This window comes from Hibiscus syriacus, unplaced genomic scaffold (assembly GCF_006381635.1).
Source record: "Hibiscus syriacus cultivar Baekdansim isolate YM2019G1 unplaced genomic scaffold, ASM638163v2 tig00111445_pilon, whole genome shotgun sequence".
NCBI lineage: Eukaryota > Viridiplantae > Streptophyta > Magnoliopsida > Malvales > Malvaceae > Hibiscus > Hibiscus syriacus.
Window position 1 is genome coordinate 33,385 of NW_024063096.1, and position 143,866 is coordinate 177,250.

Consider the following 143,866-nt stretch of genomic DNA (forward strand, 5'->3'; position numbering starts at 1 on the left):
TTAATGCAACTCCATCATCACTCTTTGCCTTCACATGCATAACAACATCAGCCCCCACAGCCTCCTTAGCAGATTTCTTCACAACTTCAAGAAGAGAAGCTTTCTTCTGGCTACACAAGAAATGAATCTGCTTCTTTGTGAAAACAATTATAGTCTCGGGAAACTCATAACCTAGCAACCAAATGTCTAGTGCTGATGATTTCAGATATCGTAAATCTTCTGAAGGTGGTGGTGTAGCTACTGCAAAAACACAAGAAGAGCCCCAGAGCTCGGCATTGTGTTCATTCCAGTGTGAATACATAGCCTTCAGACGTTTGCTGAAATTGTCCAGATTAATAGAGTAAGTATTTCCTGATCCAGGAGCTGTCCCATTTGGATGCTGGCCATTTGCACCCCGATGATCAGTCATTTAGGAGCTATTCTGCATAAGAAAGTAGGATGAATTAATAACCAATATATATAATGTGGCGACAAAAATATAGGAGTTTTCTAACAAATAGTTCAACAGCAATTTCAACTAAGAATTAGGTTAACTTTTTAGAAAGCTTAAACCACTTGAGAAACTACAAAAAAGTCAGAAAAAAAATGCAATATCCCAACATGCCACAGTCCTCATGAAACAGGATTCATAAAACTCAAATCGAAACCCAGGAATTTAAAGTTCGAAAAAGTTCAAGTCTCGCAAATTAATACTAGAAAACACATAAAAACCCAGCATTACATGTCGAAAACACCAATGGAATTTGTCTAACACTTCAACTTCTAATCAAACGAAACACAAATTCAAACGCAAATTAGGGTCCGAATGGTTCCAAATACTAAAAAAAGCACTGAGACAAAAGGAATACAACAAGAAAAACTCACGTTTCCCAACTCTGCAGACAATTTCCAGTAATTCCCAGTCTGGAATCCCCTGGCTTGGAAATCAATTAGGCTTATTGCCTCAGCGGCGGCCGCACACTAACTTGGAGAAATCGAAATTAGGGTTTCAAATAGAGCCGCAAACAGAAATAATCCAAAATTCGAGGCTTGTAAAACAAATTATTTGGCCCAAAAAGGGAGAAACGAAGTTGGGGGAGCGAAGAAAATTAGAGGAAAATTCGGAAAATTCTTTTCCCTTCGATTTTGGGAATCGAAGATTTTAAGAGAAACAATGAAAAATCTGAGCAATGGGAGTTGCAAGAGGGGAAAAAATTATAAATGGCGGGGAAGGCAAATGTTTTCTTTTAGATTGCATTTTATTATAGGCTTAATATAGAAGAAGTGCCCAAATTATACTATTGTTTTTAAAGTGGTACTGAATTTTTTTTCCGGTTAATTTAAATGCCTAATGTTACAAATATTATTACTTTAAATATCTCGACTATAACGGAGTTAAAAAGTTTGTTAAGTGACATGTGTCATATTTAGATAATTTTTAAAAAAAATAAATGAAAAACTTAAAAATATTAATATATTTAAAAGAACCTTATATTTTTAAAAATTATAAAAAAGTCACAAATCTCTAATCCTAACCCTAACTATACTTCCCTTTCCAGCCACGACAATCGAAGATGTCTCCTTTGTCTTCGTGCGTGTCATCAGATTACCTAAGTGTCGTGATTTTGGGGGTTCCAGGTCGTCGTTTCTTTTGTCAAAGACGTCGTGTATATGGGTTATGGGTCATCAGGTTTGGCTTCTCGTTGGGTGGAGGTCCGATGAATGGTAACAGTGTCAAACAGTGACAAACGACGTGGGCATAGAGATTGAAATTAGAGTTTTCAAAGTTTTAGATTTTTTAAGATTTGATAAACTTTTAAGGTTTTTTTCTAAAATTAATATAAAATTTTAAGTTTTTTATATTAAATAAAACTTTCAAAATTATATAAATATGATGTATGTCATTAATGGGATTTTTAACGGTCATTACGGCCATTGCATTTAAAATAATAACGTTAGGCACCTGGATTGATAAAAAAGAAGTTTAAACATTAATTTGAGAAAAAGAGTATAGTTTGGGCTTTTATATTAAGCCTTTATTATATACATCACTAATTTAAAATTTCAGCCTGAGGTTGTCGTAACGTTTTTGATACCGAATGTTTAAATTTTAAAAGAAAACCCTAAATTACGATTTATATGGGAAATTTTTTAATTTTTATTTTTTCTTTTAATTTGATTAAATTGATTTGGAGTCGTCATCGTCCTTTAGGTTAGATAGGTTGAATACCTAAAAACGTATTTTAAAACAATTTTAAGAAAAAATCATTTAACAAACAAAAATTAGTCCTCATTTACCAAAAAATCATTTTAAAGAGTTCGGGAGTCGATTACGCGTAGAAAAGGGTAACCACCCCACAGCGCCCAAAATTGGTACATTGTCGCTTATAATTTGTTGTATGGTGAAAATAAAAATAAAAATTAAAGTGTGATTCGTTTTATTGAACATTGACTAATTTATTTTGAATTATTTTTTAGGGGAAATTCCTATTCGAAAAAGAAATTATGAGATTTGCACATCCTTCAATGGGAAGACTATCACACCTATTTCTCCTCTATACGAGAAATGTTCCCTCCTCAAGTATTATCAAGAATATCACCAATTGAAAATAAATTGAATATTGATAATTACATACAATGTCATAACATGCAATTTAGAAGATAGGGAAATAACATATACATTTCATGACTTAAAATTAAAATAAAAGATTGACCTAATTATCGTTATTTTTTTATTAAAACGAACTCAATCTATTTCAAGTTCATTTTTTGTTCGAATGTCGTCTTGAATCGCACGACATCTATCAAGTTATGCTTTTCATACCCATTCTACAATAAACATTCTTAAAAAACATGAGTTAAAATATATTAAAGGAAGTCATAAAAAAATACTTCTTAACTTGAAATGTCATAAAAATAAATTAAAAAATACGAGTTAAAATATATTAAAATGTCATAAAAAATAAAAATGTGAGCTAACCAAAATATAAGCTAACATATAAGGATTAAAATGTATTAAAGCAAAATATATATGATAAGAATAAAAATAAACCAAAAATCCAATCAGATAATAATCATAAGGACTAAATCATATGATAAATAAAACAATAAGGACCAAACATGTAATAAATCCCTCAAACTTTAAACATTAGATCAAAAACAATGACTGAAAAAGAATACAATATAAATATCATGACTAGAGTCAAAAATCAACATAAATATACTAACATATAAGTAAGGACGAAAATATAACATGAAACAAAAGTGAGGGTCAAATCAAGAGAAAATAAGTTTATTTAATGACCAAATTACAAGTATTGTAAACATTTAAACCCTCCATTTGTAGATAACCCACACGCGTTTAAGGAGCCCTAAACGAAGGTGTATTGGGCTTAGTATTAAAGCCTGAAACAGGATTGTGAAACCTATTTCTCTCATTTTGTTACAGCCCCAATAAAAAAGAGTCCTAAACTCTCTATAACACTCTTAACTCATATACGTCACCGTATACGGGTTAAAGATATCACACCAATCATAAAAATTTTTTTTTTAAAAAATATTAAAATTACGCTTATTTAAAATCTTAAAATACATTTCTTTATTTTTAAAACTAATAATCACATAAAACCATAATGTAATATTTAAAAACATAATTCAATATTGTATTATTCATTTATTTTATTTATCATACTTAATATTACCTTATTTTAAAACAATTTTAGATATTATGTTATAAATCGTTATATAAATAATATAAACATTAAAGCAATTAAAACCTCATTAATATACATATCACTAACTACAAATACAACAAAACATGATGTTCTTACTGGTTCTGGTGTCGGATTTGATTTCCTCGGAATGACATTGGTATGTGTTCTACATTGTTTGCTAGCTTAATACCTATGTGTGAACTAATCACACGCTAAATTTTTCACTTAGTGAGACAACATAATAGAATAAATAAAACTTTTAACGTATAAAACATGTGATATCATATAAAAACTATTATTAAAATTAAACATGTATAAATCCAATTGCGATTAATAAAATTATTTGCATATATTGACAGTTATAAATTTAACTGTTAGTTCAAAACCCGTAATAAAAATTTTGCTTAAACAGTCTGACAGTCAATAATATTGTGTAAAATCAATTCTGTACTACTCTATTTCAATTCGTATTATTGTCCACTGTATTATCATGAGAATATATGGTATGCGAGTCAGTAAACGAGTGTGCACGTTTTTTTGTAGTTTTATTATCAGTAACAATTTATTTTTTTATAGTTATATATATATATATAAGTATATATATATATATATAAAGTCGGTTAAGTTTTATTATACTATTACTATTATAAAATATTAAATACATATTACATACTTAAATAAAACACTAATATTACATTTTATTTTAACAGGCTCAAACTACATTACAACCCAAATACAAGCCTACATTAAGTAAAATGTCCAACAACCCCCATAGCCCGATCATCACAGCATCAAATTGAATCAACATATAATTTTATTTTTACAGACTTAAACCCTTATGAATTCAACATCTTATGATTAAATTCATGTATTTCCAACTATCACAACATCAAATTGAATCAAAATCTCATCATTCGCACAAACCCTAACATGGCCAAATCTTATATACATATGTACAATTAATTCTAATCATTGTACATGCTTTAGAAATAATAACTAACATTAAAAACATAAAAATCCTTCAACAACTCTTTAAAATCACTAAACTCTTCATAACCCTAATCAACAAATCTCATCACACAATCATCTTCACTATGAATTTTGGTATCAAATGATAGAGAATTTCATGTAGATTAATTCTCTATCTAATAAGTAAACTCAAAAATCAAGTAAATAGCTTCAAAATCAAAATAAAAAATTGTACCTTGAAGAACTTGAAGTTTCGGCCCTTGGAGAGAAGAAATCTGAAAATTCTCAACTTTTTCTTGATTATTCTAATGATAATTAGCCTTAACACATGGCTAAATATTAATATAATTGAATTTTTTATTCAATTATTAAGAAATTTCATTTTTACCATTAATGAAACTTAAAAATTACTAATTGGCATTGTCATATTCTCCATTAAAATATTCATTGGTCAAAGTTAAATCAACTTGGCTTTAATTTTTCAATTTGGCCATGCAATTTTTAAAAATTACATTTTAGTCACTAAAGTTCCACTGTTTCAAATTTGAAAAATTGCACTGTTCTAAGCCAAATTTCTCTGATCTAAAATATAAAAAAATAATATTTCCAACCATTTTATAACATCTTTCAAATTTTTGTAAAATTTCGGTTCGATCATAATATCCTATTTTAATACCAAACTTTACCGCTTTATAACTTTTAACACAAATCTCGTACTGAAAATATGATTCCCATTAAAATATTTGTTTTAATCCAAAATGTTCATTTACAGGCTAAAATATATAATTTTCAAAAATTATAATTTTGATCCCTAAACTTATCAAAGTTTATAATTTAGCCACTAAACTTTCAAAACTTATATTTTAGCCAGTAGACAAAATTTGGGGTATTACACCCATCGCTCGGTTATTCCTTGATTCTGCTCACCTCGCTCATAATCTCACCGCCACCTCCGTTGGCTTTTTCATCGTCGTTCGTTTAAAACCCAACCGGTGGGTTGCTCCATTATCGTCGTTTCTTCCGTCGTTGGCATTAGTAAGCTCCGATTTGTTTTTCCGTTTGATTACTTCATGTTTGGTTGGATTTTGGTATTGATTTGGGTTGATTGTTGCGTGTAGAAGCTTTTGGAGTGATAGATCACCTGGAACTTTGATCACTTGTAAACGTATATGATAAGGTAAGCAAATATGTACAAGTATACACAGTCGAATCAAGTAATAAAGGGTAAGTGAGTTATCATCTCCTCAAGGATTGATAGGGGTTTTGATGTTTCGCCACAACTAGAAATAGGTTTCACGAGCTAGTTCCTGAATTCTTGTCAAAACAGAAAAACAATTAGCAATGGATTACACGAACATGCTTCAAAGTGTTGCTAAAGCAAGAGAATATTGTGAAATTTGGTTGTAGAAAAAATTGGTCGATGTAAAGGAAATATGCAAAAGTAACAAATAAAAATCACCAAGGCAAAGAAAAATGTTGACTCAAATATATTCAGAATAACCTCACATATTAAGACTTTTCACAGAGCACTCAGGTTAGTCTTTTGCTATGGCGAGAAATTATTCTAAGTCTGGAAGGATTTGTTATGATATGCTTAGGCTGCCCGACATGATTACTGAGTATTTTAAGACAGTTTCTATGGCAATACTACTAAGAGTTAACTACAACCCTTGGTTTGTCAGACTGTTGTTGTAGCAACACCCCCAGCGTGAACTATAGTCGTTGTCTATCCTACTCAAGTGTCTATCCCTTTTAATCGATTAAAACCCTCTCCTTATCTCTAAGGTAGGAAGGTTAGAACATCACCATCTCGGATCTATTCCATTGTTCACGTAGATATATCTTAATTCTATTGAATCTAAGAATCAATTTTTAGAAAAATGAAAATCTCTCGAAAGCTCTTACAATGTCTAGAAGTGTTTCACCTAGGCATCATACCATCTCTCGAAACTTTTACAATGTCAAGGCAAAATATTAAAACAATGAACAAAACAGACTTAAGAAAAATCATAATGCATCATTCATAAACCATAAAATAATTGTCTCGACAAAACAAAATCTAACACCAAGTAAAGCAAATCATGGTGTTACCAAAGTATCATCCAAATGTATCATCGTTTAATACAAACCCCAAAACAGATTAAAAAAAATTAAGAACAAAGGAAGAACGACTCCCAAAATAGGGGGCTCTGCCATGACAACTCTGACCATCATCGCGCCTGTTCTGTCTGTCACACCCCAATTTAGGGGTTAAAATTAAGAAATTATAAAGTATTGGATTTAAAGTGGTATTTTGGAAGAAATTGATGATTGAATTGTAAAATCGTAAAATTGGCAGATCATTATATAAAGTGCAGGAAATTCAATGGCTAAACTCTTAATTTAACCATTTTTCTTTTAGAGAGAATTATAAGCATCTCCCCCGTAAGTTTTTCTGCATAAATCTTCAATTTTTCTCATCCGGATAACCCACTTTGAGCTCTGATCTATTCACCGTTCGACCACCGTTCGACGAACCGAAACCACCATCGTGTTCGTTGTTGACCGATGAACAAAACCCCTCAAATCTTTCATTATGAATCGTCGTCGTTTGTCGTAAATTTCAATCGGAAGTATCGTCGATTTTAACTCAATTTTCGTTGGTTTTCTGTTGATTCACGTCGATCTGGCCACCCGTTTTCGACATTTCCCACACCATCGTGTTCCTTGCATCGTTCCGAGTTCACCGGTGTCCTTCGTGTCTCCGTCATCGCCATCGCGTGAAGGGGTGAGGAAGTCAAAGTTTTCGATGTTTCGAAAACGAGCTCTCCACCGTTCAAAATTTTGAACTGAGCTTGGTAAGTGTCTCAAAATGTTTTAAAATAGTTTTTAAGAATTTTTTTGAAAATTTTTGGACACCTCACAACGTCACACGCGCCCCACGGGCCGCCCCTGTGCGTGTGGACAGAAAAAAACAAACCGGTTTGACTGGTCCGACCCGACTCGACCCGGTCCGACCAATCTCGACTTAACCCATTGACCACTTTGACCGTTGACTGCAGTTGACCAGAACTTTGACCGGTGTTGATTGGCCGTTGACTTTTTTCGGGTATACCTATCCTGATGTTTTTTAATGTCTTGAGTCTGTTTTTGTGGTCTATTTTGCCAAATTCAAACCCGATATGCTGTTTTTCACTGATTTATCATCTGATTCAATCCGTTTTTCAGAATTAAGCCCCGTTTTTTATGAAACTTCTATTGTTATGTATTTGAGGAATTATTGGAAGTTGAATTAAAGATCGAGGGCGTTCAAATGGATTTATATGGTCGATCAATATGGTATATAAATTGAGGTAATACATTACTACATTTTCATGCTTTATGGAACATGTTGGTATTGGTAAATGCATGAATGAACATGTTTGGTCTTATTTGGGTTTTTAATTAATTCATACACTCGATACGAATGCGGTAAAAATTCGGTAACTGAATACGGCTCGGATAACTAATATAAGAAATTGAAGGATTGTTAGAATTAAATTACAAGTTCTGTGATTAGTGATAAATGAATCAACCTTGGATATGTAACTTATAATTTATATTATCAATGGTTAAATGTTAAAGGTACTTGGATGAGAAATTATGAGAATACTCCAGTTTGGTAAAATTACGAAAATACCCTTATGTTATAAAATGAAAAGAATTATCTCCGGAAGTTGATTAATAACTTTGAAAAGACATATTGATCTGATAAAACTACATATATGCATAAGAAATTCTAGTTTTTCTTAGAAAATTTGGATAATCGGGTTTTAACCTCAAGAGGGTTGTGCAATATATTAGAAGTCTGTTAAAGAATCATTTCAAGATAAGAGAATGTTCGAGAAAGCAATTAATCGTAGGATCACTAAGTTATAATTATTTTCGTTAAGAGTTAATACTGAAATTATCTTGTTAAGAAATTATAAAAATACCCTTGAGAGGTAAAAATGAATATTTGTTAGACAAATCAACTACGAAGACCAAATTGAAGTGAACAGAAGTACAATATGTATTGAAATTCAGAAATGTACGAATCACTCTGGAAAACTCTGAAGTAACTGGGATAGACTTGACTACTAAGTGAACTAAGTAAGCTTGATGACTGAGGATTAGACAAGTGAATTGGATGAGTCTGGGAATGCTAATGAACTAACATGATGTATTGTCTTTATGGGTCATGAACTACAAATCAAGCACGTCAACATTTCATGATATTGTGGAAGCGTGGAACTGAAATAAAAACCATTAGAAGATTTATTCAGCGATAATTCCTAAGATGATTTATGGATAAAAATTTTTGGTATTAAAAAAATAAATAACCTAGAAGGACAATGAATTGACCAGTCGATAAGCATTACTTATGAGAACTATTCATCTAGAGTTGTTCGATAATCCGATCAATCAACATAGATTGTAAAGGTCTTGAATCTTCATTTTTCCTTATCAGCTCAAATCACTCTGGTCATATCTGAAAACACAAGTAACTCAGATGTAAAGGATTCTGAATACCCTACTGATTATGTAGAGCTTCAGAAAAATGTATGAATAAAATAATATCTCGATAAATCACATTCTGAATAATGAATGATTCCGTCAGCTAATAAACTCATCCAATAGTGATTCTAACTACCGACATTCTATCGGTAAACTGAAAAAGCGTGTTTCTCTGCCCGATAAGATTATCTAGTATCTCTGAATAATATTTGTAAACACTAGTGTGTTCCATAATTACATAAATGTTTTATATGATTTTCGATTTGAATTTTGTTCTGATTTCTGATATGAATTATGTTATAATTTATGATCTGAATTCTGTTCTTATTTCTGATCTAAATTTTGTTCTGATTTCTGATTTGGATTCTGTTATGATATTTGATCTGAATTCTGTTTTGATTTCTGATATCTCCATTTACGGATAAAAAATGTTTTATTTGGGTGGTATTGTTGGAGGAAGTATTTCTGCAGGTTCCTCGACTTTGTGCTCAGGGCCTTACAGGTTGTGTGGGTTGGGTGTATGGTTCTGGGGAACCTACACAAACAGATTGTGAAAGGATGGGGGTAATGTTATGTTTTTAAAAATATATTTTAAAAAAATTCGTATCTTTTCACTGGTTTTACGGGACCACACTAGATAACCTATTTTGATCTCCTGAACTCAGTCATCTGAAATATTTCTTTGAACTGAAATCTCACTGTTTGTTACTACTTGAAATATCAATAGGATCTCTGCTCAACATAAAGATCTGTAGATGTCTAAAATGATAAAGAAATATATTTTATCTGTATCTGCATGTGTTCTTCAGCATCATCTGGTAGTTCTGTATTACTGAGCTTTCTAAAGCTCACTCTGTTACTAACCTTTTCAGGTTAAAAGAATCGTATCAGTGCATCTATCGACATCAATAAAGAAGTTCTTCCGGCGTTGCTTGCAGAGTATGGTACATGTGATTATGGGGTTGTAATTGTATTTTGTTTTATATATGAGTCTGAAAATCTGTTTTATTTCGAATACTAATAAATTTTATTTTGCATTCATAAATGATTTTATGAGTTTACATGATTTAAGAAAAGTTTTAAATTTTCTGCTATTTTTACGGTGGGTCACTCCAGTGGGCCTAATGTGACACCCCAGATCGGATATGGTTATCCGCATCGGTCTGAGAGGGTTACACTGTCGGCCAGTCTCTCTCGAGGCCTGACTGCTACTCTGCTATAACCTGGTTATGGAGGTTACCAAGGACGGTCGAGTTGGAGAATGGTGGAAGGTAAGGTATTGCAGCTACTTACTCTACACATAAGGTAAATTTTCCTTATCCTTACCTCCTTTTTTTGGCCGCTGTGACTAGGTATTTATTATGGAAATTTTCCTAGGGTTTTGTGTAATTAAATATTCCCTAAATACCCGTATTAACTTGTCCGTTCTATAGATGAAAAGGTAACTGGATATGGTCAGAACTTGGAAGGCTTGATTACACGTGAAGTCGGACATACAACTAGCATTGACATCAATAATTCGTCAGATCCGCTTCAGACTTGTAAGAAAAATATTGTTGTGACAAGAAAAATTTGTTCCACACTGTCTTCGTCTTCTTTGTTCCACTGGCCCTTGAGAAATATTGTCACGGCTGAAAGGTTCTTCCTAAGTCATTTCCTGCACACACATAACCCACAAAAACCCTTTCTCCTCAGTAACATCAGTTAAACCAAATAAATCTTACCTAGGCAAAACTTATCCACCACATGCAAATATAACTTAAATGCAACTAAATTCTATGACAACAATGTTTAGACAACCAATAACTTAAGTAAAAAGACTAAAAATAGAGTCATTTTACGGAGTTATCAAACATTTCTCGCTGCTGTTGTACACGCAGCCAGGCACCGACAGTGTGTGTTGGGCTTCTACTCCAGTCATGGTTCCTTTTAGAACGATCCAGGTATACCAAACAAGCCTGAACCAATTTGAGTCAACCCAAACCAACCAGAGTCAAACTAAATCGGTCTAACCCATTGACCTTGACCCAAACCATTGACCTTGACCCAAACCATTGATTTTGACCAGATTGTTAACCAAACCTATTGACTTTGACTTTGAGCTTTGACCATTTTGACCATTGACTTTGACGAAAAAAGTCAAAATTTATAAAAAGACATATTTTATGTTTTTCGACGTCCTGAGTCCGAATCTGAAGTATGTTTTTCCAAATCTGAACCCGGTAAGATATTTTTCATCGTTTTATCTTAGGATTTGATATGTTTTTCCCGATTAAAATCCATTTTTGATGTAATTTATTTTGGCATGCATCCGAGACATTATGGGACATGGAATTCAAGTTCGAGGGTGATTAAATGGAGTTTAATTTGTCAATTGATATACCTCATAAATCGAGGTAATACTTTATAAGCCTATGCATGGTTGATGGTACATGTGGGTGATTTGTTAATGTATGATTGAAGTTATTGGTCAATTACATAGATTTAATTATTGATGGACTCGAATGGAATACGAGATAAAAGATCAATAAGAGATAAATCTAAGTTCAGTGATTTAATTAGTATGTCAATTAATCTCAAGACTTGTAAATTCTGATTAATCTCGTTAAAGGTTAAATGTTGAACTGAATAAAATGTATTGTACGTATCTGAATTATTGAAACAATCGAATTACTCTGGAAACTCTGAAATGCCCAGATAAACTTGAATGCTCAATGACCTGAAATTAAGTTGATGACTTGGATAAGTCTGGAAATGCTGATGAACTTATATGTTGTATCGTCTATAAGGGTTAGGAACCACAAATCAAGCACGTCGACATTTTTTGATACCGTTGCAATATAGAAATGAAATAAATGCCATTGGAATACATGTCCGTCTTCCTAAGATCCATTCAATGATGATTCTGAAGGTGATCAGTTTAACTAGGGCAATCAGTATTAAGAAGTAAATAATGGTGAAGTACATCGGTCTGAATGATTGGTAAGTATCGTAGTGTTAGGATTGGTTAGTTTAATTTGACTCGAAATCCTAATAATTCGATATAAATCCTAAATAATATAAATTGTTGTTTTACTCTCATTGGGTTAAATTACTCTTGTCATATATGAAATATCAAGTAACTCTGATGTAAAAGATTCTGAATACCTTCCTAATTACTTAGTGCCTCTAAAAAATGTCTGAATACTATATGATCTTAATAAATCACTTTCCGAATGGTTGATGAATCTGTTAGCTATCAAACCCCCTTTTCATATGGACCTCATTTATGAAATTCAATTAGTTTACAGAAGTTTCGTGTTTCCCTCGCTTGATAAATACTAAGAACCTCCGGAAAATAACTGGATTCTCTAGTATGTTCCTTATGTGCCATATAATTAGTTTACCTGTTTTAAAATGTGATTTTCTGAAATTTCAAATTTACCGATGTAATTAATTTACTGTTTATGAACTATGGCTACATGATATATGTTCTATGATTACATGTTTTCACTGGAAAATATAATCATTCCTGATTTATGGATCATGTAATCTACTGTTTACTGTATGAACTAATTATTGGGATATTGTTTGGGTAGGATTCTAGAGTATATAGGTTCAGCTCCGATCAAGCTGGTAATTCTTTATGGACCTAAGACAACACTTTTGTGGGCTCATAGGCCTAATAGGCATACGGTAATACCATATTAACCCTAAAGTACTCCCTTAGGGTGGCTCATCTACTGTGTGCATTGGGTATGTCCTTATGGGCCTGAGGGCATACCCCTCAGGTGGGCACCTATGCTTCAGGCTAGGGTAAGACCTTATGGACCCAAGGTGCTCTCTTAGGTTGCCACCTACGCTCAATGGGCCTAGGGTAAGTACTTATAGATGCAGTTATAGGGAACTGCATATCTGTTCGATTAGAGGTATCATTGTGTGTTGAAAATATTTTGATGTTTCGATATAACAAATTAAGTTAAATGAATTTTAAGGTTTTACAAAAGATTTTCTAAGTATATTCGATATAATTATTCGAATATCAAAATATTACTCCAAGTCTTTCAAAGTTCATTTTAATCCTTACTAAAGTGTAAAAATATGTTTTAATCTTTTAAAAAAATTTACAAAGTATTTTGAGCCTTAATCAAGCCAAAAAGCATTTCTTAATAAATCTCAAACCAAAATGGGCAGATTGCCCAAAGGGAACCGATTTCCCCAAGGAGGGAACTGATTCCCCCTGAATGGTTTTTGCTCCGAGAAATAACAGATTGCTCAGAGGGAACCGATTCTCCCTGTGTAATGGTCAAAATATTTGAAAATTTACACTGTATGAATAGATTCCCTATGAACGGGTATTGATTCCCCTCACGCTCCAAGCAGTTTTATTAATTGTTTTCACACTTAAACGACTCTATTGACTCCACTAATCATCCCCAACATTCAGCATCAATTGAAGGTGTATTTAAATAAGCTTAGAAGCCATTTATCAATAAGAATAAAGAACAAGAAACAATAATCAAGAGAGAATCAAAGAGAAATCATCAAACCTCAAGTTTGAGCATTTTCAAGCCTATTTCATTCAATATTCATTTTTGCTTTCAAGAACACTTGTTGTGCTCAATTGTATTATTCTTTAGTGTTCTTTCTTTGTTCTAAAATTGTGCAAACATCTTTCCTTGTGAGGATTTTCTTGTAAGTTTGCAAAATTTGTATTGTTCTCTTTGGGAGAGAGTGTTCTCAAGAATTTGGGGTATAATTCTTGAGGGAGTTGTAAGGTTACTCTTTGTCCTCAAAAGAAAGACAAATCAGTGAATTTGTGGAAAATCCTTAGTGTGGATAGCTAAGTTAGTGGACGTAGACTTTGGTTGAGAAAGTTGAACCACCCTAAATTGTTGTGCAAATATTTTTCAATTTTCTACAAAAGCTTCCACCAAAAATTTTATTGCCAATTCACCCTCTCTTGGCCTATTCTGTCAATCGATTAACTCAATAATTGGTATCAGAGCCTCACTCATTTGAAGGTTTAATAAACTCTTGAGTAGATTCGGGAAGAGTTACATCAATATTCAAGTCATCAATGGTCTACGCTTTAAACTCCGACTTCGTTCTTGATTCAATGCCCGTCAACAAGCCTCTTTTCTTCAATGGAGCTAACTGTGCTTATTAAAAGAATAGAATGATGTACTTCATTCAAGAAAGTGACATGGAAGCATGGAATGTCATAGAAGATAGATACATAAACCTTCCACTCACCCGAGATTGTGGAGTGAAGGAGAGATAAGAATGTTCCAGCTCAACTCCAAAGCCATCCATATTATTTTTTGTGCTCTTAGACCAGATAAATATGAAAGAGTTTCATCTTGTACAACCGCCAAAGAAATATGGGACAAACTATAAGTCACTCATGAAGGCACTGACGAGGTAAAAAAATCTAAAATTAGTCTTATAACTCATAGTTATAAAAATTTCAGGATGAAACCGGATGAAGATATCAAAGCTATGACGGATAGATTTTCCACGATTGTCAGTGGTCTCAAATCATATGGAGAGATCATTCCAAATGAAAAGCTTGTGAGGAAGCTGGTTTACTCACTTCCAAAATCGTGGCAATCAAAGAAGATGGCAATTATCGAGGCTAAGAACTTAAAGTCCTTAACCCTTGAAGAACTAATTGGTTCACTCGTCACTCATGAAATGATGCTTCAAGATGAGGTAGACCTCGATAAGATTGATGAGACACCAAAAGAGAAGGAAAAAAAAGAAGAACGTTGGAGTTGCTCTCAAATCCACAAAAGATGAGAGTGATTCGGATGAAGATGACGATGATGAGGAAATGATATTATTTGCCAAACGGTTCAGAAAATTAATGAGGCCCAACCGAGGAAGAAAATTCAAACGAAATGAAGACTTCAAAACTGAACCAAAGGAGAATGACCCCATTATTTGCTATGAATGTAAAAAACCGGGGAATGTCGAATCTGATTGCCCTCAATTGAAGAAAAATGGTCAATCTAAGAAGAAGCACAAGGCTCATGTGGCTACATGGAGCGATGAGGAAGGCTCCGATGAAGAGGAACAAGAAGTTGCAAACTTGTGCTTGATGGCCATCGGGGATAGCTCTAAGGTAACCTCTAACTCATTTGATTCAGATGATTTATCTTATGATGAGTTATTAGAGGATTATAATGGTTTGGCTTCGAATTATAAGACTTTATTTTCAAAATACAAAAATGATATTTCAAAATTGAAAAATGAAAATAGTCTTAAGTCCAAGACCAACAATGAGCTTGAAAGTAAGATCAAAGAATTGCAAATCAAATTAAATGAATTTGAAAAGAAAAATAGTGAATTGATGATCTTAAAGCTTCTTTTGATAAAGTTAGATCAAAACATTTTGAAAAAGAAGAAAATTCAAAATCCAACTTTGTTAGAAAAAGTTTTAAAAACTACAATCATAGAAGTTCTCAACGAACCTTAAATGGAAAAATTATTATAAGTATATGGGTTCCTAAAGAACTCATTGCTACTAAAGATAAGGATATCCTACACAAATGGATACCTAAGGGGACTAGGATTTTTGGAAACTAATGAATATGGACCCAAAAAGATTTGGGTACCAAAAATAAAAAATTAATCTATGTTTGTATGAAAATGAGCATTGTTACAAGACAAGAGAAACAAATTCAAATTCATGGTACATTGATAGTGGATGCTCAAGACACATGACCGGAGACAAAAGCCGGTCCATAGAGCTTAACGCCAAAAATGGAGGAGACGTGACTTTTGGTGATAATTCAAAAGGTCACATTGAAGGTATAGGTACTATAGGTAATACATTTTCCATACAAATTAAGAATGTTTTATATGTGAATGGATTGAAGCATAATCTATTGAGTATTAGTCAATTATGCAATAAGGGATTCAATTTCATGTTTGAAACTAATGGTTGTAAAGTCATAGACATTGCATCTAATTAGATTATGTTTGTTGGTCATAGAATAGGAAACATATAGATGGTGCATTTAGATTTTATAGATATGACTAATTTTTGCCTAGTTGCTAAGGATGAGCATGATAGTTGGTTATGGCATAGGAGACTAGGACATGCTAGTATGAGTGTTTTGCAACGGTTAATTCAATGAGATTTAGTTAGAGAGTTGCCAAAGCTAAAATTTGATAATGATAAAATCTGTGACGCTTGTGCTAAAGGAAAATAAAAGTGAATTTCTTTTAAATCCATTAATGACGTATCCACTAGTAGAGTATTACAATTGATCAATTTAGATCTTTTTGGGCCATCTAGAACAACTAGCTTAGGTGGAAAACAATATGCATTTGTCTTGGTAGATGACTATTCTAGATATACTTGGGTTCTATTCTTAATTACTAAAGATGAAACATTAGAAAAATTCATCACGTTTTCAAAAGTAATCCAAAACGAAAAAGGTTACTCTATAACTAGTTTTAGGAGTGATAATGACACTGAATTTGAAAATCTAGGATTTACTGAGTTTTTTTAATTCTAATGGTATTAGCCACAATTTTTTAGCACCTAAAACCCCTCAACAAAATGGAGTTGTTGAGAGGAAAAATCGAACTTTAGAAGAAATGGCTAGAACCATGCTTTGTGAAAACAATTTGCCAAAATATTTTTGGGCAGAAGACACAAATACCGCTTATTATGTTATAAATCAAGTAATGATTAGGTCTATTTTGAAGAAAACTCTTTATGAACTTTTCAAAAATAAAAAGCCTAACATTAGTTATTTTCATCCTTTTGGATGTAAATGTTTTGTTTTAAACAACGGTAAAGACAATCTTCGCAAATTTGATGCTAAAAGTGATGAAGGAATTTTTCTGGGTTATTCCTTAAATTCTAAAGCTTATCAAGTATTTAATAAAAGAACTTTAGTTGTAGAAGAGTCTATACATGATGTTTTCGATGATAATCCCCTTCCGAGGAAGGATTCTTGTGCGAATGATGATGTAGGTATTATAAACATAAATGACGTTGGACATAACGTTGGAGAACCATCATCAAAGGAAGAAACAAAATATGAGGAAACTCAAGATCCTCTCGAGAATCCAACCATTGAAGAAAGGGAAGTCTCTTACCCAAGGGAATACAACTATGTCAAGGATGGTGAAATAATAGGTGATCCATCCAAAGGGGTAACAACTCGATCTTCTCTTATAAATTTTTGTAATTATGTTGCATTTATCTCATGCATAGAGCCTAAGAATATTAAAGAAGCATTAAATGATGAACATTGGATTATGCCTATGCAAGAAGAGTTAAATCAATTTGAGAGAAGTAAAGTATGGACATTAGTTGAAAGGCCTATTAATAAGTATACTGTAAGTACTAGATGGGTATTTAGGAATAAGCTTGATGAAAGTGGTAATATAGTGAGAAACAAGGCTAGACTTGTTGCTCAAGGGTATACTCAAGAACAGGGCATAGACTATGATGAAACATATGCTCCCGTAGCTATGATGAAAGCAATTAGAATGTTATTAGCATTTGCATGCTTCAATGAATTTAAATTATATCAAATGGATGTTAAAAGTGCATTTTTAAATGGTTTTATAAAAGAAAAAGTGTATGTGGAACAACCTTCTGGTTTTGAAGATTCAAATTTCCAAATCATGTTCTTAAATTGACAAAAGCACTTTATGGTTTAAAACAGGCTCCTAGAGCTTGGTATGAAAGATTGTCAAACTTTTTAATTGAAAAAGGTTTTTCAAAAAGGAAGGTTGACACTACATTGTTTTTAAAGCATACAGGTAAAGATTTATTAGTAGTTCAAATTTATGTTGATGATATAATATTTGGTTCTACTAATGATGTTATGTGCCAAGAATTTTCTAAGCTAATGCAAAGTGAATTCGAGATGAGCATGATGGGGGAGCTCTCATTTTTCTTGGGACTCCAAATCAAGCAAAGAAAAGATGGCATCTTCATCAATCAAGCTAAGTACGTCAAGGATATGCTCAAGAAGTTTGGATTAGAAAATGGGAAACCTCATGACACTCCAATGAGCTCATCAACAAAGCTTGACAAAGATGAAAGAGGTAAATGTGTGGATGTTAAATTATATAGGTCAATGATTGGCTCTTTGCTTTATCTAACCGAAAGTAGACCGAACATTATGTTTAGTATTTGCTTATGTACTAGATTTCAATCATGTCCTAAGGAATCACATTTACTAGCTGTTAAGAGAATCTTTAGATACCTTAAAGACACTCATAGTTTAGGACTTTGGTATCCTAGAGACTCTAGCTTTAGCTTACATGCCTTCTCTGATGCGGATTATGGAGGATGCAAATTAGATAGGAAAGCACCTCCGGTACTTGCCAATTCCTTGGAAATATGTTGATTTCTTGGTTTTCAAAGAAACAAAATTGTGTTGCATTATCTACCACTGAAGTGGAATACATTTCAACCAGTAGTTATTGTGTACAAGTTTTATGGATGAAACAACAAATTTTTGATTATGGAATTGAAGTAGGTACCATTCCTATCAAATGTGACAATACTAGTGCTATTTGTCTCACTAAAAATCCCATCCAACACTCTAGAACTAAGCACATTGAAATTAGACATCACTTCATTAGAGACCATGTCGCTAAGGAAGATGTAATTCTATAATTTGTTGATACTTTGCATCAATTAGCGGATATTTTTACAAAACCTTTAGACAAAGAAAGATTTTGGACACTTAGGAGAGAATTAGGTTTAACTGACATATCTTCACTAAGTGTTTAAAATAATTTTTAGCACTTTTAAATTAGATTTGAAAATACTTATAAAATAACATTTTTGAATGCATTCCATACTAATAGTTAGGGGGAGTTTATGATTCTTAGTGAAAATTAATTATATGTTTAAATAATGCTTAAAGATAGATTTGATTGATTGAACATGATTAACTTTCAATATATGAGTTGCCAATACCACTAAAGCTAATTAATTTAGCAACTTGAGTGTTTATACATAGATTTTTGAATTTTAGTGCAGGAGGAATCGATAACCACTTGCAGGGGAACCGATTCCCCCTTTAGGGAATCAATACCCCCCACAGGGTCTGGATATTACACGCCCAAAATACCCTATTTTCTCAAAACCCTTTATTACTCTTCTCTCACATCATTCTCTCTCTTCTCTCCCTAAATCTCTACTTTTGCCAAAATCATCAAAAACAAATCGGATTTCAATCATTTTTCATCTCCTAAACCTATTGGAATCATCAAACTAGTGCAAAAATCATCTCATTCTCACAAAATCCGAATTTCTCAAGGTAATATCTCTAAAACCCCTATTTTATTAATTTTTGAACTTAGAACTAGTTTTGATTAGTTCTAGGATGAACATTATATCGGGCATTGATTGTTTAGTGTTCAGAAACTAAATTTTACAACCAATTTCATAAAAAACACTCAATTTTCAAGAATATTTTTTTGAATTTCAAAATTAAAAAAAATATTCGAAACTCAATGGTTTAATTAATGTTTTTGATTCAATTATGTTGTTTTCATGAGAACTATTCATATTTTGATCTTCAAACATAATTTTTCAAATAGTTTTTAAAATTTTGCTCAATAGGATTCGGTTTAGTGAACCTTGAAATATTGTGGTCTCAATTAAGTTTTGGGATTGATTATATTGCATACATGTGTTTAAAATTGCAGTTTACTCTTTCTATTCCGATTTTCTTAAGTCATGTCTCACAAACGTTCTAGGCTATCCTCTAGTCCATCAAACCAACCACCAAACTCACCTCCAAATCCACCTCCTATCTAACAATTTCCTAATCCTAATCCCGATGATCCAAATATGACCATTCTTAATTCGTGTCCAAATCCACCTCCTATCTAACAATTTCCTAATCCTAATCCCGATGATCCAAATATGACCATTCTTAATTCATGCTTCAATGAACCAGGAGAAGATTAAATGCATCTATATTTTCAATCGTTTATGGAGATATTCTATTTCCGGTATGCATCTATGGAGTCACGATTTTCTTCCATAGAATCCCATTTGTCCACTATGGGAGCTCAACAATTAGAAATTCTCTGGGAGATCGCGAGAGTAACCCAACAATGAATGAACGTATTAATGCGCTCACACATGAGATTGCCGCAATGTGAGCTCATTTTCCTCCCTCCGATCCACCTACGGATGCTTGATTCTTGTCGTGCTTTAGTTCTCTTAGATGAGACTTAGAAATTATTGTTTTAACATTTTGAATGTTTTGGATGTTTGAATTTGATATGAATGTTGGATTTTTATGTTTTGGAATGGTTTGAACTTATTATATATTTTTGGTCTTTTTGAATTTTATTTTTGAGCTTAATGTTTATTATTTTGTGCATCATTTACATCATGTTAGATATATGACCAATTTTTCCATGTCACATCGTTTATGAATATTAGATTATGAAACTAATGGCTAACGTCTTCTCTTGATTGTGATTTTAGCAGCTTAAGCTTTAAATTTCTAATTATCAATTAACTAAGTTTTTCAAAAACCTTGTTTAAGAAGTTTTAGAGTATTTTTTATTTAACAAAAAGGGGATAAGTGTTAGAGTAAGGGGGAGTAATTTTTCAAACTCAATTTTTGATTTTAAAAATTATTTTCAAGAAAATCTTAAAATTACTTATGTGTTTTGTTATATCAAAAAGGGGGAGATTGTTGAAAACATTTTGATGTTTCGATATAACAAATTAAGTTAAATGAATTTTAAGATTTTACAAAAGATTTTCTAAGTATAGTCGATATAATTATTCGAATATCAAAATATTACTCCAAGTCTTTCAAAGTTCATTTTAATCCTTACTAAAGTGTAAAAATATGTTTTAATCTTTTAAACAAATTTACAAAGTATTTCGAGCCTTAATCGAGCCAAAAAGAATTTCTTAATAAATCTAAAACCAAAATGGGCAGATTGCCCAGATGGAACCGATTCCCCCAAGGAGGGAACTGATTCCCCCCTGAATGGTTTTTGCACCGAGAAATAACAGATTGCTTGGAGGGAACCGATTCCCCTCCCGTAGGGGGTACCGATTCCCCCCTGTGTAATGGTAGAAATATTTGAAATTTTACACTGCATGAATCGATTCCCTATGAAGGGGTACCGATTCTCCCCACTCTCCAAGCAGTTTTATTAATTGTTTTCACACTTAAACGGGTCTATTGACTCCACTAATCATCCCCAACGTTCAGAATCAATTGAAAGAATATTTAAACAAGCTTAGAAGCCATTGATCAATAAGAAGAAAGAACAAGAAATAAGAATCAAGAGAGAATCAAAGAGAAAGCATCAAACCTCAAGTTTGAGCATTTTCAAGCCTATTTCATTCAATATTCATTTTTGCTTTCAAGAACACTTGTTGTGCTCAATTGTATTATTCTTGAGTGTTCTTTCTTTGTTCTAGAATTATGCAAACATCTTTCCTTGTGAGGATTTTCTTGTAAGTTTGCAAAATTTGTATTGTTCTCTTTGGGAGAGAGTGTTCTCAAGAATTTGGGGTAAATTCTTGAGGGAGGTGTAAGGTTACTCTTTGTCCTCAAAAGAAAGACAAATTAGTGAATTTGTGGAAAATCCTTAGTGTGGATAGCCAAGGTAGTGGACGTAGACTTTGGTTGAGAAAGTCGAACCACTCTAAATTGCTGTGCAAATATTTTTCAATTTTCTGTAAAAGTTTCCACCAAATTTTTTCTTGCCAATTCACACCCCTCTTGGCCTATTCCTTCAATCGATTAACTCAACACTGTGGTTTTAAAAATATGTTTTAAACTACTAATGTTTTTAAAGGATCTGTACACATTTCTCTGTTTTGTTGGAATACACTAGACTCCTCAATTCAATCTTCTGAATTTCTCTCTCTCTGAATACTTCCTTCAGACCGTAAATTACTGTTTGTAATTGAAGACTTTGCTAATGAAGTTTGAATTCACCACTAGAATCTGATGATGACTATCCCACTAAGGAATTTGTTCTTTACCTTATACTCGATGACCTATTGCATTCATCTGATAGTTCTGTATTACTGAGCTTCCCAAAGCTCACTATTTACTCACTATTTTATGTTAAAATAATCGATTCAGTGCAACTATCAACTTAAGTTTTGGGAGTTCCTTCGGCTTTACTTGCAGAGTACAGTACAATGTGTAATTAGGGGGCATGTAGGTCACATTTGATATTTTTATATATATTGAGTCTGAGACTTGCATGATTTTAATTCTATTTATAATATGCGAATGGTTTTATGAACTTGTATTATATCTATAAGTTATTTTACAGTTTTAAATGGATTAACAAAATTTTTTTATTGATTTTTATTGTGGGTCGCTCCGGTAACCCTAATGCGACACATCAGATCAGATCGGGTCACCCGCATCGGTCTGAGGGTGCTACACAACCCAACATATGGAATTTTATATACCTTTTGACCATCCTTACAAGCATTTTTTCTCAATCAAAATACCACAACATTGATCATGAAGAACAAAACTCGCATATAGAACCTCTGACCTCAATACTAAATAAATATATTTAATTCGACTAGATTCAAATTTTATAAATCTAATTAGATTTTTTTAAATAAATTGAATAATAAAATAGTACTTATTAAGTCAATTAACTTTATTTTTTCACGCAATTCGACTTAAGTCAATTGAATACTTACACTTATATAAACTCTATATCTATACTAAAATGAAAAATATACATGTCAAACCAAATTTGAATTAAAAAATATACTAAAAATTTAAAATTTTACATTATTTGCCCATAATAAAACTTCAAATTAGCCATTCAAAATTTCTATATCTCAATTATGACACACAATCAATACCTAATCGATATCGATATCGAACTTTATAAAATATTCAATTTCATCCCTAACCAACTCACCCACCCATTCAGCTGCCTGACCCAACCTAACCCAACCCCACCAGTCTTCTTCACTCCTCTCCCAACCAACCTTCCTTCCTGTCAATTTATCTACCTCTTCCTCTTCTATTAACTACAAAGCAAAAGCATCGGCCCTCTGTGTTTGGATTCAGATCTTCAAATCACAGAAACAATGGCTCGCAAGAAGATCAGAGAGTACGATTCCAAGCGACTTCTCAAACAGCACCTCAAACGCCTCGCTAATATCGATCTTCAAATCCTCTCTGCTCAGGTTTCTTTTATCATCCTTTTTTTAATCAATTGAACCGAATTCTTTTTATTTGTATAATTGAAATGCAATCAAACAACAAAAGTTGTATGATATGAGTCAACAACGGAATTGCTACTCTTTTTATTTGTACAATTGAAATGCAACCAAACTACAAAAGTTGTATGATATGAGTCAACAACGGAACTGCTACTCCTTACGTTAGTCTCTCCAGTCAATGCTGATTTTGTTGTTTGCTTTGTTAGGTGACTCAATCTACTGATTTCGCCGAGTTAGCGAACGAACAGCCATGGCTTTCGTCCACCAGATTGGTTGTCAAACCAGATATGTTGTTCGGGAAACGTGGAAAGAGTGGCTTGGTTGCTCTCAATTTAGATCTTGCTAAAGTTGTTGAATTCGTTAAAGCACGCCTTGGCACTGAGGTAACAATTTTCTTACTGTCTCAGCTGCAGCTGCCATTTCTTTTCAATTTTCTCTTAATTAGTTTCACAATTCATTTATTTAGAATTGTGTGTGTATATATATATATATGAGGTAGGATCTGTTGACGCAGAGAATTTTAAGTTTTACATTTTTTTTCTGGACAGTAGGATGACGGAAAATGGATGCAATAAATTAATGGTAGGAAATGAGTAGATTTTTACGAAAAAAGTGGATTATCCTCGATTTAAAAGCTTTAATTTCAGCTATTAAACTAATTTAATCCAACGATTCAAGAAAACTATAAAACTTGAAGTTAATCCAACACAGTGTAATTTTTGTTCAAGTATTTTCATTTGTACTAAATGAATTGGAGAAAACTGCCCTGTCTTGTTACATTTTAAATAAGTACAGTTAACACTGATCTGAATCCTTGGTTATTTAATTATTTTCGATAAGCCTTGATTATTTATTTTTATTTAGGTTGAGATGGGCGGTTGCAAAGCTCCAATAACGACATTCATTGTAGAACCTTTTGTTCCTCACGAGCAAGAATATTACCTTTCAATTGTTTCTGAAAGGCTTGGTTCTACCATCAGCTTTTCAGAATGTGGAGGTATTGAAATTGAAGAGAATTGGGATAAGGTTTGTTGTCAATCTTTACTATATAGTTTGCCGTAGCCTTTTGTTTCAGTTGATCGAATTACTTAAGCATTGATGAATATATGCCTTTAAAATATGACATGTTTTTCACATGTGAGTTTGCAGGTTAAGACCATCTTCCTTCCAACTAGCAAACCTATGACCCTGGAAACTTGTGCTCCACTGATAGCTACACTTCCTTTGGAAGTGAGTTTCTTTAGTATTTTACATGCCGTTTATTTCGTTTTAACTTTTAATTGAATCTGTTTGGTGTTTATTCTTATATCATTAACATCTATACTTATAGTTTGCAATGTATTATATGAAATGCTGGTATAGTCTCTTAAGCTATACTGCGTTGCATTTATATAGCTAGTGTTAATTTCATTTTTGCATGATGTAGGTTCGAGGGAAGATTGGTGACTTCATCATGGGTGTCTTTTCTTTCTTTCAAGGTACTTGGGACCGATGGTTTCAGATCTGTTGGCTCTATGTTTTTATTCACTAAGCAGAAAATTTGCATGACTGAAAAAACAATCATCCATCCATTCTATATAACTTAAATGCCGGATTTTAAAGGATCACAAAAATGTCAAGTAATTTTCACTATGATGTTCAAGTATCATCATCTCTTTTATAAGAGTAGACGCTTCTGTTTTTGCAGTATTCTCTGCTTTTTTAAGTTATCTCAATCTGTTACATTATTGTTTTGTTCTATAACTATCTCGTGTTATCTATGCCAATGTTTTCTGTTTGCTGCAGATCTTGACTTCAGCTTTCTTGAGATGAATCCATTTGCACTGGTGAATGGGGAACCATACCCATTGGATATGAGGGGAGAGCTGGATGACACTGCTGCATTCAAGAACTTCAACAAGTAAGTTTCTTTCCAGGGAAATCATGATAGCTCTATATCTTCTCAGAATATATATTTATATATATCACAGAGATAGTTTCTCACTGAAAGAAAATTTTGAATTCAGGTGGGGTAACATAGAGTTTCCTCTGCCTTTTGGGAGAGTCCTGAGCCCTACAGAGAGCTTCATTCATTCGTTGGATGAAAAGGTAGCCATTCTCGTTGTAGCTTGTGTTTCAGTATAGATCTCTTTCCACATGGTTGAGGGACATTTGTTGATCACAATCTTTGCTTAACATCACAGACAAGTGCATCTCTGAAATTCACTGTTTTGAATCCAAAAGGGCGTATCTGGACGATGGTTGCTGGAGGTGGTGCCAGTGTTATTTATGCCGATACAGTAAGTGATCTAGTGGATCTGTGTTTTATGCTTTCCATTCACTGACCTTATTGTTGTTTGCTGCAGGTTTGATATCCTTTGATGCCATTCTAAGGATTTATTTCTGTTTATTTAATTAGGTAGGAGATTTAGGTTATGCATCAGAACTGGGCAACTATGCGGAGTACAGTGGAGCTCCAAATGAGGAGGAGGTCTTGCAATATGCAAGAGTCGTTATCGATGTAAGAAACTGTGACTGGTTTAGGCTTTTCTTATAGAAGTTTAAGTAATTTCATCATTTGAGCTTTTAGAAAATTCTACTGGTTTATGATGTTGCAGTGTGCCACTGCGAACCCTGACGGTCGTAAGAGAGCCCTTCTCATTGGAGGTGGCATTGCTAACTTCACCGATGTTGGTGCTACTTTCAATGGAATTATTCGAGCGTTGAGAGAAAAGGTATATTTCAGCTGAAAACAATTAAACCTTACTTCATCGGTCGAGATGATTTTCCTTTGACATTCCAGTCCTTTATCTTCCCCCTCACTCCAGGAAGCCAAGTTAAAAGCTGCGAGGATGCACATCTATGTTCGAAGAGGTGGTCCAAACTATCAAACTGGTTTGGCAAGGATGCGTGCTCTTGGAGAGGAACTCAGAGTACCCCTCGAGGTATGAGATCACAATCCACTCTTGTAAAAATGTTGTATATTATTCGACATCTTTTAGAGGTAACGGTTATCGATGTTGTATTATATTCATGAAGGAAACAGTAATATTACTACTTGACTATGTTACTGATTCTGGATACAGGTCTACGGCCCTGAGGCCACGATGACTGGCATATGCAAGCAGGCAATAGATTGCATTATGTCTGAAGCATAAACATGCCATTCTTTTTTATTCTCCGAAGTCGAGCTATGCTCCCGATGCAGTTTGTTATTCTTTGTTCGTGTCATTAAGCTGGTCATTTCACAAGTGTTGTGCGATAAAAAACATGAAAAGTGGTTCCAATGTTTTAGCATGAACGTTTGCTATTTCATTGATCCTTGCCTGTCTGTCTGTTTGTTGATTACTTTGGTCATTTGTGTTTCTGATAATGGCTGTGCAAACTATTCTTATGACTGAACCTAGGACTTTCCTTGGGGAAAGAACATCCATGACTAATTGGACAAACATTTGAAGGGGTTAATTTACTTTGCAATAGAAGTATAAGGGTCTATCAAGTATTTAAATTTAAATATTAGAAGTGATAAAGGCATTATTTGGTTGGTACTTAAATTTAAAAAGATTTAAAATACTATGGTATCAAAAGAATTGGGAGGGATAAGAGCTCCTCCCACCTTGTAAATGGCTTCTTATATAGATATATATTTATTTATTTATTGTACGAGCATAATGTTTTATTTTTAAAACAAATTTTTATACATCATAACACATAAATATGACATATAGCATTTACCATGTAATCATTTTAGACATGTATATATCATGTTATTATTTTGAATGTATAGTACTTTTAACGTTAGTAAGTCAAAATGATTATTAGTGAATATATATTTTTTGCATTATACATTTAATTAAATCATTTAATTATCAAATTACTTTTAATCAAGCTATTAACCATTAATATTTGATGTAAATGGTAACGTATATTAGGGTGTGTTTGTTTGCCGTAATTGGAATTACGGAATTGGTTTTTCCTGAATTCTTGTGTTTGTTTCACGTAATTCGTTTTCCGAAAAATGTTTTCCCGTGTTTGTTTTACGTAATTCGTTTTCCGGAAAATGTTTTCCCATGTTTGTTTAACGTAATTGGTTTTCCGGAATGTAATTGGTTTTCCGGAATGTAATTCATTTTCCTAGTAACAGAATTTCCTTTGTGTTTTCTGTAAAATGACTTACGGATTCATTTTCCGTAAGTCATTTTTCGAACTTTTCACTTCAAAGAATAAATAATCAAAATAATTTTATTTTATGAATTTAATATTAATAAAATATTTTAATATCATTTTCATCAAAATATTATTTATTTATTTATTAATATTTATAATAATATAATATAATATTTTTAATATTATATAAAATAATCAATTATATTATAATAATATAAGATATTATATTTTTATTTTAATAATATATAATAAAAATTTATATATTTAATAATGAATAATATTATTTATATATTTAAATAATATTTTAATAAAGATATTTAAAATATACTAATTAATATTTTTAAAATATAATATAACACTATTACTTTAATAAATAATTAATATAATTTATAATATTTTATTTCACTAAAATATACAAAAATTATTATTTTTATTAATAAAATTATAAAAATAATATTTAATAATAAATAAATTATTTTAATATTTTAAAATAATAATATTAAGTTTTATGATAAATAATATTATTTATTATAATATTTGTAATAAATAATTTTTAAAAAACTCTTCAACTAGTGGAAAATGATTTAAATAACATCTTCCAAACATCATAAAACGCTTTTCAGATGTTTTTCAGAAAAATATAATTCATTTTAATGGTTCCAGAAATGTAATTCATTTTCCAGAATCCAAATTCCAGTAATTCATTTTCTAGTTCCAGTAATTCAAGTTCCAGTAATTCAAATTCCAGTAATTCATTTTCCGGAAAACCAATTACAGCCAAACAAACAGACCCTTAAAGAAAATGAAGACATGGCGTGAGGGTCAAGTAGGTAAGTGTATGTAATCTGCAACTTTTGACCACAAAATGAGAACAATTTGGAGAGATTGCAAAACATGTAATTCTCCAGGTTGGCTTGTGCTATACATTTTGTGCCTCCGGTAATGGTATGGATCCCCTGCTATTTATTAGGGTTGTTGCACAAAGGTGAATGACGTTAATATGATGAGCCTATACATGTATCATTGTGTGTATATGTAAGCATGTGGGTAGGTACATATACGGTACTTCGTAATAAGAAAATTAATATACAAGCAAGCAACTCCAACCAATTGAAATGGAACAGTTTGTGTTGAGGTTAACCAAAGAATATGAAAAAGAGCCAACCCTATTCAGTACACTTTAACAGTGAAACAATCTCCACCCCAACACTATTCTCTTATCTTACAGTCTTCACAGCACCAATTTCATACACAAAACGAATCTCTTCCATCTACAAATTATACTCTAATCATCTCTTTCAAGAATCCCACCCTTCATTTCCGGCCTTATTCGAGTTCAAGGTTGCATCGCTTTCTCCCGACCTTGAAGCCGCACAATCGCTCCTATCGGTATCGGAGTTCTCCCTTTGTGAATCTATTTCCATGCTGTTTCCATGAGTCCTACGATGCCTTCGGTCCTGATTTCAGAAACATATCTGAGTTCATCGAAATGGAACAGCAGATAAAACCACCATGCACTTCATGCATGTCGGACAGTATAATGACCAAGTATAACCAACGAGGCAAAAAGACCTAAAGAATCAGTCAAGCTAGACGTGTCAAGCATCATGCTAAACAATGAATCCAACACTGAACTCTCTTGGTATAGGATACTCCTCGGACTCGAGCATTCGTGCAACTTGACCCATCTTCGGTCTTTTTTCAGAATCCGGATCGACACATCTCAAAGCAGTTAGAAGGGCGCGCTTTAGAGCTCTTGTTGATGGTCTAACCTCGATATTTGGGTCTACCACTTCCTCTGACCTCTTGTTTCCAACGATCATTTTCAGCCAATCTCCAGATTAACCTGTAAACATTAAGATTCCATGTTTAATTAACCTTAAAAATCTCTTAAGAAGGCTAAAAATATATAAACATTAAGATTCTATGTTAGGTAAAGATTGTTCATCGCATCCATGATTACAGTGTACCTCCTGGGCAGGACGGCCGTAATCCAAGGATCTCTACCAGTGATTGCTTCCAACAGTACAACTCCAAAGCTATAGACATCACTCTTTTCGTTCAAAAGACCGGTATTTGCATATTCAGGTGCAACATATCTGTGAAATTTCAGAATCAAAACATTGTCAAGAGATGACTAAAGGTCCTAAATATATAAAACACGAAGGCAGGCTAGAGAAAAGTAAATGCCCAAATGTTCCCATAACTCGGGTTGTAACATGACTTTTCCCGGCACCTAGCAACTTTGCCAGACCAAAATCGGAAACCTTGGCATTGAAGTCATCATCAATCAGAATATTGCTAGACTTTATGTCTCGGTGCACCACCTTTGGTTCAATGGCCTCATGCAAGTACGTGAGACTGCACGAAAAAGCCATATGTCAAATGAGAATTGGACGGATGACAATGTGTGTAGATATAGTGACTTACGCCTTAGCTGTGCCGAGGAGAATCTTTATGCGAGCCTCCCAAGTAAGATATCTGTGCTGACGCATATCTCCATGAAGCCATTGTTCCAAGTTTCCATTGTTGACGTACTCGTAAACCAACATCCTGCATTTTTAAACAATGTACTTTGTTGACAGAAACTATGCAAGAATTTTGGCGATATCGATATAGCAGGACTAACACTCGGACTAATATATTTAAACCCCAAATTTCCATGACTTAATTCTTGTAGAAACATAGTAAAAGAAGATTAAACCTGTGTGTTCCTTCAATACAGTAACCTAAAAGGCGAACCAAATTCTTGTGGCGCACATGCCGGATGGCTTCAACTTCCACTCTAAATTCTTTCTCTGCTTGGCCCCTACAAAGATAACAAGTAGTTTAACTAAACAGGACTCCGGGACAAGAAAATAACATCATATTTGAAGTCTACACATATACATGTTATACTCACAAGTTGAATATCTTCTTAACAGCCACAGGCGTCCCATTGATCAATTTGCCCCGATAAACAACGCCATGTCCACGCTCTCCAAGCACATTTTCCTTTGAAAACCGGTTGGTGGCGAGTTCGAGATCCGTCAATGTGAACCAGTGACCCCAACCCAAGTGAGAGAATTCAGGCAGGCCAACTAGAGGAGAAGGAGCGGTGACATGATACGAAGAAGACGATTTATAAACAGTTACATTGCCACCGGAACTCCCTTCTTCACCTGATTGAGGCCCTGCACCATCTTTTTCGAAACGGTGAAATGAACCCGACCGACTAGTATTGTCACCACCATTCCTTGATTTCTCCGTCCCAAGATGAACCATGACCTTATCCGAGTCTTTGTCACTGGACTTGTCATGGATAGTGAGAAGTATACCGTCATGCGGCACGAAATGGGTCGTAGATACTTGTTCGACTCTCACTTCCTTAATTTCCTTGGATATAGATGGGATTTTGGTAAGGGGAACCTTGTTCCTAGCTCTTGATCTCTTCTTCCGGGAAGTTAAAATGAGAGCAGTGTAAGGATGATTATGATGAATAAAGCAACAACAACAGCAATAATCTCCCAGAACTTAAGACCAAAAATGGCAGTCTTCTTGGACAATTCTGCATTAAGATCAGTTGCCATTTTCTGCTCTTCCGGATTATTCTTTCAGATACTCGTACCCTACAAGATTGACAAAATTCATCAAAATTTCCATTCCAAATCATATATTTCACTAATCACACATCAATTACAATTAAGACACAGATTCAGATAAATCATTTTGCATTCAGTAAAGCAGAAAAGCAAAGAATTTGATGCATAAAACAGAAGAAAATTACACAAATGTGTCAAATTTCACCTTGCAGCTGTAAAGCTCAGATCTTTGAATAGACAAGTCTAAGATCTCATCCAAATAATGAAGCCCCAATGTGGCCATTTTCCAAGAAACAACAGCAGGTGAGCTAATTGAAGAAATCCAAAAAGGAAAACAAAACAAAAAGTTAAATAGGTAAAAGAAGATGATTGGTGTTGTGGGAAAATATGGAGATGAATCTAAGCTGGCATGCAGCTATCTGGTACCAGAAATGAGTCTCCTTGTAATGGCAGAAACGACAATGAAAGGGTTGAGAATGGAGGAAGTGAACGGACATGGAAGTTGGTTTGAGAAGGTGAAATGAAAAAAATAAATAGAAATGAGCAAAATGAAGAGAAGAAGGGATTGAATTATCAGAGGTAGGTGATGAGCTTAGATGCCTTACACACCAAAATTAACTTTTTTTTATTAATACTCACTGTAAAACACAAGCAATGAATTTCAAGCATGCATTTTGGGGAAAAAACAATTTGTCTTCAACTCTAAAGCTTTCAAATGGAAGTTAAATTTGTAATTAAGGGTATGTGTGTTTGAAGGAATTTAATTTCCTGAAAACATTTTCATCTTTTTCAACTTTTTTAGGTGTTTGGTTGGAGAAAAATAACTATGGTCAATGAAAAATCAATTACGGTCAAAGGAAAACAAAGGTAGAAATACGGTAAAATAACTTATCGATTATTTTTTGGTAAGTCATTTTCCTAAAAGTTTATGGCCTTCTCATGGGTTCTTTGTTCCCCAAATCTTTTGCCCTAGGTCTTCATTTGCTCGCCGCCGTTACCCATTCATCAACAACTTTCACCTCTCATTGGTTCCTCACCGACTTTCTTTCTCTCATCAATTTTTTTATTATCACTCCAGCGTTTTCATCAGAGGTAAACTTCACATGTTTCTTTTTTGTTTTTTTTTCATTTAAAAATGAGTTCTTGAACTTTCTCAATCAATTTTTTTGGGAATTCTTAAAACGCAGAAGAAGACTCATGAAAGCATTAACAACATATTGACTCCTGCCTGATATGAAGAATGGAAAATACACTTTAGGTTGCAAAATTGCTCTTAAATCTCTCAGAAGCTCCAAAGGTATTGTTTCTTTGTCTTTTTAAAATTATGTTTCTTTGCCTCAACATTATTGAAATAATCTATTGTTAATATTCTTTTGAAACAATCCTATTGTTAATTTTGAATATCCATGGTATTGAAATTTTGTTAATTAGGTTTATTCTTGTTCTTAAACAATTTGATCAAAGGTGGATTTTATCTTTTGAATTGTTTACCAGCCCTTTCGGTGATCACATCTAGGCTCTTTGGGAAGTTTTGTTGCCGTAATCATCTTTTGCGGAGTTCTTTTCTTTGAACGGGAGTTTATATATCTATGTTGGAAAGTCTATGGGTACTGTTTGAAAGCTACGCTTTCTCATAAATCAATTGGAGTCGACAGTAGCGAGATTTTGAATTAGTTTCAATGTCTTCGGGTCTAAGGGGTTATGCTTTTGTTTGGTTTAGTTTCGGGTTGTAATTTGTTATGTTTGTTGCTCATTTGTTTTTTGTTGAAGTTGTTGTGTTTCTTGTCCGAATGCGTTGTACTCTTTTCATCCCACTAGGATTTGAGAGGTTTTTAACTAGGTTTTTAACGATCTTATTTCTAAGTATTTTACAACATGCTTTTTATCATTATATGTGCATTTTCATTTGATTATTTGAGGAGACAATTCAATTCACATAACAAAATTCATGTTCTTGTCATCCTTTCATATTAATTTGTTTATGCTTATAGAAAAATACTTCGCTCAAACTAATTAGGTTAATTGTACATTCGTGAGTGTATTGTTGTTCTCTTTTCTCATGTTTTCCCTAGTAAGCTTTATACACATACAGAAGACATTTATGTATTGTGTTCAGAGCGCATATATAGACGACTAAGATAGTATGTTGAATTGTGCACATAAAGTGCTTCACATTATAATTACAAGCTGAATGATGATAAAATCTCACTAAGGAGTTCAAACCTAAAATTGAGTATTTATAACACAATCAACATAAATTATTAATATTATCTACAAATTTAATTTGGCGTACTTATAGAAATAAAACATTTAATTTCAAAAATTTATAAAATACAATTTTATAAAAATTACTTACAAAAGTTTTAAAAGGTAAATTACAAGAAAAATATAAAAATGTATACATTTTTACAAAAAAACAGATTTCGTAAATTGTTTTCAGAAAGACTAACCAAACAATGTAAAACATTTTACAATGCAACATCCAAACAATATAAAATGTTTTATAGAAAATGTTTTCCATAAATGTAATTCATTTTTTAGAAATAATTTTCTGAAATTTATTTTAAGTAAAACAAACAGACCCTAAATTAAAATCTATAATGTTTAACTCTAAGTGTACTTTTTCCTTTTACCTGCATTCATGTTTAAGTAACAGATGAAGCATGTTCAGGCACTCATGTACTGTAGAAAACCATAAATGATGTGACATTATGGATAAGTGACTACAACAATATCCACGTATAAGAGTTAATTGTATCATATGTCTCCAAATTATAACCTTCATTTTAAATTGAACTTTAAATTTTTGAAGATTTTAATTTCATCTTCAAACTATGATTCTCATTCTAAATTAGTCTTTAAACTTTTGAATATTCTATTTTCATCTTTAAATTCATCCAAATATGTAATTAGTTTCAACCATATTTTAACCCAAATATTGTTTTTCCAAACATATAATAATATAACTTGGCCTAACGGTTTTATTAACAATGGATGTGATTAGTATATCCATATAGTTTGGGATGAGATTGGAATGTTCATAAAGTTTGGGGACTAATATAAAATGAAGGTCATAGTTTGGGGATGTAATAATGTTTAAAAGTTTAAAGATTAATTTAAAATGATAGTCATAGTTTAAGGATGAAATTAAAATATTTAAAATGAAAGTCAGATTTTAAGGATATATGATTTTTTTTAAAGAAATCACTAATTTCATTCAAAATAGGAAATATACTAAATTACAATAAAGATTTACAATAATAATAGTAAATTAAGCATATAATTATGACAATTTCCTATAAACATTGAAATAAAACTAGCAACTTAAGATCATATAAGGACATATAAGGAAAGATTAAAATCTAACCAAGAAGCTCGAACAAAGATAGATACAAACAGATCTAATCGCATCGACAAACGAACCAAAAAAGGGGATTGAGCTACTGAAAGACCATTGACAATCCATAAATCAGACTCGAACGATGTGAAAAGCTATCCACGAATGCATAACGGGTATCAGATCCAATCCGATGGTCCAAAGCAGGGAAGATCAACAATATAACATAAAAGCGCCATCTTGATCAGTCGTGACTATTTCTAATCAACTCTTAGAAAAAGATAAAAAGAAAACAACTGTAACATCCTCAATACCGGATTAGTGACCAAATTGTAAAATTTCAGAATTTGGTGTTAAAAGTAGAATAGATGAATAGTTCAATGATTTATTTGGAAATATTGCCTGAAAGTTATTAGTAATTATTAAATGAAGTGAAGGGCAAAACGATCATTTTACTTAGAAATTAATTAAAAATGGGATTGATAAAGATATAAGGATAAGATGAAGGAGATATTTTCTCCAAAACTTCTTCTTCATCTTCTTTCTTCTTCTTCAACGTGAAGCACTCCAAGCAAAGGTAAGTTTTCTGATTACATGATTGTTTGTTGATTTTAAGTATGTGTTTTGATCATTAGGTGATACTTAAGCTTAAGTTGTCTTAAAATCAAAATATTAAGAAGTTATGAAAGATTAAAGAAAATGGAGTTTTAAGTGAATTTTTGAAAAAGAGTTGATAAGTTGAATTTGAAACTAAATTTGACTTGTCATCAACTTAATTAAGAGATTTATGGAGTTAGAAAGGATTTATAACAAAGTTGAAAGTTTAGTAAGATTCTTAATTTTAAGAATCATGAGGAGATATGGAAGATAAAGATGGTTTATATGGATATAAGTTGGTTTAAGTAATGGTAGTTGAGTTTAATGGTATGATAGGGGCTTAAAATAGAAGAATTGAGTGAAGAGATGATGATTTTCGGGTTTAAACAGTAAATTATGGGTTTTAACAGATTATGCAAGGAGTATCGATACCCTATGAGTGGTACCGATACTACCCTAAGAGAAAATAGAATTGAGCTGTTCTTTTACTCTAAGAAATAAAGGATCGAATCATAGTAATTGAAATGTTGATTTGAATATTATATGTATAGATATCAAGCACAAGCAAATTTAGGAAGAACCATAAAGTTAGGATCGATTCAAAGAGAGAAAATCATAGAAGTGAATTTGGTAATTAAGTAAGGCTAAGGTGAGTGCATTTTAATTTATACTTAGGTTATTGAACAAACATTGGCTTGCGGTGAGCCAGTGACGAAGTTACTGTGGTAAGAAGTGACTCCTAAAATATTATTCGATTTGTGATTGATATGATGCTTATGTGGCATGAATGTATGTGATATATATATTATTGCATATGTTACATGAATTGTGTGAATATATGTTAGTGTGATAAGCTATGTGAACTGGTATAAATAGTGTAAGTGATTACATAAGTTATATGATATAAACATGTGATATAACATAAGCTAACGAATTATGTGATATAAGATAAGACATATATATATGTGGTTACATGAGAAATGATATAAGCCATATGAAACGATCTACGTGAATACATGCACTTGTGATACAGGTGATATGATATGAGATATATGGTTACACATGCATATGGTATGTGACAGAAGGGAAAGAACAAGTGATATGAAATGTATAAATGATAATGCCCATGTTATATGATATGAGAGCTAGTGGTATAGTTGGCATGCCAAGAGTCGAGGGTTAACTATGTTCTACGGAACATATGGACAGTTTACCTATGTTCTTCGGAACATATGGACAGTTACATAGGTCATTCGGAACAAATTTTATATGCCACTCAGTGGGACTTATACAAGATGTGGTGATAGCAATAATGCACAACCTCAATGTACTCGAATACCTTAAGTTCTCAATAATGTACATGGGCCTATAAAAGATATCAAAAGTATTTACAAGATTTATATGTGATATTGTGTGTATTCCTAAGTGAAATGTATTTGTTATATGAGATTGGTAATTTTTTATGCATTAGTGTGATTTAGAGTTTATATTATATGCTGATATGGTATAAAAAGAAAATTAATGATGTTATGTTACATGATATGTGCACGTATGTAGATGTTAAAAGAGAATAATATATGCTTTGGTATGATAAGGTAGTATCAATGTTCATGCATTGTAGAAGTTACAATTAGCATATAATTTTGTTTAATATTCCTTACTAAGTCTATGACTTAGCGTGTGATTGTTTCACACGTAGGTTTCGAGAATAGGAAGATTGATAAAAGTTATGCAAGACAGGCCAGTTCCTCCTTTTCCAAAGATCAGATCAGAAAAGAATTAAATAATATGCTCTAAATGGTTTGTAAAATCATATGATTGAGTTTTGTAATGTTTTAAATGTGTATATGTAAATGGTAATTTTATACGGATGAAAACTTAGATTTTTATGAATTTATATGTATTTTACGAAAGTTATTGTAGTAGTACTGTAGCAAGGCATCAGTACCTGTAGCAGGGGTATCGATACCCCTGAAGCAATCTGGAAATTTTTTAGCATTTGGTACTGTTCACGGTACTGTTAATTACTATTCACGGTACTGTTCATACCGTATAGTATTATTCATAAAAACATATATTTTCTTAAATTGGTTATAACAAATGCAATTCAACAATATATTATCATATTTTCTTAATATAAGTCCAAATGATTTGTATTTTGTTAAGAAAATTATTTTAAAAAGTCAATGTGATATCTCAGAGTCGTATCCGGGTCGGGTACAGGTTGGGGTGTTACAGTTAATGGTATCAGAGCTACGGTTTAGTCGATTCTAGGCTTAAAACGAAGTTAAAAGTGTTTTAAAAAGTATACATACCAACACAAATTGAAAAATTTTCTGGTCTGATAGTGTAAAGAGTGTACTGTCTTGTTAATAGAGTTAAATTGTTATGTTATATTAGATGTATGATTATGAGAGCTTCCAAAGTAAAGTACAAGGCGATAGACCTGAAGGTAATAGCAATTTACCTGCCCTGGCCAGGCAGGGAGAAGAGCGAATACCTCAGGGAGTGCCTGTATAAGATTAGAGAATGTCTTCATGATGTTGAATGATATTATGATTTGTTTCTAATTTTATGCTTCTTTAACTCATAGAATGAATGTATGGAAATAGTTAAAAGAGTTAAGAGCACCCGAGCTCAAGAGTGAATTTGGGAAAGGTTTTGTTGTTACATACCTTTGAAAAATGATATGAAGATAATGTTAGAAGGTTTTCATTTCTCCAAATTGAAGAAGTTAAATTGAGTAGTTTCGTTACTATGTGGGCACGCTAAAGTATGGTGGAAAAATGTCACCATAAGAATGTTAAAAGATCAAGTAATGTGATTATTGTTTGTAGAAGAGTTCAAGAATAAGTACATCGATAACCAGTTTATAAGACAAATGAAGCTAGAATATACGAGCTTGAATTAAGGGAATTACACGTGCATGTGTATGAAGGTAAGTTTAATAAGTTAAGCGGATTTGTTGCTGAGTTAATTTCGATTAAGAAGGATATATGTGATTGGTTGTTTAGGGCTTGTACCTTAGATCAAAAGTGTTGAGTTAATCGATTGACGGAATCGGCCAAGAGGGGGGTGAATTGGCAATTAAAATTTTGTGGAAGCTTTTGCAGAAAATTGAAAGTATTTGCATAGCGATTTAGAGTGGTTCGACTTTCTCAATCAAAGTCTACGTCCACTACCTTAGCTATCCACACTAAGGATTTTCCAACAAATTCACTAATTTATTCTTTCTTTTGATACCAAAGAGATAACCTTACAACACCCTCAAGAATATACCCCAATTCTTGATAACACTCTTTCCCAAAGAGAAGATTACAAATTTGCAAACTTACAAGGAAATCCTCACAAGGTAGATTGTTTGCATAATTCTAGAACAAAGAAAATAACACTCAAGAATGAATACAATTGAGTACAAGTAGTGTTCTTGAAAGCAAAATGAATATTGAATGAAAAATAGGCTTGAAATGTATAAACTTGGGGTTTGATGCTTTCTCTTTGATTCTCTCTTGATTCTAGTTGCTTGTTGTTTCTTGTTGTTGATCAATGGCTTCTAAGTTTGTTTAAATACACCTTGAATCACTTCTGAATGTTGGGGATCATTAATGAAGTTATTGGAGCCGTTTAAGTGTGAAAACAATTAATATTTCTGCTTGGAGCGTGGGGGAATCGATACCCCCTCATGGGGAATCGGTTCCCTAAGTGTAAAATTCAAATATTCGACCGTTGAATAGTGGGGGGAATCGATACCCCCTGGGGGAATCGGTTCCCTCCGAGCATACTGGATTTTCTCGGAGCAAAACCATTCAGGGGGAATCGGTACCCCCTTGGGGGGAATCGGTTCTCTCTGGACAAACTGTAATTTTTGGCTTTGAAACAGTTCGAAATACTTTGTAAAATTGTTTTGAAATTATTTTAAGATTAAAACTTAATTTTACACTGTAGTAAGGATTTAAAATGAACTTTGAAATACTTTGAGTAATATTTTGATATTCGATTTAATATATCGAATATAATTAGAAAAATCATTTTCAAAATTAAAATTCTTTTAATTTAATTTGTTATATCGAAACATCAAAATATTTTCAACAATCTCCCCCTTTTTGATATAACAAAACATTTTAAGTTTTTTCTAATTTCAAAATGAATTTTGATTTTGAAAAATACTACTCCCCCTTACTTTAACACTTTCTCCCCCTTTTTGTTAAATCAAAAAGACCCTATAAAAACGTTTTAAACAAGAATTTTGAAAAACGTAAGCCAATTGATTTATTAATATAAAGCTTAAGCTGCTAAGATCACAATCAAAAGAGAAGTTAGCCATTAGTTTCATAATCAATATTCATAAACATGTAATGGATAATTGGTCATATATGTCTAAAGATGCAAAATAAACACGAAATCCAAATCAAATGTATTAAACATAAGTTTGAACAACCAAAAAATAAACAATCCAAAAGCATTCAAAATGTTTTAACAATAATGCAAATATTCAAGTTCAATCCAAACAAGCAACGCAAAGATCAAAGTTTATGCATCCGTAGGAGGATCGGGAGGAGGGAAATGAGCTCGCATAGCTGGCATTTCATGAGTGAGTGCATTAATACGAGCGTTGGTTACTTCATTGTTTGCACGCATCTCCCGGAGAATTTGCAATTGTTGAGCTTCCATAGTCGATAAGTGAGATTCTATGGAAGTGAAGCGAGAATCCAAGGATGCATAACGGAAATCAAATGTCTCCATAAATGATTGAAAATATGGAGGCACTTGATCTTCTTACTGAGCTTGTTCCTCGTGCTGCTCCGGCTCATCGTCGGCTTCGTCAATATCTTGCATTAATTGTTCAAGCTCAGGATCGTCGTCAGCTTCTGGTGGAGCTTGTGAAGAACTAGCTCCCGGAGTATTCTCAGAAGATCAAACCCATTCACCAGTTTCTTTATTTTTTATTCATCCCGCTCTTGTTAAGGAAAGAAGATTAATTTGTTTTTTGAGAGGAAAGACGACATCTAGACCAAATCTAAGCCCAGCTTTAGAAAATAGATTACTCAGAATGCAATCGTAAACTAGAGATGAACATAGTTTCTTATTAGGAACAAGATTTACGGTTTCAACAATTTCAGCAAAAATAATCTGAGGTAGGTTTATTTTAATATTGTTTTGGAAACAATGTAACCACCAAAGATCCAAGGCTCTAAGAGTTGAGTAACGACCTCCGGATGGTCGAAACCACCAAGAAATCATTAGATGAAGAAAACGATCATGAAGATCTAAGACACTCACACTATCCCTTCATTTATAACGAGAACCTAAAAACTATTTTTCATTTGATATACCATCATTATCTAATCCTAATTCATTGGCTATGTAAGCTGAGTCAATATGGAAGAATTGTCCTAGGAGATAGGAACGAACACTTATGGTTTTGGTTTGAGCTCAGTTTTTAATACAAACGGCATTAGAATAGAAGATGCGAACAAGTTGATGGTAAACTATAGGTTCAAGGTCACAAAGTTTATCAAATTTTCACTCTTGTAAAAGAGGAAGATATCTAAAATTGATATCTATCATAGCTTGAAGAGAAGGGATACGTTCTTCTCTAATTTTGTAAGAGTCAAAATATTGATAATACCAAAAACGATGATTTCTAGGACCAGGATGATTGAAGCACGAGTTTTGGATAGTCATATTAGGATCAACGAGATTAGGAATAGGAATTTCAGGAATAGGAGGAGGATTTAGAGGTGGATTTGGTTGTTGGTTTGAATGACTAGATGAAGACCTAGAATGTTTAGGATTTGACATGGTTTAAGAAAATCGGAATAGAATGAATAACCTGCAATTATAAAACACATGTATGCAATGTAATCAATACCAAAACTCAATTGAGTCCTCAATATTTCAAGGTTCTCTAAACCAATCCTAACGGGAAAAGTTTTTGAAAAACTTATTGAAAAATAAGGTTTTGAAAATTAATATATGTATAGTTTTCATAACAACAACATAATTTAATCAAAACAAAATAATTTGAAAAACAATTTTTTTTATTTCGAAAATTTCAAAGAATTTTGGAAAATTCTTGTGTTTTTGATGAAATTAGTTGTAAAATCTAGTTTCTAATCACTGAACAATCAATGCCCAATCCCTATTTCAATCTATAAATAATTAAAACTAGTTCTATGTTCAAAATTTGATAAAATAGAAGTTTTAGAAAAATACCTTGAAGATTTTCGAATTTTGTGAGAATGTGATATTTTTGCACTAATTTGATGATTCCAACAGGTTTAGGAGATGATATTTGAAGTAATTTCGATAAGAAACGTTGTTTTTGAATCAAAGTGATGATTTGGGGAGAGAGAGGAGAGAATGGCGAAGAGAATAGAAGAAGAGAGGGTTTGAAAATTTTGGGTGTTCTGCCCGTGTTTAAAAAACAGAAACCCAGGGGGGAATCGGTTCCCCTGCAAGAGGGTATCGATTCCCTCTGCCCTATAATTCAAAAATCTATATTTTAAACACTCAAAATGCTAAATTAATCTTCTCTAGTGGTATTGGCAACTCATATATCAAAAATTAATTATGTTCAATCAATCAAATTAATCCTTAAACTACATTTGAACGTAAAGTTAATTTTTCATCAAGAATCATAAACTCCCCCTAACTAATAGCAATGAATGTAATCAGAAATTACTATTATAAGCATTTTTCACTTATTATTTAAAATGCTAAAATTATTTTAAACACTTAGTGAAGATAGGTCAGTTAAACCTAGTTCTCTCCTAAGTGTCCAAAAACGTTTCTTGTCTAAAGGTTTTGTAAAGATATCTGCTAATTGATGCAAAGTATTAACAAATTCTAGAACTACATCTTCCTTAGTGACATGGTCTCTAATGAGGTGATGTCTTATTTCAATGTGATTAGTTCTAGAGTGTTGGATGGGATTTTTAGTGAAACAAATAGCACTAGTATTGTCACACTTGATAGGAATGGTACCTACTTTAATTCCATAATCAAAAGGTTGTTGTTTCATCCATAAAACTTGTGCACAACAACTATCAACTGAAATGTATTCCGCTTCAGTGGTAGATAATGCAACACAATTTTGTTTCTTTGAAAACCAAGAAATCAACATATTTCCAAGGAATTGGCAAGTACCGGAGGTGCTTTTCCTATCTAATTTGCATCCTCCATAATCCGCATCAGAAAAGGCATGCAAGCTAAAGCTAGAGTCTCTGGGATACCAAAGTCCTAAACTAGGAGTGTCCTTAAGGTATCTAAAGATTCTCTTAACAGCTAGTAAATGTGATTTCTTAGGGCATGATTGAAATCTAGCACATAAGCAAACACTAAACATAATGTCTGGTCTACTTGCAGTTAGATAAAGTAAAGATCCAATCATTGACCTATATAATTTAACATCTACACATTTACCTCCTTCATCTAAGTCAAGCTTTGTTGAAGAGCTCATTGGAGTGTCATGAGGCTTGCCATTTTCCAGTCCAAATTTCTTGAGCATATCTTTGACGTACTTAGCTTGATTGATGAAGATGTCATCTTTTCTTTGCTTGATTTGGAGTCCCAAGAAAAATGAGATCTCCCCCATCATGCTCATTTTGAATTCGCTTTGCATTAGCTTAGAAAATTCTTGGCAAAGAACATCATTAGTAGAACCAAATATTATATCATCAACATAAATTTGAACTACTAATAAATATTTACCTTTATGCTTTAAAAACAATGTAGTGTCAACCTTCCCTTTTGAAAAACCTTTTTCAATTAAAAAATTTGACAATCTTTCATACCAAGCTCTAAGAGCTTGTTTTAAACCATAAAGTGCTTTTGTCAATTTAAGAACATGATCCGAAAATTTTGAATCTTCAAAACCTGGAGGTTGTTCCACATACACTTCTTCTTTTATAAAACCATTTAAAAATGCACTTTTAACATCCATTTGATATAATTTAAATTCATGAAAACATGCAAATGCTAATAACATTCTAATTGCTTCCATCCTAGCTACGGGAGCGTATGTTTCATCATAGTCTATGCCCTCTTCTTGAGTATACCCTTGAGCAACAAGTCTAGCCTTGTTTCTCACTATATTACCACTCTCATCAAGCTTATTCCTAAATACCCATCTAGGACCTACAGTAGATTTATTACTAGGCCTTTCAACTAATGTCCATACTTTACTTCTCTCAAATTGATTTAACTCCTTGCATAGCCATAATCCAATGTTCATCATTTAATTCTTCTTTAATATTCTTAGGCTCTATGCATGAAATAAATGCAATATAAATACAAATATTTCTAAGAGAAGATTGAGTTGTTACCCCTTTGGATGGATCACCTATAATCTCACCATCCTTGACATAGTTGTACTCTCTTGGATAAGATACTTCTCTTTCTTCAATGGTCGGATTCTCGAGAGGTTCATAAGTTTCCTCATCTTTTGTTTCTTCCTTTGATGATGATTCTCCAACATCATGTCTAACGTCATTTGTATTTATAATACCTACATCATCATTAACACAAGAATCCTTCATCGAAAAGAGATTATCATCGAAAACAACATGTATAGACTCTTCTACAACTAAAGTTCTTTTATTAAATACTCGATAAGCTTTAGAATTTAAGGAATAACCCAGAAAAATTCCTTCATCAGTTTTAGCATCAAATTTGCCAAGGTTTTCTTTACCATTGTTTAAAACAAAACATTTACATCCAAAAGGATGAAAATAGCTAATGTTAGGCTTTTTATTTTTGAAAATTTCATATGGATTTTCTTTAAAATTGGCCTAATCATTACTCGATTTACAACATAACAAGCGGTATTTATGGCTTCCGTCCAAAACTATTTTGGCAAATTATTTTCACAAAGCATGATTCTAGCTATTTCTTCTAAAGTTCGATTTTTTCTCTCAACAACTCCATTTTTTAGGGTTCTAGGTGCTAAAAAATTATGGCTAATACCATTAGAATTACAAAACTCATTAAATCCAAGATTTTCAAATTCAGTGCCATGATCACTTCTAATACTAGTGATAAAGTAACTTTTTTTGTTTTGGATTACTTTTGAAAATGTGATGAAATTTTCTAATGCTTCATCTTTAGTACTTAAGAATAAAACCCAAGTATATCTAGAATAGTCATCTACCAAGACAAATGCATATTGTTTTCCACCCAAGCTAGTAGTCCCAGTTGGCCCAAAAAGATCTATATGGATCAATTGTAATACTCTACTAGTTGACACATCATTAATGGATTTAAAAGAAACTTGCTTTTGTTTTCCTTTAGCACAAGCATCACAGATTTTATCATTATCAAATTTTAGTTTAGGCATCCCTCGAACCAATTCTCCTTGAACTAACCGTTGTAAAACACTCATGCTAGCATGTCCTAGTCTCCTATGCCATAACCAACTATCATGCTCATCCTTAGAAACTAGGCACAAATTAGTCATATTAATAGAATCTAAATGCATCATGTATATGTTTCCTATTCTATGACCAACAAGCATAACCCGATTAGATGCAATGTCAATGACTTTACAACCATTAATTTTAAACATGACATTGAATCCCTTATCGCATAATTGACTAATACTCAATAGATTATGCTTTAATCCATTCACATATAACACATTTTTAATTTGTATGGAAGAGGTATTACCTATAGTACCAATACCTTCAATGTGACTTTTTGAATTATCACCAAAAGTTACTTCTCCTCCATTTTTGGCGTTAAGCTCTATGAACCGGCTTTTGTCTCCGGTCATCTATCTCGAGCATCCACTATCAAGGTACCATGAATTTGGATTTGTTTCCCGTGCCTTGTAGCAATGCTCTTTTTCCTACAAACATAGATTAATTTCTAATTTTTGGTACCCAAATTCTTTTGGGTCCATATTCATTAGTTTTTAAAATCCTTGTCCCATTTGGTATCCATTTATGAAGGACATCCTTATCTTTAGTAGTAATGAATTCTTTAGGAACCCATATACTCCTAATAATTTTACCATTCAAGGTTCATTGAGGACTTCTATGATTGTAGCTTCTAAAACTTTTCTTAATCAAGTTGGATTTTGAATTCTCACATTTTTCAAAACTTTTTGTTCCAACCTTATTAAAAGAAGTTTTAAGATCATCAATCTTCTTTTGATGATCATCATGAACTTTTGAAAGTAAGTTATGCAAATAAGTATTTTTCTTTTCAAAATCATTAATTTTGATTTGCAATTCTTTGATCTTACTTTCAAGCTCATTGTTGGTATTAGATATAAGACTATTTTTCGTTTTTCAATTTTGAAATATCATTTTTGTATTTTGAAAATAGAGTCTTATAATCTGAAGCCAACCCATTATAATCCTCTAATAACTCATTATAAGATAATTCGTCCAAATCAAATGAGTTAGAGGTTACCTTATAATCTTCCCCGATAGCCATCAAGCACAAGTTTGCAACTTCTTGTTCCTCTTCATTGGAACCTTCTTCATCACTCCATGTTGCTACATGAGCCTTGTGCTTCTTTTTGGATTGACCCTTATCCTTCAATTATGGGCAATCATATTTGACATGCCCCGGTTTTTTGCATTCATAGCAAATGATCGGGTCTTTCTCCTTCGATTCAGTTTTGAAGCCTTCATGACGTTTGAATTTTCTTCCTCAGTTGGGCATCATCAGCTTTCTGAATCGTTTGGCAAATAATGCCATTTTCTCGTCATCACCATCGTCATTCGAATCACTCTCATCTTTTGTGGATTTGAGAGCAACTCTAATGTTTTTCTTCTTCTCCTTCTCCTTTGGTGTCTCGTCAATCTTATCGAGGTCCACTTCATCTTCAAGCATCATTTCATGAGTAAGAAGGGAACCGATTAGTTCTTCAAGAGTTAAGGACGTTAGGTTCTTAGACTCGATGATTACCGTCTTCTTTGATTGCCACGATTTTGAAAGGGAGTAGACTAACTTCCTCACAAGCTTTTCATTTGAAATGATACTCCATATGATTTGAGACAATTGACAATCATTGAAAATCTATCCGTCATAGCTTTGATATCTTCATTTAGTTTCATCCTGAAATTTTCATAGCTATGCGTTAGAATACTAATTTTAGATTTATTTACTTCATCGGTACCTTTATGAGTGACTTGAAGTTTGTCCCATATTTCTTTGGTGATTGTACAAGATGAAACTCTTTCGTATTCATCTGGTCCAAGAGCACAAAATATGATATGAATGGCTTTGGAGTTGAGCTGGAACATTATTGTCTCTCTTTCACTCCACAATCTTGGATGAGTGAGAGGCTTGATGTATCCTTCTTCTACTGCATTTCATGCTCCCATGTCACTTGCTTGAATGAAGTACATCATCCTATTTTTCCAATAGGCATAGTTAGCCCCATTGAAGAAATGAGGCTTGTTGACGGGCATCGAATCGAGACATGAGTCGAAGTTTGAAGTAGAGGCCATTGATGACATTGATTATCGATGTAACTCTTCCCGAATCGACTCAAGAGGCGATTAAACCTTCAAATGAGTTAGGCTCTGATGCCAATTGTTGAGTTAATCGATTGACGGAATTGGCCAAGAGGGGGTGAATTGGCAATTAAAATTTTGTGGAAGCTTTTGCTGAAAATTGAAAGCTTTTGCTGAAAATTGAAAGTATTTGCACAACGATTTAGAGTGGTTCGACTTTCTCAATCAAAGTCTACGTCCACTACCTTAGCTATCCACACTAAGGATTTTCCAACAAATTCACTAATTTGTTCTTTCTTTTGAGGCCAAAGAGATAACCTTACAACACCCTCAAGAATATACCCCAATTCTTGAGAACACTCTTTCCCAAAGAGAATATTACAAATTTACAAACTTACAAGGAAATCCTCACAAGGTAGATTGTTTGCACAATTATAGAACAAAGAAAATAACACTCAAGAATGAATACAATTGAGTACAAGTAGTGTTCTTGAAAGCAAAATGAATATTGAATGAAAAATAGGCTTGAAATGCACAAACTTGAGGTTTGATGCTTTCTCTTTGATTCTCTCTTGATTCTAGTTGCTTGTTGTTGATCAATGGCTTCTAAGCTTGTTTAAATACACCTTGAATCACTTCTGAACGTTGGGGATCATTAATGAAGTTATTGGAGCCGTTTAAGTGTGAAAACAATTAATATTTCTGCTTGGAGCGTTGGGGGAATCTGTAGCCCCTCATGGGGAATCAGTTCCCTAAGTGTAAAATTCAAATATTCGAATGTTGAACAGTGGGGGGAATCGATACCCCCTGGGGGGAATCGGTTCCCTCCGAGCATACTGGATTTTCTCGGAGCAAAACCATTCAAGGGGGGAATCGGTACCCCTTGGGGGGAATCGGTTCCCTCTGGACAAACTGTAATTTTTGGCTTTGAAACGATTCGAAATACTTTGTAAAATTGTTTTGAAATTATTTTAAGATTAAAACTTAATTTTACACTTTAGTAAGGATTTAAAATGAACTTTGAAATACTTTGAGTAATATTTTGATATTCGATTTAATATATCAAATATGCTTAGAAAAATCATTTTCAAAATTAAAATTCTTTTAATTTAATTTGTTATATCGAAACATCAAAATGTTTTCAATAAAAAGAATGTTATTGGTTTTGAATTTGTTTTCATTTCAAGAAATGGTTAATCGCGTTAAAGCTCTAGAGAGAGCTTAGAATGAAAGGATTGGAGACAAAAAAATATCAGATGATTAAGAAAATTAGTGTTTCATAAAGTTAAGCACCATCACAGAAAGATAGAGATTCTGGTTTTCAACTTTAAACCATATATGAATTAGTTGTATTCTCCGTCAGATGATCAAATCAGATGAGAGTCCGACAGACTCAAGCAGTAGGGTCTGATATTGGAAGATTAAACAAGGAGTTAATTGATAATAAGTCAGGATTAAAGACAACTTTTGTGAATTGGGTTAAAAGTTCTATTAGAAGTTATGAAAATATAAGAAAAAAAGTATTTTAAATGGATTAGATGAGTATTGAAATATGGTAATAATTGAAACAAGTGGAGAAAACAAAAGTATAAGAATAATAAAGAATAAGGTTCTGTGCAAGTAAAGTTGACTATCAAAGTCATAAAAATGTGATAATGAGTGATAGTTAAGGATAAATATATGTGATATAAAAGAGCATGGGAATATGAAGTGTAATATCCCAAACTACGGGTTAGTGACTAAATTATAAAATTTTAGAATTTGGTGATTAAAGTGGAAAAGTTGAATAATTCAATGACTTATTTAAAAATAATTTCTGAAGGGTTATTGGTAATTATTGAAAGAGTCAAAGGGCAAATGAGTCATTGAACAAGGAAATAATTAAATAATAATTAGTGGGTATTATAATACATATGTGAAGCATGTTTTGAGGAGATAAGTTTCCAGACTTATCTTCTCCATCTTCTTCTCTTCTCCAACGTGAAGCATACAAGCAAAGGTGAGTTTCTTAATTAGTTGATTAATTGTTCAATTAAAGGTTGGGTTTTGATCCTTAGATGATAATTAAGCTTAATAAAAGCTTAAGTTGTCTTAAAATCAAAAGATGAAGAAGTTATGAAAGATGAAAGAGAATGAGTTTCAAAGTGAATTTCTGAAAAAGAGTTAATAAATGAACTTTGAGATGGAATCTGACTTGTCATAAGTATGAATAAGAAGTTATAAGTGTTGGAATAGAGTTTGGATTACATGGAAAAATTAGTAAGATTCTTGGTTTTAAGAATTTGGATGAGATATGGGAGATAATAAGATGTTGAGATGATAGAAGATAATTAAAATGGTTGTAGATGAGTTTAGTGGTATGAAAAGAATTTTATATGAGGAAATTTAGTGAAGAGTTGATGAATTTCCTGGTGAAAAAGTTTGTTCTATATAGAGTGTATCAGTACACTATGAGTGGGTACTGATGCACTAAGACAAATTTTGAAGGTGCATCGATACATTAAGGGGTGCATCGATGCATGGGAATTTCGAACCTAATTTGTGTATCGATTCACCCATAGTGCATCGGTACACTCCTAAAGGAAAATGGAATTTTGATTCATTAAACTACTTTGAGTTATTAACATCAAGTTATAAGGTTTAAGCTTTTAATAATTGTCTTGGAAATTATGTTTATGTGGATATTGAGCCTAAACAAGTTCCGGAACAATCAAAGAATTAGGATCGAATCAAAGCAAGGCTAAGGTGAGTGCAATTTAATTGTACTTATGCTATTGAACAAACATTGGCTTACGATGAGCCAGTGATGGAGTTACTATGGTAAGAAGTGACTCCTAAAATATTATTTGATTTGTGATTGATGGAATTCTTATGTGTGTATGAATACATGAAAATGGGTATATGTGTCATATGTTAATATGTGGTACTGACATAACTGATTATAGGATCACGAACTATGTAAAATAGCAAGGACTTATGTGATAACAAGAGAAAGGGATATAAACTAGGTGGTATAGATATAAATGATAGGTTAAATGACATGGACATATGTGAAATTATGAGAAATGATATGAACTATATATATATGTTATATGTTATAAGTGATTTCATAAGAAATGACACAAGTTATGTGAGTATATGTATTTATATAATTGATATGAATACATGTTGTGTTATAAAGATATAAACCATATGATATGATAAGAAATTATAAGAATACATGTATAAGTGACTATAAGAACATGTAATATAAGATATGTGAATCTAATATATGAAAATATATGCCTATGTGACAAGCTATGTAAAACTGTGAGATAAGTTATAGGGCTTTGATATACAGATTAGATGAAAGTATATACATGAATACATGTACAAGTTTATATGTTATTCTATGTGCTATGTGATGTATATATGAACATGTGAATAAGATATGATATACATGTTTACATGAACCCATGAGAAATGATATAAGTTATATGATACGATTTATGTGATTACATGCACAAGTGATACATGTTATATGAAATGGCACAGATGTTTACACATACATGTGGTATGTGACAGAAGAAAAGATATATGTGATCACAAGAGAAATAACATGAGTACATGAACATATGAAACATAAGAATAATGTCCATGGTATATAATACGAGAGCTATAGGTATAGTTGGATAGTTGGCGTGCCAAGGGTCGAGGGTCTACGCGATCCTTCGGGACAAATACAGTATATAGGTCCTTCGGGACAAAATTTCATATGCCACTAAGTAGGACTTATACGAGCTGTGGTGACAGCATAGTGCACAACCTCAATGTACTCGAATATCTTGAGTTCTTAATAATATACATGGACTAATAAGGAGACAATAACAAATACAATATATGTGATGTATATGTTTTTAGTGATATGAAATATGTTACATGAATTATATGATGTTATGTGTGTTATATGATATACAGAAATGATAAGTATAAAATCATATGATAAATAGAGATTATGATGATGATGATACATGTATATGTAAGCATTTTGTTATATGAAATGTTATATAGTGTTATTATATGTTTTATATGCCTCACTAAGTCAACGACTTAGCGTGTGATTGTACTATTCATAAAAACGTATATTTTCTTAAATTGGTTATAACGAATACAATTCAACAATATATTATCATATTTTCTTAATATAAGTCCAAATGATCTGTATTTTGTTAAGAAAATTGTTTTAAAAAGTCAATGTGACATCTCAGACTCGTATCCGAGTCGGGTACGGGTTGGGGTGTTACAACAACGACCAAAAGACCGAAAAATATGCCAAAAAGCAGAAGAAAATGTTTTATAAAGACAGATGAAAACATGTCATACAAACATACTTATTGAAAATAAAAAACAAGAGAAAATAAAAGGAAAATAAAGAATATCGACGGTTGGTAACCAATATTAAAATTGATATTGCCAATCAATAAAGACAAAAAAGAAGAAGATATGAACGACGTACCAATGCGAGGAAACTAGAAGATATAACTAGTGACTAATCAAGTTTAATATATGATTCGTGATTTAATTAACTCTCACATATAATGATTAATAATTTATCTATATGAGATAAGATTCAATAAACAAATAATCGAGATTAAAAATTAAAAACAATTTAGAGAAAAACTGAAAAAATCAACTGAAGGACTAAAAGTTGTAGTATTCTTAAAATTTAACCCATAAAGGCAATTAACGTCAATTCCAAAACTTTTTTTTTATATAAAAAAAAGTGCATGTCCCAACCCAAATTTAGGGGAAATTTAGCCAAATTCCAAATGGAAAAAAGCCAAAAAAAAAAAAAAAAACAAACCCTATGATGCCCGGAGTGCACGGCATGTGGTGCCACCGTCATTGGTGGATAGGGATGAAGAATTTATTCAAATTTAATGAAATTTGATTCGACTTGAAAATACTTTTATTTAAATTTAATTTTATTTGAGTCTAATTAGATTTTATAAAACATAAAATCGGGTCATATTTAAAGATTTTTTTTAACTCAACATGAAATAATAATATGATTCTCATTTTTTATATATATTCACAATTATTATAACACATTTCTTTATCTTTTTAATTATGTTTTTATTTTCTCGAATAAAAATGTGGGAAAAAATTGTATTAGGTAAGGTTATAGACAAACTTTTATGATAAAATTAAATTCGAATGAAAAATCATCAAATGTCAGGCAAGTTCATAAATTTTTTTTATCTTTTACATTAAATTTAAAATGACCAAAAGTCTGTCGTGTTCAACACGTGTCCATCATAAATAACAAAATTAAAGAAAATATGATGTCAAATTTAGAAAATATTTTTGAGAGTTTTTTTATATAGTGAGATAAAATGATTAAATGCAATTTTCTTTAAAGATGTAAATTATTTTTGGGGTGATATAATATTTCTTTAAAATATAAAAGTTTTATTTTCATCATTTTTATATAATATATATAAATATAAAAAAACTCAAGTTCAACTGAAATCAAATTAATAAAAAAGTTTAAACACTTGAATTCATTAAAAAAATATTAAAATCATATTAATTTAGATCTAAGATGAACAGAGATTAACATCACCTCGTAATCATCCCAGACTAGCATCATGCAGCAGCCTCCCTCTTGGGACTTCAATTTTAGGTTTAGTTAATCACAATAATACAAAATGGGGCATATATAGGTAATGTATTCATCTTCATGTCTGCCTTTCCCTTGTATTTTGTTTACAAAGAGATCTTATGCCTCATCTTCCGATTACAGAGAATTAGGGTTAGATATTATACTTGGATTCGGTATATTTTAATTTAATTTGAATTTATAAATTTATTTTTTTTTTGAAAATTTAATATTAAATCTGGATCCTGTATATATGAAATAGAATATATACATGATTCTGTAATTCAATGTCAAATATGAGGTTTATCACGGTCGTTAAAGTGTGCCTGAACTCCCCTTATCCTATGTCCAATCTCTTGCAGGCATCTTTTCTTCTCTAATTTGTTTTCTTCTTAAACAAGTGGTGACGTATGTCACAATCTAGTTAGAGATTAAATTTATTAAATTAAATTATAATTACAATCAAATTGATAAAATATATAAGTAATGAGAATCAAATGCGTAACTGTATTAATCTTTTTAACATTCATGTCAAATAGTTTGTTAAATATTAGTGAGAAGTGACTTGATTGTCATCATTTAAATAGTTAAGTAGTTTGATTGACAAAATTGAAAGATAAGTGGTCAAAATAGAATCTCCCAATAATTAAGTGATCAAAATAAAATCTCCCAACAATTAAGTGGTAAAAATAGAATCTATTAATAGTTAAATGATCATCAGTATAGTTTAGTCTTTTTTATCTTTCTTGCTCTCCACTCACCTTCTCAAAATCTTTTCTTGCTCTCCACGGACGTCCACGTTTACTTCCCCTTCCTCTATCTAAAACCCCATTTTTCATTTTATAGTTCTAATCTAGGCACTCTAAAACCCCATTTTTCATTTTATATTTCCAATCTAGGCACTCTAAAACCCTAAACCTCCTTGATTCGCCTTCCGTTTTCCTTCATTCTTCTTTCGCAGATGTTGGTGTCTAGGCTTTTTCATGCGTTCCTAGGACGGTCATTGCACGATCCTTGCTTCTCCATCCTCCCAAGAAGCTTCAAACATCAAGCTTTTCTACTCAGCTTCACTCTCTCGTTTATGAATCTCCTAATAAGGTACTAAAATTTTGCAATTTGTGGTTATTTGTGAGGAAAGAATTTGCTAGGGTTTAAGGGCTTTGCTTAAATTAGCTTATTTCCCTGACTTTTTCCTCTCTGTACTGTCGTCTTGTTGTGTATTTTGTTCTATCATGCTGGAATTATGTGACATTTGTTTCTACGTTAAAAGGGTTTGAATTAATCTAATTTGATGTTTTCTTTTGCCCCTTCAAATTTGATGTTTTCGTTGTGTGCTTGTGAATAAAAGATACAGTTTTTTTTGTTATTGTCATGAATCAAATGTAACGAAGGAGAAAATTGTTCTTACATTAATGATTTATAAGCTGTTCTTGTTCGCTTTAAGGTTGTCTTTTAAGTGTTTTGGTGATCATGTAGGATCTTAAATCCATATCTTGGTTCCTTCAGAACATAACTAATTATATCTTTATATGCCTTTCTCTGTATATGACAAGTGAAACGACTCTGCTACATCGTTGGAGCCTCAGTTTCTCTACGTTCCAACGCTTTGCTATATCTTCGTCTGCGTCCCCCGAGCCTTCCGAGAAGGAACATGGGGGTGGTGTAGAAAATGACAGTCAAGAGCCTATAAATCCAAGTGGTGGTACAAATCCTGGAGAGGCTGAAGTTACTGATCAGGCAAAAGAATCAGGTTTTAACTCGGGATCTCAAAATACAATGCCTCGATCTGATTAAAGGAGTATAGCCGATTAGTAAACTGTTTTTTTTTCTGATTCAGGTTCCCAGAGTGATGGGGAGCTATCAGTGGCTGATATGCTCAAACTTGTGGAGGAGAAAGAAGGACTCATGGAGGCAAAGCAAAAGGAGATAGAACAAATGAAGGACAAAGTTGTTCGCACTCTGGCAGAAATGGAGAATGTTATGGCAAGAACAAGACGTGAAGCGGAGAACTCGAAAAAATTTTCTGTGCAGGTACCATTGGTGACATGATGAGTTAATGACCACTTGATTTTCTGTTATATTTGGAGTTCTCTGAAAATTATAGGAGTCATTTGTGAATGTGCTGCAGAATTTTGCGAAGGGTCTACTAGATGTTGCAGACAACCTAGGACGGGCTTCTTCGCATGTTGAAGGCAGTTTCACTAAGATTGATGAATCCAAGGACACCATTGGAGCCTTACCTCTCCTAAGAACACTTCTAGAAGGAGTTGAAATGACTGAGAAGCAGCTTGGAGAGGTACATATTGTTAGAGTTCCTAAACTTCAACTTGTTCAGTTTCCACATTTATTCTTGGGTAAAGGGGAAACTTTGGCAAACTGAATTCGCTTCAACCATCGGACATCATCTGGATAATTATAACACAAATTAGTGTGCTTAGCTAATGCTTAAAGTTTTTGTCTCTTCTTTCGCTTTGACAATGATTTGGCTTCTACATGTGTTCTATAAGATATTAAATTCGTTACTAACTGGATATAATTTTTTCGCTTCCAGGTATTTAGGAAGTTTGGCGTGGAAAAATTCGATCCTGAAAATGAACTATTTGATCCACACAGGCACAATGCGGTGTTCCAAGTACCGGATAATTCTAAGTCTCCCGGCACAGTTGCTCATGTTTTGAAGGTATAGTTATATTCATTTGTTTATTTGATGTGATAGTCATATTAATGTTTGGTTGAAGAACTATAGCTTGATAATCAAAATCAAGCACATTGTTTAAGTTTGATTACCATTTCAACTTTTATCATCCTTGTTTAATTACACAATGCTGTTTGAACAGCTTAAGTGGTCAATTGGTCATTAGTTTATGTTTATCCGACTCGAATGTAAATGTCGGATACGGGGATACATCCCAACATGGCTGGAAGTCGGAAGTTACTAATAGAAGTGTTTGCTGGTTTCCCTCTTATTACAGCCAGGGTACATGCTCTATGATAGGGTAATTCGACCAGCCGAGGTTGGCGTCGCTCAAGCGCTCAATAATGATGCAGCCGAGAACAACAAGAGTGACTAAGGCTCCGGTGCTTGATGATATAGTGTCAGCTTAGTCATTGAAAACCATTTCCCCCCTTTATTTATATTTTCGGCCACCGATTTCTTGTTTAATTGCCGCATATAAGATACCACAAGGTCAGGAGAGCTTCTTGTATGATTTCTTTTTCCAAAGTAAAATAATAAATATATTCATTATATATTCTTGGCAGACATTGTACGACTTTTTAAATATATGATCAAAGTTAAAATCAGGTCACTAAATTATGTGATTAGTAACAATCAAATCACCTTTTTAAAAAAATTATAAACATGTCAGTTAGAAAATTATTACAAATAAATTATTAACGGTCAAAATTGAAACAAACATCTAATGTGGACTTGATATAATAATAATCTTAATTACCAAAATTTCTTAAATTGAAATAATTTAATAAATTTAACTTTTTATATCCAAAAATTTGGTTAATCTACCTTTTTTCCCCCTCCTAAATTTGAAATTCCAAAATGGTTGATGGTTCCATATGGGCTAGATCATTCATTCATGACACATTCAAGAATACTGTTGAATGGAAGGTGACAGAGTGATGGGTTCACACGGTGGAGTTTAGTTTAGCAAGGTGGGGGTATTGGTTGGTGGCAGAAGCGCCGCTGGTTGAATGATGAGGGAAGCTGAGGTGGAAGGGCTGCAGGTAGCTGTTCGGATTGAGTTGGAAAATGGGTTTTCGGTGGTTGTTACAATCGATAGAGTGAAGGTTTTTGTAATGGAGAAGCTTGAAATTCGACGGTGGAGTTAACGGTGTTCTCTTGGGTAAACAGGTGGTGTGATTCCAGTCGGAGGTGACCGGAGAGTTTTTGCCAGAAGCAATAAAATAAGAAATGAACATAAATTGATCAATGTGTCACGCCGACTATTGTTAACAAATAGTGTTTACCTTGTCAATGGGGACCTCGTGCCGCTTGCACCATGCAACTGTAATCCTCGGGTCGAGGTAATTAATCTGGATGTGCCCAAGGCCTCCTCTTTAGTTTGCATGTCTCTTTCCATCTTCTCATTATATTTGCATTCGTTTGAGCATCTTTTTCTGATTTTCTCTATCCTGCCTGCATTTATGATGACAAATTGATAGTACATGCGAAAAAAAATGGTGAGATGTGAAAATGATTATAGGGTGATTTTTTTTTAAGTTTTTTTACTATTAAAAGTTACAAAATGGTCATTCGACTATTTATATGTTCTAAACTCGTCATTTTCTATTAAAAAGATTAATGATTATCTGAGTTGGATGTTAACATATTGACTGAGAAATGACAAAATCCGATCCCATAACCGTTTGAGTTATATTTTATGGATCGACTCTCTGTTTACATAATGTCGTCAATGTAACATCCCAAATCAGGGTCAGTGACTAAATTGCAAACTTTGAAGGTTTTGTGTTCAATTTAGAAATGAAATTAAAAGTCTCGGGATTTAAGTAAATAATTTTAATATTGGATTAAATAGCAAAGATGGATGAACTAAAGGGGCAAAATGGTTTTTTCATGGGAAAGATTTTTATCTTCCTTTTTTGAGAATTATAAACGTAGGAAAATGAGAGAGTTCCAGACTTCTCTTCTTCATTCTCTTCTTTTCCACCGTGAAGCCATAAGCAAAGGTAAGATCTCTTGTTAGTTGATATTTAGCTGAATTTAGGATTTGGTTATGATTATTGGATGATAATTAAGCTTAAGGAAAGCTTAAATCATCTTAAAAGCAAAGGATGGTGGAATTAGGAGAGATTAAAGATTTTGAGTTTTTGAATGAAATCTTGAAATAAAGTTGATAAGTTGAATTTTAAGTTGAATTTGACTTGTCAATAGTTGAATTAAGAGATTTGGAGTGATAGAAATGAATTTAGAACATGTTGAAATTTGAGTATAATTATTGAATTTCATTAAGATGAGAGGATTTTGAGAATTAAGATGGGTTAAATGAGTACAAATGGGCTTAAGTATGTGTGTTTGAGTTTAGTATATAAAAGAGGTTGAAATATGAAGTGTTTAAGATGAAATGAAGTAAATTTCGTGTTGAAAATATGATTTATGGGTTAGGGGAATCGATACCCATTCAAGGGGAATCGATACCCCCTCAAACGAACCAGAAATTCCAGAATCTCATAGGGGAACCGATTCCCCCACAGGAGGGAACCGATTACCCCTAAAGGAAAAATGTGAATATGGGTTTAATAAGTTCGTTTAAGTTGCTAGTATCCAATTACAATGTGTAGGTATCTAATGATTGCCTCAAAATGTACATTTATAGATTCTGCGCGTAAAGCAATTCCGGAACATTTGGCAAGTAAGATCGATCAAGGGAAAGATAAGAGATTGGAATTGACTAGTGAGGCCAAGGTGAGTGCATACTAGTGACATGTAGTGTTTAATGGAAATAAGACTTGCGATGAATCTATTTCCTAGAGTAATATGCATGAAGTCATAGACATGATTATGTGTTGGTTATAACTATATGTGATTATATGTATTACATTGATTGTATGTATGCATGACTAAAGATAATGATATGCTTTGTATATGCTATATGATTTATGTAAAACTTTATTATGTAATAATGGAAGAACATGGAATAAGTTATATGATAGAGTCATAAGAAATGAAATGAACATGAGAGAATAAGATAATCAAGTATAAGTCATATGATATGGTATAAGTGATTATACGAGAAATGTTAGGAGACTCTAAGAGAATAGTATGAATTCGAGGGCATAAATAAGGATACATAAGTTATATAGAGAAGATTGATAAATTAAAGGAAATTATGGTTTATGTATTAAAGTGAAGAGCTACAAAGTTTTATTAAAGAGTATTGTGGAAGTTATGAGAAATTGAACTAAATAAATAGATGGTTTATGTGAGTGAAAAGGGAAAATGATATAAAATAAGTGGAAATTATTTATATGATAGAATGATACTAATTGAACCTGTAATATAAACTTTATAAAGGAGTACTTGGGTAAAATCATTATATGATACAATTATAGAATATTACTATAAATTATATTAAAATAGTATATATGAGAATATGAGTAAGTTTATAGGTTATTGATAGGACATATAAGAGTATATAAATGTATGATAATATGAAAAAGTGAACTAAGTTTAATGATGTTGAACCCTATGAGTAGAAGTTATGTGATTATAAGTAACATGATTATATGATCACAAGATATGATACATGATATGAGATATATGAAAGAGAAAATATATGTTATATGAAATATTATATGACTATGCGATTATATGAAAATGTTCTACGCGTAAGTGAACCATGTGTTTATATGTATATGGGATATGTGATTTATATGACGATGAACTATGTGAAAGAACTACATGACTATGTGTATATGTGAATGTATGTTAACATAAATATTAATGCCCATGTTATGTGTCATGAGAGCTAGGGGTATAGTTGGTATGCCAAGAGTCGAGGGTCTATGTGGTCCTTCGGGATATATATGTATTCTTTGAAACATGTGTGAAGTTTGGTGAGACACATACTTGATCCTTGGCATATGTATATGATTCTTAAGGAATGATATGTGGTCCTTCGGGACATATATGTATTCTTTGGAACATGTGTGAAGTATGGTGAGACACATACTTGATCCCTAGTATATGTATATGATTCTTAAGGAATGATATGTGGTCCTTATGGACATTATTATATGGCACTACGGTGCAATTCTACGCGGCACTCCGGTGCAATTCTACGTGGCACTTCGGTGCAATTATACGAGCTGTGGTGACAGTATAGTGCACAACCTCTATAGACTCACATATCTATAGTTCTCACATGTGTACATGGGCTTTGAAAAGAGAGCATAATTTGATATAATGATATGTGTATTTCTCGTGACATGGTAGAAGTGCATATATGTCATGGTGATATGAGATGCTATGTGTTTATGTATTATATGATTATAGAAATTAGTAACGTATTGAGGCATATTAAAATATATATAATATGTTTATATCCATTATATGCTCATATGACGGAATTGAAGTAATGACAAGGGAATTAGTAAGGATAAACAGGTTGGTGATATGAGAACAATGTATGTGATATATGTATATGATGTGTGATATGAATTGCATGATATGATATATGTGTGATAGGGGATATGGTATCTGTTACATAATATACATGAATATATGTTGATGTATATGTAAATGAGTTGTATAATTTGATAGCATAAAACAGTCATGCATGATTAGTGGGTATGAATTCCATTAGATGTGTTTTCTTTATGCCTCACTAAGTCATCGACTTAGCGTGTGAGTGTTTCACACGCAGGTTACATAAAGTGAATATAGAAGCTGTGAGGAGCAATACAGGTCAGTATCTCCCTTACAAGATTTCAGATCAGAAAATAGATGAGTTAAATGATTTTTGTTATTTTGAATATAGTTGGCATGTACTAATTGATTGAGTTAAATATGCTCTGATCGATTTTAGTTATTGTGGTCAAATTATGTAACTAAACTGCTTTTACTATAATGAAAGTTTTAAATTTTCTTTGAATTTTGTCAAGAGTCAAAGTTTGAAAAGTCAATGTGACACCTCAGACTCGTATCCGGGTCGGGTACGGGTTGGGGGTGTTACAGTCAAGCTAGTTCTTAAAAGCAATCGATGCTAGTAAACATCATTAGAATACGATTTAATTATATCTCGATCAACACATTAATATCTAGCTCAAACGATCGTCAATTTTTAACATAAAAGGACGGATTTGAAACATATGAATAGTCAATGATTATTTTGTAACTTCTAATAGTTGGAGGACTCAACAAAACAAAGTCGGGATAACATTTTGTAACTTTTAATAGTCGGGAGACTCAATAAAGCAAAATCCTATAGTCAGGAAACTATTTTGTAATTTTTAATAGTCGGAGGCTCAATAAAATAACATCTTATAGTCGGGGGACCATTCATATATTTTACTCAAAATTATATTACTTTCATGTTATTTTCTTTAATTTGATACAATCATAAAAAATTAAAATAATAAAAAAACTTAACTTTATTAAATTATTTCAAATTATGATCGAATTGATAGAATAAGTTTTAGGGATTAAAATAATTATTATATCAAGCAATACTAGACATATATTTTAATTTTAACTATCGACGACATGCTATAATAATATTTTAATTGAATGACCAAATTATAATTTTTTTAATAAACCATTTATTATCAAACACATAAATGAGTCAACTAGGTTGTTTTTTAATAAACTATATGGAGTGCATGTTGTTCAAAGCTTTAATATCAAAATATTTTTAGACTTTAGTTCGAATGAAGTTCAAATTCGAGCTCGATTCAAGTTCAAATTCGTGCTCAAACCTGAAACTTAAGTACATGGAAATCTTATAATGTATTTTTTTAAAATAACATATAAATATTAATATATTAATAATTTAATTTTAAAAAATAAAATATTAATATATTATTTTCTGAGTTGTTCATGAACTTTTCAAGTCGGACATCAAATAGCTCATTTCGATTCATTAAGAGCTCGAATTGAGTCCATGCAAATCAAGTATTAACCAAACTTTGACCGAATTTAATTCAAATAGCTTGCGATATTTCTCAGTCTCATTTACAACCATGATTATGGGTTATCAAATTTATTCAAATGATTATTTAATTAGTAAACTTTAAAAAAAATATAAAATGATCATTAAATTTATTAAACCATTATAGGATAATTATTAAATTTATCGAAATGTTATAAATTTTATATTAAATTTATCGAACTGTTATAAATTTTATATTAAATTTTATCAAATTATTATAAAATATCATAAATTTATAGAAACATCGCAGTTATTATAATTTTATAATAATAATTTAGTAAATACAATAATTATTTTATAACTTTTTGAAATTTCAGTGATCTCGGATACACTTTACTCGGAAATAAGCTCAAAAAGAAATCCAGAAAGAGGTAGAATTCGTGGATTATCCTTTCGTCTACACGATTTCTCAAGAGCGGTGCAAGAACTAAGCAGACAGAAGTGAGTGTCAGATTCGCCATAGCCAATGGTCCTGTAATCGCCCTGTGAAGCCTCAGCTTGACCTTCTTCTTCAATATAATCTCCATGTCCACGAGAACCCCATGCAAAACGAAGAACCAAGTTATCTCCCACGTAGGTTTTGCACGCAATATGCTGTAATACAGCAGTTCATGTATCAGACCGGAGACGGCAAACGTTACGAAAACAGGCGGTAATGAACTCGATCGATCTCCGATTATACGTATAGAAACACTTCGTATCGGGTAGTAGATGACGAGACGGAGCGTCTCCAATACCCTGAGGTTCCACCTACGGCCCCAGAAGTCTTGCAACGATGAGGCCAAGTGAGGTGATTTGAAGTGCGGCTCGTGTTCAACCCTAAGGATTACCTACAGGTCGAAAGTAAAATTTTATATTAGAGGATAAAATTATAAAATTTTAGATAGACTGAAATTATAAAATTGAATAGTATTTAGTTATTTAACTATTTTCACGATTTTGTTTTAGTCACATAATTATTTTTTTCTAAAAATCATATATAAAGTTATGTTTTGGTCATCCGCCGTTAAAAAACAAAACTATTGATATAGTAATTTTTTTTTATTTTTCAATGATGACGTAACATTACCTTATGATAACATATTAACATCATCGTTAATTTTTTTAATGACGGATGATCAAAATATAATTTTAGATATGATTTAAAAAAGTGATTAGGTGACTAAATACGTAATTTTAAAAAATTGTAGGGAGTGAAAACGTACTGTTATTAGAAAATACTATAAAAAAAATATAAAACAAATGAAAAAGAACGACCACTCCCATCGACCCTTCAATTCATCCCTAATCACCTGAGCTGGGATTACAACCATGGTTAAAAGAACATCTACTGCAAGCCAAACTTGGAATCCAAAGAGGAGTGACCAAACAAGTTTGTGGAAACACTCTTTGTAACTATAAGAAACTAAGGTTAAAACTATCCGTAATGAACCTTTACTTGCAGCCTCTAGGATCAAATCTAAAGGCACTTTGGAGTGATGGGGTTGTTTGATTTTGCATGGAGAACAAGCTGTGAGGATGAAAACATCGAGAGCCACCGCCTTTGGCGGCGATAAGGGGCCTCAATCGAAGGCGAATGCTAGGAGGTTGAAGTTGGTGTGGCAAGAGAGACAAAGGACTAGAGGATGACCTAGATAGATGGAGTGAAGGTTGATGGGGATGATGAATAGTATGATCATAACCGGGAGGAGGGCAAGGAGCCTAGGCAAGCCCTTTGGGATCTTTGCTGCAATGCGGTAACAATAGGTTAAGGATACATATGTGAAGAGCCCTACTGTAATCAAGCTCTTTAGCTCACTCTCTACTTCCATAGCTTTCTTTCTTTTCACTAATATTTATTCACTACTCTTTAGCCTTGAGCCTTCACCTCGTATATAACATGGATGGGTATGGGACCCGAATTTAACAAGTTCTAACCCAATTTAATAGGATCAATTTAATATATATATATTCGGTTCGATTTTGGTCGAGTTGAATTTTTTGAAAGATAAGATTGGATAATTGGATTGATTGGTTTTGGGTGAAAATTTTTCAACCTGAGATAATTGTATAATTATTTATTATATATTTAGAGATAATTGTAATAATACTCCTTTATATTTTTAATTAAGTTCTTATTTTACTAAATAAAAATGAGAATTATATATATATATGTGTGTGTATTGCGTCGGGTGTGAGTTTTTACCAAAAACTGAGTTGAATTTTGAGTCTAGTGAAATTTCTCTAAACTCGGGTCAAATTGAATGACGAATTGATAGTATTAAATTTAGGTCAACTCCGAGTATGACTAAAATTCAATCTGACTTGACTAAACACATATTAATCACTATATATGACACTAATTAAAAGTTGTTCCCAAAAATTACAAGATGTTAACTTAGAATGGGTTAATATCTGATATAGTACTGGTGAAATTTTTTAATCTACAAATAATTATTAAACATTGTCATATTTTTTAAATTCTAAATACTAACTTCTAGATATTATTATTTGTTAATATTTAATGTCACATGTTCTACATTTAACCTCGTTTGAAATTTCATTTAGCTTTAATATGTAAAAAATGTCCAAATTATACCACTTTTCCTAAGTTGTGTTTAAACTTTTTTTATCAATTCAAGGACCTAATGTTACAAACGTTACCATATTAGATGTTTTGGTCGAAATGACCCTAAACCCTAAAAATCTAAATCTTTTACTCGAACCCTAACCTTACCTCCTTTGCCAATCACAGCCATTGCCAACCACCCTAGTCATCAACGAGCAACCAGTGACCAGCAATCATTCCACTCCCCTAAATTCTCAAACTTAAATCCCTAAAATTTCAAACATTCAAATCTCTAAAAATCTCCTTAATCTATATTACCGATCGTGACAGTCAACCTTTTAACCATTTGGTTGGTCGTGACAGTTGATCATTTGGTCACCTTTTGCAGTTCAATAATTTGAGAAAAAGATTTGCGAGGCTGATACGGTTGGACGAGTTTTTTTTTCCATTTTTCTAAAATATTATTTTTAACATCATATTTTAATAACAATTAAAGTCGATACACCTAAAGTGATAACGTTTGTAACGTTAGATATCTAAATACAATCTAACTAAACATAATTTAATTTGAATTGACTCGATTTATATCAGATCTGAATGACTTATATATATATATAAAAGGAAACATAGTATAAATGGGAAATCTTGTGATTAATTGAACTATGCATAAAGAAGGAACTACAACGAATATGCTCAATTAATAATTCGTTAGAATCATAGTATAAATGGGAATTTACCCCTTTTTATTATCACTATGGTAAGAATTTAATTATATATTAATTTAAAATAAAATAAAATATTATAATAATTTGTGCTTTTATTGCCAAAAAATAAAAAATCAGAAATACAATTGACCGGTGAAATACCAACACTTACTGGTTCCAGGCGTGTGAGAAAGTTAGGCGTTTGGTAATTTTCCTCTTCAACTATTTGTTCACATCCGAAAAGAAGGGAAAAAATAAAGCAATTTCTCAAGGACTAGTAGGAAGCATGCCATTTCCACAACCTGTGATCTATGTTACTCCGACTCTTCATATCGCTAGCATCAATGTCTACCACCTCCTATATTTCGGCACGAGTACGAATATATATCATCCCCCGAAATACGATGAAAACAAACTCATTTTCCGACACTTATTACTCTTTCACTTCCTACATGGTCTGCCCATTCTCGACGAGAGCATCTCCATTCTCAAACTGCGGTGATGAGACCGTGATGTCCGAGGCGGCATCGTCCGGGATTTCAGCACTCGGTGAGGAACTTCCAATGTTTAAGCTTGGGGTTTCAGCACCCGACGAGGAGCTTTCAATGTTTAAGCTTGGGATTTCAGCACCGGCGAGGAGCTTTCAATGTTTAGGCTTGGGATTTCAGCATCCGGCGAGGAACTTTCAATGTTTAAGCTTGGGATTTCAGCACCTGGCGAGGAATTTTCAATGTTTACGCTTGGGATTTCAGCGCACAGCGAGGAACTTTCAATGTTTAAGCTTGGGATTTCAGCACACAGCGAGGAACTTTCGTCTTCACCGATTGTGGATGCTGGCGGAGATGTGTCCGATGTATAAGCACTACTGTAGCCATTACCAGCCTCAGACTCAGTCTCATCCGGTGCGTTTTGGAGGCACCAGCACATAATGCTGGCCGTTAAAGTGAGCATCATCTTCTGGTTTACCTGCCACATCCCATAAGAACATCCATTTGAGAACTCTCAAATTTTCAATTTACTCCAGAAATTTGATTATTTCTATTTATGATCATTTGCAGATATTCAAATACGAGATTCACAATGTGGCATTACCTCCATGATGTCCTCAGGCAACAAGAAGATGGAGCATCCGATTTTACGAGCCACACTTATGATATATATTGCATTCAACCTCTTCTCTTCGTCTACAACTCCAAAAGGGACAAAAACTGTTAAGTTTGGCTCGATCTCAACATTTTCTCCGACAAAGATGAGAGAACATCTTTGCTTAATTCTAAGTATAAATAGTGTCACCAATAATCCATTCAAAAAATTAATTCGAGTTAGCAAGTAGTCATACCACTTTCACCCTTGGTTACAAGGTTCCAGTTGACAACTCTTGGCTCCACGGAACTTAAAAGTTCAAGGAAGAACAGTCCAGACGAGAGGCTCTTATCCTGCAGATTTAGAACAAGGTATAATTTAAATCATTCAATCGATATTATTATTATAAGACAAAATGGCAATCGTTTTGAAACCTTGAAGCTTTCTATTTTACGGGATCGTCCAGTGCTTTTAACTTTCCTGTTTGCCCAAGTCATGATATATGAATCAGTTATCTCTTTCCCTCGGGAGCGAGCTCTCAAGCTCTTCAAAACTTGAAGCATGTTGTACCTCATCAGTTGCCAGAGGAAAGCTGTAACACAATGTAACGAACGCTCAAATGACAGAATACATAGGATCAACACTACATACATTGAAAGATGGAAAGCAACTTTCAGCCTTTTCATGAAGGTTTAGGTATTCAATTTACACCCGACACGGGTTCTTTTTATTAAAAAGTACTCGTTGAACTTTGTAATTGAGGCAAAACATGCCAAGCCGTGAAGAGAACCATATTAAATAAAGACCAGAGGAAATTACCGACAATAAGTTTTTTATTTCCTTCCACTATATCATTTCCGCCAAGATTCACAATGGAAAATCTCAACATCTCCCCGATCATTACGACTTGGTTGCAATTCTCCACCTTTCTAAACGGAAACCTAATTGGAGGTTTCGTTGCATGCTTCCAGTTGACTGAACCAGGAGCAACCTTATCAAGCACCTCTAGAAGTACCCATCTATATCAAAATCAAGCTCTTTATGTTGATGGTTGAAATACTGATCTACTAAACTACGATGCCTTACTTCATAAGGTGAAGTTGCAAAGTAGCTTCGAAAACTTACCCATTTCTAACATCCTCAAAGAGATTATTAACATAAGTTTCGATTCCAAGACTGTTCATCCATAGTCGGAAACATCTCTCGTCTCTCGAAAGTTGCACATCATCTGTCATCCTTTCTGCAAAAGAAAGCTTTTTGCCGTCTAAACTCAGGCCATTCCTGCAAATGCATACTTGATTTTATTACCAAAATATAAAACTAGAGATAGACATGCGGTGAGGACAGTGTACCAGTGTAGCCCTTTCAGTTAGTGATTTCTCACCTTTGATGAAAGATTTGAGCTAAAAATGCAAGATTCAAGTTTGATGAGCCCTCAACAATGTCCTGCGGGTTTAAATATCGTTTACATCCCATTTTCTCTGCATGGTCAAGTACCAGTGTAGCCCTTTCGGTAGGATCCACCGTATCAAGGGTCAATGGATTGCAGAACTCCGGTGCTAGTACATTAAGCAGGTAAGCATAAGCTTTTCCATCCTGAAGGTATGGAAATGAGTAAAACATTAAAGTACCAATTCAAGCAAAATAAAGCAATGCAATCTAATTTCTGTATGAGCATCCACCTCGATCCACAAAATACCTTGAGATCTGAATAAAAGTTTGTAACAGTTTTCTCATAGCCCCCTTTCTTTAAATGGTAATTCATCCATCTTAGTAGAACCTTCTCAGGAGATAACCCCATAAGTTCCTCAATATCCTGCAAGTATCAATAATTCAAACAGAAACAAGTCAGTTGGTTTGTTTGAAAGAATTGTCTGTTTCATTAATTAATCCTTAGTTAAACATCAATCACAGGATAAAGAAATAGATTACTCCATTGCCATCCTCCAGCACTTCTATGAGCTGAGGTGTCTTCTTAAGGTTGAGATCTGCCAACAGTTGAATCTGCAGTTGTCACTAGTATGGATTAGAAAAAGTTTACCAGCAAACAACCTAACATCCTACTTTTTTCGGTCTATCACAACATTTTAAATGCAACCTTTATAATTTGAGCGATCAAACCGAGCAAGAGGGTAGGCTGCAATACAAGTAACCAAGGTCAGAACTATCAGATAATCAGAAAAAATCATTCTAACTCGCATAGGAATTTGTCTATCCGTACTAACCCTTCCTTCAACTAAATCCTGGGTGCCAATGTTTACCACGGTGCAGCCAATAGCCTTTGCAGAGTTGAGACCAAGGGTATGGTTCTCGTTCCTCTCCCATAGGTTAAGTACCTTTTTCGTGTTAATAGCTCGTTCATCTATTGTTCCAGGCACAGCAATATTTATAAGCTTACTGCAAAAGTAAACAAGAATAAAACCATTGTCCATATTTTATATATATATATATATAAAAGAGCAATTACATAATGAGTCATCAATAAAAATACCATAAAAGTACTCCATCTTTTGCAAGTTCGAAAAGGTCATTGGTAGCTGGATCAATTGGAAGAAAATGCTTTAAAAATGGATCATCGGCAAGATAAATGTTTATGTGTCTAACATAAGTGTTTTTTTCTGATTCGATGATTGTATTGGCTGCGGCGGCCTTCAGGACCGCCGATGTATTCTTTGAACCACCTGATTTTCTCGTAGACATATCTAAAGATTATCTGAGCAGAGACAAGGAATATCTAGCCGAAAGTTCGTCTGCAAGTTACATAAAATGAATCCAGAATCCAATTACCAATGGCCAATGCCGGATCCAAAATACACTCTGATTTAACCTAGCAGCCAAACTTTCTAACCAGATTCCTCAAGCCCAGAATCTGAAAAGCAGAAAACAACATCAATGCATCATCTTTAGATCCTATTAGCATCAAGATAACAAGAATATCTCATGAAACCATCCCTATAAATTGCATCTTAACATATAAAAAATATCCCTATAAATCAAGAACTCATATCTAGATCACAACATTAACATTAACAACAATCCATCCTACACATTGATTTTTAACTTATAAACAATCAACAGAACTGGGAATTTAACCTATCAGCCAAACTTTCCAACCAGATTTCTCAAGCCCAGAATCTGAAAACCAGAAAACAACATCAATGCCTCATCTTTAGATCCTATTAGCATCAAGATAACAAGAATCTCTCTTGAAACCATCCCTATAAATCAAGAACTCATATTTAGATCCCATGATCATGAACATTAACAACAAACCATCCTACACATTGATTTTTTAACATATAAACAATCAACAAAAACTGGGAATTCCTTGGAAACTATTACAAAAACAACTCCTTTTCCACGATCCAATTCCAATGGAACAGAAAACAAACACACCCCATTGACCCAGAAATGCAAACAAACACACCAATCAAACAGAAATCGATGAACCCAAAAAAGAAAACAAACCCAGAAACACGCACCCGTTAAAAAGCAAGGTATCGCGGTTTGTCAATGAAAGAACTCCATTATCCTTTCAAAGCTTATGACTTTAACCCGCGCCACCCTCAGATTTTACACTAGGAAGTTAACCCTTCAACGAGTTAAGAAATGCATATCTGTACGGTTGATTTATATATAGAAAGTGAGAGAGGTTGAAGGAATAGAAAGGGGATCCATTTTCGCCAAAGAAAGTAAAAGGGAAAACCAAGAAATGAACGGTCTTGAGTTTTTTACCTTATAAAGAACTTCCAAACAGTTTTTTTCATTTCTGTTAATTATTCGCTGTTTCTCGGCTACCGTAAACAGAATGCACTCGTGTTTTGACACATAAACAAAATAAAATATTAAATAATTATTCTTTTATGATAAAATACAAAATCTTACATAAAATTTATTTAAAATTTAAAAAATTTTGAAATTAAATATATCATATTATTAGGAGATGATAATTAAGATTTTAAATTTGAATATGAAAATAATTTAGTAGATTTTAAAATATAGAGAGAAGAAAAAATTAATATATAATATAAAATTATGAATACATAAAATAATATATATATATATATATATATATATAATGGACGTTATTTAATCTGTAATTGTTTAATAAATTTTATGCAAAATATACTAAAATAAATTTAGTATCACTAGTAAAATATATCAGTATTATTTACACAAGGTGGGAAGTGGGGAGAGCATTGTCCCCAAAAATGGTGTAATTAATATTTAATCCTTAGAGAGTTGTAAATTTTAATTTAATATAATAGTAAAAGGGTAATTATTTCATACATTGGGGTAGAGATGGTCATTTGACCTAAATTTGATGTATTTTGACTCGATCCGACTTTATAAGATTATTTTTAAAAAAATTGAGTCGAATTAGGATTTTTTTTGAAAGATGGATCGGATCATGTCATGTTTAGGATGAAAAGTATATAATCCAACTCGGTTCGAGATAATATATAATAATCTCTTAAATATTTAGAGATAATTGTAATAATATTTCCCCCTATATGTATTTTCAATTAAGTCTCTATTTTACCTATATATATATATATATATATATATATATATATATATATATTCACCTTAAAAATTAATCAAGTTTTGAGTCGATGAAGCTTCCCTAAATCCATATCAAGTCGAGTGATATGTGGATGAATGTAATACTCAAATCAAGTTTTAAGAGTGTCATGTATCCTATTCGAATGTCATAAACTGTAAATTATAAACCATAACACTAAACTTTAAACCACATGTCCTAAACCTAACTATTATAAATTAAACATCATCATCCTAGAAAACCCTAAGTGCATATATTTGTTTACAAACATTAAAGAACTTACTTTTTTTCTTAAATAAGGCGGCATTTTGATATTGAAAATGATAGTAAATATTGATATTCGAACTTATCCGATCAATATCGTATTTGTTGTGGAAGAAGGCTATCAGATAGAGCAAAATCGTAACTAATAATTTGAGAAAATAAAAATAAAGATAAAAGAGACACAAAATTTACGTGCTATGATAGTCAAAGCGCCTTGCATCTAGCAAGGAATCCAGTATTTCATTCAAAGACAAAGTACATACGAGTTCAGTACCATTTCATTCGTGAAAAGGTGGAAGAAGAGACAGTAGATATCCAGAAGATTCATACCAAAGACAACATAGCAGATTTCATGACGAAGGCGATCAATACTGATAAATTTACTTGGTGTCGATCCTCTTGTGGCCTGTCAGAAACGTAAGCAACATGAAGGTACAAGGTAAAAAGAATGGTGTGAAGATATGATTATTCCAATCAAATCTTCAAGTGGGAGATTGTAGAAAGTCAAAATTAATGGCTAATTTAGTCATATTTTGCTGCAGCCGCCGGCTGCTTTGAGTATTCAAATTTGGGATATTATTTTTGTTGAATTAAGTAAGGGATAATTACAAACATTTAGTCCCTAAACTTTAGAGTATTTACAAGATTAATCCTTAAGTTTCAACTATAAATACCCTATCCCATTTAGCTTGAAAATCATCCTAAAGCATTCTAGTTTTCTTCCAATACTAGAGAGAATTAGAGAGTTTCTTGAGAGTTGTTTTCTCCTTTTTATCAAGAGAGAATTATCATTGTTTTCTCCTTGGTAGATCAAGAGAAGTTGTAATTCCTATTTTCTCATAGTGAAATTCTTCTACCGTTGCCCGTGGAAAACCCCTAAATAATATAGGGTAAAAACCACGGGCAACGGTAGAAGAATTTCACTATGAGAAAATAGGAATTACAACTTCTCTCGATCTACCAAGGAGAAAACAATGATAGTTCTCTCTTGATAAAAAGGAGAAAACAACTCTCAAGAAACTCTCTAATTCTCTCTAGTATTGGAAGAAAGCTAGAATGCTTTGGGATGATTTTTAAGCTAAATGGGATAGGGTATTTATAGTTGAAACTTAAGGACTAATCTTATAAATACCCTAAAGTTCAGGGACTAAATATTTGTAATTATCCCTTACTTAATTCAATAAAAATAATATCCCAAATTTGACTACTCAAAGCAGCCGGCGGCTACAGCAAAATATGACTAAATAGCCATTAATTTTGACTTTCTACAGTATTTTAATAAGATGAGAAACGAAGCTGTGAATTCGTAGAATATTAATTTGTATTCATAGATATAATTATTCAATCAATTAACTATTTATATTAGGCACGAACCAATTTACCTCAATGATTAAAAGAATTATTATTATTCTTAGAGGTCACGTGTTCGACCACCAGAGACTGTAAGAGTGATTAAATGTTAATTTTCAAATAGTTGAGAGTACTTAGAACATATACTACTCCGTAATCACCTTTAGCTTAATAAAAAAAACTCTATTTATATTATAGATTTGTAATTATTCTTATCCATAGTATAAGTACAAAAATATATCATCATTGTGATTCTTCCCATCCGGCTTTTAATTCAATAATTAATGCATATCTTCCGGTTTAAAGATTGAGATCCGAATTTGGATTTTTCTGCAAATTAAATCGAAGATAACTTGGCACACAAGTATTACCATAGAATGATGATAGTTAACTTAATCTGCATGAAACCACCCATTGGGAGCTTAACTTATGCTTTAGATAGGGATAGAAATTTGTTTCATCTCTTGCACGGAAAGATAGATGCATAAACTTGTTTAATGATATTCATATCAGAATCTACAAACGCGAAACGACGTAGTTTCCTTAAATTCAAGATAATGATAAATAAACGATGATAGCAAAATACTGGTTGCCGTTTCCATTTCAAACAAAATAGTGATGTAGAAAAAAGGAACTTCACCTTGGATAATTTTAGTGCTGCCAAAAAACAAATACCAAGATCCTGATTTATTAATTTGGAACAGTAATAATATTATTCACATAATCGTGCACTGAGCCGGTTCACCCGCAAAAGCTTGTTGTGGCAGTGCCATAGGAGGCTGCATGAGATACCGAGGTGGCGGCGGAAATGGATCATAAGGATGGTGGTAATATTGATGGCTAACTTGCCAATATCTTCCATGGGGATCATCCAGAAAATGATGCCAGTCATCTCTTCTTTCTGATGTTTGGTTTCTTCATCCAGAGTAGATACAGTATACCTGAGCATGTTTCCCTGCTTTTTCTAGCAGTTTCAGAGTGGTTCCAGGGTCTATGTTGCCTGAAACACGAGCAAATCCATGTGGATCAATGGAGAAAGTAGCACCTGAAAGGACAGCAACAAAGAAGATGCATCATGCAACTACACACACACACACACACACACATATATATATATATATATATCAGTTGTCAATGGAGATCATAGTGGGATACCTGGAATTCCCTTAAGCACTTTGATCATGGAATTCTCCCAACCTGGGGTTTGAATATCGACTCTAAGGATGAAAGTCTGCTATCAAACAAAAGAACAAAATTAAACTGAAGTAATGAACAGCTGAAAAGATAAAAGAACAAAGAAAAACAAAGTTATATGGTGTTACTGTGAATCGAGATGATCCAGAGTCCATTGAAATTTGTTGGATAAAAGTGAAAGGGACAAAGGGGATGATTTCCTGGATATAAGAAAAGGATAGCTTTTTACAAGGAGATGAAGCAGGTAACGTTATACATATATAGCTTTTTTAAGCAAATCAATTATGATTTGGTTTTAAAATCAGGAATATCTTCTAAAATAACTACCAAGAAACTTACCATATGATGCTTGCATATAAACCAGACAGATCATATAATTGAATCAAGAACTGACACGAAATGCAACATGAAAGAAACAATTTCATATTTCTGCTTGCAAATGCTTCAAAATCTTTAACAAAATTTTTCGGTGTACAATCTTACCACTCACACACACAACGATATACAAAACACAGAAACATAACAATGGCAACCCCCATCAGTTAGCTGTCCAAAAACTGCTATTATTCGGTTTTACTAAGGACTTGCAAAAAGAAGAAAAAGCTCCTTTGAGCTCATTTAGAAGAGGGAGTGAGAGAGGGAGAGCCAGAGCGCGTGTTCTGCTCTCGTTTCTCGTGGGAAATGAATGTGCCAGCGCTGGCTGCTGCTTGTTAAGCACTTCCATGATAAATGAGAATGCTCCAAAGGCGAGACAACTCCGAAGAAGTGACTGAGGTGCACCTGCAAAACCATTTCAATGTGAAAAATAAGGTTCACATCAAACCCTGTAAGCAAACAAATGAACCTCGAGATTCTCGTACCTGGGAAACTTAGAGCAAGTACAGTGCAACATCCAGCTACACCAGCATTAATTACTGCAGAGAAAGACAACATTACCGAGTATCAACGTGCCAAGTGCAAAACAAAAATAGGGGTTGTTACAGAGTTTTTTTTACAAGGCTTACCATCATCTTTTCCTCGCAGTCTCTTCAAAAAGCAGACAACCAAACTGTGTACTCCTGACAAAACTACAAATGTCTATAAAAGGGAAAATAAAAAATATATAAGAGAACCTAGAGATTAGTTCACTCAAGTGTGGAGAACTATGAGTTAATGACATATTATTCTCGAATGATGAGATTCTCATACCTTGGCATAAGATCCTGCCTCCACAAAGGAGACTTTAAAGCCCTTCTTTTTAATCAATCCCGAACCTGCAAGAAACGCAGACAAGCAAAAAGAGAGTGTAGACCTGATCTAAGCAGACAAACGAGCCCCATCAAAATTTTGATTTGAAAATCCCAAACCAGACTGAAATGATTGCTCAGGGACTAGAGGTTAAGCTTAATCTTGAATTGGAACCAAAATAAATAAATTCATTGCATCCATCATGCATTTTGAACGTGAAAGAAAGCCTACAATCTGACTTCTCAATCATCAAAAGCTCACATGCATAATATAAACTCGGGGCATTCAACAAGCACTATGCAGCAACCTAGAACATGAAAGAAGGCCAACAATCCGACTTCTAAATTGTTATCCAAATTCTGATGCTTTGCTTTAATGGAATTACTCAATCTAAATTACAATTTTAGACGTTGATCCCCCCCCATTTTTCAACCGGTTTCCCATAACTGCAATGATCTACCACTTCCAAGTTTCATCTCATACATAACATGACAAATAAAATCCTAAAACAAAACCAAAATTAAAATATAAACACATTGAACTGTAACAAAAAATCAAATAAAGAAAGAAACCCGAATTCGATGAAATATTCCTAAAAATTTGTTCTTTTACCAAACACATCAACAATGCCAAGGAAACCCAGAAAGAAAACACTATTTTTTTAAAATAAAAGAGATTCGATGAATCAAATCAAGAAGAAAATAGAAGAAAAAAAAAGATACCGAAACCGAAGATGGAGCCCATGAAGGCACCACGGGCGGAATCTCCTGCGAAATTGATGAGGCATACAGCGGGGGAATTGGAGTTAGGAGGATCTGGAATTGTATCTTTTGAAGAATTAGGATCAGGGTTAGGGATTGTTCCAATGCCAGTTTCAGTGGAAGAGTTCGATGAATCCAAGGTCGCCATTTTTGTTCGAAAAAAAAATATTTGCTGTCTGTGTTTCGAGCTTCTTTGAAAGAGAAACAGTTAAAGTGTTCGGTATTTAGTTTTCCATACGACGTCGTTTCCTCTCGTGTCTTATTATGCACAATGACACTCAAATTTGTCAACTATTTCAAACTTGAAAATGATTTTTTATTAAGTTAAAGGTGATTACAAAATAGTATATGTTCTAAATATTCTCTATCATTTGATAATGAATGCTCAATCACCCTTATAGTCGTTGGTGTTCAAATCCATGACCTCTAGGAACAACAATAATTCCTTTAACCACGGAGATAAATTGATTCGTGCAACTTGAAAATGAATTCTAAAATCGATACCCGATGTTAATGTGATATTTCAACAATTAATCGAAATATAATATGTGATATTTAATCATTTCATTATTCAGATTGGCCAATGTTACATCAATAACTTAATTGATTGTTAAATATTAAGTTAATACATATATTAATTTAAGAATTATTTTTTAAATGTAAGTACTAATTTCAGACAAAATATTTAAGTATCAATTTGAAAAATATTAAATTTAAATAATAATTTATATAATATATATATATATATTTTTAAAAATACATCTTAATTCAATAACATTGCTATAATCGATGTACTAAATCATTAAACTATAATCAAATAAATCTTTTTAATATTAGCTTAAATGTGATATGTTGAAATCTTATATATTATCACAAGTGTGGTGCACTTTACCTTTTGCGATCATATGGACGATATGGTTGCATAGGAATGATTTAGTATTCAATGGGAAGAAGCTAGATATGATGCAAATGGTGTTTCTAGTCAAGTTTCGAGTAGCGTGCTGGTTGAAAGCCAAATTTTCAGAAACTACTATTAGTCTGGATGAGTTGGTGGCAGATTTAACACTCGCGTTTTAGAGAATAAGCCTGAGCCTTCCCCTCTTTCTTGGCTTCCACATGGTAAAGGAACTCTTAAGTTATAATGTTGATGGAGCTATGAGAGCAGATGGTAGTGCTGGTGGCATTGGGCGGATTCTTCGTGACCAAGAAGGAAAATCGTTTCTGTCCTTTTCGGTCCCAATTGGTCACGGAACTTCGGTGCAAGCGGAGGTGCTGGCAGTCGACTACGCTTTAAAACTGTTCAAGAAGTCGGAGTGGTTTAAGTCATACGGGTCAATTGTTGAGAGTGATTGTGCCTTGGTGATAAATTGGTTTTCGAACCCGTCCTCTGTTCCTGCAGAGTGGGTAGAGCTGCTTTATCCTAATGTGGTTCTGGTAATTCAAGAAAATATAGTAGTGAAGTTTATCTCAAGAAGGTGCAATATGATGGCTGATTGTTTGGCGAAACAGGCAGCTGGTTCAGTTTCTGCCTATGTGTAGGTTCATTTTTAGGAGGAGAGCGTTGTTGTCTGGTGCAGTGCAGTGGGGATTAAATTCTGCTTGTTTTTATGTCGCTGTTTGTTTCATTCGTTTTAGCATGTTACAGTTTGGGTGGTTATATTTAGATCTAGACGCAGCCTGTAGGACCTTGGATGTGGTCTCTTCGATCATTGCTTTGGGTGCACTCTTTTTCCTCCTACTAGACTTAAGGAGGTTTTTTTAACGAGGCCCCAAAAATGTTTTCCTTAAATGATTTTCATTTTAATAACATCTTTACCTCTCAATATATATATATATATTTCATATTAATAATTGCACATAAAATTAAATGATTTATAAATTTGATTTAATTCGTGTCTAATTTGCTAGGTTAATAAATATGTTACGAGGAGAAGAATTAGATTCAAAACAAGTAATATCTTTTCATATTTTTTCTTAGTCATTCATAACGTGTTCACACTTGTTCTAATTCGGGACCTCTAAGGAGAGCAATACTCCTTATTACCAACTATGTCACTCAATAGACTCAATTATAGTTCAATGAATAAATGACTTGATTGATAAAATTTATAGTTTGGTGGTCAAAATAGAATAATACTATAATTTAGAGACAATTCAAGTAGTTTACCCTTAAATCTCAAGTCTTATCCTTTGTCAAACGATACCAATACCGAACTACATTTTAGAACATTCACCGAATTAGAAGAAGCAAATGGATCAAGGCCTTGGTACATGATCAGTAACATCCGCCCCATTTCCGCATAAGGCTTTGGACAAAGATCGGAGACCTGACTTTAATTGCTGTTGAATTGGGCTTTGGAAAGATTTTCGAGCCTACCGAATCCAGTGCTATAGAGCTGAAGAAGAAACAGCGTTTTCATGAGAACAAAGAAAACAAGGGACGTAAGTACGCGTTTCTTCTTCTACTACGTTGTAAACTCCCTTTTTCTCGATCTGTAACTTCAATAAATCCTTGTCTCTTTTTGATCAGCAGCTTTTTCTGAAAATCATCAGCTGAACACGACGGCGCCGGTTAGTCTTTTTTTGGGTTTTACCTTCCTTACCGTGGGATGATGTTAGGATGTTGCTTGTTTGGGAGAATGGTGGTTTGGGGTTTTCTAAAAAATAGTTTTTAATTGAAAACTGAAGCTAAGTTGGTGTAGTGGAATTGAATTTTGGATTAGTTGATAGGAACCTAGTTAATAGATGGTTATATAGTTGAATCTGAACTGTTTTAGTGGAGTTTGAAGCTTCTTTTGTTTTTTAGTCTATGTATTATATTTATGATGCAAAGACTGAGTGCTTGAAACTACGTTCAATTTTAATTAGTTTATATGTGATCTTTTAAATCATCATATTTGTAGCTGTATGCTAGTTGGAAGTTAATTTAACAATGCAGTTATACGTTTACTGGCAGGTTTACTTGTGAGAGATCACTCTTAAGCAGTAGACATAGTGTGATATTATTGAAAACTATGGGGACTGAAAACCCCGGTGGTCCGAATTTTCCGATGAGACCTCCTTCTACCCCTTTTGCTTCTGCTCCTCCAACTATGGCACCTTTCGCATCATCTGGTTCTGTGGTGGGATCAGAAGCCAGCAATTTTAGACCTACCCCACCAAGTGGTCCCCCAACTATGACGCCTTTCTCATTAGCTGGACCTAGACTGCCTGCTCGTTTAAGCAATCCATCAGTTCCATCTCCACCCATTACATCTGTTCCACCGGTTGGGGGACCTTATCAGCAATTTCCAGCATCGCCATTTCCTTCAACTTTTCAAACTACCCCTATTCGTACACCACCTGAGGGGCAGCCACCATTTCAACATTTTGCAAGTCAAGTATCAGCCCCGTCCGTTTCTCTCCCTCCACCATCAGAAGTACCACTAGTGCCAATGGGATCTTCACCACAACCTCCATCGGGTTCATTGTTTTCAGGGCCTAGACCCAATTTTCAGCCACCTTTTCCTGGATATCCAAGCCAGCAGCCTGCAGTTTCACAAGCACCTTTTCCTGTTCAGCAAGGAAGTTTTATGCCTCCTCCACCAGCAGTAGCAACTCCCTTGAGCTACCAGTCAAGGGACCAAATGCAACATCCTAGCTCTGCGCCTCCTATTGGTGGTATCCAAAGCTTGGCAGAAGATTTTAGTTCAATCTCTCTTGCACCTATGCACGGATCAATTGAGCCTAGACTCGATTATAGAACACTTCCTAGGCCGTTGGATGGTGATGTGGAGCCAAGTTCTTTTACTGAGATGTATCCTATGAATTGCAATCCTAGATACCTACGGCTTACTACAAGTGCTATACCATTTTCCAAGTATTTAGTTTCAAAATGGCATTTGCCTCTTGGAGCTGTTGTTTGTCCTCTTGCAGAGGCTCCTGAAGGGGTAAGTGTCCCAAGATTCAAATCAATAATAATTTCCTTTAGGTGTAAACTAACGGTTGAATACTCATGTTTTTCCTGTCAAATGCCTTTTTTTTCCCTATTCAGGAGGAAGTGCCGGTTATTAATTTCACTTCAACCGGTATTATTCGCTGCAGAAGATGTCGCACATATGTGAATCCCTATGTCACTTTTACAGATGCCGGAAGAAAGTGGCGCTGCAATTACTGTGCTTTACTAAATGATGGTAAACTCATCTAACCTAGGAAGCAAAGATATTTCTCTATGGTTGAAACTTGAAAGTGAGATTAGTAATGTGTTCGAATACATTCTTTTATATGTTATCAGCATTCTCTTTTCTCTTTGGAATGTCCAATTCTATTGAAGAGCAATGAGCTCATGCTTCACCAATGTAGACTTGCTTTAACAGTATATATCAGTTTTCTTCAACCTTGCTTGTTTTGGGAATATAACTCTACGTTTAGTTTGAACTATCTCAATTCATTGTTGAAGTGCAGTGATTTTTTTAAATGAGTTAATGTTGGATGTGAATGGAATTTAATATAGCATGTTCACTAGCTATTGTCTATTGCAATTTGGATTATTTTTCCTGGTAATATTTCGAATTACAAAGTATACCCGCTTATTTGATCCAACTTGCATGTTCAGTTCCTGGCGACTATTTTGCCCACTTGGATGCCACTGGCAGAAGAATTGATTTGGATCAGCGGCCTGAGCTTCTAAAAGGCAGTGTGGATTTCGTTGCACCAACTGATTACATGCACCGGCCACCAATGCCGCCATCATATTTTTTTCTCATTGATGTTTCAGTATCTGCAGTAAGAAGTGGCATGATTGAGGTAAGCAATTCCTGTAAAGAAGTTTATTTTCCATCTTATATTGCAATGCGAATAAAACTTGATCAGGCTTTGTTTTCTCTTTTTTTTAGCTATTAGTGCACAATATCAGAGCTCTTCAGATCTTCTATATAAAATGCTGGCTTGTATTATCTAGTGTTTGTGTATCATATATTTATTTCCGTTTGATAGTGTTTGTGTATCATTACAGGGTTGTCTGACGCTGTAAACTTGTTTAGGTATTTTTTATCAGGTTGTTGTTGTTTGTAGTGCAAAGAAGCAACATCCCACACTGGTTGGTTATTGGCTTTTTCAAGAGTTTATATATAGCTTTTTAACATACTCCCATTGAGTGATTGGAGCTAAAGGCCCACACAGCCCTGCCCTTGTCCATGTGTGTGGTGCCTCTTTTCGGGCACCATCACTATTTTTATCAGATTTTTAAAAGACTAAGGTTTCAGCCATTCCTTTCTGTCGTTCTTATGGAAACTGCCATCAATCTTTTTACATTTGCCCCTGTTTTACCTGTAAATAGTAAGCTTAAGAACTTCATTTTACTCGTTGAAAGAAAAAACATTTGATTTTCTCTCTTCTCTTCCTCTATCATTTTCTATTTTGCTTCCCATTAAAAGAGCAACAACAACTGAATTCCATCTCCCTTATTTGTGTGTACGTATTTGGTAGTTTTGTGTTAACCTTGGTAGGTGACATCCATTTTTCGATTACACCGATCAGGGCGATATCACTTCTAAGGCAATGGTTTCTCCACATCACAGCAATAATTTCTTTCTCATTGTTCTACAACCTTTTATTGTCATTGCTAACAATCTGTTTTCCAGCAGTCTTTTTTTTCATACAGTTGTCCACTTTTCTGGATCATAATTGATTAAATAAATGATTTTGTCTGAATACTTCCTGCTCTGGCTTTGTGGTAATAAACGTGCCTTGATAGGCTATGCTTCTCTATGGCTCTCCTGATTACATATGCTGTCTTACAACATATCTGTACAGGTTGTTGCTCAAACTATCCGTTCGTGTTTGGATGAGCTGCCTGGATTCCCCAGAACACAGATTGGTTTTATTACTTTTGACAGCACAATTCATTTTTACAACATGAAGGCAAGTGACTTTTGAAATCAGTAGAAAATTTCTTATAGATGCCTCATATTTTCTCCATTTTATCTGAATTACTTCCTAAATAAATTTTGGGCATTTTTGCCTGCAGTCATCTCTTGCACAACCTCAAATGATGGTAGTTGCAGACCTGGATGATATATTTGTCCCATTGCCAGATGATATCCTTGTCAACTTATCTGAATCAAGAAATGTGGTTGAAACATTCCTGGATAGCTTGCCGTCTATGTTTCAGGACAATGTGAATGTGGAATCTGCTTTTGGTCCCGCAGTTAAGGCAGCATTCATGATTATGGTGCGTTGTTCTCTCCATCTTTGCTATGTTGATCTTTTACCACCAAGGAGACACCTTGTAGTTTCTTTTTGATGACTGCGTTCTGTAAAAGTTGTTTGACTGCCTCTTTATCGCAGAGTCAACTTGGAGGAAAGTTGCTAATTTTCCAGAACACGTTGCCTTCCCTGGGAGTTGGACGCTTGAAGTTGCGTGGAGATGATCTTCGTGTGTATGGAACTGATAAGGAACATATATTGCGATTACCTGAAGATCCCTTCTACAAGCAAATGGCGGCTGATCTCACAAAATATCAGATAGGGGTTAATGTTTATGCTTTTAGTGACAAATACACTGACATAGCTTCCTTAGGTACAAAAATCCCTGTCCTTTTGTCTTTGGGCTTAAAATGATATTGAAGTTCAGAGTAGCTTTTAGTGATACTTCATGTCTATTTTTTTTAATTCCAATGTAGGAATCCTGGCGAAGTATACTGGAGGTCAAGTATATTATTATCTAAACTTCCAATCAGGTATTCATGGTGAGAAGTTGAGGCATGAATTAGCCAGAGATCTTACTAGGGAGACAGCCTGGGAAGCAGTTATGCGCATAAGATGTGGAAAAGGTCTGATGATTCTCTTTATTTATTTGAATCCACTTGTAACTCAATGCTATTAAGCCATAATCCCGATGCAGTTTGGTTAGGTGCTTGATTTTTCTCTCTCTTCAGTCTATAGGTTAACATGGGTGTGCTTATAGAAAACACTATTTATTTATTTTTGTGTTTTCCACTATGATTTTATGATAACAAAGCAGTTGATACCAGGAATTCGATTTTCTTCCTATCATGGGAACTTTATGCTGAAGTCCACAGATTTAATAGCTCTTCCGACTTTAGATTGTGATAAAGCATATGCAGTGCAGCTATCCTTTGAGGAGACAGTGCTGACAACTCAGACAGTATATTTCCAAGTTGCTTTACTGTATCCTTTAAGTGGGTCGATTTACAGTATTTCTGTTTATTTATTGGGTTATTCCGTCGTTTGCTGAAACTGGTGGGTTACTTTTAAAAGTTGGGAAAGGATATGGGGTACTAATTATTCTTTGACGATTTAAAGATATACTGCATCCTGTGGAGAGAGGCGTATTAGAGTACATACGGCAGCTGCCCCTGTTGTTACAGATCTAGGGGAGATGTACCGACAGGCTGACACTGGTGCCATTGTTTCTTTGTCTTCTAGATTAGGTAGAGTTGATCAAGCCCTCTGCAAGAGATCTTATTTCTTTTGGTGGACATTAGTTTAAGAGGGTCCTTTTATTTTCTAATCCCCTGATGTTCTGCAGCAATCGAGAAAACTTTGACCAATAAACTTGAAGATGCTAGAAATTCTTTGCAACTAAGGATTGTAAAAGCACTCCGAGAGTACCGCAATCTCTATGCTGTGAAGCATCGCTTGGGAGAGAGGATGATTTATCCAGAATCTCTGAAGTTTTTATGTCTGTATGGATTAGCACTCTCTAAATCAGTACCTCTAAAAGGAGGATATGCTGATGCTCAACTCGATGAACGTTGTGCAGCAGGTTTCACCATGATGGCATTACCTGTTAAAAAGTTGTTGAAGCTTTTATACCCTAACTTGATTCGAATCGATGAGTATCTTTTGAAGGTGAAAGATTTTGACCCTTTGAATAAATTTCAATAAAGATGCAGATTATACAAACTGAAAATCCCTTGTCTCATATTTGCAGCCATTTGCTCAATCTGATGATTTCAAAATCACTATGAAGAGATTGCCTTTGGTTGCCGAAAGCATAGATTCACGAGGCCTATATTTATACGATGATGGCTTCCGATTTGTTATATGGTTTGGTAGAATGCTTTCGCCTGATATAGCTAGGAATTTACTGGGGGCAGATTTTGCAGCAGAATTATCGAAGGTACATTCCCTTGTTAATGAATGCCAACTGCAACCACTGACTGCATCCTGATATTGAATATGCTTTGCTTGTTTTGCTGGTTGTTTCGTTTTCCGGAACCTTATATGGACGTGCATTTTTTGTTTCTCCACGAAAACAATTTCGAAGTTAACATGTTTATTGACCTTTGCTAAACGCGCTGCACCATGGCGATGTTGTACTTAAGCCGCTGGTTTGTTTATGTTTTATAATCAGGTTACCTTTAGTGAGCATGATAATGAAATGTCAATAAGGCTGATGAGGATATTGAAGAAACTAGGAGAGGGTGACCCTTCATACTATCGACTTCCTTATCTCGTAAGACAAGGCGAGCAACCCAATGAAGGTTTGCTGCTTCCTGTAAATCTTCTCGAGGACCAAATGGGTGGTGCCAGTGGTTACGTTGATTGGATAATGCAAATACACCGGCAAGTCCAGCAAAAAGCATGATAAATACAGGTAAATTTTAGAGGTTGCTAAATTTAATCCAGTCATTCGCAGCTTAAGTGCGACAGTTACTTGTTGAACTCGGGATATTAATAATCCTGCTTTAACAGGACACAGGAAGTAGCTTTCTCGAGGAAGCAGAAAACAGTACAGTACTTTGTTCACTCTAGTTCCGGCCGCATAAACTGTCTCGTTCAAACTCAAGAGTGTTAAGCGTCTCCAAGCTCAGGTCTTCTTTCAACGGAAAAAATTAGTTGAAATGCATTCATAACTTGCTTTCGCTACTTCAAATTCGGCAGGGGTTCATTGAATTGAGATCTGTTTCCCTCTGTGGTGTGTACCGGTCGTCGTGGATTCGTTCAACAGTAGTTAATTCGGGGTTTCCCCTCTGTATACATGGAACATATTAACCTGAAGATTTGGTTGATTGCAGTAACCAATGCGCAGGAGATATAGATATTACACTGCCTTCATGTTGAAAGTGTAAAAACAGGGTCTTTGTTTAGAAAGAGAGGTGACCAAATTAGGTGTTTAATATACTTTGAGAATTTAAATCTTTGTTTTAAGCAAATGGTTATGCTTTTGTAGAGTTTAACATATTCATATGCACACATTTATATAATTTTAGAGTTATATTCACTTATCATATCATTAAATTTGACTGAAACCTTATAAATCAGTAACATAAATAATTAAAATATTATTTTCTTATAATTAACAAACAAGATTAAATTAAATGAAATAAAGGTTATCATTTTCATAGTTTCGCTTATTATTATTATTTGAGTTAATTGGATCATATGTTCCCAAATTATAATTTCTTTTCAAATTGTCCTTAAACTTTTAAACATTCTAATTTCATCCATAAACTATGACTCTCTTTCCAAATTTGTCCCAAATTTTTTAATATTCCAATATCATTATCAAATTCATCCAAATATGTAATTAGTTTCAACCATAGTCTAACCTAAATTCTGTTATTTTTTTCCAAATATATAATAATATAACTTGGCTAACAATTTTATTAACAAGGAATGTGATTAGTACATACATATAGTTTGAGATGAAATTAAAATGTTCAAAATGTTTGGGGACTAGTTCAGAATAAAGGTCATAGTGTGGGGATGAAGTTGAAATATTCAAAAGTTTGAGGATTAATTTGGAATGATAATCATATTTTAGGGACATAATTAGAACATTTAAAGGTTTAGGGACCAATTTAACATAAGGATCCTACTTTGAGGACATATGATGAAACTAACTCATTGATTTCTTTCAATGAAATCTGAAGACAAATCTCGGGGGCAATTGAATCTCTCTTTGATTTCTTTCAAAACGTTCAAAATTTCATCATCTGTTCCAAAAAAAAAAAGAGGTACTTTAGGCTTTCTCCTTTCCTTTTTAAACGTGTTTTTTTTTGTTCTGTATGTATCTGTTAAATTGATTTTCTTGCATACAAAAACCCCCTTCTTGGATTTCCCCCGTGATTTTGATACAAAAAAACCAGAGAAAAGATGAACCCTAACTGGGAAGAATCGTTGAATCACTTTGAAAGGGTAATTGATTCTGGTACTGAGTCCACGCGTATAAAAGCAGTAATCAAATTGGCTAAACTGTCGAATCAAGCCCCAGAATGTATACTTCGCCAAACCATACCGATTCTAAGTAATCTTATTGCTGATGATAGTTCTAATTCGAGTCCTCGTCTTCAAGGGCCGGTTATTCATTGCTTAAAATGCATTGCTTGTCTAGGAGATGGTAGATTGGCCACCGAGATAGGCCAATCCGGTGCTCTACGTTCGATCTTAAGGTTGTTGCCGCTATCCGATGCTAGTTTTCAAAGACTTTGTCTGAAATGCATTCGGTGCCTTGTGAATTTGTGTGACAAGAATCGTGCCGTTTTTGCTACAAATGGTGGATCGGAGATTGTTGTTAATATGTTGAATTCATCAGTAGGTGGTGGTGTTAGACGGTACTTGTTGGAGATTTTGAGTGCATTGTCGTTGTTGAGAGTTGTAAGGAGGGGACTTATTAGTTTAGGCGGTGTCAGATTTCTTGTTGAGGCAGCTAGTTGTGGTCACATGTTATCTAGGGAAAGAGCTTGCCAAGCAATCGGGTTACTCGGTGTTACGAGGCGTGCACGCCGTATGCTCGTGGATTTGGGTGTTATAGATGTTCTCGTGGAAATGCTTCGAATTGGAGATCGTGCTGCGAAACTTGTGGCTGGCAATTCCCTTGGTGTGATTTCAGCTAATATTAATATCATTGACCTGATTGCTCAAGCCGGGGCTACTCCGTTGTATGCTGAGCTCATTCAAGGACCTGAACCACTCGGTCACGAGATTGCGGAGGATGTTTTCTGTGTATTAGCTGTTGCAGAAGCAAATGCAATTTCAATAGCTGAAAACTTGGTGAGAATCCTTAGGGAAGGCAATGCTGAATCAAAAGCTGCAGCTGCAAATGTTTTCTGGAATCTTTCGGGTTACAAGCACTCAGTGTCCGTTGTCCGAAACTCGGGTGCAATTCCCCTTCTGGTCGAGCTTTTGGGCTCTCAGAACACTGAAGTAAGAGAAGCTGTATCCGGAGCTATTGCTCAGTTGAGCTATAATCGGGAAGATCGGGAGGCACTAAATGAATCAGGGGCTGTCCATCGTCTGCTTGAATTGTTCCATGATGACTCGGAGGAGCTGAGGGATAATGCTGCAGAGGCCCTTATCAATTTCTTTGAAGATCCATTGCAGCATGAGGTTATATCTCAAGTAGCTGACCATCCTTCATTTCGGAGCATGCAAAACAGACTCGGTAGAATTCGTACTGCTTCCGATGATCGGACAGTTGGTTCAATGAGTCGGATGACTACTGATACCGACTGAGCAACTCAATAGAGAGGCCTGAATCTAGTCTTGTCTCCATGGAACATTGTTCCATTTTGGGAATCAAGTAAACAGACATATACCTTAGAAACCCCAAACCATAAAAAAGGTATGAAATCGAGTTAAATGTGATAGCTTTCGAATGTTAAGTTTAACCAGAATTTCATCAAGTAAATAGGCCATTATCCCCAGCACCATTGACCCTTCATTTTGTGAAAATTTGTACAATGTTGGTCTATCTGTATTGTTGTTTCAATTCTCCCGTTTTACAAGTCTTTACCTCTTCTTAAGAAGCTGTAAGAAATTGGAGAGGGAAAATGGCAAATGAGAGGAAAAAACAATTAGTGTAACACAATTATTGTCCATTGGGGCTCTCATTATCCTCTTTATGGTCAGCAATTCCATACTGATCCGAGGGGTCATCGTCTTGCTTTTCTTCAAATGTATCTTCATCGTGAATATCATTATTTGAGTCTTCATTGCTGCCCCATTTTTTCATGATTTTCGGAACCATCGGAGTTACTGCTGTGGCATCTAATAGTGCTTCCTCATTGTTTATCCGCTCAAATCGAACAGCACTTACTTTTCGGGCATTTCCTGCTAATATCTGCACCCCAAGACAAGATGCTCAAAATTAAGCTGCAAAATGAATATTTTTTACATTTCAAATGTTGTATATATTAGGTTCAGGGATTCTATCATCGGTGCAAACTGCTTTCATTTTGTATGTAATCAACTGCACTCCAAATGCTACATTATTCAGTATAAACGCATATCTTGAAAAGGGACAAAATATACCTCGAGTTTATATATCTGATGCCTTTCCTTCAGATCTTGGCGATCAGATGCAGCTTCGGAACTCTCATCATCGTCTTCTTCATTATCCCTTTCAAGCACTACTTTGACACTCTCACCTGTCCTCGGTATATATCCAAATGCCTCGCATACAAAACCGGACACAGTCTCATATTGATGTTCCTACAAAACAACGATAAAATACATTGAAAATACAGGTATAAATTGACAAAACAGACACTTCACATATCTGGATCCAGACCCTTGTTTTAATATCTGAATGCATATTCATAGACATTTCTATATCTGTCAAACTAGCAGAAGCTAGGAAATAGAAAGAAATTTTATGCACGAGGATTCATATCAATAATAATGAGTAATACAAGTGATATACCTCTGGCATTTTGATGTTTAGATCTTCGGAAAGTTGATCGATAGAAGTATTAGCATCAACATCAAAGATACCCTCCGCTCGCATTACGATATAGCCAGTTTTCTTCTGGATCTCCTCCTGTTATATCAGGAAACAAAAATATAAGAACCAAGCTATATAAATCGTGGAGCAGAAAAATTGAAGCGTAACAATCGCCTTGATTTCGGATTTCTTGAGCAAGTTTCATTAACATCCCCTACTTGTGGAATAATGAAAAGCAGCATTTGGAATAAATCGAAAGAATTAGGAGTATAAAGTTTATAGCAGAGGAACTAATTTAATAATGAAGTTGTCAAAGACGTAGTAAGCCTTACTTTTGAATCATTTTCATCGAAAATTTCACCGACGATCTCCTCAACCACATCTTCCAAGGTGACTATCTGCTCATCATAAAAATCAAAATTAATAATTAAAAAAGAGAGACAAAAGAAGTAATGAACTACTAATCATTGCCTGCTAAGTTTGCTAAGTAATCTTTTAACAAAGGTAAAAGGAATTTTTGGCAGCCCATTCAACTTTTCAAACTGCAAAAAGATTTCCAATGTTCAATCTTATATTAATGTCGTATAGCAAACCGGTTAAGTTATGCCATACAAGTACAATAATGCCGCACAAAACATGAAGATTGCATTTTTAGCAAAAACTACTGACAGAAAAGAAACATTCGAGAGTAGAAATGCAAATACAAAATCATTCAAAATTAAGAATACATCATACCCCCACTGTTCCACCATATTCATTAAGAACAACAGCCATGTGAACCTTCCTGATTCGAAACTCTCTAAGGAGATTCCAGACTAACATTGAATCTGCAAAACAAATTGAGAATACTATGAGTAACAGCTTCTCGGAATATAATCTATAGGCATGTGTTGTGAAAGTATGATGACAATAAACTGAGCTGCTATCTACCATTAGCCAAATGAATACCGAGATAGAAAGGTAAAATTCAACAGCATAAACTCAAAGCTTGAAACCAACAGAATTACCAGGCACAAAGTATGCAGGTTTGTGAGCCATATCTCCCACAGTAGTACTTTCTAGCAGTTCACCCTTCAAAATCAAACAAATTATAATTCTTCACACTATGATATTGTTGCATGCATCAACAAGCAAGGTCTTATCAATGAAAAGAACAAAAAAAATGTAACTTTGAGCAGAAATTGTATCACCTTTGGAACATAATCTAGTAGATCCATAGCATATGCAATACCTACTATATTGTCAATCCGCTGCTCGAAAGCAGGTACCCTGCAAAAATGAGTTCAACAGGTCTCTTAGCTTGTTTTTAAGGAAAAACAGCCAAAAGATTAATTACTAACTACTAAGCTTACCTACCTTGAATATTGATGAGTCAACCACAAATTGTGGAACTCAACAAGAGTTGAGCTAGCATCGATTGCAACTACATCAACAAGAGGTGTCATCACCTCTCTAACATGGGTATCTTTTATCTCTAATACATTTTCAATCATATCCTGCAAGGTGATTCCGACAGTAAGAGCGCCAGAACCATAAACGAAGAGATAGGAACCAATGGATGATTCATTTAGATTTATGCGAATAGTCAAGTATAAACAGGGATCATAGAGAACAATAACTGCAGCATGCCTGTAGATAGGCATTCTACCGGATAGCTAAGCTGGAGCTATTCGTTTTGGATTCATTGAAGACCCACTGGTCTACTGCTACAGAAGAGAAGATAGCAGAAAAATACCCATTGCAGATAAAATATTGTGCTAATCAAATGCTCAATCAAAATTATTCATATGTACTTAAAATATACATGATATGTATGGTTACCTGCTCCTCCTCCTCTATTGCTCCACTCAACTCTGCCCCTCGTAACATTAACTTCAATTCATCTTCAGTAACGTAAGGTTCACTAAAATAAAGAGACAAAGCATAAGGCATTTAGAAGGCATAAACCACAATGATGACATATGTTGAAAATTTGACAGACCATTGCAAATGAAACTGATAATGCATGGCGACTTGGAAGATGCAGATAGGTTAAAACCAGGAAACTATTTTCTTCACCTCTTTCCTTTTAGACCAAGAATTTTGAGCATTCCCATGGATAGATATGTCACAACTCTTCCCACTGGATATAGTATTACAGAGAGCCATGCCACTGGCCTGACCTAGAAATATTTTAACCACAGTTAGTCGGCCAATTTTGAATTGGTTTAAAATAAAAAAGCAATGCTATTTTGACACGCGTCTACATGGTGATGAAATTTAAATATCCAAATGATTTTTTTCTTGAGGGGGAGGGGAACTTACCACAAATCTGGCAACTTCTGTGGGATTGTGAACAGCTATACTCTTTGGAGTGATCTCAGTGAGAAGCAATATGGCAACCTGGCACCATACAATAAAAGGCAACCGGTATTTATTGCATGAGTAGATATGTTATATATTCATGCACTGCCCGACGACAACTCATCTTGATGACTTCTAACAAAATCAAAATACAAGAAAGACAAGAAGATGACATGCAACACATACAACCCCAAAATCAAATATAAGAACAAGATATTGATATACATACAGTCATTACTCCAGTCGCCGCACTAACACCAGCTTCCCCAAATATTGCTGTTGCAGCATCTGTAACTAAAGCAGTTGCTCCAATATTGACCACCCTGAGTAAAGAAATTATATCCAAAATAAGAAATACTTTCAAGCTAAAGCTGGAAAAAGAAAATGGAACTGGAACTGGTCAAGGTCATGGCAAGAAAAGAAGAGTACGTGGTGCCAATAAGAATGGTTGTGAGAAACCGTGTTACATCACTGGAAAGCATTTTAAAAACACCATCTTCAGACTCTTTCTCAGCCAGCTCACGTACCTGACACAAATTAACATCAGATGATCAATGAAAGGCAAAATTCTTAAGGGTTTGATCACGTATACAATGAAGGAAACCTGCAGCAGAGATTTTAATCCTCTGCAACTAAAAATCAAAGTGCATTTTATACTTCGAAAGGTTTGTCTGAACAACAAAATTCTTAATTGTTGGATCACTAACTGATGTTGACTCATGTTTTAATAGTTGAAATGATAAATACTTTATGTTGTCGTTCACTGGCTTAATCTATAAGTTCCTTCTCTATCGTTTTCTCCCTTTGTTTTCCTTCTTTCACTCGTCTTTTTTCCCCTTTCACTCTAATGTGCTTATATATGTCTTCATCTTGTGCTCACCATGAATAATCTGACTCCTCTTATAAATCTATTGTCGAGCTAATATCTAGAAGAGATTGATATCATTCAAATTCAATCATGATGGATCAATATAAAACATGGAATTCACATCAAATGTTCACATTGCAAATCAAAATTTAATCTTATACTACCTTATGCAAAATTTCTCAAGTCACCAAAGAATCTGCACAACAGTTGTCTAAATGAAAATTGAAAGACTACGAGGCAGGTGAGTGTTCCGCTGTGCTCATTTTCTTTTAAAGGTATTATTTCTATATTTTCATATATTTGGAAGATGGTACCAGTCAGTATAACATAGGACAGACAACATTTATAAACTAACCAAATCATCTACATTCTTTCCAACATACAACAATCCATATCATATGCATTCTGATTTTCATGATTGAACAACCAAAAATATGCATTTATGAATATAAAAGCTATAAATCCTAGGTCGAAGATATCAAATACCTTCCAAGGCCACAATGTGGTTATAGCAGTCTCAGCCATTGAGAAGAAGGCAGACAAACTCAAAAGCGCAGTCAAAACCAGACCTTGTTCCTTAAACATTTTAAGAATCATAGATGCCTTAGGCCAAGCATTCCTCAACAACAATATGCACTTCCCAATCACTCCATAACCAGCATTAATCACTCCCTCCACAGCAAAAACTCTTTTGCACCCATAGACCAATACACCACAAACCAATGCCACCAAAATACCCCTTTTCACCAAATTCAAATTCTGTTCAGTTCCCACATCTTCCTTCTCTTCCCTCAGCAATCCATTGTGTCCAAAAGCACCGTTTTTTGGCACCCCAAAAGCTTTGAAAACTCGGGGATTTGAGCAGGTGGAGATAACAGGAGTTGGGAAGGGATTAGTTTTGGACAAAAACTTTGATGGGTTCTTCAAATTTCGATTTAGAAGCAGGAAAGATGCGGACTTTGTTGAATAAATGAAAGTGGGTCGGCTGAAAATTGAGGATTCAAGGGCCATTTATATCAATAAGAATAATTCAATTGAAAAAATGGAAATTTATTTAAGAAAAAACTTTTAAAAAAAGTAGGGATTTTCAGGTTTTATGGAAGAGTTGTCGCTTCACAACTCAAAGAGAAGCTTTGCGTTTGGTGAATGCAAGGCTTTGCTTGCTGCTGCAAGTGGGGATGGTAAGTGAGTCTTTTGGAAATTACAAAATTTACCACCATTGATTTTTAGAATTACAATTCTCCCCTCTAAGTTGACTCTCGTACTAGGTAATTAGACCTGAGTCAAAAGTTTAATTTACTTTTAATTTAAGAGTAAACTACATAAATGATCACTAATATTTGATTAAATTTTTATTTTCCCTACTAAAATTTTAACAATAACAGATCAGTCACTAACGTTATCAATTGTTTTAAATTGATCACTCGACATTAACCATAGTTAACAAGCGTGATAGAATGCATAGTTGGACCGTTAATTGATTACGTGACTCGTTGACTGCTTACTTAGCACGTTACCGTCATCTCTTCAATTTTAGATAAACATTCATTCTAGGAATGGAAACGGGTCAGGTTTGGGGCGGGTTTTGCTCGCCCCGTCCCCGAACCCGAAATGAATCCCTGACCCCGACCCGATTTTCAACGGGTTTTTTTATCGGGGCATCCCGTCGGGGAATTTTTTCCCCGTCCCCGAACCCGACCCGACCCGAAATATTATACCCAAACCCGAAAATATTTTATATATAATTAATATAAAATATTATATATATATATATATAATCGGGGCGGGGATACCTTGCCCCGAACCCAAATCCGACCCGAAAAAATCCTTGAAAAAAATCTCTGAACCCGACCCCGACCCGATATTATTCAACCCGACCCAACCTTGATCGGGTTTCGGGTTTCTCAGTCGGGTTCGGGTCATAATGCCATCCCTAATTCATTCTTGTGACCACCACAACCGCCTTAGCCCCATCGTCCCTCCACCACCTATGACCACCACCGTCAAAAGCAGTGTCAAAAGCAGTGTACTGATTTTTGCCCCTCATAAAGGGAAAAAGCTAGTGAATTGTTCTTGAGGGTGGTGATCACAAGAGGTGGAGGGCCCGTGGACTGAGGCAATTGTGATGGTCACAAGAATGAGTTTTTATTTGGAATTGAATAGATGACAAGCCAACGTGTCAGGTAAGTGGTCAACGAGTCAAATATACAGTTAACGGTCCAGCTGTGTATTTTGTCACATCTGTTAACAACGATTACAGTCGAGTGATCAATTTATAATAAATCGATAACATTAATGATTGATTTATTACTTTCGAGATTTTAATTAAAAAACGAAAATTTACTGAAACATCAGTAACCATTTGTGTAATTTACCCTTAGTTTAATAATAAAAAAGTCGAATAATTTAAACATGTTCCATTTAAATTGATATAGATTTTAGCGAGTTGAATTTGAAATGATTTTAAATCCTTAAAAATTGTTTTGATTTTGGAGTGTCTTGAATTAGATAAACTTTATTTAAAGTTTTCGAAAATAAAGTTTCGTATAAGAGTGATTAATTTCTTTTTTAGATTAGACGATTTTTATTAGAATTTGGTGGATTGGTCCCCCAACAATGTAAGTTCATATGATAACGTGTTATCAGTCGAGAAACTGGCACAAAACAATGAACAACACCCACTGTTACAAATTAACATTCTGATGTGTAACACTTGATTTCATCATCATCGTCATCTAGTTCAGTCCAACTTCTCGAACCCTGAATTCGACCTTACGGTGTACTCTGCTACGAGCTGTGCAAATGATGAAGACATGTTTTCGAGCAAACTCGACGGTGTATCATATTCTTCTATAAGTCCTGCGAACAGGTTAAAAAGTTTTGAATGAAATGAACTTCGAAGAATTTATCTTACAAGCAGCAAACTATCTCTACTCACCATGACTTAGAAGCAGAACCATATCACTGTCGAGAACCGAAGTTATCTGGTGAGCAATTGTTATGACCGTGCAGTCGGAGAAGTGCTCCCTTAAGGTTGTCTGAATTAGATTATCGGTCACTGTATCGACCGATGCTGTCGCTTCATCGAGCACTAAGATCTTGCTTTTCTTCAAAAGTACACGTCCGAGACAAACTAGCTGCCTTTGGCCCATGCTCCAATTCTCTTCATTCTCACTAACTACACAAGTGTTATAGTATTAAGCAATTTATATGATGCAAAAGGAATAAGGGTAAACTTGTATTACAAGTTATACGATAAAAGATCGAACCTGAAGAATCGAGCCGACCTTCCTTCGTTCGAACTCCATCCCCGAGTTGGCACTTATCCAATGCCTTTGAAAAGTAAACACGCATTGATAGATGTTAGACTTCAAATACCAATCATAAAGAAAAGGAAACAGATTATGAATTCTTCTCCCTCGTAATCGAAGATGAAATGAACCCAACTCCCAAATCTGTTCATCTGTGTACTCTTCAAGAGGGTCCAAATTGCTTCGTATAGTCCCTTCAAACATGGTAGGCTCCTGAGGGATGATGCTGAGTCGTGACCGCAAATCATGCAGTCCAATCGATGAGATGTTGACACCGTCGATTATAATCTGCCCTGCAGTTGGCTCAACGATCCGGAAAAGTGTTTGTGTGAGAGTTGATTTACCACTGCCTGTTCTCCCTACAATGCCAGTTTTCAACCCTCCAGGGAAAGTACAAGTGAGACCTCTCAAGACGAGTGGCATGTGTGGGGCATATCGTACCTACGTCGAGACCATCATCGTTTATTTCAAAGGCAACACTGTCAATATATTGGAACCAGTCATAAACACGGCAAACTGCCTTACCCGCAGATCATGAATTTGAACTTCTCCATGATATGGCCAATGACTGTCCGGGCGATTAGTTTCGATCACAAGGGCAGGCTCACTAGGGATACTACTGTACTGAAGTATCCTCTCAACAGATATAATTTTGTTCTCCATATTGCAGATATTCCATACGACCCAAGCTTGCAATATGTTTAGATTGAGTCCATACGTCACGGCTAACCCGGCAATCGCTAAACAAAAGGAAATGCATCAAGTTATTCTCCTAGAACATTAGTTGTTAAAGATGCCAATCCGAATCTGCATTTACTTACCGGGATCGATAACTCCCTCCGGTAAAAAGATTAAAAAGAATAAAGAGAAGGCGAAAGTGACACAAGACAATAAGTCCAGACGGAAGCACAACCATTCCATTGCACCACTGACGTGAAATTTTGGACGAGAATACGAGTCGATCAGTTCCATGTTTGTATCTTGAAATTTCTTTTCTTGATCAAAGCTCCTTATAGTTGTTGCTCCTAAAATTGTTTCAGCAAAATGCTGTATTAATGGAGCTTTGGATACTCCAACCAGCCGTGAAAGTTCTCGAGCCGAAGATATGTAATATTGCTGCGGATTACGAGAATTCATGTGTTCATCAATAAGGCAAGATTGGAGTTTATGATTTTATGCATTCCATAGCCACAGTTCAGCAACTTACCTGATACCAAATGCAGGTAGCAATCACCGGAATAAAAATGATGAATATCTGCCAAGCGACTTAAGACATGACTGCAATGATTCCAAGTAGCTGGATAACTGAAAAAGCAAATGCCCCAACTTGATACGGGATGTTCATATCAACTGCACTTTGATCCGTAGAGGCCTATACGAAGCAGGAAAACCGTTTATAGTCCTTCAAAAACAAGGAAAATATTCCATTGAACAGAAATCGAATCTTTGGTATGCATACAGGAAAACATCATATACTTACTCTGTTGAGGATTCTTCCACTTGGTGTGGAATCGAAGAATGACATCGGAGCACGGAAAATGCAAGAATGCATCTTCTTGAAAATAAGAGTGGCTGTTTTATATCCGGCTGTATTAAGAAGCATGGCTCTGGCAAAGATGGAAAGGGCACTTGCAATAGCCAAGGCGAGATAGACGATTATTAGTGTAAAGCTCCCAACAGGAGGCTTTACGTCTGCCGACACAGGTGATCCCCAAGCCATCCAATAGTTGCTGCCAATTTGAAAAATCTGAAACAGAATATGTGCCAGCAATATTAAAGGAACAAGAGCTCCTCCATATGCTGTTGTTATGTATTTCCAGTAAACTGAAAACCCGACTTTTCCTTTCTCTCGCTCTTCTTCTTGAACAATCTGTCCTTTAGGCCCAGCATCATCTACTTTACCACTCCCGTTGCCTTGGTTTCCGTTGGTACTTCCCATAGCACCTTCTCCTTCACTCGTAGTTCGTTCGGAAATAGATCTTGCTTCGACGTTATCGAGGGCTGACAAAGCTCTGTTATGTGCACCAACAAGTTCCATAAAATCAGTCCCCGAATTGAGAATATCATTGTACTTTCCAGCTTGCACAATCCTCCCATCTTTCATCACCTAACAAATATATAATACAAGTGAATCCAATTTATAAATAATTTCTTGAATCCGATGCATATTATGGAAGTCGCTGAAAATAAATGTACATAGCTCACCAGAATAAGATCAGCAGCAGGTAAAAACTCGACTTGATGAGCGACATAAATCACTGTTTTCGAACTCAACATGTTCAGCAAAACCTCCTGTCATGCAAAAGATCAAAAGAGATACTCAGGCAAACCACTAGCCGAAGTATAACTCTTAGCATACATGCCATATGATCAGAGGAAGAAGTTACCTTAAACAAATGAGATCCGGTGTGAGCATCCACGGCACTGAAAGGATCATCAAACAGATAGATATCGGCATCCTGGTATAAAGCACGCGCAATCTGTATTCTCTGCTTTTGTCCACCACTCAAGTTGATTCCCCTCTCGCCTATAACAGTCTGATCGCCGAAAGAGAGAATTTCGAGATCCTTCCTGAGGTTACAAGCTTCGAGCACCTTGTCATACCTGTCTCTGTCCATTTCCTTACCAAAAGTTATAAATTAGAGAAAATCGCCTCAGTGACCAAAAATGCCTTATAATATACGACTTTAACCAACTTTTTTTGGATTTGCCAAAATGACCAACAAAATCGCAACGCAAAATAAAAATCGCAACGCGATCCCCAGAATCGCAAATCAGTTTCCAAAATCGCAACGCGATTCTTGAAAATCGCAATGCGATAGTACAAATTCGCATTGCGATTTTCAAGAATCGCAACGCGAATATGAAAATCGCAACGCGAACACATAAATCGCAACGCGTATCCGTAAACCGCAACGTGTATCCGTAAATAGCAACGCGTATCCGTAAATCGCAATGCGTATCCGTATATCGCAACGCGTATCCGTAAATCGCAACGATAATCCGTAAATCGCAACGAGAATCTGTAAATCGCAACGATAATCCGTAAATCGCAACGAGAATCTGTAAATCACAACACTGAAATTTTGGTATATAACTACGCAACAGCAGCAAATCATAAACTAAATCCCTAAATCGCAACTCATTCCATCTCCATCTATCACTCTCTCCGGCGACATCCGTTCCTATATCCAACGACATCCTTCCCAATCCGGCAACAGGTTTTAGTTTCGCAGCTCGTCTGTTTAGTAAATTAATTTACAACCATGAAATCATCTAATGTTGATCATGTTTGGATAGATTTGTGTTTTGGAGGGTCATGGGATAATGTTCATGGTGTTTTACAATATATGCATTTACCCATGAATCTTCAACTAAAATTGTCTTTACAAAAGTTAACTTATGAAACTCTAATGCTACGTGTTTCAAATAAATTGAATTTAGAGCCCCTAAGTGGATTTAGGCTATCTTATCAGAGAAATGGTAAAGTTTATTTGTTAACCGACAATGAAGATGTTGAACGATTCATTGCTTACATTAGTGTTTCACAAGATGATGTTACATTGTATGTTGTTGAACCTAGAAGTAGTATTGTTGGGTCAGTAGCGGGTAGTAATCAACTAAGTTTTTCTCAAAACCTACAACCTTTCTCTAATCCAAATCCCAATCAACTTTCAGCACCAAATTCCGGTTTTCGTATTGACCAGTTAGACGATGATGAGCCAACAGAAAAAATTGTGAGTACTAGTCAGTATTCGAAATTTGGTCTTGGTCAATATCCGGACTTTGATATTGGTCAATACACGGATTTTGATGATGTTTCAGAAGAAGAAACAGACCCTGCGTGTAATGATTTTGATATTGGTCAATACCCGAATTTTGATGATGAAACAACCGTTGTCGAAGAATGTATTGTTGATGATAATGAGGAGGAAGTTACGACTGTGAATGAACATGTTGAACATCCATTCTGTAATTCATATAATCCTGAAGAAGAAAAAGAAGAAGAAAAAGTCCCCGAAGAAAAGAAAATGCCACGGGCGTATAACTGGAATATGCCAGAATTACTTCAGATACCGGAAGAAGAGTTGGTAAAGAAAGCAGTTGATTGTTACACAAAAGTTATTCGTATCAAGAAAGATGATTGTTTTGATACAAAGGAAGACTTGAAGATAGCTTTGTATACGAAATGTGTGGAAGATGGCTATCAACTAAAAGTTAACAAATCAAGCAAAGATCGTTTCGAAACAAGGTGTATGATTGACAAAAACTGTACGTGGCATATGATTGCAAAGAGAATAAAAGATTGCGAAATGTTTCAAGTTAGGACTTTTATTGATAAACATACATGTTCAAGAACCCAAGTTTTTCCTCACCATAGACAGGCAAACAAAAAGGTGTTGGGTGGTTTTCTGGCTGAGTTAATGTTTTTGAATGGCAGGGTATATCGGGGACATGAAATTATGACTGACATGAATGCTCGGTTCAAGATTAGTATATCATATTCTCAAGCTTGGAGAGCCAAATGTTATGCCTTGGAATTGTTGAGGGGGTCGCCAGAAGCATCGTTTGCCCAACTGCCGGCTTATTGTCACAATTTAAAGCTGAAAAATCCTGGGTCGGTAACTCATATCAAAACAGATAGAGATGGACACTTTGAGTTGCTGTTTATCGCCATTGGTGCTACGGTTAGTAAATCAATATAATTTTGTTGACTCATTTTTGTTAGTTACATGCATTTCACATTTAAATGATTATATTTCTTGTGTATATTATTTTGTAGATTCGTTCGTTTATTACTTGCATGCGCCCAGTTATTATAGTTGACGGAGCACATTTGAAAGGTCGATACCTTGGAGTAAACTTATTAGCAGTAGCCATGGATGCTAACAATGGGATATTGCCAATAGCTTACGGGGTTGGCAAATCTGAAACCTCTGATTCATGGACATGGTTTATGGGGCATCTTAGGGATTGCATAGGTCTTATTAGCAATCTGACAATCATATCCGATAGGGCAAACTCAATTGACAACGCTGTTAGAAGGTGTTTCCCAGATGCTTTTCATGGACTTTGTGGTGTTCATTTGTATAGAAATCTAAAATCAAGGTCTGCTGGTATAAAAAAGCACAAATGGACATACTGGAAGGCTGTAAAAGCTTATCGGGAAGTGGATTTCAATAAGCATATAAATTGTTTAAGACGTGTTTTGCCTCAGTGTGCTCAAACACTAGAAGATGTCGGGTTTGAAAGATGGTCAAGAGTACATCAACTTGGAGCAAGATATGGTTTCATGACGTCTAATAGTGCAGAATCAATCAACGCTCTAAGTCGTCATTCCCGGAAATTACCCATTACTATGTTAATGGAGTTTTTTCGAGCCTCTATTCAACAGTGGTACTACAAGAAAAGAAACCATGCAGGTATTATTTCTTTGAATTCGTAACTTATCATATTTATATTTTACTAAGTATTGTTTATTTAAATTTACAGGAACATTGGAACATCGTGTTACACCATGGACTGAAAAAAAGATAACGAAACGTGTTGTGAAGTCAACGTCATGGAGAGTTGAACCATGTTCAAACACTTTGTTTTAAGTACTGGATAATAACTTAAATGGGCTAGTCGATCTAAATGCAAAGACGTGTAGTTGTATGAAATGGCAAACATCTGGTTATCCGTGTGGCCATGTTATAAAAGTTGCTCTTCATTTAACCAAGATGATTCAAGCGCATACGCTATGGATTGCTACACTACAGAAGTTTATCGACAGACTTATGCCGAGATTGTCTACCCTATTCCACATCCTTCTGAGTGGGACATACCAGATGACTTACAAACAGTTTTGCCACCAGCCATGGACAGAAGGCTACCTGGCCGACCAAAAAGTCACGATCGTATACCGTCTAAGGGTGAGAGAAGAAGAGATCGACATGTAGTCGGTGCAAGGAAAGTGGTCATACAAGGTTGACATGTGGATCACCAGTGCCATCAAAATCATCTTTTCCTCTACCAAAATATGGATCCTCATCAAAATCCAAAGCTCATATGGTGTCAAGCAAAAGGCAATCATCTTTAAAATCCCAATCACAATTGGCTTCACCTTTTGGGACTGTTAACTTAGGTGATTTTTAAATGCAAACGTTGTATTATGTGGATTTTATGTGTGAACTTTTAACATTTTCAGTTGAATTAATGACTCAGGCCAACCATTTTGACTTAACCAACTCTTGTTATTCAGTTGTTATCACTTATTAGGCATGCATTTGACTATCGCAACACGGAAATTACAATCGCAACGAGAGAATCGCAATGCGAAATGAAAATCCCAACATGAAAATCGCAATGCGGAAATGAAAATCGCAATGCGAAATGAAAATCGCAATGCGAAATGAAAATCGCAACGAGAGAATCGCAATGCGGAAATGAAAATCACAATGCGAAATGAAAATCGCAACGAGAGAATCGCAATGCGAAATGAAAATTGCAATGCGAAATGAAAATCGCAACGAGAGAATCGCAATGCGGAAATGAAAATCGCAATGCGAAATGAAAATCGCATTGCGATTCTCTCGTTGCGATTTTCATTTCCGCATTACGATTTTCATTTCCGCATTGCGATTCTCTCGTTGCGATTTTCATTTCGCATTGCGATTTTCATTTCGCATTGCGATAGTCATTTTTGCCTTCAACATAATGCAGATTGAAATCAACAAAATCAACCATTACATTTCAATCAATTAAACAAGCACAAATAAGAATTATGTTCGCATCAATTACACAAATCAACTTTTACAAATCATCTTTTACAAATCAATTAAACAATCAAAAAATAAGCAATAATTCTTATTTCCAATCATCTACTATTGAATCAACTTTTACAAATCAATTAAACAATCAAAAAAATCAATTAAACTATTGAATCAACTTTTGAATCAACTTTGCAGCCATACATCATTTTCACGCAGTTCACTTCTGAGATTAACCTGCAGAAACCAAACATTTGCTCAAACAACACTTTCTACACATATAAAACCTACAAACAGCAAATTATTGAATTCTAGGTACTTAACCAAACATTTTCAAACCAAAAGTCTATAAACTTACCAATTGTTTATGGACATTTTTATAACGCGGATGCAGGTAGGCAGCGTCTCGTATATATCGATTTAGTCATATAATGCCGAAACCACAAGCCTACTGCAGCTCTATCTCTATCGGTGATACTTGGTGCTTCCCGTCGTCAAACGCTCCAACGCCAAGCATACGAGAGGACCACAATCTCCTCTGGCTCCTCCCGTTTGTTGTGGCGCGGTCTCGTCTCTAATAACTGTAATATTGAGCTTCTTTGGCTTCTTGTTTCCAGAACGAGTCCAATAATTGATCGCATCCAAGAATTTAGCCAAATGAGAGCTCCATCCCTTAATAATATCTCTTAAATCAGCCAATGATATGTAATTTATCATGCTGTCATACACTATTGTCTTAAGGGATGGGAGCTGAAGCTCGACGAGAATCCAATGTTTACGTTCCAAAACAGGGATAAACACCTGCAATCATAAGTAATAATTCATTCATTTGCGCACTTATTTCATAAAACCTTTAAACTCAATCTAAAATAAATACTAACCTTATCGACCTCCCACCATGCAGGATAAAGTTTAGCTTGTCCATTGCCCAAATCAAATGATTCATCTCGTGCATTCTTCAAGTGAACGACGTTAAAAGACGTCGGTATAATTGTATATCGTATATTTTTATTTTTCTTAAGTTTTCTTATTATTAGAAGACGTGTCACCCACGCATCGATATGCTGTTTTACAAAAAAAGACATATATTAGTGACTTACATAAATTTAAAAAAAAAATTAATCAAATTGAAATATAAGAAAAATATAAGACTTATCCCCCCATCGAAATAGCCATTGTCTTCGACCCCTAATAATACGCCCCACCAAGACCGATCAAGCAACAAATAGATATCATCGGTGAGCTTGCATATGTCAGTGAAACACCCCTGGCTCCGCTCATGTAGATAAAAATCAACTGCGGTCTTAGCCCAAAGGGTATTATCCAGAATTGTGTCCGGTAGTTGTTTCCTCTCCTCTTCAGATACCGGTATGGTACTGGCCGGTAACTCATACGAGAGCCAACTTGAATCCATCATGTCCGGCATGTCAGAGGGTTTCTCAAGAAGCCTACATATGACGCCATGTGAATCGGGCTCTTGAATGGTGGGAGGGACCTCTTCAATGATGACAGTGGCCTCTTGAACGGTGGGAGGGGACTCTCTAGGAATGATAGGGGGGCCTCTTCAACGATAGGAGTGGACTCTTGAGGGATGACAGGCGAGTCGGGCTTCTTCTTGCGGTGTCTTCGCACTATTGGGGTGTACGGAGACTTAATAGCACGTGCACGCTGTCTGATGCGTGAACTCCGTCGTGCAAGCATAACCCGACGTAAAGCATCCACTCTATCGGGCCGCTAAATAATTAAATACAAAAATCAGTAAATAAACAGACATGATATTTAAACAGTGAAAACAAAGACAAATATGTTTCAAACTTGCATTGTATTCACCCAAGTCATTATTCTATCATAGTTCACAAAATGCATCAGATAACAAAGAAAAATATGTTTCAAACTAATACCCTGAAGTTAGTATTTGTCTTTGTTTTGTCTATTGGTTGAAGTAATGCAATCCATTCAAGTTTCAATTTGCAAAAGAAGAAATAGTTTACTTTCGCAACACGAAACTTAAAATCGCAGCGCGAAATGAGAATCGCAACGAGAAACCAAAATCGCAACGCGAAACAAAAATCGCAACGCGAAATGAAAATCGCAACGACAGAATCGCAATGCGAAATGAAAATCGCAACGAGAGAATCGCAACGCGAAATGAAAATCGCAATGCGATTTTGGTTTCGCGTTGCGATTTTGTCGTTGCGATTTTGGTTTCGCGTTGCGATTCTGTCGTTGCGATTTTCATTTCGCGTTGCGATTCTCTCGTTGCGATTTTAAGTTTCGTGTTGCGAAAGTAAACTATTTCTTATTCTGCAAATTGAAACTTGAATGGATTGCATTACTTCAACCAATAGACAAAACAAAGACAAATACTGACTTCAGGGTATTAGTTTAGCAGAATTGGCAGCAACCGAACAAATTTACTTTCAACCAAAAGACAAAACAAAGACAAATACTATTTCACAGTGTTAAAGAATACACAGTTTAGCAGAATTGGCAGCAACCGAACAAATTTACTTTCAACCAAAAGACAAAACAAAGACAAATACTATTTCACAGTGTTAAAGAATACACAGTTTAGCAGAATTGGCAGCAACCGAACAAATTTACTTTCAACCAAAAGACAAAACAAAGACAAATACTATTTCACAGTGTTAAAGAATACACAGTTTAGCAGAATTGGCAGCAACCGAATAAATTTACTAAGCAATCTAAGTGAAATGGCTAATCTAAGTGAAATTACGAGTAAATTTATCATTAAGTTAAATATGGAAAATCTTAAACTTACCTCGTTGCGTAGAGTATGAACCTCATTCTGCAACGATACTATCATCTCACGTAGAGCGGCAACCTCACCACGTAAAGTTGACACCTCCACACGTCATGCACCATCGTTATCGCGTAGAGTACCGATCTCCTCACGCAAGGCATTGACCTCATCACGTAACTCATCCCGTGGAGGTGGAGAACAAGGAGATAAATGTCGTGGCCTCTTTACCGGTCGCCTATCATGAGGTGATGGTGGAGAAGAGGCTTGATGATGTGACAGGATAGGTGATGGCTCTCGTTCTAGAGGTGTATAGTCGGGTCGATCGGGTGATGGCTCTGGGTGAGGTGATGGCTCTCGAATTGGAGGAAGTGGATGCTGCTCATCATCCGTGCCATCAAAAAAACTCTGACTAGCTTGCCACCAATCAGTGGCAAGCTCTTCCTCCGTGGGTGTCAGTCTTTGTAATGGAATGTTGGCCTCCTAACAATATAAAAACTCAAACAAAGTTAAACGTCTACTATTAATAACTTGTTTATATATTATATGAAAGTATTTGTGTTAACTTACATTATTTATTGTCGTATATGGTATTAAGTCTTCCCAATCCAACAAATTTTTCCTCTTCTAGGAAATAGCCCTGGGAATATCATTTGACGTTTTTATTGCATATGTACGCATGCTGGGGAAAGCCTCGAATATCCAAATCTACAAACAATATAATAACAAAATTAGTAATTGTTAAATAATTAATTATAATTTTAGAAACATTATATAGAAATTCTTACCTTAAAGGCCCAAACAAAGCCTGACAAAGTGTATTTCGACCCATCGCCACGCAAACTTTTGCGGTCATCAAAGGCAGTAGACAACTTAGTCCAGGTAGCTTTCCATATATACGAACCCCACGGAAACAGATTCCATGCATTCAGGTCCTCTACCAATATTATTAGCTCCCGAGGAATAGGTTGTCTGGCCTCTCTGCCTAAAAAGTCGGCATACACAAGTAGTAGAAGGCATACTCGGACAACATCGACGTCATCCATCCGAGTGAAACCAGCTTTCTTATTAAACAATTTCTTCAGGTCGTCGACGTGTAGGTTCGGCTTCTCCATTGACTCATCCGGAAAAACCCGGGATAACCATGATGGGCGGGCGATATGACGAGTGTACCGGCCTACATCATCGTGTCCGAATCGTAGACCAGTGATTAAGCAGAACTCCTTCCGCCCAAAACAAGTATACGCTGGTGGAAAATGAAACCATATCTCTTCCTCACCACGTTGTATACTGTCGGGTAGATTTGATGTCATGGTCTGAAGCCACAAATGGGTCAAATTAGCATCTCCACCCGGATGCTGTACTCTCAGCCATGGCCCGAAGCAGGTTTCCTCAAACAATTGTCTTTGTGCAGGTGAAAGCTTCGAAGCAATTGTAGTGGCTAGGCTAACTTTATTCCTTAATGTCAATGAAGCCGAAAAAAATTTCTACAAAAACAATAAACATACCAAGTTAGATATACCAAAAACTACACTGTGAAGATATACCAAAAACAATAAACATAAAAAGTAGTAGTTTATTCTTGAAACTAAAATTTGCAACACTGTTTTGTCTTTTGGTTGAAATGAAAATCGCAACGAGAGAATGACTGTCGCAACGAGAGAAATGAAAATCGCAATGCGATTTTCATTTCGCGTTGTGATTCTCTCGTTGCGATTTTCATTTCGCGTTGCGATTCTCTCGTTGCGATTTTCATTTTTCTCGTTGCAGATAGTCATTTTCACGTTGCGATTTTCATTTATCTCGTTGCGACTCTTCTGCAAATTGAAACTTGAATGGATTGCATTACTTCAACCAAAAGACAGAACAAAGACAAAGACAAATACTAACTTGAAAATCGCAACGAGAGAATAGCAACGCGAAATGAAAATCGCAACGAGAGAATCGTAACGCGAAATGAAATCTAAGTGAAATGGTTAATCTATTATTGAAATGACCAGTAAACTTATCATCAGTTTCAATATGAAAAACCTACAATAATGCAAAAATTTCAAAATAAAAATAATTAAAAAAACTAACCCTCGGAGGTTGATTTTCCATTTCTGAATATTGTGAGGGATTTCTGACCGTGAATGGTTGTGAGGGATTTCGCCGGAGATGGGGACGGAAATCTTCGGAGATGGGGACGGATTTCGCCGTAGAGAGTGAGAGATGGAGATGGGACTGAGTTGTGATTTTAGGTTTTAGGTTATGAGTTACGATTACGGGATTTTGTCTTAATATTCGTTTTTGTAATTTGAAAATAAAATACGCGTAGCGATTATAATGGCGCTTTAAAAATCGCGTTGCGATTTACGGATACGCGTTGCGATTTTACGTATTGTCGTTGCGATTTACGGATACGCGTTGCGATATACGGATACGCATTGCGATTTACGGATACGCGTTGCGATTTACGGATACACGTTGCGATTTACGGATACGCGTTGCGATTTATGTGTTCGCGTTGCGATTTTCATATTCGCGTTGCAATTCTGGAACATCGCAATGCGAATTTGTACTATCGCATTGCGATTGTCAAGAATCGCGTTGCGATTTTGGAAACTGATTTGCGATTCTGGGGATCGCGTTGCGATTTTTATTTCGCGTTGCGATTTTGTTGGTCATTTTGGCAAATCCAAAAAAAGTTGGTTAAAATCGTATATTATAAGGCATTTTTGGTCACTGAGGCGATTTTCTCTATAAATTATCTCTATTATTAAAAATTTAAAAATTTAAAAAAAATATTTAATTCATAATTATGTTATTTTTATTAATATAATTTTAAAAAAATATATTAATTATTATATATATGTATATAAATAAGATATTTATTTATATAGAAATATCAAAAAAGGACTTCTAGGTGCTTTAAGTCAGCTCTTTTCTTAATGTTCAAAAATAAATAAATAAATATTAATAAAACATTTATTAAAAATATATATAAATTATAAAAAGTAAAATATTTATTTAAAAATATCAGAAAATGAACATCCAGTTATATTAAGACTGTCATTTCTTAATATTTAAATAAATATTAAAAATAATAATTTTCCTTAATAAAATAAAACAATATGTGTTTTATGATTTTTATAAGTAGGATATTTATTTTTTTAAATATCAGAATAAAACATCTAGTTGTTTTAAGACTGTCCTTTTCTTAATATCGAAAAATAAATAAATATTAATATTTAAACAAATATATAGATCTATATTTATATGACTAATATGAAAATAAAATAATAATTAAAATAATCATTTAAACATATTGGATTTGAAATGATAATAATACAAATTAAATTGCAATTAAATAGTGACTAAAACATATAAAATTAAAATAATAGGATTAAAATATAAAATATTAAAATTTATAGCCCTTATTTATAGTATTATAAAAATATAATTACTAATGATGTAATTAACCCTAATAAGTGATTAAAATTATAATTATTAAAATTAAAGGCTCTAACTCGAATAATAAAAAGATCTAAGTGCTAATAATGTAATTTAGCCTTATTTAATTAATTCGGGTTAAAATGATAATTACTAAACTATAAGGGACTAAATTAGGTATTTATCCTAAATATATATATTATATTATGTAAAGGACTAAAATAAAATAAAATAAAATTACTAGATCGAATTATAATATATAAAAACATGTTATAAGGATCAAATTGCAACTTTTTAAAATTACAGTGGATGCGGGAATAGTTTAGCCGTACGTGAAATTACACAAAGGCCCTCCCTTAAACGACGTCGTTTAAGAGAGGGTATATATACCCTATTATGGCTGGCCCTTCGGGCCATCCTCTCATTTCATTCTTTTCTCCTCTCTCTCTAAAACTGAGGGAAATTTTTTTTACACTAAAATACAGCCCTGATTTCCCCAAGGTCGAGTCCGACCTTTGTTTCCCCAAAAAGACTCCTAATCGGAGTAGATCTATGAAAATACCTTCGGTATTTTCTGTTCTCCGGCGATGTTTAGTACTTCCGGCGATGGTCAAGGCTCCAAGGGTAAGTTTCTTTCTTTTTTCTTTGTTTTCTGTTTTGGTTCACTGCTTGTAGTGGGTTCTCTCTTTTTGTACGTTGTCGTCGTTTTCTTTGTAGGCGGTCGATGGCTTTTATAGCCATCGACGGTGTAGCTCTCGAACCGGTCCCAAATGGTGACCCTAGGTGAGTCACCGGACTATGGTGGTGACTCACCATAGGGTTTCAACGTGGGACAGAAATGAGGTGCTTCTGGAGGCTTCGGTTGAAGGTGGCTTCGTGGAGGCGTGGCAGCTGGCTGAGACGTTGACGTGGGGCGGCTGGAGGTAGAGGCGGCACCGCGTGGTCCCTAGGGTATCATAACCCTAGGGTTTCTTGTTGGAGAGCTTTGGACCGTTGGATCTTGCCAGATCCAACAGTGGAGATCGTTGGCGACTGGTTGAGATGATGGAAACCCTAGAAGGGTTCTGTTGGGCCTAGTCGGGTTGGGCTCCGGTCTGTTTATAAACTGGGTTGGGTTTATTTGGAATTGGGCTCCAGGTTTTGGGCCTGCAATGTATTAAAAATAATTAATTATTTAATAATAATAATATAATATAATAATAAAACAAAATAATAATAATAAATAAAACAAATAAAATAAAAACTAGTGTCTTCAGCTGCCCCTCTTTGTTCATTCTTGTGTTAACGAGAATAGGGCAAAGACTAAAAGACAATAAGTTTTTTTTTTCATTTGACTTCACTTGATTTTGATGGCAATGTTGAACAAGTTCTTCTCATTATGAACTCTTTCACTGGGGATGACAATTCATCTCCTTATGTGATGTAATCTGGAAATGTTGATGCTGATCTATCTCCTTCTGTGATAGAATCATGCAAAAGATTGAACAAGTTCTTCTCATTCTGAACTTCTTCTTCCTTCTTCAGATGAGTTCTTCTCATTATGAACTCTCTCTGGAAAAGTTGATCCATCGAGTGATGAATGCGAGCAAAAAGTTGAACAAATTCTTCTCATTATGAACTTCTTCTTCTTTCTTCAGATGAGTTCTTCTCATTATGAACTCGCCCTGGCAATGCTGATCCATCGAATGATAAATTCAAGTGAAAAGTTGAACAAATTCTTCTCATTATGAACTTCTTCTTCCTTCTTCAGATGAGTTCTTCTCATTATGAACTCGCCCTGGCAATGCTGATCCATCGAATGATGAATTCAAGCGAAAAGTTGAACAAGTTCTTCTCATTATGAACTTCTTCTTCCTTCTTCAGATGAGTTCTTCTCATTATGAACTCGACCTGGTAATGTTGATCCATCAAATGATGAATTCAAGCGAAAAGTTGAACAAGTTCTTCTCATTATGAACTTCTTCTTCCTTCTTCAGATGAGTTTTTCTCATTATGAACTCGACCTGGTAATGATGATCCATCAAATGATGAATTCAAGCGAAAAGTTGAACAAGTTCTTCTCATTATGAACTTCTTCTTCCTTCTTCAGATGAGTTCTTCTCATTATGAACTCGACCTGGTAATGCTGATCCATCAAATGATGAATTCAAGCGAAAATTTGAACAAGTTCTTCTCATTATGAACTTCTTCTTTCTTCTTCAGATGAGTTCTTCTTATTATGAACTCGACCTGAAATGTTGATCCATTGAATGATGGATTTGAACTTTGCTAAAATCTTTGAAATTCCTGTCAAATATTCAACATGGATAAAATGAATGAAAATGCTCCTATTTTGCAAATGTCTAAATATGATGAATGAATGTTGATGCAATCTTCATTTGACTTCAAAATGGTGAACTCGGTTTTCCTCCACTTCATCATTTATTGCCAGGGTCACCTCTGGATATCAGTGTAGCAACTTATGCTATCAAACTTGCATTTCTGAAGAACCATCTGATCAACTTGTATCTTTATGTCTTCTTTGCTTCATGAAAGTCTCAGAAGAATTGTTTCATTTGTGGAACTCTTGTCGTAGTTAGAACTATGACCTTGATGCCCCATTTTGTCTTGGATAAAACCAACTTTCTTTGCTTGGAGTTGTGCAGAAATCTGATAAAGCTTTCATCTTTGAAAAGAGAATCTGTCATCTTTAAAAAGGGAATCTATCACCTCTGAAGAGTGTAGATGTAGATATGCCTGACTCAACAGGGATTAATTAGGAGAGTAGAGTCTGTTCTGATTTGACTCTTGAAACATATCACAAGGAGGATTTATCCTAATTCCTTTCATGTCTCCACATCTAATCCAATCTCGAATACGGAAACTTGGACCATATCATGTCGAGATGTTTAACAACAACCTGTCGTTCAACCTTAGTTGGTGCCATTAGTTTCTTGTTGTTAAAATTTCAGCTCTCCTTCTGTGGAAAGAAATCTTCATCATATCTCACTTTTAATCTTGGGGTTGAAGAAGACAAACTTCATCTTGGATCAATAAATGGAAACCATATGATCGCAACATTGGTTCAACATCAGAATAGCAGGTTCGTAAAACATTTGACAGCACATTCATCCTTTCCTGTGGCTTCTGCTCAGATGTTCGTAAAACATTTGACAACACATTCATCCTTTCCTGTGGTTTCTGTTCAGAAGTTCGTAAAGCGTTTGACAACACATTCATCCTTTTCTGTGGCTTCTGCTCAGATGTTCGTAAAACATTTGACAACACATTCATCATTTCCTGTGGGTTCTGTTTAGACGTTCGTAAAGCGTTTGACAACATATTCATCCTTTTTTGTGGCTTCTGCCAAGATTTCTAAATCATTGAAGCTCTTTGCCTAGTGTTCAAAGCTTTTGAATGATGTCACAAGACCATTTGAGAACAAAACTCAGTGGGGATTCAAGTGTAATGTGGGTATGACCAAAAAGTTGGTCAAATTCACAAAATGTACTGGTGTCGAATTGAATAGGAGATACCAACAAATCTTGATATCATCTCTGGAAAAGGCAAATGTGATACTGATCATGCTTTCTTTCATAATGAGCATTGTAGAAAGTAGAAACACTTCAGCTATAGGATCAATGTACAGAAAGATATCCGTGGAATTCTTGCAGCTGGGGATGAAACACACATGATAAAACCAAAATAGATGAAAACTCAGTTCATCTTGGCTAGCAATGATGATCCCAATAACAACGGGAATAACAGTAATGTAAGTGAGTCGAGTCTCCTTTTCCAATGTCATCAAGTAAACAAAAACCGATATGAAAAACAGCTTCATAATCCCAACGTTATGATTGAAACTAACTGCCAGGAATCTCAAAGAAATATTTCCAATCATCACCGATACGGATAATGCAAAATTCAAAGCTGAGATCTTCAGGAACTGAACCCTGGATCGAGTAGTCTGCCTAGGGAACCATCTTTATTCATGCGATTATGATGTAGCTTAACAAGGAACACGCTATCATGTGACACATGGTTAAGAAGATTGGGTATTTGAAAACATATTTGCTGAGTAGATATTTTTTCAATAACATGATCATAATATAACTTCCTGATGAACGAAACAATTATGTATAATCAGCTCGACTGTCACTGTTTTATCATTTTCATTCTTCATACCTTTATGTCTCATTGGAAATATTTGTCCAAGTCAATGATCTTGACACAGGATGTTATGGGCCTTCAGTATGCCCCAACAATTATTGATACGAACGTTCAAAATACATCAATATTCTTCATTCTGATTGAAAGGCTTTTAGCATGCCCCAGCATTTTGCTGATATAAACATTCAGGATACATCAACATTCCTAATTCTGATTGAAAAAAAGGTTTTCAGCATGCCCCCAACATTTCCTTCTTATTAATTTGAACCTTCAAAATGCCCCACATGGATCCGTCTGAAGAAACCTTTAAAATGCCCCAATATTTGCTGATACAGATGCTAAAAGTATGCTCAACATTACTTCTTGTTGAGATGAGCCTTCAAAATGCCCAAATATTCATATTGCTGTGAGCCTTCAAAATGCCCCAATATTTTATTTCTGGTTGAAATGGGCCCTCAAGATGTCCCTCTAGATCTGTCTGAATTGGGCTTTTGAGATGCCTCAATATTCTGCTTCTGATTCACTCTCAATGTATGTTTGACTGGAATATCATGATCCTCATAAGGTCCAATTTTGACAATGCACTGTTATGGGTATTTGTGGCTTTATTCGTGCCCCAAATTTGTTTATCTTGAATACTCTCATTCTGGTGTTGCTGAACAGTAGCATTGTCAAGTAACTGGAGAAATTCTCTTCATGTTGTCACAAACTTAAGAAGTACTCAATCATTCTGACAAAAACGTCTGAGATATGTGTCTTCTGAATGAGGTGACCATTTTCTGTATCTGGAGGGATTTAATCAGACAGAGCAGTATAAATAGCTTGGTAATCCGTTCCAGGCTGACACAGTGGCTTATCATCTTTTAGTGAAGGCCATCTATGAAATATACTTTTTAGTAAGAGAGAAACCAATTTATGCAAACAGTAATCTGATGCACTGGCAAGACTACACATACAATGGTACATGCTCTTGAAAAATCCACATCCATGCAATATGTTGATTCTGATAACAACTCATCTGATTATGAAGCGATCTTTCAGGATAATTTCACAGATATTGATAGTTCTTCTGATATCGAGGAAATCTTGAATTCTGATGAAGATAATAAACTATTATACTTGACGAAAATGGGGTACCCAGAAGCTGAGACTTCAATAGCCATGAAGAAATGTGGTATGGATTCATCAATTGCAAAGTTGACAGATTTTATATGTGATGTTCAAATGGCTAAGGCTACTGACGCACTTCTTATGGTAGAAGATAGGAAGCCATTATGCAATGATCCCAATTAGAAGCAAAGGTGAAACTTGGGCTATGATTTTTGAAAAGGAAGAAACAAAGGAAGCTTGAAAAGAAGCTTCTTAATGAAGACGATCATGCAGTTCATCTTTCAATTCCAATGATTGGTTCTGGGGTTCCTACCGAAACAGATCAGATAACTCAAAGAACACTTCCAGAAGATGCTATTAGGTCTCCTTATTTCTACTATGAACAAATTAAGCTTTCAAATCCAATGATTGGTTTTGGGGTTCATACCAAATCAGATCAGATAACTCAAAGAACACTTCCAGAAGATGCTATTGGGTCTCCTTATTTCTACTACGAGAATGTGGCACTTGCTCCAGTTAATGTTTGGACTGGAATATCACAGTACTTATTCGATGTAGAGCCAGAATTTGTAGATTCGAAGCATTTTCATGCTGCTACACTGAAAAGGGGCTATATTCATAATCTGCCAATTGAGAATAAATTTCCTCTTATCTTGTTTTCTCCACGCACTATACATGATATTTTTCCATTGACAAAGAAATGATGGCCTTTCTGGGATCCAAGAACAAAGTTGAACTGTTTATAAACATGTACAGGAAGTGCCAAATTGACAGAAAGGATCTGTAAGGCTCTTGAAGCTTATGACGATGAGCCACCTTCGAGTGTCCAGAAGTATGTTCTTGATGAGTGCTGAAAATGGAATCTGGTATGGGTTGGAAGGAATAAAATTATTCCACTTGAACCTGATGAGGTGGAAATGCTTCTAGGTTTCCCTAAAAACCATACACAAGGATCTGTATAGAGACATGTTCCATGGTGGTATCAATGTCCTGTCTCTTTTCTGGGATCAGTGATGCAAAGGTCGCCTTCTACTGTCTTAGCATATTTTTGAAAATAGATGTGCAAGAACTGAATGATGATCGGTTGGAGCAATTGATGAGTAGATTTGTCGAATTCGACCTTGCTGTCGGTGGCATCCAGCGTAACAACCTTACTGGAAGAAATAAACATCATCAGGATGAACTAGAAGATTTTTGTGTGTGCATTTTCTTGAAATGACTGCTACGACAGCTGTCTCTTCTGCTGCTCCAATATATCCCACTCTTTTCGAATCATGGAACAGTTTAGTTGACAGTAAAACTGGTCATCTTCAACTTTTGGAATCCTATAACCAATGTTACCCAATATAAAAGGTGTAACCCCCACAGATCGATGCGGGTAACCCAATCCGATCCGGGAAGTTACATTAGGGTCACCGGAGCGACCCACCGTAAAAATAACAGAAATTTTAAAACTTTTATTGAAACGTGTAACTTATAAAATCATTTGCCACTATTTAAAAATAAAACAGATTTTTACGACTCGTATATAAAACAAAATACAATTACATGCCCCCTAATCACATGTACCGTTCTCTGCAACAACGCCGGACGAACTCCCTTACTGAAGTCGATAGATGCACTGGTACAATTCTTTTAACCTGAAAATGTGAGTAATAGAGTGAGCTTTGGAAAGCTCAGTAATACAGAACTACCAGATGATGCTGATGAACGTGCAGATACAGATAAATATATATTTCCTTATTGTTTCCGAACATGTACAGATTTTTATGGTGAGCAAAGATCTTACTATATTTCAGATGGTAATGAACAATGAGCTTTCAGTTCAGAGAAATATTTCGGATGACTGAGTTCAAGAGATCAAAATAGGTTGTCTAGTATGTTCCCAAAAATCATGTAACTTTTCAGATCTTTTTAAAATATATATATATATACCCCCATCCCAACACAACATAATGTGTAAGTTCCCCAGAACCATACACCCAACCCAACACAACATATAAGGCCCTGAGCACAAAGCCGAGGAACCTGCGAAAATTCTTCCTTCAACAATACCCCCCATTTAAAACATTTCTCCGTCGGTAAACGGAGATATCAAAAATCAAAACATAATTCATATCAGATATCAGATCAGAATCCATATCAGAATCAGAACAAAATTCAGGTAACGTATCAGAACAGAATTCAATTCGGAAATCAGATAAAATATTTATATAATTAGGGAACACACCAGAGTTTACAGGTATTATTTAGAGGTATTGTATCAGGCAGAGAAACAGAGTTATTCAGTATGCAGATAGAATATCAGAATTCAGAATCACTATTGGAAGAGTTCAATAACTGACAAAATCATCAATTATTCAGAATATGACTTGAGCTGTAAAAAAGAAATGAAGATTCAGGACATTTACAATCTATGTCGATTGATCGGATTATCAAACAACTCTTAAATGAATAACTCCCAAAATTAATGCTTGTCGATTGATCAATTCATTGTTCTTCCAGGGTATTTACTCTTTAATACCAAAATTCTTATCCATAGACCATTTTCGGAATCATCGTTGAATAGATCTTCCAATGTCTTTATTTCATTTCCACACTTCCACAATATCATGAAATGCTGACGTACTTGATTAATTTGTTCATAACCCATTATAATTGTACACTACGTAAACTCATCAGAGTTTCCAGACTTATCCAAATCACTTACTAAATCCTCAGTCATTGAGGTTACCTATTTCATTTATCAGTCATCTCCATTCCAGTTACTTCAGGATTTTCCAGAGTAATTCAAACGTTCCTGAATTTCAGATACATGTTGTACTTCCATTCCATTCAATTTGGTCTTCCTAGTTGATTGTCGAACAAACGTCTAATTCTTAGTACTGAATACAATCTAGAGCTGGGCTGAGCTGAATACTTCCAAAATTTATCATCGAGCCAAACTTGAGAAGAAACATGTTCCAGTAATATCTATGCCATTTAAGTATTGACATAGTTTTAGGGTTGATCTACTCATTTAAATTGTTTCTCATTACAGGGGTATTTTGGTCATTTTACAGATCTACGGTATTTCAATCTTTTCCTTCCATCCGATCTTATTATTTAATTCAATCTTATCATTTATTTCAGTCCTTTCGAACAATTCTGACAGCAGAATACCCCCGATAAATTACTCTTCAAGTATTTACTCATTATTCGAATATTTTCAGGTCAAGTGTCTTCTCAGACTTTACAAACGGAATATCATAAATTTTCTTGCACTAAGTCGGGATCTTAACAATTAAATTCGTACTTAATCGAGTTAAGTACGAATCCTCTAAGTATTTTCTCATTCAGAGTCAACTCAGACTATTCTACCTCTTAAGGCATTTCCGTAATTTCTTAACCATATAATTTCGATATTAGCTCTTAACGAAAATAATATAATTTAAAGATACTATGATTAATTGCTTTCTTGAATACTCTCTGATCTTGAAACAGTTCTCTCAACAAACTTCTAGTATCCTTCACAAATTCTCATAGGATTAAAAACCGATTATCCATAATTTCCAAATAAAACTAACATTTCTTATACACATCAATATTTTTATCAGATCAATATGTCTGTAAAATCCTCTTATCTAACTTCCATATTCAAATCTAGTCTTTTTATAACATAAGGGTATTTTCATAATTTTACCCTACCGGAGTATTCTCATAATTTCCCATCCAAGTACCTTTAACATTTAACCTTTGATGAAATAAATTATAAGTTGCAGATACAGGGCTGATTTCTTTATCACTAATCACAAACTTGTAATTTAATCTCACAATTCCTTAATCTCTTATATTAGTCATTCGATCCGTAATTAGTTACAGAATTTCTACCACATCATATCGAGTGTATAAACTTTTCAACTCCACCAAAGTGACCAACATTATCTTGTTCATGCATTTATCAATATAAACATGTTCCATAAAGCATAAAGAGGTAGTAAAGTATTACCTTAATTTCCGTGCAATACTGATTGACCATAAAAATTCCATTCGCACGCCTTTGATCTTCAATTCAACTTCCAATAATTCCTCAGATACATATCAACATAAATTATATCAGAAACGGAGCTTAATTACGATAAACGGATCGAATCGGGTGATAAATCAGTGAAAGACGGCTTACCGGGTTTGAATTTGGCGAAACGGACTTCGGATTCGGATTCAGGACGTCGAAAGCATAAAATATGACTTTTCGGAAATTTGGAATTTTCGGTCAAAATCAAAGTCAACGGGTTTGATCGGCAATTTCGAGGCCTTCAAGTTCGAATTTCGAAAAACAGACAGCGGAATCGGATTCGGAACATCGAAAAATGTCAGGATAGGTATACTCAGTCGAAGTCAAAGGTCGTTTAATGCCCGGTCAAAGCCAGTCAAAGTTTTGGTCAACAGTGGTCAACGACGGTCAGCGGGTCGGGTTGGGTTGTGACCAGTCAAACCAGTCAACAATGCACCAAAATCGGTCAAACCGGTCATTTTTTTCTTCCCCACGCGCAGTGGCGGCGCGTGGGGATGCGTGAACAGTGATAAAATCCCGAAAAAAATTCTAAAAATTATTTTGAGCGATTTCGAGATACTTACAAAGCTCGGTTCACAATTTTGAACGGCGGAGAGCTCGATTTCAACAAATCGGAAACTTTGACCGCTTCACCTCCTCACGCGCTACCGTCGACGGAGACCAAGGATGACTCCGGCAAACTCGGAACAATGCAACGAACACGATGGTGCGGGAGGTGTCGTAAACAGATGACCCGATCGTCGTGAATCGATGAAAAACCAACTAAAACCGAGTTATTACCGACGATACTTCCGACTGAAATTCACGACGAACAGCGATGATTCACGATGAAAGGTTTGAGGGGTTTTGTTCCTCGATTGACAACGAACACGATGGTGGTTTCGGCTCATCGTTTGGAGGTCGGAGGGCGAGTAGATCAGAGTTCAAAGAGGGGTTGATGGGAGAGGGAAACTGGAAAATTTTCCAGAAAACATACGGGGGATTGGGGTTTATAACATCTCATATTTAAAAATGGTTAAACCAAGAGTTTAGCCACTGAACTTCCTGCACTTCATAAAACGGTCTGTCAACTTTAAAATTTTACAATTTAACCCACTGTTTCTTTCAAAATACCAATTAATTCCACCACTTTATAATCTCTTAATTTTAGCCCCTAAATTAGGGTGTTACAAAAGGCCTATAAGGGTAGATTCTGTTCCAATGTCTTATTCTATGCCATAAGTCCTCAAGTTCAAATTCAGAAATCTTCTAAAGGACATAATGGCTATCATCTTGACAAAGAAAATGATCGGCATAGAAGAAGTAGCAATAATGTATCAAGACTTGAGCCAACATCACGGTATAACCAGAGTGCAGGTAGTGACTTGTTCATGGCTCTATGATGTAATCTTCTAGAGAATATGAATTGATGGTTGGGGAAAATAATATGTCTGGTGATGCTTATCGCCCTCAGCATGAGATAAACAATAATCTTTCTTGATGAGCTACTAATAATGTCATAGGAGAGTGTCACAAGTTCAATTCTCCAGACTTTCAAGCTTCTTGGACCACTTGCCTTCAAAAATGTGAAGTGCTTCATTATTCTGGCCTCGTTCATTCTTTTTCTACAACAGAGGTAGAATAAGCAACAATTGCTTCAAGGACCTTTCTCATTTGAGACTGTCCTGTTTGAAAATGTTTTTTCCTCATTTGTTTATTGAAGAATGAAAGAATTTTACAAAGTATTACCCCTTTAAGGTTCACAATATAATCAAATCATAAACAATGAATTTAATGAATATTAAATAAATCAACTACACTTTTTAAATCATTCAAAAATTATATTCCTATGGCAAGTGTCAAAATTATTGACTGATTTGAGGTGTAGGTTGATTTTGGTAAAGTAGGTTCTTTCAAGTTGGTTCAGTATGTCGCTTCGGGCTTCCACTAACTTGAAGAAATGGTTGTTATGCTCATATTGTAAAGATGCTTCTCGTTTCCAAAATCTCAGGAACGTCTTTGGGATGTGCGGTACTTCTTTTAAGATCGTCTCTTATGTCATTGTTGCACCATTCATTATTCGAGCCGCCTTTTTTAGGTTTTCAACTCGAATCCTCCTTTGGTTTCAAGATGTTATTTAAAAATTTACATCTTGAACCCCTCTTTTATCATTTTTTATATCATGCATTAAAAATTTTAAAAACCAATTTTTGCAAATAAAAATCAATCTTGAGAGGTGGAATGAATTCTAAAGATATTCTCTTTTACTTAGAAATTCATGTATGATTAAAATGGACTTTTCAGGTACGTAACGTAGGCCATGGCTTATGGTTACGAAAGAAAGGGATAAAAAGGCCCAAATAAGTGTTTAAGGGTAATCAAACCAAGGATCAGTTCATTCTGATGCCATCAATCTTGCCTTGCTTAACTTGGATCTACTTTGTTGGGGATTTTTCCATCATCTGGATCCCTCTAGACTGCCAAATTTTGGATTCATTCCCATTTTCTCATATCTTCAGTATTTCTTGCTCTTCTTGTTTGTAATTGATCAACCTTGTAACTTGAGGCTCAATAAGTCACCCATCTTGATTCAATTTTTTTTCTTTTTTTCTTTTTTTTTTCTTTTTATTTCTTTCCTTTTATTTCTTTTTTTCTTTTTTCCTCTTTTTTCTTTTTTCCTTTCTTTGCTGGATTTTTCTTTTTCTTTCTTTGCTGGATTTTTCTTTTTCTTTCTTTGCTGGATGAGTATAATACTTCAATTGCTTTGAGCACCTCCCTTTCCTTTTGCATTTTGGAGATTTTCCATTATTCTTGATTGGATTGATCTTCAAGCACTATGTATTTGACATACCTTGTAGTTCAAAACTTTCTTGACTTCATGGAAACTTGTCTTTGTAATAAAACTGTATTGACAATCTTTATTCTTGTGAGCCAATATCCTTTACCTTGCCCCCCAATGTAGAGGGTGATCCTTGGTTAGGGTTGAATTAGAAGAAAAATTATTCAGGCTCAAATGGGGACAACAAAGGATATATATATATATATATATAATCTTTCTAGGTTCCTAAATGCGGGGGTCTCATGCATTCAAAATAGCTGAAAAGTGGCAACTTGGATGTTTGAAAGACCGCCAGATTCGCTCGGTTTTTTGAAGGTAAGTAAAAATGGTTAAGTAAAAAGATCAAACTGGAAAAGATAAAGATAAAGGTTTGTTCAAGTCTGACTCTTGTTGCTATTATTTTTTTATTGTGTAGCCATTGCCACTTGGAAAATTCACACTTATAAGAAGGATTTGACCCAACCCGAGAACGGAAAGAAATTTCTCTCTGAATCTCCACTGCCTCTCAAAAGCAAAGAGCTTTCTTAGACTAACGGAATCTGCCATGCAATGCACAAAAGAGCTTAAAAAGTACTTAGAGCTTTCTATTTCCAAAAAAAGCCTCTATATGGACAGCTCCCACACTAGACCTGAAAGTCGAAAGAAGAAAAGGAATTCTATACGTGATGAAAAAGAGAAGGAAAGTACTTTAAGAGAAGACTTTAGCCGGTACTAGCTTGACAGTAGGAAGAGTCTAAAGGCCTAAGCCCAGCTATTGAATCCACTATTCTTCTTCAAGCAATGCTTCCTATATATATATATATATATATATATATATATATATATATATATATATATATATATATATATATATTAAAGGATAAATGAAACAATGTCGTTCATCATCTCATACACAGAAACCTTTGTAAAAAGAGGTATCCACAGGGGGATGAATATTCAAGATTAACTTTATTTACATGAAAAAATATAATTAATGCATGATATATTTATTTCAATCAATCACTTTTTCCTTCTTCTTTGAGTATGTCCCAATTACTCGAAATTATCTTCGATAAGTTGGTCCATGATGCCTCATCTCATCTCTTCTTGCAGGAAAATTCACGGATAACTGAAAGTTTGGTTCTTTTGAGGTCTTTTGGTTTATGATGGTTTTGTGTTTGGAAGGACAAATGTGTGACTTTTAAAGTCATGTATATGGTGGAAGGGGTAATATCATAAACCAACCAACTCTATCCGAGAAGGTAAACATCAAGAGTTGGTGTCTCAAAAACAGGTAGAGACATTTCTTCAGAATCTCAGATAAATGTACGGTCAAAATTTTGATATTAGTAAGGATCAAGTAATTGGCATTGGATGGAAGGTATAATTTTATCACTTGCCAAAGATATATAATTCTTGAAAAATTAAAAGAATATTTAATCTACTTGATACTCATTAATCTCAAGATTAAAAATAGATTCCTTGCTCATAACCATAAAAGCAACACAAGTTTATTTATTGCACACAAGGCGGAGAAAGGAACAAAAACATGTTCAAACAAGATGCTGAAAATAGAAAGATACTACAGTGGTAGATATCACTTCCACTTGTTTATTTATTATGCATCATCACTCCTCTAATGTTGAGTGTGTAACAGGATCAGAGTCTTTGTCCTCACTTGCCCCCCATTTCTTGATCATTTCTCTTATCTGGGCTCGTTTGGACGATTCCTCAGACGTACCAATCTCTATTTCTTCCTTAGCAGCTTTGTGGTATGATCTTATCTCCTTGTTTGGCTGTTGGAATTTGGGCTCAAAACAATCTTTATTAGTGACAATAGCTTTGTCCCGGTTCTGAACACATATTGCAGCTGTGATTGACATAGTATTTGTCATGTTCTCTAAACTGCCCAAAGTTTCATCTGTCTTTAGGAAGTCTGATATGGGTGTTTGAGATGTTTTCATGGTTGCATTTTCCCAGTTTATTTTTAGGCCTACAGGCCAATCTCTGATTACATCCATGGGAACCTTTTTGCTTTGATTTCCTTTCCCATTTTCTTGTGTCTGATAGTCTTCACAGGATTTGATCACATTAGTCTCAGTCGAGGCAATAATTTCTGAGTGTTGAACTTTAACCACTTCTTTTTACCTTACATTTTTGAATTGCTTGCTCTAAAGGATCTTGGAAATTTCCCTCAAGGTTATCAGGAACCTTAGTTGAACAACTTGGAATTCCAGTCTGATTTATCCAAGGAACATCCTTATAGGTCCAATTCTCATTTGGAGGCCATTGTGACTGAACAAGTCGTGGAGTAGTTAAGCTGGCTGAGAGCATTTTTTAATATGATTTTTCACCTGAAAAGTGGAAAGGAGGAAATTGAAAACTCTGCACATTCTTTTTCTTCTTGACTAGCCTTTGACCCTTTTCTATGTTCTTTTTCTTTGGGTAAAACTTATCTCTCACAAGTGAACTTTTTCCATTCATTGATTCTTCATTCACTATTAATTCATCCATACCCTTCGGGACCAAATTGTAACACCCCCAACCCGTACCCGACCTGGATTCGAGTCCGAGGTGTCACATTGACTTTTCAAAACATTTACTTGTATAAAATAGTGAGTAATTTAAAAAAAACTTTTTGTAACATTTAACTTATTCAAAACATTTACAGAACTATTCAGAGCTTATACAATATATTCTTTTGATTACATGCCAACTAGAACTTTATATACAAAAATATATATATTATTCACCTCTCTTCTGATCTGACATTCGGTAAGGAGAACTGACCTGTCTTGTTCCTCTTTACTTCTCTTTTCGCTTTCTAAACCTACGTGTGAAACAATCACACGCTAAGTCGATGACTTAGTGAGGCATATAAAACATATAATATTTCATATAACATAAAGCATACATGAACATATATCATCATTAAGAAACACATATAACATCATATGGTTCATGTAACACATTTCAAACCACTTACTTTTGATAACCATTTATAAACCCATAGTATACATATCACATTTAGTATATTTGTTTAATCTCTTTATTAGCCCATGTATACTGGTGAGAACTTAAGGTATGTGAGTACATTGAGGTTGTGCACACATATGCTGTCACCATAGCTCATATAAATGTCCCGAAGAACCTATCCAGAGGTCATTAAAGATCATCGGTAACTGTCTATAGGTTCCGATGAACCTAGGTAAACTATCCATATGTTCCTTAGAACATAGGTATACTGTCCATATGTCTCAAAAGACATAGGTAATTCTGTCCATATGTTTCGTAGAACATAGGTATATTGTCCATATGTCTCAAAAGACATAGGTAATTCTGTCCATATGTTCCGTAGAACATAGGTATACCCTCGACTCTTGGCATGCCAACTATACCCCTAGCTCTCATATCACATAACATGGGCATTATCATTTATAACATTTCATATCACTTGTTATTTCTCTTCTGTCACATACCACATGTATGTGTAACCATATATCTCATATCATATCACATGTATCACAAGTGCATGTATTCACGTAAATCATTTCATATGACTTATATCATTTCTCATAACATATATCACATCACATATGTTCATGGGTATATCCCATAGCATATAAAATAACATATAAGCTTATATATGTATTCATGTGTATACTTTCATTTAGCCTATATATCAATATCATATAACTTATCTCATAACTTATTTGATATTCATATATATTCTCATCTTATAACTTATATTACCTATGCATATAACCTTATGACTTATTAAAAAGTACTCAATTAATGTTCCTATATGGTTTCATCTTTATCATATCACCTATGAACTATTCTTATATTACCCTATATCAATCATACTTTGTTTATCTCACTTTTCATATCATTCATTTATCACATATATGCCACTTTGCTTATAACACTTCTCTGGTTTTCATATGACATGTAAATCATTGTCATCTCTTGTTCTCATATAATTTCATATAGTCACTTATCACTTATCACATAGTTTACATCCTATGATCATAGAATCATATCAATAACACATATACTCATGCACACATATAAATCATAACAAACACATACCTCTATGAATTCATGCATTTTACTATTGGAATAGACTTATCACAAGTCTTATTTTCCTCATATAGTAGAGAATGTGAACTCACCTTAGCTTTGCTTTGATTCGATTCTAATCCTTCAATTGATTCAGAACGGGATCACGTTCTATATCTACATAATCATACATAGATCTATATTAGTATTATAACTAATATACTCTAATGGTTCACTCTTTAGATTAAGAAAAATGTCAATTTCATCTTTCAATGAAAGTATGCATCGATGCACTACTGATGCATCAGTGCATAAAATGCATTCGATGTTGTATTATCACTGGGATGCATCGATGCATGCCTTATGCATCGATGCACTAATTGCATTCGATGTTTCTATTTTAAAAGAGTGCATATATGCACTACCTGTGCATCGATACACCTTCAAACAAATTTCTGGGTTTTAACCTTGATGCATCGATGCACTATGAATGTGCATCGATGCACTCTGCCCAGAACCTCTTTTTGAACCCGAAAATCATCAACTCTTCACTCAAATGCTTCATATTTCATCCCCTTTCATATTCCTAACTTTCATATACATGTTTAAACTCATTTATAATCAATTATCTCGTCTTTAACCTTAATATCCTCTCATCTTTATTAACTTCAAGAATCATACCAGATTTTTAACATGTTTTAAATCTAATTCTAACACTCTATATCCCTTAATTAGATTGATGACAAGTCAAATTCCTTCTCAAAATTCACTTACTAACTCTTTTCCAGAATTTCCTTAAGAAACTCATTTTCTTTAATCTTTCATAACTTCTTTTTCTTTTGATTTTAGGACAACTTAAGCTTTCATAAGCTTAAGTATTACCTAATGATCAAAACCCACTCTTAAAATTAACAAATAATCAGCTAACAAGGAATCTTACCTTTGCAAGCTTGGCTCTTTCTTTCTCTCGTACAAGAAGAAGAAGAAGAAGATGATGAGAGAATATCTCTTCATCCTTATCCCCTCTAACATATATATCCTTATCATATTTATTTTTAATTCATTTATTAGTTAAATGACCATTTTGTCCTCTACTTCATTTGATAATTACTAACAACTTTTAGGATTTATTTCCAGATAAATCATTGAACTAATCCATTCTTCTACTTTAATGACCAAATTCTGAAACTTTACCATTTAGTCACTAACCCATAGTTTGGGATGTTACACAAATCTTGAAGATGTCCTGAATTACCATACTCACTAATAGGTTCGTAATCATCAGACAATATCACGTCGAACTCATCATTATCATTCAGATCCTCATTCATAGCCTTCACTGTGGAATCCTCTAAGGGTTTCTCTCCATGGAGTACAACATTTATCAGGTCCATCAGTTTTGTCATTTGCTCTTTTGAATCATTATGGGATTTTTTTACTTGATCAATCATCTCTTGTTGAGTCTTGATAAGTTGCTCTTGTAGTTTCTCAATTCTACCAACCCTTGCTAAAATCTAATTCTTGGTTCTTATCCTTGTTTAGGAAGACTAAGTTAGCTCCACTTTGATTTCAGAAATTCTGTCATGGAATCCTCCACGAATTACTCTCATGTTTTCATGTTAAAAATGTATGTAAAATAGTTTAAAACCAAATGTAATTATGTAAAAATGAAAATGTAAATACAAACGTAAAAAATGCAAATGTAAATATGTGAATGTAACAATAAAAATGCAAATTGTATAGTACAAAAGCAAATATAAAAGTATAAATGCACAATGAAAAATGCAAATGCATGTATGAAAAGGTGTCACTCAAGAGTGATAATCTAAGAACAGATTTCATTGAACACAAAAGTTTCCTTGCATCAAACAAAATTTTACATATAGGGGACAACTTTCAATCCTATTTTCAACAAAACTTTACATATAGGAGATAACTTTCCCATTTTCTTCTTGAAAGCTAAGTTAGTCGATCAGCTTATAGGTTGTATTACTTGTCTGGACTGCAGCTTCTTCCATGACATTCTGGTGTTTCATCTTCTGTATCAGTTCTCGGAGTTGCTCATTTTCCCTTGTAAGAGAACTTTTGTGTTCAAGAAGTTCTTGGACAAGATATTCATATATATATTGTAGTTCTTTTTCAGCTTGGTGACCCCTGTGATCCACTCTTCTGGGGTGTTTCCTATGCCAGCATTTCGAAAGGCTTGACTGATCTTCTAGAAATCTTCATGCATGGTTTTCATTTCTGTGCTCAATTTCTTATTTTGGTCGTTCAAGTCCTTCAAATAACATGCTTGAGCTTCATAAAAACCTTCACTACTCTGAATGTCCCGACTGATACTCTTACTGTAGACTGCTTTTGGTATCAATCGGGTAGGATCTTTGTGTAATACTTTTGGTATTAATATAATCGGTTCTCTATGTACAGAACTTCCCTCGATCCTCGTAGTTTCTTCAGGATGTCTTTCCTTGGCCGTATCATATTTTGTTTGATCATAAAACATTTTGTCCATTTACGATTTCTTTCCAATATGATGAACAGTCTTTCCAGTAAACACCTTTTGGTTATGCCATGATCATGCAATGCAAACAAAATAAATCAATATGAACAGATTAGAGCAATTTAACATGCATGAAAAAATAAGAAAAAATAGAATAGTTAGTGCCAACTAATGGAAAAAAATCTATCTATCAAGGTATAAATCTTAACCTCATGTTTTCTAGTTCCATGCTTTGTTTGGAAAATTTAACCTAACCGCATGATTTCTAGTTCGCATGTATTTATTCAGGAAAAAGAAAGGGAAATAAAATAAATTAAAAGCTAGAGCTTATTTCTCCTTTGTGTATACCTACTGACAAAATGGTTTCAGATCGGGAGAGTTTCTAGGGTTTATTATATGCAGGTTTTCAGTTCTAGGAGTAAAGGTACTCGAAATGTCCTTGTTGATGTCCCCTTGAGCTGTCAAACCCTCAATCCTAGTCCATTACAGACTTAAGTGGATCGAGTTCAATTCGAGGGGATACACTTCTCTATGCCTGACACGGAGAATAAATTCCCACGAAGACATAGAGCATATGAACCCCGAAAGCTACTTGCTAGGTCTAACACGGAGAATAAATTCTCACGAAGACGTCGCTTTCACTCCCACTTAAAAGGGACAAGCTTGATTAAAAAGCTTATGTTATTCTATGCATGTGTTGTGTGTGAGGATAAATGTTTAAACCTCTGACAGAAACATAAATAATGAAAATAAAATACTTGAAAATAAAATGAAACATTAATAAAATAATATACATATAAATATTATGAAAATAATAAGTATATATAAAAATTTTGAAAAGAAAAAATTAAAAATTAAATATATGAATTTTAATTCTAATTAATAGAGACAATTTATAATTTATTTTAAAGCTTGATCAGGCGTCCCCAGCGGAGTCGCCAAGCTGTTGTAACCGGTTTTCGCCCGGGTATGAATTTTTTATTTGGTGGGAAAAGTGATGTGAATAAATGGTTTTAAAATGTTTTGGGAGTCGCCATCGGCCTTTTGGGTCAGGTAGGTCGAATACCTAAAAATTATCTTTTAAAAGAGTTTTTAAGAAAACATCAGTTAAAAGATAAACTGATCTACGTTTAACCAAAAATTCATTCTTTTTAGAAATTTCGTGGTCGGTTACGTTTAGGGAAGGATTTAACACCCCTACAACGCCCAAAATTGGTACTTATTAATTATAAATTATCTCTATTATTGAAAATTTAAAAGTTCAAAAATATATTAATTCATAATTCTGTTATTTTTTTATAATTTAAGAAAATATATTAATTATTATATATGTATATAAATAAGATATTTATTTATATAAAAATATCAGAAAATGACTTCTAGGTGCTTTAAGTCAGCTCTTTTCTTAATATTCAAAAATAAATAAATAAATATTAATAAAAAATTTATTAAAAATATATATAATTTATAAAAAGTAAAATATTTATTTAAAAATATCAGAAAATGGACATCCATTTATATTAAGACTGACATTTCTTAATATTTAAATAAATATTAAAAATAATAATTTTCCTTAATAAAATAAAACAATATGTGTTTTATGATTTTTATAAGTAGGATATTTATTTTTTAAAATATCAGAATAAAACATCTAGTTGCTTTAAGACTGCCATTTTCTTAATATCGAAAAATAAATAAATATTAATATTTAAACAAATATATAGATCTATATTTATATGACTAATATGAAAATAAAATAATAATTAAAATAATCATTTAAACATATTGGATTTGAAATGATAATAATACAAATTAAATTGCAATTAAATAGTGACTAAAACATATAAAATTAAAATAATAGGATTAAAATATAAAATATTAAAATTTATAGCCCTTATTTATAGTATTATAAAAATATAATTACTAATGATGTAATTAACCCTAATAAGTGATTAAAATTATAATTATTAAAATTAAAGGCTCTAACTCGAATAATAAAAAGATCTAAGTGCTAATAATGTAATTTAGCCTTATTTAATTAATTCGGGTTAAAATGATGACTTTTATAGGTGGTCGTCGTTTTCTTTGTAGGTGGTCGATGGCTTTTATAGCCATCGACGGTGTAGCTCTCGAACCGGTCCCAAATGGTGACCCTAGGTGAGTCACCGGACTATGGTGGTGACTCACCATAGAGTTTCAACGTGGAACAGAAACGAGGTGCTTCTGGAGGCTTCGGTTGAAGGTGGCTTCGTGGAGGCGTGGCAGCTGGCTGAGACGTCGACGTGGGGCGGTTGGAGGCAGAGGCGGCGGCGCGTGGTCCCTAGGGTATCATAACCCTAAGGTTTCTTGTTGGAGAGCTTTGGACCGCCAGATCCAACGGTGGAGATCGTTGGCGGCTGGCTGAGATGATGGAAACCCTAGAAGGGTTCTGTTGGGCCTAGTCGGGTTGGGCTCCGGTCTGTTTGTAAACTGGGTTGGGTTTATTTGTAATTGGGCTCTTGGTTTTGGGCCTACAATGTATTAAAAATAATTAATTATTTAATAATAATAATATAATATAATAATAAAACAAAATAATAATAATAAATAAAACAAATGAAATAAAAACTAGTGTCTTCATCTACGATCTTGCCATTTTGTATCCAAGGCGATTGAGCAACATATGCCGTTGTACCGCACAACTTAAGAGCTCCTGATATCTTGGTTATTTCCCCCAAAACACAAGAAAGTAAACTCGACTTGCTCGAGCCAACCGTACCACAAACAGATACACTCATACCATGGAAAACTTTCAAATTTATATCTTTTAGTGTTGCAGTGGGGGATGACAAATCCCAAGAAAAGTTCCCATCAGCAATCTTGACTGCTATGTCGGAACTACCTCTCGGATGCTTCTCGATAGCATCAGGCTGCAAGTCATCAAGGCGTAGGAAGGAAGCAATTCGATCAAGGGACACCTTTGTCTGAGCAATCATTGAAATTGTGTCAGGGAGGTTGTAAATTGGCTCCTGCAGAACCCTGAATGTTGCAAGTGCAGATAGGATCTTGCCGGACTCGAGCGGGACACCTAAAAACACACAAGCACCAAAAGTGGCTACAGACACAAAGGAGGGTGCAACCCAGAAAACAAAACTAGTCATGGCATTTGTATAAACAAAACGTGTTAACCATCCTTCCTCCACGTTCCTGAGCCCGAAAATCTTGGAGAGAAACTTCATTTCCCACCCCTGAAGTTTGAGGATTCTCATATTCCTCAAAATTTCAGAAGTTGCCTTCATCCTTGTATCTTTTGATTCCATTAACTTATCCTGAAAGTTCTCCAGCATTTTCCCCAAAGGAAAATTTGCCAACATAACAAGCACCGTAGCAACAAAAGCAGGTATGGATGCTAGTCCGAGGGTCTTATACAAGATCACCAAGGCCAAAGCTACTTGCAAAGTTACCATCCATGGATCATGCATGTACCAACTAAAGTCGCCAACCCTTTCGGCATCAACTGTCATGAAGTTGATAATCTCCCCACTCGTGTGGCTCTGCTTCGACTGACACGAAAGCGTTAAGCCCTTGTTATATATCATTGCCACCAATACTGCATTCATCCTAATTCCAACTTGATGCAACTTAAAGAACCAGCGCCTCTGTGACACACACTCTACTAGCTTAGCAACAAAGAAAGCGGCAACTAGAAGATACCCCTCAGTTTTAAATTCCCTTTTCCCGTTCAGATACTGAACGAAAGTGTCAATGAGGTACGGACCGACGTATGAAGCAACGGTGTACGTAAACGAGAACAAAGCCGTCCAAAGAATAACTTTCCAAGCCGAAAAGAAGAGTGCCTTCACCAGCTTAAGCGAGGTAACACCATTCCCATCACTATCAGTTGACTCAAGCTTGTTCCTAAAATTCGGAAAAGCCCCAACAACACTATCATCCTTGTCTAGCTGAGGAACATCCTCAAGGTCTAATGGCTTCTTATTGCCAGCAGCAGTGAGTGGCCCCATCCATGCAAATGAAAGAATGCTGAAAAGGCCAGCATTTGAGTATGGGGTCACAGTGTCACCCCCTTTTCTATTGCTAAACTCTACACCGTTACTAAAACCAGAATCTCCATTAAGAAGGGGCTCCTCAAGGAGGGTATCTTCACCCTCATTTTTTCTTCCAAAAAACCCAACAGTACATAGAAACAAACCAGTAATACCAGAAAAGACATCGGATACTAAATCCTGGCTTGGGAAAGAAACATGTTTTTTGAAGAGAACAATGTCTACAACAAGAAAATAACATGAAATTGAAAAGTAAAAGCCCCACCAAATTCTCAACAACAATTGGAACCTCTTTTGTTCACCAGAATGGGAGAACTGACAGTGCAAATAAACACATGTTGCACCCCAAGCACGTGTTTTTGCCGCATAATCAAAAAGACTAACCAATTTATTCTCAGACCAACCATTTCTATACCAAATGAAATAACTTAACAAACAAGAGACGACATTATAAGCTGAAACAACTAAGCAACAAGCTAATGTTTGCTTATACCATAAAACCTGTCTTTGCCTTAATGTCTACTTCGACCTTCCCCTCCACCTTTTTTAACTCTGCTCACCACCCATAAAACTACCAATAAAAGCAACACAACTGTGTGCATCGAAGCGGAAAACCCATGGAGAAAACTGGGTTTTAGTAGAAAATCAAAACTATCAGCTGAACTCATTAGTAAAAATGAAGCAAAAAGTTTCATTTTTTAAGAGCTTTAACTGAAGAAAATTGGGTTTGAAACTTGAAAGCTTCTGGTTTTGTGGTTATATATAAATGAGGTTAAAAGAGAAAGACAAAAGGAAAACTACTCGGGGAAGAGAGATGTATGGTTGGCAAGCTTGGAAGCGGAGAGAGCCAGAGAGGAAGGCACTGAAACACAACGAAAGGATAGTGGAAATTTTTAATCTTTGACGTAGAACATAACACAAACACAAGATATGTCAATTATCAAAGCTTTTTTTACTTTATTTCCAGGTTTCCACAGACCACAAATAGTAAATTAGTATTCAGTAGGGACCAAAAAAGGAAAAAATATGAGAAAATCTTTGCAGCCAGCATTTCAGTAGCCGATTCACATCGCATTATACGCCATGCCACTTGGTTTTGGCTGACCTAAAAGAAAAGGCCAAAAGCATCGTCGTCAGAGCACACCATGCAGAAACTTGGGATTCAAGTCAGAAACTTGTCTTCCAAGGAGTAAACATACGAATAAAGAAAAGGGTTTTCTTGAACGACGTCTTCAATGCTAAAAATGTACTAGTAATGACATAATTTGTTGTTTTTAACGTGTGGGGCAATGTTATTATATAACAATCTTCAGAAAATTACTCGTCTTTTATGGCATTTACCATGAAAAAGTGAAGGTATATTCGTTCCTTTGCTTGTTCTAAGCGTTAAGAACTCAAACACGAAATTAATATGAAATTTATCCTTAGATAGGATTGCTTTCTTGATATATGATGTGTAATTCATATTTAGGAATAAAATTATAGGATTAAATTGTTTTTTTAATAATATAAGGTGATTACGATATGATATATATTTTAATCTTTAATCATCGACAGTGCAGGCATAACCTGCAGACGCAATTATTCGAATTCAAAACTTCAAAAGAGAACAACACTTCCTTTAACCTATAATTCAAAATTTGAAGGATTCCAATAGTTTTGACTCATTTGATGTTTGATGATGATTCATTTGTCTCATCATGAATTTCATGATAAAAATTCATTCCGACTCAACTTGATACAAATATATTTTCATTTGATAAGATATAAAAATAATCTAAAAGATATAAAGAAATAATAATATTATAATAATTATCTTTAAATATATAAGGATAAATATTTTTATAATTATCTGGGTCAACTTGGATAAAAAAATTATCTTAAATTTGTCTTCACCTCAACTCTGACGCTTCACTTCATAGAACTCTATTTTGAAATCAAATTTTAAAGGGTAAAATACACAAATGGTCCCTTAACTATAGAGTGATGTTTTATTAAACCTTCGACTATTAAAAGTTACAAAATGATCCTTCAACTATATGGTGTCACTTTGTTGAGTCTCTTGACTATTAAAAATTACAAATGATCATCTGACTATTCATATGTTCCAAACTCGTCATTTTCTGTTAAAAAATTGACGATAATATGAGTTGGACGTTAACCTACTGACTGAGATATATTAAAATATGATATCAGAATTTCAAACGACTATCATATCTCAGTCAGCAGGTTAACGTCCAGCTCAGAAACCATCAATTTTTTTTTTACAAAAAAGAACGAATTTGGAACATATAAATAGTCAGGTGATCATTTTATAACTTTTAATAGTCGAGAGACTCAAAACAATAACATCATATAATCAAATGACTATTTTATAACTTTTAATAATCAGATAACTCAAAAAAAATATCATCCTGTAGCGAGGGATCATTTGTACACTTACCCAATTCTAAAAAGAAAAAAACACTTAAATATTACATAAAATATCAATCAGTTAACTATGAAGTACCCTTCTAATATTTTTTATTAAGCACATTTTGTTGGCATTTAAATAAGATTCTATGAGGTTTTTTATTATTATTATTTGACAATTACTTGGATTTTTTTATCGAAAATTTTAAAATATAACTTCTTAATATAAGATAAAAATGACATAAATTAATTGTAATGGAAAATCTTATTAATAATATATCTTTTAATTTGGATAGAATAATATTTTTAATTAAAAATCGTATTAAATTAATCTTGAATTAAAGTTCTGTACAACAAAATTACCCTTTTATATGGTTTACTGGTTTACACATTTTTCCAAGTTGTCGTGGGAAATAAAGTTTAAATATAAGGCTAAGCTGCATATTTGATGACTTTTGTTTTATATTTTATAAATGGGTAATTTATGTCAAATGTCACTCATCTTTAAGCTCGGGCTCGAAAATACCATCGATGTTTTAATTTTGTCAATTTTAGCACTGACGTTTATGTTTCACTACAATTTTGCCACTCCGCCGTTAATCCGTTAACGGAACGATGACATGACATATTTTTTCCGTGATGGCGATGACATGGCACACTCATCAAAACGACGTCGTTTTGGCACGACCGTTTTGATGCTTAAAAAGATCAAAACTTCGTCGTTTTGTTGATGAAAAATATGTTTTTCATGAGATTTGAACCACGGACCTTTAGAATCCAAATCTAAATACCCAACCACCAAACAAACTTAAGAACTTGCTATAACCTTAACAAAACTATTATAAAATGTTCATCACTACCACCGTCACCCTCATTATCTTCCTCATCATCTTCTCTTAAGAACTTAAGAACTCTGGAACCGTGTGGCGCTTCAAACGGTGGAGCTCACCAGGGAAACGAGGGATGTGATGATCGAGAAGGACATCTTTCGAGAGTTTTTGAGGAGTATTTCCGAGCTGGACGTGCTTTTGGGGTCATTAAGTGTATGGAAAATAGAAGCTGCCAGGGGATCGGACTTTACCAAGGCGGCACTGGAGAAGTTGAGTGGCTTGTTACGAAAAGCTTCCAAGATAATCGATGATTATAAGTCCAGTAGCCGTCTTCGGTTCTTGCTTCACTCGCATTCGGTGCTTTCACAGATACAAGGTCTAGCTAAAGATATTGCCTCAACTAGGGGTGTTCATTCGGTTAAAACGGTGGCCGACCGAACCGAATTAACCAAACTTTTTTTTTCTTTAACCGTTAACCGAACCGAATTTTTTTTCGAACATATTAACCGAACCGAATAAATTTCGGTTAATTCGGTTAATTCGAATTAAAAATTTAAATATATAAAATGTTTATAATTAATTTAATTTAATAAAAATAATTTATTGATTTAAGTTTAAAAGTTATTGGATCTTAAATTATTAATTGAGTTTTAAATGGTTTGGGCTTAGCTCATATGTTATATATAATATATTTAATATTTTTTAATTAAAAAACAGTTTACAATTAATTTAAATGATATATAATTATAAAATAAAAAATTTATATAATTTTTTAATTAATTAATATTGATTTAAGTTTAAAAGTTATTGGATCTTAAAGTATTAATTGGGTTTTTAATGATTTGGGTTGAGTCCATATGTTATATATAATATATTTAATATTTAAAATTTAATTTCGGTTAATTCGGTTAATTCGCTTAATTAACCGAATTCGAACCGAATTAACCGTTAACCGAATTCTAAAATTTTCTTAACCGTTAACCGACCGAACTAAACCGAATTAACCGAACTAATTCGGTTCGGTCGGTTAACCGAATTAATTCGGTTATTTGAACACCCCTAGCCTCAACCATTTCCTCGTTGCGACCGAAACGATTGCTGCGGAAATAGAGAATTCGATATCCCAAAGCAGTAGAAACTGAGACAATGCTGTAAAGCTTCTGGAGAAGATCGCCGAAGCCGTTGGTGCTGATGCTAATGCATCTTTGGTACAAAATGAATTGGCACTTCTGAAGCAGAAAAAAGAAGAGATGGAAATTCAAAAGAAACAAGCAGAGGCGCTTCAACTTTCCCAATTGATACAGTTGTTGTATAATACCGAAATCGTTTCGAGTCCACAAAGCGAGGAGACCCTGACATATCATAAGCAATACCCTATTGGTTCCTTCATATGCCCCTTGTGCAATGAGATGATGGTTGATCCGGTTGCAGTCATTTGTGGCCACAGCTTTGAACGGAAAGCGATACGGAGATACTTCTAGAGTGGAAAGAAGGATTGTCCTACTTGCAAAGAAGAGCTTCAAAATTTGGAGCTAACACCAAATGTTAACCTTCGATCCTCAATAGAAGAATGGAAGAAAAATGATATGGATTGGAGATTTCAAGCAGTAGTCTCCCGAATCAACTCCGATGACCATCTAAGGAAAACGAAGCCTTGGATGATATGCAGGTTCTCGTGTAAACCCCTCAATATACTGTGAGAGCTGCAAAGGAGGGGCTCTTCCCGAAGTTTGTCAAATCATTAAAAGATGCTAGGGCTTAACGTCATGGCAGCTGACAAATGCCTTTATTGCTTAGCTAAATATTGCCATGATCATAAGGTAAGAATTGGATTTGTGTTTTTACTTTTAACATGTTGAATATCAAATGTCTGAAGAGTTCCTTCTTGGAATTGCAACAAGAAATTGTTGCAGCAGGAGATAATGAGGGTGACGGTGGTAGTGATGAACATTTATAATAGTTTTGTTAAGGTTATACCAAGTTTTTAAGTTAGCTTGGTGGTTGGGTATTTAGATTTAAATTCTAAAGGTCTACGGTTCGAATCTCATGAAAAACATATTTTTCATCAACAAAACGACGTCGTTTTGAGCTTTTTAAGCATCAAAACGATCGTGCCAAAACGACGTCGTTTTGATGAGAGTGTCATGTCATCGCCGTCACGGAAAAAAGATGTCATGTCATCGTTCCGTTAACGGATTAACGGTGGAGTGGCAAAATTGCAGTGAAACATAAACGTCGGTGCTAAAATTGGCAAAATTGAAACGTTAATGGCATTTTCGAGCCTAAGCTTAAAGATGCCATGTCATCGTCCCGTTAACAGATTAACGGCGGAGTGGCAAAATTACAATGAAACATAAACGTCAGTGCTAAAATTGGCAAAATTGAAACGTCGATGGCATTTTCGAGCCCGGTCTTAAAGATGAGTGGCATTTGACATAAATTACCCTTTATAAATTTATGGGCATTGGATTCAAAATATATAAGATTTTGTCATTTTCGTTTCGTTTTAATTAAGATGTGATCACAAAGGCGTTGGATACCGTTAGTTTAATGATGTGGCACGTTAATAAAATGATTTAATTTTTATTTTAACTTTAAATTTATATAAAATACTATTTATGAAATTTTTTATAAATATAAAATAATATACGGCATCTAACGTTAATAAAGATTATAAAACTCATGTGGGAAATAACGTTTAAATATAAGGGTAAACTAAATACATATATAGTCACTTTTGTTTGAGTTTTATAAACTTATGGTCACTAGATTAAAAAAAATAAAAGATTTGGTCATTTTGTTTCGTTTTAATTAAGACGTGATCAATAAGACGTTGGATGCCGTTAGTTTGATGATGTGTCATGTTAGTAAAATGGCTAGAATAAAAATTAATGTTTAAAACTAAGTAGTATTTCATCTAAACCATTTTACTAACGTGCCACATCATCAATCTAATGACATCCAACATCTTTGTGACCACATCTTAACTAAAACGAAATGAAAGTGACAAAATCTTATGTTTTTTTTTATTTAGTGACCGTAAGTTTATAAAACTCAAACAAAAGTCACCAAATTTATAACTTACCCTAAATATAGTTATGAATTTGTATAAAATCTTGATTAAATACTATATACGATTTAGTATTTTATCAACGATCATAAAAGTCAAACGTAAAATTTTATGTTTGATGTTTTAAGTCACTCTTTATCTCACATTCCTTCAAAAATTAACATTAAAGCCTTCTTTTAAAACAAATGATTGTATATATATAAGATAGTAAATAAACTTTCTTTGAAGTTGTCACTTTCCGGGCTACCAAACAAGATTAGGTGGTAATTCCTAAACTTTGAGATTTGAAACCCCCTGTTAAAAAGTTGGTGTTTAATCTTTTCAAATAAAATAATAAAAACCAATATTGCAGCTGACCAAATCGAAAAGCATCTTCGCATTGGGAGCAAGGAAGGAAGATATATTAGTAGTTTAAGTTATCCATTTCCAGTTTCTGGCATCCATTATTTCACCATGAAATTGCTTGGAAATGCTACAAATAGTATACAGTTTCTCAACAAGATTTATGGGAAAACCTTCATGGTATGGACTTGATCAAATTTGCCACCTCTTCTTCCCCGACCGATCGAAATGATTGGTCGTACTTGAGCCGGTGTCAAAAGCTGCATGCTGCAAATTTTCCTTATCTGTTTCCACTTTCCACTAGTTCCCATATGGTGTAAACTCATTATCTATTACGGTTCGACAGTGTACTAAATAGTGAAGGCTTCAGCTTTTGCAATCAGCAATTTCAATACTTTGAACATTTGCATTTCTTGAAGTTCTTTAAGTTGCAGAAGAAATAACAAGGAAAGAAATGAAGCAAATCTTGACATAAGTTTTTTAAGTGACATCTTGACAGTGCAGCAAATCTTGACAAAATTTACCTAAACCTACAGTGTTGTCTTCTTCAGAGCTTGACTTCCACATCAACCCCAGCAGGAAGGTCAAGTTGCATCAATGAATCGATTGTTTGCGCTGTTGGGTATAGAATATCAATAAGGCGCTGGTGTGTCCGAATCTCGAAGTGGAACCTTGCATCTTTGTGAACGTGTGGTGATTTAAGGACACAATAGATCCTCTTCTTGGTTGGTAATGGCACAGGTCCCATCGTCTTGGCATTGGTAGTTCGAGCGGCATCCAGAATCTGCTTGCAAGAGTCCTCGATCAAGGGGACCCAATATGACCTAAGTTTAATCCTAATCTTCTGCTTAGGTGCCACCTGCGAAAAGAATTTAGAATAAGATTTTCCGATTTAGCCACCAGAAAGCAAGATCAAAATATAGTCAATTAAGACAGAAATTTAGAACACATCATTGAACCCAGCATGAGACAAGGACAATAGAAGACACCGGGAAAGATTTTATGTCTAGGAACGGTACATTCTAGGCCGACCGGCACCGACTAACAGGGCAATTGTTCTTCTTTACAATGTTTGGTAAAGGTCGGGTACAATGTCCGGCTCAAGCGGGGAGAATCGGTATTTTAAACTTGGGATCCACCTCGCTCTCTATCCGATCATACTAAATCAATCAAGTCCTCTAAGGTGAAGGTACGATTTTCTAGTGTAGTTAACTTCATCATTAGACTTCTAGTGATTTCCAATCACTTGGAATCTCCATCGACTTAAAAAATCAACATGGCTAATAGCAAGCCCCGTGTAAATTACAGTAGATTGCTCTTCGAAAGCATGCAGTTCAGGTGCTTGACGGGCCACATGACATAATTCTCTCCTAGCAGTATAGTATTTCATGGCTAGAAGAGGCAAGCACTGACCCCATGACTCATCCTTTTATTTTCACCATACATGCAAAGAGAGAACAGCAATAAAATCAATACCATTACTCCTCCTCCTTCGTACCGTTCGAAAATGAAAACATTTCCAGGCAACCCTTATTCTGACTAGCAAGATGCCAATAAGGCCAAGATTATCTCACATACAATCAATAGGATACTTGATTATCACCATATGTGGAAAGAGACGACAGCAGCAGTCCATGAGCACTGACAAAACTGACAAAATCACCAAAAATGATTCGACATATATAAACTTTTTACAGAGTATACATATCATCCAATTCTTAAAGAGACGTAGTAAGCTAACTGGAAAAGGCATAGCCTTAAAAACTGTCCTATAACCTTCTAGTAGCATCAATAGAATCATATTAGAAGATAGCTGATGTACTTATATTATCATCAAAGGGGAAATCTCATACTACATCTAAATATCTTTTTCAGCGAGGTTAACTCCAGAATTCGTTCGAGCTGCATCACAGTTTTAAACAAGTTTCACTATCCCCAAATATATACCTTGTCCGCTTCTAAGGTAACAGATGAAGATGCGGGCACTTCAGAGCCCCCAACCTGCAAGCAAGACACAAAATTAACTTCAAGGGAAACTGAAAGCAAAATTAAGCTAACTTCTGGTGCTCAGGGTTTCATATTGAGTACAACAGTAATGAGATAAGCACATATGAACAAAACAGAAATGGTAAAAATTCACTTTTTGCTGTCACGTTTATTGGAAATCAAACTTGTAGAAACCCAACCCCATCAAACCCAAATTCAACTAAGCTCACTTTTTGGTGTTCAGGGTTCCAAATCAAACTGCACAGTAATAAAATAGGCAACGCGGACGTAAGATTTTTTACCTTAGGTACGAACTTTTAAAATTTTAAGGACAGACTTGTAAAATTTGAAGGAAGACGAAAACAGATTTTCACTGCTCACAATTCTTAGCAAGCAAAGAAAGAATTACTCCCAAATGCAGTTCTAAAACCTTAACCCCATCAATTCCAAAGCACTAAATGCATAAAATTAAATTCCCAAGTTCTCAAAATAAAAATAAAAACTTTTTTTTGAACCTCGGGTGTCTCTACCAAATCTTCAGGGGCGGCAAAAACCTTTGTGGTGGACTGTGAAAGTCTGTAGGAACAATTGGGGAGCTTCAAGGGGTTGAAATAGAGTGGTGAAGACCGAGATAGAAAGCTGAATCTTGGTTTGGGTGAAGAAGAATTTGGAATTGTTAAAGAAGGGAACAGAGTTGAAGAGATTGATGATACCGCCATTGCAAATTTGAATCTTGGGTTGGAGAAAATGAAAAGGAAAAGAGAGATGTTAAGGTAGGAGAAGCTGTGCGTAGGTCAGTCACTGGCTCACCATTGTTATCCGAAAAGTTTATTTTCTTCTTCATATACAAAGAGGTTTTCAAAAATGGGCCTAAGGTAGTGGCAAACCCAAAATGAGACCCAATTGGAATATCTTGGTATCCGTATCTAATAATTTGAGGGTCTAATCATTTTTTTATTTATAAATTTATTTAATAATATATTGATATTAAATTATTATTTTTACATAAAAATATGGAATGAGCTTAGGCAGGAAAGTTTAAGTATATAAATTATTCAATTTACCAAGTGACCTTCATAGTTAAGATTTGTTTAGGTTAGGAGTTTATCATACGAAGAATTATTTATTTATAATTATTAAAGTTGGTTGTACATTTGTATGAAATATGCTATATTTTTAATTAAAAAATAATATTTGTTGAATGAAAAAATTGATGTTTACGAGTATAATATATAAATTAGAGATAAAAAGTAATAGAAAGTTGAAAGTCAGTAAAATGTATAAGAACAAGAATGAATAATTGGAAATAAAATGAATAAAAAGTGAAATATAGGAAAAAAGTAAATATAGAATGTAAACAAAAAATCTAGGTTTTATTGATATGTTTTATTTTCATTGATTTTGTGTGTTTTAAGTTCTAAAAATCTATGGGACTCGTATTGCCAAAAAAAAAATAACACCTTTTTTTTTAATCAATGAAGTTCTAAACTTCTTGTGAGTGGCTACCCAACGCTAGCTTCATCTGCTAGTACGTAAGAGATCCTAGTGCCTCCTCAGAGGCCAGCCTGACCATCATGGGACCGATGATTCAAGGACTGACGGACGACCAAAACAGAGACAAGGGGAATTATTCAACCAGAGGAGGAAAAGAAGGAAAACATGAAAGAAAGAGGGCGAAAGCCAGCCAACTCCAACAGCCTGACAACAGATCTAGGGAAGGTTTCTATAGCACCGACGGAAAAGGACTCCAAGATATAGACCAGATCTTTTCTATGGTAAATAAAACCACTTAGCACGTTCTTGCCGTATACAATACATTAATACAAACCATAACGTCCTTCCTCACATTTACTTTACATAGGTGTCCCGTCATTTCAAAACTGTCAATTATTACAAAGCTTCATACCAATAATAATAATATGATCTAAGAATGCAGCCTACGGTTTAGCATAGCTATTTGTCTCTGCCTGCCTGAATCAACATGCAAATGCATAACCCGAAACCCGGAAATGAATTCACACCCATTGCTTACTGTGTAATACTAGCATTTAACCTCTCCCAACACACAACACAAACACACTTCATACATAAAACAAGTTGGAACGACCTAATTTAACTGGCACACAACAGTGACAGTGCCCCGACTGCACATGGAGGCATTTGCCTATACAGCCAATACCTGCCATGTTTGGGGAACTGCTGCTTATGGCAGACACTAAGACAAAAGCTGCAACAGCGCTCAAGGAGGCTTTGTTTACCCCCTAGTCTTTGTTCGCTTCATTCCGAGGCTGTTTTGGAAGGGGGATAAAGGGCCAGACATCGGAGAGCCTTCCTCACGAAGTGTACCATTCAGCATTGCAAGCTCTCGCAACTGTTGTTTCTTATAGAAATCTTGGGATTCATCCTATTTTTTCGAAATATGAAATAAAAGAATTAAGTGAAAGCATATAAATAATATTAATATCATCACAAGACAATGAAAAAATTTACTCACCATAGGGTTGAGCAAATCTTCAAGTATCTCCCGGGCTTGCATTAGGCGAGCATCAACTATTTCAACAGGTAATTCTGCCTCAACTAGGATATGAAGAGGTTCATTCAGGTGTTCATAGCCAGGTTTTCCTCTCAACATTTCCTCCTTCACAAATTTTAAGACAGGTCATTTAAGTTTATCCATATTTTAAGGCGTGCAATACTTTCACTTAAATATTTTTTTTAAAAAAATATGATCACATATTTACCAAACTTATTTAAGGAGCAATTATTACTCATTAAGGTGCAAGGAAAAGGATGACTACCCTAGCTGGATCCTTGATACTGCCCAGTCCTCTTATAAGGACACGGCAATCCGTATTGGCCTCAACACGCTTAAGAGAGTTACCCCTAGGACCAAGAAGGCGCCCAACAAAATTGTACTGCAACATTAAAGTTCATTTAGACACAAATATGAAATGTTCTAAAATCACTGCGAAGATGAGTTCATTCATACATTGGGATATTTGTCAACAGGAATATCCACTCTGATTGTTCTCTTAACAATAAGACCGGAAGAGCTACCCTGAGAATTCATCCAGTACTTGGTTAGAGAGGGTTGCATTGACCCTGGTATCTGCACCATAATATTCAAGGTCTTGTTAAAAAAAACAAATAAATAAGACATTAACAGATCAATGCAAACGTCTTCCATTGTACAAAGATATCGACTGACAAAGAATATCAACAAATGAGTAAAACCTGAGGTTCAAGGACTATTTAGTCTAAAAGCAGCAATTTAAGAGTTTTTGGATAAATGATTCCTACTAGCAGAGTCATCCTAAAAGAACTGAAGCTTAAGTAACACCATATAATACTACAGCTAGCTATCATCCCCGGTCATATCTGATTTTGTCTTGACAATGAAAGAAACCTGAGAATGAGCCTGAAACATTTTCTAAGATAAAATTAGTTTTCAGAACTTCTTCATGTTAGCCTCAGATTTCCTGTCAAAAGAGAAACGACAATACAAACTATATCTCAAATAAAGGTTAGGTTAGCATGAAATGTAGTAAAGTATTAAGTCAGCAATACCTCTAAAAGCAGTAAAATTAGATGGTAAAGAGTTGTGTTAATGGTTAGTAGCCATACTTCTGATTGAAACCATGATATCCATCTGTTCACATCAACTCCTCCATTTGAAAACATTCCTCCAGAAGTCAGGGGGCTAGCTTGTTCAAGCCCACTTTGACCTAAAACTGATGCATTGCCCAACAGTGTAGTTATACGCAAAATTTCTGCTCCAAAAATGTCATTTTCAAGAATAAGATGTACCAGTTAGCGTTAAGAAATCAGTTAGCTGTCACCACAAAATGGAGAGACTATACGCAATGTTAATTTAGTCAGTTAAATATCAGCTATGGCTTCATGAATTAAGCTACTCTCCGAGCTGAAAGCAATCTAGTAAGAAAAGAAATGAAAGGTGCAACAGAACTTTATATCGGTTTACTTTTAAATCAATATAAATATTTTTACATTAATTAAAAAAGAATTATTTCACCTGCTATTCCACAAAACCATAGAGGAATCAAAGAAACTGTTAGAATCAGAAATCATAGAAGATGAAAAGGAAGAAAAAAAACACAACACACACACATTGTAGCAAGGTGGCTTTTGTACAATAACAGAGAGAACATACAACCATCTATTGTGGCTAGAAGCTGGCAACTAAAGTCTCTCACAACTAACCTAAAAGAACTAAATCTTACAGGCAAGTTCCTCAGGATACCTTGGGATCGTATGATGAATTCCCACCATAGACTGCTTCCTAAGATAAATACCACCAGAATCACAAGCTTTCCCCTCTGCAACTCTTTCTTCATATCCATTCTCTTCCCTCACCACTGTCAGTGTGGTTCAGAAACTTCCTTTTTCTTCCCTCTTTGTTCCTATTCTATTCTTCTCCCTTATTTATGACAGCAGTAGCATCCTCTTATTTCTTATTTATCCTTCACTTCCATTCCTTCCTAAGAAGTGTTTAACCATCCGTTGTTACATAGAAGGGCATCAAAGATCATGAAACATCACTATATTGTTTTTTAACTAACTTAGAACCATAATTTCTGTTGTATCATCATTGCTCCACCCTAAATAAATTGAAAAGAGCATGCATGTATCCAATGGAGGGCTAAAAATGCTCTCAGTTGGACCTCAAACATAGATCCACCACGTCTCGGTCATGGTCAGTTCTATCAACATATTGTCATGAAAGAAGGGCCATGATTTCCTTCACAAGGTTTGCCAATAGAATTAACTTCAACAGGATATTAAGTAAAGTTTGCGTTAGTGGATCTTAATTACCATTTCAACCGAGTTACTTGTCAAGTTGGTATTTGGCAATTAACCGTTAGATTTAAATTGATGTTTTAGTGATGACAAGTAGGGAAGGAGATATTTCTGCATGATCCTTTGACAACGAAAAAGAGGATTATTACTTAGACGAACTCACCCTGGTTCAACAGTCTACACGTATGAGGGATCACTGACATAAATGGAGTAAGTTTGTAACGCTCCTCCAGTAACTCTGAGAGATATCTGCGAAAGGGAAAAAAGAAGCCATAGTCAATAATCGATTGACACATCCATCTAAACAAGGTGATGCTAAAGTTGAACAAAAGTCGGTAATGAGAATTCCAAACAATCCCCGGTTTATTTAGCTTCTCCTGAAGGGATGTCAATAGTTATTTGTGGATATCAGACAGAAGACCTTTTTGCAATTCAGATATTGTAGATTAGGATAATATTAGAATTTTCTACTTACTATCTGCAGGGATTCAAATTAGATGCGGATATCCATTATCGGAATCTGCTTTAGTTCAATAAATAATGGATTTGGATATAGTGATAAGCAATTAACAGTTTTAATTGTTAAAATATTTAGACTTAGATTTTAGCATATTCGAGTTTAACACGATAATAAACAGATTAAGATCTTAAAGCAAATTCGCAGATTCAGATATTACAAAAATTGCAGTTGTTCAACCATCCCTCTTGATCCAGACACTTATTTCCGGATCAAAACTTAAACCGCAACCCCATCCTCACACACATACAAGACTAGAAATTTAACGAGTCCAAAATTTGAATTGATCCGTTAGTAAAATCAAACCGAAAAGCATAATATGTTCAAAAACGAACGATCAAGCTCTAGATCTACGAAATTGCAGCAGAAGGGAGCTAAAAAAATCTTATTAACAGTAAGCCAACCAATCATAAGCCAAAAGAAAGATCAGAGTCAAGATCACTACGTTAACTGCAAAGCGAAGATCGCAAACGATCAGATTAAAATTAATGGAAAGACA

At 34.4% G+C, this 143,866-nt stretch overlaps 13 protein-coding genes, 2 long non-coding RNA genes and 1 pseudogene across 19 annotated transcripts in view; 5 read left to right on the forward strand and 11 right to left on the reverse strand.

Annotated features, from left to right (window-relative positions):
- The window catches only part of LOC120163477 (FACT complex subunit SPT16-like), a 4,063-nt gene extending 3,098 nt beyond the window's left edge, over positions 1–965 (reverse strand). The window contains exons 1-2 of the mRNA XM_039173407.1: positions 865–965; positions 1–421 (exon numbers count right to left, since the gene is read on the reverse strand). The exon at positions 1–421 is cut by the window's left edge and continues 3,098 nt beyond it. Of these exons, the coding sequence (XP_039029338.1) occupies positions 1–409 (409 nt within the window). The 5' untranslated portion in view covers positions 410–421; positions 865–965. The remainder of the gene's footprint in view (positions 422–864) is intronic.
- A 22,157-nt stretch (positions 966–23,122) lies between these two features.
- Positions 23,123–26,698, forward strand: LOC120163474 (ATP-citrate synthase alpha chain protein 2). The gene is made up of 12 exons (XM_039173406.1): positions 23,123–23,352; positions 23,595–23,771; positions 24,253–24,414; positions 24,538–24,618; positions 24,815–24,866; positions 25,174–25,288; positions 25,395–25,476; positions 25,572–25,667; positions 25,787–25,888; positions 25,986–26,102; positions 26,196–26,312; positions 26,454–26,698. The coding sequence occupies exons 1-12, from the start codon at positions 23,254–23,256 to the stop codon at positions 26,523–26,525; spliced, it is 1,272 nt and encodes a 423-aa protein (XP_039029337.1). The 5' UTR covers positions 23,123–23,253; the 3' UTR covers positions 26,526–26,698.
- Positions 26,699–28,817: 2,119 nt separating this feature from the next.
- LOC120163475 lies at positions 28,818–33,819 on the reverse strand (annotated as a pseudogene).
- On the forward strand, positions 30,085–35,702 carry LOC120163476. The gene is made up of 3 exons (XR_005519658.1): positions 30,085–30,210; positions 32,413–32,417; positions 35,693–35,702. It is a non-coding gene; the product is annotated as an uncharacterized LOC120163476 (long non-coding RNA).
- A 17,431-nt stretch (positions 35,703–53,133) lies between these two features.
- Positions 53,134–55,323, forward strand: LOC120163439 (grpE protein homolog 2, mitochondrial-like). The gene is made up of 6 exons (XM_039173376.1): positions 53,134–53,256; positions 53,701–53,908; positions 53,996–54,189; positions 54,287–54,454; positions 54,710–54,838; positions 55,131–55,323. Exons 2-6 carry the CDS (start codon positions 53,704–53,706, stop codon positions 55,227–55,229), a joined length of 795 nt encoding a protein of 264 aa, XP_039029307.1. The 5' UTR covers positions 53,134–53,256; positions 53,701–53,703; the 3' UTR covers positions 55,230–55,323.
- A 5,809-nt stretch (positions 55,324–61,132) lies between these two features.
- Positions 61,133–62,653, reverse strand: LOC120163387 (probable long-chain-alcohol O-fatty-acyltransferase 1). The gene is made up of 2 exons (XM_039173337.1): positions 62,462–62,653; positions 61,133–61,672 (listed from the first exon to the last, which is right to left on the reverse strand). Exons 1-2 carry the CDS (start codon positions 62,651–62,653, stop codon positions 61,133–61,135), a joined length of 732 nt encoding a protein of 243 aa, XP_039029268.1.
- Positions 62,654–64,250: 1,597 nt separating this feature from the next.
- Positions 64,251–68,046, reverse strand: LOC120163442 (fimbrin-3-like). Of its 2 annotated transcripts, none has more exons than XM_039173379.1 (12): positions 67,669–68,046; positions 67,403–67,574; positions 67,276–67,314; positions 67,110–67,181; positions 66,877–66,993; positions 66,562–66,773; positions 66,303–66,458; positions 65,997–66,196; positions 65,612–65,769; positions 65,434–65,530; positions 65,187–65,278; positions 64,251–65,060 (listed from the first exon to the last, which is right to left on the reverse strand). In XM_039173379.1, exons 1-12 carry the CDS (start codon positions 67,875–67,877, stop codon positions 64,704–64,706), a joined length of 1,881 nt encoding a protein of 626 aa, XP_039029310.1. In that variant the 5' UTR covers positions 67,878–68,046; the 3' UTR covers positions 64,251–64,703. The 2 variants fall into 2 exon arrangements, with proteins under 2 accessions (XP_039029310.1, XP_039029312.1); XM_039173381.1 differs by having other exon boundaries at positions 64,253–65,060; positions 67,113–67,181.
- A 4,903-nt stretch (positions 68,047–72,949) lies between these two features.
- On the reverse strand, positions 72,950–73,464 carry LOC120163444. Its single transcript, XR_005519653.1, has 2 exons — positions 73,410–73,464; positions 72,950–73,329 (listed from the first exon to the last, which is right to left on the reverse strand). It is a non-coding gene; the product is annotated as an uncharacterized LOC120163444 (long non-coding RNA).
- On the reverse strand, positions 73,464–74,685 carry LOC120163443 (mitochondrial import inner membrane translocase subunit TIM22-3-like). Its single transcript, XM_039173382.1, has 3 exons — positions 74,499–74,685; positions 73,738–73,802; positions 73,464–73,626 (listed from the first exon to the last, which is right to left on the reverse strand). Exons 1-3 carry the CDS (start codon positions 74,683–74,685, stop codon positions 73,492–73,494), a joined length of 387 nt encoding a protein of 128 aa, XP_039029313.1. The 3' UTR covers positions 73,464–73,491.
- Positions 74,686–76,918: 2,233 nt separating this feature from the next.
- On the forward strand, positions 76,919–83,651 carry LOC120163441 (protein transport protein Sec24-like At3g07100). 2 transcript variants are annotated; one of them, XM_039173377.1, is made up of 14 exons: positions 76,919–76,979; positions 77,494–78,466; positions 78,571–78,709; positions 79,132–79,322; positions 80,331–80,438; positions 80,545–80,748; positions 80,865–81,096; positions 81,200–81,349; positions 81,551–81,707; positions 81,843–81,970; positions 82,069–82,391; positions 82,474–82,662; positions 82,897–83,139; positions 83,238–83,651. In XM_039173377.1, the coding sequence occupies exons 2-13, from the start codon at positions 77,552–77,554 to the stop codon at positions 83,128–83,130; spliced, it is 2,970 nt and encodes a 989-aa protein (XP_039029308.1). In that variant the 5' UTR covers positions 76,919–76,979; positions 77,494–77,551; the 3' UTR covers positions 83,131–83,139; positions 83,238–83,651. The 2 variants fall into 2 exon arrangements, with proteins under 2 accessions (XP_039029308.1, XP_039029309.1); XM_039173378.1 differs by having other exon boundaries at positions 83,427–83,651.
- A 792-nt stretch (positions 83,652–84,443) lies between these two features.
- On the forward strand, positions 84,444–86,330 carry LOC120163455 (armadillo repeat-containing protein 3-like). Its single transcript, XM_039173391.1, has 2 exons — positions 84,444–84,493; positions 84,633–86,330. Exon 2 carries the CDS (start codon positions 84,642–84,644, stop codon positions 85,998–86,000), a length of 1,359 nt encoding a protein of 452 aa, XP_039029322.1. The 5' UTR covers positions 84,444–84,493; positions 84,633–84,641; the 3' UTR covers positions 86,001–86,330.
- LOC120163454 (DUF21 domain-containing protein At1g55930, chloroplastic-like) lies at positions 86,187–91,577 on the reverse strand. The gene is made up of 14 exons (XM_039173390.1): positions 90,908–91,577; positions 89,983–90,080; positions 89,783–89,876; positions 89,515–89,592; positions 89,269–89,372; positions 89,032–89,113; positions 88,567–88,706; positions 88,401–88,479; positions 88,218–88,281; positions 87,946–88,037; positions 87,543–87,608; positions 87,190–87,306; positions 86,799–86,978; positions 86,187–86,607 (listed from the first exon to the last, which is right to left on the reverse strand). The coding sequence occupies exons 1-14, from the start codon at positions 91,430–91,432 to the stop codon at positions 86,356–86,358; spliced, it is 1,971 nt and encodes a 656-aa protein (XP_039029321.1). The 5' UTR covers positions 91,433–91,577; the 3' UTR covers positions 86,187–86,355.
- Positions 91,578–93,058: 1,481 nt separating this feature from the next.
- LOC120163388 (ABC transporter C family member 3-like) lies at positions 93,059–94,869 on the reverse strand. The gene is made up of 6 exons (XM_039173338.1): positions 94,554–94,869; positions 94,258–94,472; positions 93,868–94,173; positions 93,691–93,754; positions 93,360–93,599; positions 93,059–93,280 (listed from the first exon to the last, which is right to left on the reverse strand). Exons 1-6 carry the CDS (start codon positions 94,867–94,869, stop codon positions 93,162–93,164), a joined length of 1,260 nt encoding a protein of 419 aa, XP_039029269.1. The 3' UTR covers positions 93,059–93,161.
- On the reverse strand, positions 94,726–96,362 carry LOC120163458 (probable non-intrinsic ABC protein 5). The gene is made up of 5 exons (XM_039173393.1): positions 96,120–96,362; positions 95,938–96,024; positions 95,213–95,839; positions 94,940–95,104; positions 94,726–94,848 (listed from the first exon to the last, which is right to left on the reverse strand). Exons 1-4 carry the CDS (start codon positions 96,348–96,350, stop codon positions 95,000–95,002), a joined length of 1,050 nt encoding a protein of 349 aa, XP_039029324.1. The 5' UTR covers positions 96,351–96,362; the 3' UTR covers positions 94,726–94,848; positions 94,940–94,999.
- A 40,055-nt stretch (positions 96,363–136,417) lies between these two features.
- LOC120163433 (30S ribosomal protein S10, chloroplastic-like) lies at positions 136,418–138,842 on the reverse strand. Of its 2 annotated transcripts, none has more exons than XM_039173371.1 (3): positions 138,587–138,842; positions 137,994–138,047; positions 136,418–136,905 (listed from the first exon to the last, which is right to left on the reverse strand). In XM_039173371.1, the coding sequence occupies exons 1-3, from the start codon at positions 138,749–138,751 to the stop codon at positions 136,594–136,596; spliced, it is 531 nt and encodes a 176-aa protein (XP_039029302.1). In that variant the 5' UTR covers positions 138,752–138,842; the 3' UTR covers positions 136,418–136,593. The 2 variants fall into 2 exon arrangements, with proteins under 2 accessions (XP_039029302.1, XP_039029301.1); XM_039173370.1 differs by having other exon boundaries at positions 138,548–138,842.
- Positions 138,843–139,857: 1,015 nt separating this feature from the next.
- LOC120163377 (KH domain-containing protein At5g56140-like) overlaps positions 139,858–143,866 on the reverse strand; it is a 4,210-nt gene continuing 201 nt past the window's right edge. Inside the window, exons 2-7 of one of the 2 annotated variants that reach the window (XM_039173332.1) lie at positions 143,014–143,099; positions 141,657–141,802; positions 141,022–141,141; positions 140,831–140,947; positions 140,527–140,670; positions 139,858–140,436 (exon numbers count right to left, since the gene is read on the reverse strand). In XM_039173332.1, the coding sequence (XP_039029263.1) occupies positions 140,287–140,436; positions 140,527–140,670; positions 140,831–140,947; positions 141,022–141,141; positions 141,657–141,802; positions 143,014–143,099 (763 nt within the window). In that variant the 3' untranslated portion in view covers positions 139,858–140,286. Of the gene's footprint in view, positions 140,437–140,526; positions 140,671–140,830; positions 140,948–141,021; positions 141,142–141,656; positions 141,803–143,013; positions 143,103–143,866 lie in introns of both variants that reach the window. The other variant, XM_039173331.1, reaches the window with a different exon arrangement.

Coding starts and splice junctions, on each gene's coding strand:
- LOC120163474 (XM_039173406.1), top strand. CDS start 23,254: ATGGCTCGCAAGAAGATCAGAGAGTACGATTCCAAGCGACTTCTCAAA. Junction 25,477..25,571: donor TTCATTCGTTGGATGAAAAG/GTAGCCATTCTC, acceptor TTAACATCACAG/ACAAGTGCATCTCTGAAATT. Junction 25,668..25,786: donor GTGTTATTTATGCCGATACA/GTAAGTGATCTA, acceptor TTATTTAATTAG/GTAGGAGATTTAGGTTATGC.
- LOC120163439 (XM_039173376.1), top strand. CDS start 53,704: ATGACAAGTGAAACGACTCTGCTACATCGTTGGAGCCTCAGTTTCTCT. Junction 53,909..53,995: donor TGATCAGGCAAAAGAATCAG/GTTTTAACTCGG, acceptor TTTCTGATTCAG/GTTCCCAGAGTGATGGGGAG. Junction 54,839..55,130: donor CAGTTGCTCATGTTTTGAAG/GTATAGTTATAT, acceptor CTCTTATTACAG/CCAGGGTACATGCTCTATGA.
- LOC120163387 (XM_039173337.1), bottom strand. CDS start 62,653: ATGGAAGTAGAGAGTGAGCTAAAGAGCTTGATTACAGTAGGGCTCTTC. Junction 61,673..62,461: donor TCTATCTAGGTCATCCTCTA/GTCCTTTGTCTC, acceptor TTCGACCTGTAG/GTAATCCTTAGGGTTGAACA.
- LOC120163442 (XM_039173379.1), bottom strand. CDS start 67,877: ATGTCTACGAGAAAATCAGGTGGTTCAAAGAATACATCGGCGGTCCTG. Junction 65,279..65,433: donor TGTAACCAAGGGTGAAAGTG/GTATGACTACTT, acceptor TTGGAGTTGTAG/ACGAAGAGAAGAGGTTGAAT. Junction 65,061..65,186: donor TGCCTGAGGACATCATGGAG/GTAATGCCACAT, acceptor GGGATGTGGCAG/GTAAACCAGAAGATGATGCT.
- LOC120163443 (XM_039173382.1), bottom strand. CDS start 74,685: ATGGCGACCTTGGATTCATCGAACTCTTCCACTGAAACTGGCATTGGA. Junction 73,803..74,498: donor GGGCTCCATCTTCGGTTTCG/GTATCTTTTTTT, acceptor CGTTTCTTGCAG/GTTCGGGATTGATTAAAAAG. Junction 73,627..73,737: donor AGGCAGGATCTTATGCCAAG/GTATGAGAATCT, acceptor TCCCTTTTATAG/ACATTTGTAGTTTTGTCAGG.
- LOC120163441 (XM_039173377.1), top strand. CDS start 77,552: ATGGGGACTGAAAACCCCGGTGGTCCGAATTTTCCGATGAGACCTCCT. Junction 80,749..80,864: donor AGGCAGCATTCATGATTATG/GTGCGTTGTTCT, acceptor TCTTTATCGCAG/AGTCAACTTGGAGGAAAGTT. Junction 81,350..81,550: donor GCGCATAAGATGTGGAAAAG/GTCTGATGATTC, acceptor AGTTGATACCAG/GAATTCGATTTTCTTCCTAT.
- LOC120163455 (XM_039173391.1), top strand. CDS start 84,642: ATGAACCCTAACTGGGAAGAATCGTTGAATCACTTTGAAAGGGTAATT.
- LOC120163454 (XM_039173390.1), bottom strand. CDS start 91,432: ATGGCCCTTGAATCCTCAATTTTCAGCCGACCCACTTTCATTTATTCA. Junction 89,593..89,782: donor CGGCGACTGGAGTAATGACT/GTATGTATATCA, acceptor GTATGGTGCCAG/GTTGCCATATTGCTTCTCAC. Junction 86,979..87,189: donor TAAACATCAAAATGCCAGAG/GTATATCACTTG, acceptor GTTGTTTTGTAG/GAACATCAATATGAGACTGT.
- LOC120163388 (XM_039173338.1), bottom strand. CDS start 94,869: ATGAATTCTCGTAATCCGCAGCAATATTACATATCTTCGGCTCGAGAA. Junction 94,174..94,257: donor TTCAAATTCATGATCTGCGG/GTAAGGCAGTTT, acceptor GTCTCGACGTAG/GTACGATATGCCCCACACAT. Junction 93,755..93,867: donor CAGATGAACAGATTTGGGAG/TTGGGTTCATTT, acceptor TACTTTTCAAAG/GCATTGGATAAGTGCCAACT.
- LOC120163458 (XM_039173393.1), bottom strand. CDS start 96,350: ATGGACAGAGACAGGTATGACAAGGTGCTCGAAGCTTGTAACCTCAGG. Junction 96,025..96,119: donor CCGGATCTCATTTGTTTAAG/GTAACTTCTTCC, acceptor TTTGCATGACAG/GAGGTTTTGCTGAACATGTT. Junction 95,105..95,212: donor GTGGAAGAATCCTCAACAGA/GTAAGTATATGA, acceptor TGCTTCGTATAG/GCCTCTACGGATCAAAGTGC.
- LOC120163433 (XM_039173370.1), bottom strand. CDS start 138,751: ATGGCGGTATCATCAATCTCTTCAACTCTGTTCCCTTCTTTAACAATT. Junction 138,048..138,547: donor ATTTGGTAGAGACACCCGAG/GTTCAAAAAAAA, acceptor TCTTGCTTGCAG/GTTGGGGGCTCTGAAGTGCC. Junction 136,906..137,993: donor TTACCTTAGAAGCGGACAAG/GTATATATTTGG, acceptor TTCTTTTCGCAG/GTGGCACCTAAGCAGAAGAT.